Here is a 144,179-nt window from a genome sequence, read left to right on the forward strand (position 1 = left end):
TGGTGGTGCGTTAAGTCTTCAAGCTGACCATGTATCACCAAGGGGGGGGGGGGATAAAAAATGCCAAAAAAACATCACATGATTAATGGACGGCCCCTAAAAGATAATGATTTCTTCTTGAAATCATGATTATAGAGCCCGAATTACTTTAAGACAAAGAGTCAAGTTAAAGGAGCAAACGGACTAATCTTGTGCAGATGAAGGCTTTGTCAGTAACTGTATGTAAAAAAAAACCTATAGGCAGCAAAAGACATTTAAGTTATGTAAAATAAACAATATACAGGCAGCGGTAACGGTCTCTTGGTGAATCTTACTGTAAACATACCTGCCAAACCTTCCGGATTTCCCGGAAGTTTTACGGATTTTTATGTCCTTTTCCGTTTTTCCGGTTATGAGCAAAATCTTCCGGATTTTTCACGTTTTGTAGGAAAAATAATTATCTCGCCAATTTTGGCGCTAACGATACTTTTGTGGAACGCGGCACCGCGTTTTAGGCCAAGTAGCCAAGGAAAGGTTGCCGTAAGAGAATGGCACGAGAAGAAGCGAGGCAAGATTATGACGTCACTGAGTGATACAGCGCATGACTCCATCGGGATCCAATCAAAGCAAGCGTCGCGGCGGGCAACTAAGGGCACAATTTCGGCGCCAATTATCTTCTCATTCTCTCAATTCGAGCTGTTTTTGCTTCGTTCTTTTTTTAAGATGAGTAACAAATGTTATTTCCAAACTTTTAAAGAAAGCAATAAAAGTAATATTTACTAAACGAAAGTAATTTCAATTGATATGAAATTCATAACTAATATATTGTTAAATGTAAAGAGGGTAGGTGTCCTGTTTGATTTTATTTTACGTTAAAATCTTGTGGATAAAAATAAAAAAATCTTCCGGATTTTTTTTCTCGGAGGTTGGCAGGTATGCTGTAAATATTGAGGCGCAATGCGTTGTTGTTGAGGAAAAAAAATCACAGATAATCCGCGGCAGCGTATAATCCACACTTCATTAACTTTACTTTTTTAACAGATAATCCGCGGATTATATACAGGAAAATACGGTATTAAATAGAGTGAAACCTGTGTAAGTTCACCACTTGCAGTGCACTACTTAAACAGGCGGTCAACTTTACAGGATTTACTGTAGTAACTTTTGTTTTTGGCAACAGTTGAAAAGCGGAAGTAAAAGGCATGCATTAGGGCAGAGAACTTAAGAAATAGAGTTTAAATAACAGCAAATGAAACATCACAGAAGCTTGTTAACAAACTTTTAATAACACTGTGTATAAAAAGCTTAAAACAATTAGAATAAATACATAAAGCATTACAAATATTATTTAGCTCCATTTGAAAAATGTACTTTTTTAATTAATTATTCACATAAAAATTACAAATTTTCATACAATTTTTTTCTTACAAAATAAGCATTAAAGCTTGAAATTTTGTTACAGTTTGCATATTTACCAACTTAATAAACGTTTTCAGCACCCCCCCCCCTTTGTTTGAACATTTTACACTCTTACTGGTGCCATAAAAAAAGTCAAGAAAATTTCTCAAGAAGATATCATGTACATGTTTGGTGATATGAAATTTCTTTCACAATGAGGGTCACCATCTAGAAATAAAGCGATAAGTTCGGGTATTTTACCTTACCCTACAGTTGGGGCAAATCTAACCTGGCAGCATTGTGAAAGCAACGCAGATCACGTCATTAAGATTGTTGTCGATCGTTTTGTCGATTTCTCGTTTTGCGTGCATGATATATCAGAAAGTTACTTATATATTTGTGTAAAACATTTAATGCATGTTTGTCTGGTTAATTTTTATGATCTGAACCTAAATTTATTTATTTATTTTTAATTATTAATTTCTTTTTTTCTGAAATTTTATAAGTTAATATCAAAACTTACCGAAATTTTGCACAAAATGTTTTTTTTTTTTTAAATATTAACTTTCATTTTTAGTTAAAATTTAGGTTCCGATCATACAAATAAACTAGACAAACATGCATGAAAAGTTTTACGGAAATATATAAGAAACTTTTTGAAATATATCATGCATGCAAAACAAGAAACTGGCACTTGAGAAAAAGAGGCTTAAACAGCTGCTGTTAACATAAATGTCTAAGAGGAAAGCATACGCATTTTTCCGATAACTTGGAAAGTTTTTCGCGTATGGTAATAAATAAGGTATCAAAGTGTTCAGAATTAAATTATGCATAACATATATTTTTTCCAGAAAGTCAAAAATTTTGAAGGTTAAAGGTCCTTAGACCCTTTAAGACAATGTCAGGTCAGGTTTGACTCAATTCTAGTTAACAGCTTTAACAACTATGCAGTATTCCTATTGCACGGTTTTTAAGACTATTAACTAGAATAAGTTTACAAAAACGAAAGATAAATGGGAATGTTCCTCGTTGAAATAATAAACAGGGTGTTTAGTAAGTGTTGCACTGATAAAGAAAATTTATTTTAAAAAAACTTTAAGATTTGTAGTGCCGTGCTAAGAGCTAAAGTCGTATCTGCATTTTTATGAAAATTGAGTTACAGTCACCAGGTGGTTCTGTATCAAGTAGTTTACCTAATTACAATGTTTTATGGTCATTTGTAAACAGCAGGGTTGGAAAATACCATAATATTTTCAAAAATATCGAAAATATCCAATATTTTGATATATATCCCATATTTTCAATCAGCGCAAACTAAAGCCTTTGAATTTAGTAAATGCATCTCAAATCACTGTTGTTTAGTTTATTATATTATTGTTATAATATACAGATTTAAATGTTAATGTTTCTTTCATTATTTATGTCTAAATATATATTTCATGTAAAAATTTCTGTACTTTAATTAGTATTTTTATAGGAATGATAGTTACAATTATTTGCAAAATCTGATAATTAAATGTTAAAAACTTAATTGCTATTCATCAATTTATATAGATATTGGCTGTATATTTAATTAAATACTACTACTAACTAATTTACGTGTTCCTTGTAAATATCACAGAAAAACATTGTATCGGATACAATATAAACTTGGGGTGTGTCTTATAATGCACTTTTTAAAAAAGTTTTGGATTTCTTATGGGGCACCCCTTTAATTGCTTCCTCTTGATGAAAAAATACACATATAAAAGTTTCGTAGAATTTGAACATAATTTAGGGGGTGCTACCAGTGATTAAAATTACATTCATTGTGAAAAAAATCAACTCCCCAATATATCTTGTCATATTTTTAATCAACGTGAAATTAGGTTGGTTGGGTTTAACAGCATAACACAAATACCTATTTCTTATATATACATGAAAATAATAAGCTTTTCATGGTTGTCATTTTATGTAATAATGTCGAAAAAGCATCCGAAAGTTTGGTAATGCCATTCAAATCACAGATTTACACTTTTGGTCTTTTACTTCAGCAATATTGTAATTTTTCTCTTTGTTACTTCCATGTAACAATACAAACATTTCACTAATTGCTACTTATTATCCAGACTATTTGATAGTCTCTTCTAAAACTTGATGTTTCCTTGGATTTTAATTCTACATCATCTGCTAGGCAGCGTTTCACCAGAAAAGTTGTTTGTTTAGGAAAAAAACATTCTCTCTCTCTCTCTGTGTGTGTGTGTGGAGTTTCTATTTCTAGAAATGGCGTCTCAGAAATTTAGCCTCCCTGGTGCCTTCAAAACGAATAAGAACACCATCAACTTCTAACAAGTAGATGTCGAAATAAGATTGCTTGAAGCAACAATTAAAATTTCGGCATTTTCCTTCTTGTAAGTGAAATTGGTTTTTAACACCGTAAGACCAAATCTAGATTTAACTTTTAATGTAAATTCTTGTTCTTCAGGATTAGTTGAAGTACATTCAAATACAACAGAAGCTAAAAACTACACTTTCAAAAGAGTTTATCCAGATTCTTCACGATTTTCCATCTTTTTAAATGTCTTCTTTTCGTATAAATTATGTTTCCTTTTTAATTAGAGATATATTGGTTACTAATTTAGCCTCATCATGCTGGTTTTTGTTTCGTCAGAAATGATTTATCGTTTGAAACTGAGGTCTTGCGGAAAGTATCACCAGCTGGAGCAATGTCAAGCAAGAACGATTGTTTCCATTAATTTTCTTTTTGAATAATTATAACAGAATGTTTTTTTTTTCTTTCTCTCCCCTCCCTCCTCCCCGCCAAGGTCAGAGATTTCTTTTCTGATGAAAGTCTCCTGTCACTTAATCAGTAGGACGTTTGATCTCTTATACATAATTATGATAATTGACGAGGATGTTTCCTTAATGATTTTGAAAAAGTTGTAGCTGCAGAAATTTTCACAACAGCAAAACTAAACAAAGCTTAGATTTTGAATTGTTATTTAAATTTTTTCCATTCTATTAGCAATTAAAAAGAACATCTATTTTTATCAGAAAGGAAAAAATGATAGCATTTGTGTAAAAAAAGAAGCATTTATATTTGAGTTAACTTACAGTTGAGAGTTGACTGTAGCTACAAGTAATTAAACTGATTTCATAAAATGTAAAATACAAAGTCAATGACAATCTAAATTATCACTAATTAAAACAAGTCACATAAATAAATATAATAATAATCAATGCTAAAAAAATTAAATAAATAAATTTAAAAAAATAAATAAAAAGAGAGTTGACAAATTTTGCAGCAGTGGTAGCACCCTCTAAATATTATTCAATTTTTATTTTTCAGATATGAGAATTTTTTTCTCATCCAAAGGAACAAAATGAGAGGGTGCCTCATGAAAAAATAACACCTTTAATAATAAGACGCACCCTAATAAACATATTGTATTTATGATAGGTTAGTTAATACATCATATAAATATGGAATATTACTTTGGTCACTTAAAATAATAAATGAATGCTATTAATATGACTAATATAATTTTTATATTGAAAATATCATACTTCAAAAAATAAATATCGAAGTGACTTATGTGTTAGGGGCTTTGAGGATTAAAACCTCAGAACTTTTCGTTTTTAACATACATTACTAATTCTAAAATGAAAGTTTATTTAAATATTACGACTGTTACAACCAAACCCTGACCCCCTGTAATGCCTGCTTCGAAGTTCAGAATCGTCTTCCTCAGAACTACAACAGCTGCACACTTAGAAGTGTATTATCGTTATGAGAAAAAAATTTTGAGATAAGGATCAAAATAGAAAAATAATGTTTGAATCTATAGTATGCTTCTCCAAATACATTTCCTTTTCAGGACAAGACTTAATTAACACCCAACACAATTAGCTTTTGATGACAAATTCACTGTTAGACACTGGAATTTCATCAACTGGGGGCCTTGAGTTCTTCTTGTAGGTTCTCCAGAAATGTATTTCCATTAACTAGTTTTGTGGTAGCAATTAAATATTCGGTAAGAGCTGTAGAAAGAAAATAAAGATTCAATTTTTTTATAAAATTGTTTTTGAAACATAGGGGTCGTCCACAAATGATGACAAGCTTCGAGGAGGAGTGGTTGGTGAAGTTGTGACAAGAAAGAGGCAGGTGGTAGTAAAAAGTGGGGCATCAAACATTTTAATTGACATTTTATAGTAAAACTAGTGGTACCCGCACGGCTTTGCCCGTAATAAAAAAATTAAAAGGTCTTTTGGTTTGCCTGTATATTTACAAAAAATGGATGATGAATTTCTCGCCAATTGGCTTGTGCCCATGTTACGGTTCCACGTTTTGATAATTTCGTATCTCGCCAATTGGCTTGTGCCCATGTTACGGTTCCATGTTATGATAATTTCATAATTTACTCGTCCATCTTATGATAATTTTGTTCTTAAAATTGGAATAGAAAAAGAACCACATCGAATTTTTGAAAAGTCATTTGATTTGCCTGTATATTTACAAAAAATGGATGATGAATTTCTCGCCAATTGGCTTGTGCCCATGTTACGGTTCCACGTTTTGATAATTTCGTATCTCGCCAATTGGCTTGTGCCCATGTTACGGTTCCATGTTATGATAATTTCATAATTTACTCGTCCATCTTATGATAATTTTGTTCTTAAAATTGGAATAGAAAAAGAACCACATCGAATTTTTGAAAAGTCACTTCGAGGTGCACACCCCCATGCTACAAACTGACTTTGTGCCAAATTTCATGAAAATCGGCCAAACGGTCTAGGCGCTATGCGCGTCACAGAGATCCTGACAGACAGAGAGACTTTCAGCTTTATTATTAGTAAAGATGATTATGCAATATAGCGAGACATGTGACGATGGAAGGGAAGGGGGTTGATATGTTGAAAAAAAAGGAGTGACATCATTTATGGAGCCCCATACAGAAACCAAAGTTTCAGGGGAAGGAAAACTTAGCAAAAATTTAGCTTATTGAAGGCATCAAGATGCTTTAAAAACAAAAGTAAAATATTAAGAATAAAATCAGAATACCACTACTTAAATGCATCAACTTCATAATAGAATCAAAAGAATTCATAGAATACATCAAAGAGGTATAACTTAGTCTCAAACAAAATTACCATATAATATAAATAAATATGTAAGAATGTATAAGAAAACAAACTAATTTATTTCAAGCCTACCAAAAATGAGATACAGTAAAACATGTGTAAGTTGACCACTATTTTAGTACTCAAAGAGGTTGATTTATGTGACATAGGGACACTAATTCTGTGTCTGAAAAAATCAGTCAACTTAGACAAGTGGTCAACTTGACAGATTTTGCTATTAATCCTCATATAAATAATAGCCGATGATCGAGTAACCTGCGTGTTTCAACAATGAAACTCGCGCCACGGCATGATAATTTGATAATATGTTTCGGTAATGTTTAACATGCAGGGAAAGGCGTTATTGTCACAAGGCTGAACTCGATCCGGTCACTTAACTGTTTTATTGGTAAGACTCATTTCAGGGGAATGAAGAAACGAAAAAAATGAACGCTATCTACTCCAGTTTAGGATTAATCCACTGGAGTTAGGGTTACAATTTCAGCTATTGAAATACAGTTGGCTCTCTGCTTAACGACGCTCTACTTAACGACGGCTTTTCAGGGTCCCAGATGGTCCACTGTAGAGTTAAAAGCATTATATTTAAGGGCACTTTCTACTTAAAGACAATTTTTTGTGGTCCATTGAAAGTCGTTAAACAGAGAGCCAACTGCATCACCAAACAGGCAATTGCTTCGTTAAAATGTAGAAGAGAAGCAATTTTCCCCATCATACCTTTATGGGCACTTTCTAGCTTTTGAAGAATTTTGCAATAAAAGCACCAAACATGGATGAAGAGCAATGGGGTGATCGCATCTTCCCCTCCCCTTAAGCAGAGATAAAGAGAAACTCTCTCTTATCCATTTTCCAACAACTAAGTTCAAAAAGTGAAATTCTAAACAACCTTCATTGATGCTAGTGAAAAGGGAAGTGCAGAGGGCTCTCTGGAATTTCTTCCAAGCTGAAGCCTTTAAAATGCAACACCCTCCCCCTAACACAGCTGAATTCCATGCCCTGTTGTAGCAGATAGGGTTTCCAATCCCGATCCCGCATGATATTTAGCGGAATTAATTCCACGGGATTGAAAGCAAAATCCCGCGGGATTTTCGATCCCCCAAGAGATTTTGCATGTTAACGTTTCACAATTTTTGCCGTCTATAAAACGAATATTTTTCCAAGTATGATCTGAAATTTTAATCACCTTCCTGTGTATCCACAATAAGAGCAAGAAAAACTTTGTCTCATCTGATGAAAGGTAGATTTACCATTCAAGAAAACAATAAAAATAGAATATACAGTCGGACCTCCATATATCGAAGTAGCAAATTGCCGGAAAAAAATTCGATATACAGAAATTTCGATATACAGAAGCGATCTTATTTTATCATAAAAATCGCCTAAAACATTAAAATTAAAGCTAATTTTCGTGCATGAAACCCAATTTCTAATTTATACGAGCATCGGATTAAACGAAAGTTAATAACTGAAAAATTAACAGAAATTACATTTTTGTGCCTTCATACATCTTTATTCTTCGGCAGTTCAACTTGATTCGCAACAAGAGGGGATTTTCATTTTGACAATATAATCGGGAGAAAAGTAAAAAATCAATCTACTTAACTTGAACGATTTTTACTGAAGCTGAAAAGACTGGGAATGATAATCAACAGACAAAAAGGATAACTTGAAACTGATTTTACAGTGTTACTGGTTACAACTAAGATTTGAAATAAACTTGAGGGAATTTAAGAACTCCAGAACGAAACAAAGACCTAACTACACACCCCTCAACCTTAGAATCCTTATGAATTTAGTAGCAACCTTTAGTGATCATAATTTTCTCCGCTAACCTTCATTTTTCATGAGACAAACAGTCTAAAGTGGAAAAAAAATCTACGAATGTCTCGAAAAAATTTCGATATATAGAGATTTTTTTGATACATAGAAACAATTTTTCTATGTAATGAACATAGAAATTTGCTGGGATTTCGATGTACAGAAAATTTCGATATGTGGAAGTTCGATATATGGAGGCTCCACTGTATTTTTCTGAGAATGAATTAGTATTCGCATTCGAGGTTTCAGTGTTCCATACTTGTCAACTCTACTGTTTTTAACGGGAGACTCCCGTTTTTTGCTTCCATCTCCCGATTTTCTGTTTTTTTACGATTTTCTCCCGTTTTTGCACTTTTTTCAGTCAATCATGAAAAAGTTTCACTTTCTTGTCAATAGATGGCGCCCTTTTCTTGTCTACCAATGTCAGGGAATAAGAATTTTTCCAATTAATAACTCATTTTGTTAAAATTAATTTTTTGGAAGCTTACCACTTCGCATGTTCAACGAAACACGTGCTTTGCCGAAAATTGCAGCAGATTTTAATCCTTTTGCATCTTGGAAATATTTCATTTATTTTGGAAGTTTGAAGATATTTTAACATGAGCTACCCTATACCTACTTAATTTATATTTTATTTTAATTATGTATTGATTTTTTTTTTCGGAGTTAAGTAATTAAATTTTTGTAGCTACTTTTTTGGTAGAGACTGGGGAATGTACGAAACTTTAAGCAAATTCACTCCTTGTTTTTTGGTTTTTCCTTTGCAGTATATTTTTCTTGCTGCTACCAATTAGCTTACATCTGTGAAAAATCCCCATTACACTTTAAATTTAGTATTCATGTTATTTAAAAGCATAATTTAATAATTCTGTTGTTTCTTGTGAATCGCCTATATAACTCTAGTGCAGAGGTTCCCAACCGGTGGTTCGCGAACCCCCAGGGGTTCGCAAGGTGCAGGAAGGGGGTTCGCGAAAATTTCGGTGCAATGGCGGATTTTTCCTAGTTTGGTAAAAAATTATAAAATATTCAATTTGCACACATAGTTACTAATTTTTTTTTTAATTTGAAAACGCGCCAGACTCTTGTATTAAGCTCAAAAAAAAAAAAAAAAAAAATCTTTCAGCGGTTTTATAATCTTGGTTAAAAAGAAATTTTCTCATTTTTTTTTCGATAGACAACAAAAAGAGATATCCTTCCTTCTTTATTGCGAGGCGCCATGCAGAAACGTTGTATTAAGCTGTGGCGGGGATCACGATGACCTTAAAAAGGCGCCATCGCGTGGAGTCAATCAAACAATATACATAATATACATATGTCGAAAAAAATAAAGAATTCTCAAACAATGCATCAGGGGTATTATTTCTAATCTGGTTGAAATATAACTCGGGAATTTCCGTCGAATTCAGTCATCGAATACAGCAAAAGGCTCCAAACTTAAAATTTATTACTGGATTTTACCCATCTGTTCGTTTTCAAAAATATATAATATCAGCATGCTCATAGTTCTGGGGGAAAACCAAAATGGTTGTTAACAGACGTATTTAGAGATACTTTAGAGATGCTTGAAAACAAGTGATTTTGTTTGCAATTGGTTTTGCTACGTGAACTTGCTACTCTGTGAAGTTATAATCGTGTTGGTAATTTTTATGATTTAATAACTTTCTGCTGTTATGGATCGAAGGTTGAAAACTGGTAGTTTGATTGAGCGACAAATGGACAAGCAGTCAATCGATCAACCCTCAACATCAGCAGTAACTTTCGAATCAACACAGGATATTGAAATAGAATGAACTGCCGCATCCCCCGACTAAACAGAAAAGTGAACTAGGGGAGAAAAAAGGAAAAAAGGGAAAATATGACAGTGACTATTTACAAATGGGCTTTTATTTTACTGGAGAAGAGTCTGAACATAGACCGCTTTGTCTTCTCTGCAACGAAGTTCTAGCTAACAGCAGTTTGAAACCGTCACTTCTGAGAAGACACCTCGAAACAAAGCATCCGACACACAAGGACAAACCTATCGAATATTTTAAAAGAAAATTGGAATATAATAAAAAGTGTAGCGTCTCTACGTTCCTGTTAGAATCCAACGAAGATAGTAAAATGGCCCTTGAAGCTTCATATCGAGTCAGTTATAGAATTGCAAGATCTGGACAGCCACATACAATTGCAGAAAATTTAATTGGACCGTGTGCTAAAGATATTGCTAAGTGTATGCTGGGAGAAAAGTCAGCAAAAAAAAATTGACCTGGTTCCGCTATCAAACAACACAGTATCACGCAGAATTACTGATTTGGCAAGTAATGTGGAGAAAGAACTTGTGAATAGAATAAAAGAGAATAATTTTGCGATCCAGCTTGATGAGTCGACTGATGTAAGCAAACGCTGCAATATTACTTGTCTATGTTAGGTATATTTTTAACGATACAATTAAAGAAGATGTACTATTTGCAAAACCTTTGAAAACCAACACAACTGGAGAAGCAATTTTCGAACTGGTCAGCAGTTACTTTGAAGAAAATGGAATAGATTGGTCTTTGTGTGAGGGTGTGTGCACGGATGGTGCAAAATCAATGACAGAAAAATTTGTTGGCTTTGTGGTGCGAGTAAAGAAGATCAACGAGAAAATTGAATGGACTCATTGCTGCATTCATAGACAAGCATTAGCATGTAAGCGTATTCCCGCAGAATTATCCGCTACTTTGAATGATGCGGTAAAAATTGTAAATTTCATAAAATCACGTGCTACAAACTGCCGTCTATTTCACGCGCTTTGTGAGGAATTGGGAAGCCTTCATGTTACTTTACTTCTTCACACAGAAGTTAGATGGCTTTCCCGTGGCAAAATTTTGACACGCTTATTTGAATTGAAGTCAGAAGTCCAAGCATTTTTTGTTGATCATCCATTTCACTTGTCCACTTGCATATTCGATCCTCTTTGGATGCAAAGGCTTGCATATTTAGCTGACATCTTTTCAAAATTAAATGAATTAAATCTATCCTTGCAAGGTGCAGTTGTTAATATTTTCGTTGTATGTGATAAAATTGAAGTTATGGTAAAAAATTGAATTTCTGGATCCAATGCCTGGAAATGGGTGAGTTTTCTTGTTTCACTTCTCTTAGTAGTTTTTTATCAGAAAACTCAATGAAACTTGATGAAAGCGTTAAAAGAAATGTATGTGAACATCTGCAACATCTTGAACTAACTTTTGACGAGTATTTTCCTAATAGGCGTAACGTCCCTCTCTCAAACAACTGGATACGCAATCCTTTTGAAGGAAATCCATACTTAGAGAACACCCTGACATTACCTGAAAAGGAAATGCTCATCGAGTTATCCTGTGATAATTCATTGAAAGCTACCTTTAAAGAGCTCTCGTTAATTGACTTCTGGCTCACTGTAAGAAATGACTATACCGTTTTGTCCAAAAAAGCAATTCGAATTTTATTACCATTTTGTATAACATATCTGTGCGAGAAAGGATTTTCCTCCTATACTTATCTCAAAGATAAATACCGAAGCAGATTGAATGCAGAGCCTGATTTAAGACTCAAACTGTCAGACATTGAACCAAACTTTCAGTTTCTTTGTTCCGTCAAACAGCCACAAATATCGCATTAAGGATTTTTTCCCCAATTTAAAGTATGCTTAAAAAAATAGTTGGTTTATAAAACTTCTTGTTTATAATTTTTCTTGTAGATGTAGTTTTAACTTTTTATTAATGTTTGCACTTAATGATATTTTACAATTATATTTTTGTTTATTGCAATCAAATGCTGCAAAAAATGGAAAGCAAACATGCTGTTTTTTATTGTTTCTTACATGTTACTAATTTCAACATCAGGGGGTTCGCGAACTTTTTTGCCTGTTCCAAGGGGTTCGCAAAGAGAAAAAGGTTGGGAACCGCTGCTCTAGTGGAATCTCCTGTCCTTTCTTTGAAGGTTGGCAAGTATGGCAGCAGTTTCGAAAATGGGTAAAAATTATAACCCTTTTCGGAAACTATCCTTATATATTATTTCTGTAGCCTGTTTTTGGTTTCTACGCCAAATTTCCCTCAATTCTTGATCGATTTCTTTGATTTACGGCTAATTTTATAGCTTATGGTGCTGGCTACTGACGAAAAATAGACCCAAGGTCTAAAAATTGTTTCTTTTAGCCGAAAAACCTGTTTTAAAGAACCAGAATAAGGTTTTCGGTCAAACTTATAACTTTAATTTGCGCTATGACCGACAGAGCTGAGTAGCTTGATCGGCAGAGCGTTCTCTTCGTAACCAGAAGATTACGTGTTCGGACCCACGTCCGGACAATCTGCAACAAAAAAATTAGAGAAATATCGCGCATTACATGAACACTGAATTAAATGAATAACAACTGTGGAGGAATAAAATAAATGAGAAGGAAATGCTCCTTGCTGATATGAAAACATTCAGTGATTTTGTGCTAAATTACTTCGAAATTGCACGTGTTTTTTTTTTTCTTTGAAGCTTTGACTCTGGAAAGAAAATTAAAGCATAATGTAAGCGAAAATATAAGTAACAGGTTTAAGATTTCAGACTACAATAGAATTGTTTTTTGTTTAGAAAAAAAATAATAAATCGTATATTGAAATATATATTCTTCAAATGAGTTTTTGACTCTTTGTACAAATAAATAAAATACTACCTCAATTTGAAGGGTAAAATATATATTTATTCTTCTTTTTGCTAAAAAACAAATAGCTTATCACATTTTTACTACATTCGAAAAGCTACGCTTAAAAAAGAGCATAGTTCAATTTATTTTGTATTTTAACCGTGCTGTTAAATGATGAACACGAGCTGCCATCTAAGTTATAACGGTTTAAGCAGCCTGCGATAACAAATTGTAAAAATTTTCAAAAATAAAAACATTTTTCTTCTATATCTTATCTTATATATTAATCCCCTCTCATTTTAAAACTTATCAGGCTGTCCAATGACGAAAAAAAGACTTACGGTCGAAAATTCAAGTTTTCGAAATCGCCTCTTGCTGTTTCAAAACCTTGATGCTGCTTGTAGTTCTTATGCATTTTTTAAAGCAAAGTTCTAATGCAATTTTCCATTTTTTACGTCGCTTTCGGCAAAAAAAAAAAAAAAAGCCTTTGTGTGTGTTCATATTTTAATAAAGCTTAACAGCACTGGACTTAGTTGTTCGGTTTAATTGATAAGTTTTTTTCGGTAGAGCGTTCGGCTATAAACTATCTGAACTTCGGGCAAGCTTGGGCTGTCCGACATAATATCAAATTTATATTAGTATTACGCATTGCATGTGCTCATAACATACACACCTAATAAAATAAATGCAGTGGGAATGCTACTTGGTGTTTTGACTCCTTTATGCAGGCTACAGTTATCATTCGGATAAGTTGATTGTTAATCGAACTGTGTTCTTTGACTACATCCAGACCACTCAACATAATGTAAGCATCCTTATATATTATTTCTGTAGCCTGTTTTTGGTTTCTACGCCAGATTTTCCTCAATTCTTGATCGATTTCTTTGATTTACGCCTTATTTTAAAGCTTATGGTGCTGGCTACTGACGAAAAATAGACCCACGGTCTAAAAATTGTTTTTTTCAGTCGAAAAACCTGTTTTAAAGAACCAGAATGAGGTTTTCGGTTAAACTTATAACTTTAATTTGCGCTATGACCGACAGAGCTGAATAGCTTGATCGGCAGAGCGTTCTCTTCGTAACCAGGAGAATGCGTGTTCGGGCCCACGTCCGGACACTCTGCAACAAAAAAATTAGAGAAATATCGCGCATTACATGAACACTTACTTAAGTGAATAACAATTCTTATATATTATTTCTGTAGTCTGTTTTTGGTTTCTACGCGAGATTTTCCTCAATTCTTGATCGATTTCTTTGATTTACACCTTATTTTAAAGCTTATCGTGCTGGCTACTGACGAAAAATAGACCCACGGTCTAAAAATGTTTTGTTCTACCAAAAAACCTGTTTTAAAAAACTAGAATGAGGTTTTCGGTTAAATTTATAACTTTAACTTGCACGATGACCGACAGAGCTGAATAGCTTGATCGGCAGAGCGTTCGCCTGGTAACCAGGAGAGTTAGTGTTCGGGCCCACTTCCGGACAATCTGCATCAAAAAATTAGAGAAATATCGTGCATTACATGCACACTTTATGAAATGAATAACAAATATGCGGGAACAGAATAAATGAGAAAGAAACGCTCCTTGCTGCTATGAAAACTTAATGTAACGTTGTTCTAAATTATTTCTGAATTGTAAGGTTTTTTTTTTAAGTTTTGACTCCAGTAAGAAAATTGAAGCATAATGTAAGCGAAAATATAAGTATCAGGTTTAAGATTTCAGACTACAATGGAATTGTTTTTTGTTCACAAAAAAATTATAAATCGTATATTGAAATATAGATTCTTCTAATGAGTTTTTGACTCTTTGTACAACTAAAAAAAATTACTACCTCAATTTGAAGGGTAACCTACATTTTTTTCTTCTTTTTGTAAAAAACAAATAGCCTAGCAAATTTTTAATACATTTGAAAAGCTACGCTAAAAAAGAGTTTAGTTCAAATCATTTTGCATTTTAACCGTGCTGTTAAATGGTGAACACGTGCTGCCATCTAAGTCATGACGGTTAAAGCAGCCTGCGGTAACAAATTGTAAAAATTTTCAAAAATAAAAAAATTTCTCTTCAATATCTTATCCTTATATATTATTTCTGTAGCCTGTTTTTGGTTTCTACGCCAGATTTTCCTCAATTCTTGATCGATTTCTTTGATTTACGCCTTATTTTAAAGCTTATGGTGCTGGCTACTGACGAAAAATAGACCCACGGTCTAAAAATTGTTTTTTTCAGCCGAAAAACCTGTTTTAAAGAACCAGAATGAGGTTTTCGGTTAAACTTATAACTTTAATTTGCGTTATGACCGACAGAGCTGAATAGCTTGATCGGCAGAGCGTTCTCTTCATAACCAGGAGAATGCGTGTTCGGGCCCACGACCGGACAATCTGCAACAAAAAAATTAGAGAAATATCGCGCATTACATGAAAACTTACTTAAGTGAATAACAACTATGAAGAAATAGAATAAATGAGAATTAAACGCTCCTTGCTGATATGAAAACTTGAAATGACTTTGTGCTAAATTACTTCGGAATTGTACGTTTTTTTTTTTTTTTTTCGTTTTAAGCTTTGGCTCTGGTAAGAAAATTAAAGCATAATGTAAGCGAAAATATAAGTAACAAGTTTAAGATTTCAGACAACAATGGAATTGTTTTTTGTTCATAAAAAATAATAAATCGTATATTGAAGTAAAGATTCTTCTAATGAGTTTTGGACTCTTTGTACAAATAAAATAAAAAAAAAACCTCAATTTGAAGGGTAAACTAATTTTTTGTCTTCTTTTTGTAAAAAACAAATAGCCTATCACATTTCTACTGCATTCGAAAAGATACGCTTAAAAAGAGCTTATTTCAAATTATTTTGCATTTTAACCGTGCTGTTAAATGAACACGTGCTGCCATCTATGTTATAAATCTTCAAGAAGCCTGCAGAATCAAATTGTAAAAATTTTGCAAAAATTAAAACATTTCTCTTTAATGTCTAATCTTATATATTATTCCCCTCTTATATATTATTCCCCTCTTAAAACTTGTCAGGCTGACTAATGACGAAAAATAGACTTACGGTCGAAAAATTAAGTTTTCGGAAACGCGTCTTGCTGTTTCAAAACCTTGATGCAGCTTGAAGTTCTTATGCATATTTTTTAAAAAGCAAAGTTCTAATACAATTTTCCAATTTTTTACGTCGCTTTTGGCAAAAATAATAATAATAATAATAATAATAATAGCCTGTGCGTGTGTGTGTGTGTGTGTGTGTGTGAGTGTGTTTGTATTTTAATAAAGCTTAAAAGCACTGAACTTTGTTGTTCGGTTAAATTGATAAGTTTTTTTCGGTAGAGCGTTCGGCTATAAACTATTTGAACTTTGAGCAAGCTTGGGTTATCAGACAAAATCCGTAATATTAATGTAAATATCAAATTTACATTAATATTACGCATTATATGCACTCATAACATACACACGTAATAAAATAAATGCAGTGAGAATGCTACTTGTTGTTTCGACTCCTTTATGCAGGCTACAGTTATCATTCGGATAAGTTGACTGTTAATCGAAGGGTGATCTTCCTTTTTTTTAAGTTTTAACTACATCCCGACCACTCAGCATAATGTAAGCATAAAAAAGTATTAGATTTACCTAAAGGAAATCCTTTTTGCGCAGAAAAACATTTTCATTGTATGCTGAAATGTAGATGTTTCTAATAGCAGTGTTCAACATTTTGTACAAATGAAAAAATACTACGCCAAATTAAAACTACGAGTTTCACCCAGTAAACCTTTATTTTTTTTATTCGCGCGAATACGATATAAAACATTAAAATTATTATCAACTTCATTAGCAAGAAATCATTTTCTACTCCTCTGCTTTCTGCAGAAAAAAAAGAAACATTTTGTCTACGTTCGAAAAATTACACTTAAAAAAACGGACTCAATTCAACTGGTTTGGGTTTTGAATTTTAAGTGTTCGATTAAAAAAGAAACATGTGCGGGCATTTAAGCCGTAACGGTTAAATCAACCTTCTATGTGAAATAGTTCAATATTCAAAGATAAAAACACTTATTTTCAATCTAATTTATTACTTCTCTAGAATGTTTGTTTCAATCGCTACGTGAGATCTTCGTCATTCTTTATTCGAATTCCATGCTTTACGAATAATTTTAAATCGTATCATGCTGGTTAATGACAAAACATAGAAGCATGATCTTATTATTATTATTATATTTTTTTTTGGCAAAAAGCTTTTTTGCTGTTTTTTACTACGCATTCCTTCAATGAATAGCTTTCGAAAAGGAAGGCGCAATTGCTAGGTTTGTTGGGGTGTCGGGCTGTTAATCAGAATGGCACCAATTCGAATCCGTGCCAAAAAATATCTCTTTAATGTTTCTTTTTTTCCCGTCAGATGCTCACATGGGCAGGACTCTATTTGCCACAACCTGTTTTTTCACATGCACAGTTATTGCTTTTTCACGAGTCACTACTCAGCCACACTTTTAATGATATTTATGTTTGAATTGAAAATATGTGCGACCAAAAGGTGAGTGATGATCAAATTATCACTACGTTGTATTTAACGAGGTTTTGTTACTGATGTCTTTAAATTACATGCCTTCTCTTCTGCGCTTACTTTTTTTCGGTTCTTCTTCATAATGTTCTTTCTTTGAAATTTTTAAAGAGCGAAATGCCTTATGAAACGATTCGAAGCACAGTGCGGAGTTCCGCACGGGTCGACTAGTTCCTATATATTGAAACCCAAAAAATTGGGATTTTGAAGAAATTGAGAAAGAGAAATTACAGAGTGCAAAATCCGCTGGCTAGCCTGAATGCGATGTTGGAACGCTTTTGTAAATTTAAGGAGTGCGCTCGGAACCTTTAATTTACTAAAAAAGCAAAATATATTTTTTCTGAAAAAGAAAGCAATGACAAACCTGAATTGTTTTATTTTTACTCTCTAGCCTGTAGGAAGAGTCTGCCAATGTCTTTGTTGCTGTGAAGCTAATAATATAAATGTGAGTGGTACTTGAAAATTATGCTGGTGAATTATTTGTACAATTATTTAATTGAGACTGCGACCCAGTTAGCGTTCACCCCCTGCTGTAACGAATCAAATGCACTGGTGTAATAATCAACGTTAAGGAAGCAATGGGGCACGGGAAATTGGATAGAGAAAAACACGAATTAAACAGACATCGTTTTTGTCCGAAACTTGAAGTTCATGAGCAAAAATTCTTAACATGACCCTCATAAGAATAGAAAAATCTATTTTAGAAGGTGGAGAAGTTTATGGTGATCTTTTGCTAAATGTCCACAATTCTTTAATCTTAGTAAAACCATCTGCAATGCAGCAACATCACGCATTTTCATTCAAGCCCATTATTTTTTGCCTAAAAAATCCTTTTCCATCCCATACGAGCGATGCATTGTTGAGACGCAGTTCAGACCTTTACACACTTTTTAGAGTACACTGCATACCTAACGAGTCTCTAATTGAGATGTGACTTTGCAGTATGGAATTTAAGATAAAGACTAGTTTATGTAACAAAAACGGTTCTTCCTAAAAAACACGTTTTCTTTTTGACATAAAAATTTAACTTTTTGAAGAATTTAGTCAATCTTGTGGGATCGGCTTTTTACAATCCCCAATGCCGCGGCACTGAGATTGGCGCAGGATTGGAAACCCTAGTAGCAGATGCTTTGTAGCAAAATATCTCCGAAACTCTGCAAAACATGTGCTTCTTCCAACAGGGCTGCCCATCCCCCCCCCCATTTTTCTCAGCCCTTTTGCACTTTTTATTTTATTATTATTTTTAACTGTATTTTTTAATTAATTTATTTTAAATTATTATTCTTATTATTTTGTCAGAAAAGTTCTGCGCTACACCAACAACATACAAACACACAAAATAATGAAATAAATAAAATGAAATAGAAATAAAGTTAAATAAATAGTTTAAATTAAAAATAAATAAATTTAAATAAAAAAATGTAAATTAAAAAATCTCCCCCAGAAATCTTGATGGGGCAACTTGCGGGCACCCCTGTCTTCCAACGTTAATGACTCTTATGACTTCAAGTTAACTGTGTATAACCGACATTCAATCATAACTGATATGATGTTGAAATTAAAGGGGGGGGGGGTAGTCCACTTTCACACCACTCAGTATAATATGAATGATATTTACAATCACAAGTAAAATGTAATAATTTAGTTTTAAAATTTAAATGTAACATAACTATTTTTGCTATTGGCTTTTTTGACTATTATATGCATGTGTTAGGAAAAATTGATTATACAAACTTCTATAAAAATCATACACAAACATCACAAAACCATATAATAATAAAATATGAAAAAGTTACTCATAACTATACTGCATCAGTGTAATTGTGTTTTGATTATTATAGACTTTTTTTTTTTTTGTATTCTAAAATTAAAATTTTATTTAAATCTACTTTCTATTTTTTCCCATTAATATAATAAAGTCTTTATTTCTGAAAAAATAAAACTCAAAAACCTCAAATTTTCCCCTATTACGTAGACATAAAACACAGTAATTATTGAACAAATCAAAATGATTAGCATTAGCATAAATTTTACATTAACAGCTTACAGTTTTACCCAATTTGTGTGGGTTCAGTGGTAGTTCTAAAAATAAGTATTGAAAAAGAAAAAACTCCCCCCCCCAAAAAAAAACACCCTGCTCCTGGCATTAATTTAAATTTTGATGTTTTGAATTCAAATTATACTTTTTACAATCTTGAATTGCGATAAGGCCTTACTCTTTAAGTTTCTTATTTATACAAATGGGATGGTGATAGAGAACAAATATGCAGCCATCCTATTATGACTGGTGATTTTCTAGAATAGATAATACGAGGCATAACCATAGAATAACAAATGGTCATTAGGATGCAGTATTAAAGATATACAGTGGCTCCCAAAAATGTTCTTGCACCTACGAATTTCAATGAAATAGGCCCCTATCCATTGGTTAAAATAATATTTCGGAAAATATTTTTACTTATAATATTGTAGGAGCCCAGACCGAGGGGAAAAAGAGCCAAGAGAACGAGAATGAACGGAATGCCGCCCGAATAGTTCGCTGTGAAATGCCGTAGTTGATAATGTAGAATTGATCTTTGATTTCATAATTGTAAATAGCTGTTGTATATAGGTTCTGGTATTAATTAAAATTTCCTTATGAGTGCTAATTGGAATCGTTCGTTGAATGACAGGGTCTTTAGTGTCAAGATCAGAACCCATCGGATCCCACAATATCTATGATCTATTTTTAACAAAATTTAATGAAAAATTTTAATAATACATTAAAACTTAATTTTTTTAAATTCAAAACCCAAAAAAGTGCCGCAAAATTAATCTCACAGAAGCCTTTGTACACTTTAGAAAATGTCTATACATTATTGAATTATCTAACTTTTTATTAAGTAATTATTTAGTAGAATATCATTCAACGTCCACAACAACATTTGTACGCCTGCGAATAGGTTTCCATGTTTTTTTGTAATTAATTAATTAATTTATTTATTTATTTATTTATTATTATTATTTTTTTTTTTTTTTTGTGCAATTTCTGAGTAAGTGTTCAACCACATTTCGAGTCTTACTGTTTCTAGCTCTCTTTTCGTTTCAAAGCCGTAGTTTCGTAATCTAGCCTCCAGATATCTCTAAATATGTTATATTAAGTTTAAATCTGGCGATTGAGGAGATATTTCTAAGCTTAAGGACAATTTTTGAGGCACCAGACACAAGCGTTGAAAACTGTGCTTCTTATCGTGATCTTGATGAAAGACAAAATTGCTTCCAATAACAAAATTTTGGGCTAATAGTTTAAAATTGTTTTTTAAAATATTTAAAGGAACGACATGATTCATTATTTCATCAAAAAATTCCAAACTACCAAGTCCTGATGCTGATAGGCACACTCAGACAAGAACACCTCTACCATCCTGATTAACTGATCAATACAATTATACAACAATTTAACCAAAAATTTTGAATTTATTTTCGTGAGTAAGTAAGACGTTATTCCAAAACGATTTGAGCTTATTTATCATTGATTTTGGGAAGAAAAGCGTTAGCTTTCTGTTTTTCGCCTGAACAAGAAAATTTCTGCAGGAGGAGGTCCCATTTAATCCAGCTAATCAGAGAACTTGGAGAACAATTTTTGGTGAAAAGTAAACTTAAAATGTTTTATTAAATTTTGAAGAAACTTTTACCGCACTCAATTGTGTATTTTTCATAATATTTTTAACTGTAAATCTCCGATCACGCTTTGTTAACTTTGCCGGTTGATTTTCTCACCTTGTTTTCAGATCCGATTCTTTTAAAACGTTTTATCAAGCACTTCACTATAGAATGGTATAAATTAATTAATTTAGAAACATTTCAAACCAATTTACCAACACAATGCAGAAATAATTGAAAAAACGACATGTGATAATTTTAACCATGCATTTATACGAAAATATTACAGTGTATGATGATTTTAGTGGCATATTTTTTCTGTCTCTTTGTTTTATGAAAAATTTCAAAAATAAATCAGGCAATATTTTGAAGAAAAAAAAAAAACTACTGAGTTTTATTTAGAATGGCATAGAAATAATGTGAAAAAAAAATTAGACTTCATATTCGAATTCAGTTTCCCGTTATTTTGGCATACTACAAAATTTCAAGGTCTACGAACACTTTTGGAGCCACTGTAGATATTATAGCCATTTTGCACTCGTACACTAATAAAAAATAAATTACATTTACATTGTACATCATAATGGTACTTTTATTTCTTATAAATATAAAGTAATGGGAATTAGTAATCTGGTAATTTTGTATTTGAATGAGATTTTGCACTTCAACTCATTTATATGGTTGTTTTTCCTGAAAAAAATAACGTGATTTTACACTAAACAAATAAATAAATAAAATAACGTTTTTTAATGTAAAATCAGAGCTTGAGTTATACCACTCAGAGGATTTGTAACCATGATGACAGAAATAAGTCTTCCTAAATGAATATCAAAAAATGACTTCATCTTATTGTCATGGCAATCAGGGAAAATCGTAGAAACATCAAAAATGATCAGATGAAGTAAATACGCAATTTGACATTGTTCAAAAAAATGTTTTTAAAATTAATATTAGATAGATATATCATGATGTATATCAATTACAGGGGGGGGGGGGGGATATGGCGCAAGTTGCGCCATCCATATTTGGGGGGGGGGGGATTTTAAAAATATTTTTTTACTTTATTTTAGTCATTTTTTAATTTTATTTTATTCTGTTTATATTTTATTTCATTCATTTATTAAGTGTGTCTGCCTATGTCATTACCATAGCACAGAAATTTTCAAATAAAATAATAATAATAATAACAATAATAAATAAATAAATAAATTTTTAAAAATAAATTAAATTAAAAAAAATAATGAAATAAAAAATATTTAAAAAAAAATTTAATATAATAAAGAGCTAAAAAATAAAAAAATAAAAGGTGGTTGAGAGAAATTTTAAGGAGGGGGGGGGGGATTTGCGCCATTGAACTTCAGTGGGATGGGCACCCGTGATCGATTAATATAAATAAATCAGTGAACCTTGATTGAACCATAGGCTGAAAGAAATCAAGTTGAAAAATTAAGCTGATAAAGTATCTATATAACATTATGTCAATATAACATCAATCTAAAAATGAACATCAACATACCTGCTTCTTGCTGAGAGAGGAATCGCAAGGCAGCAATTTCAGCATACGTGCACCCACCCAAGAAAAAAACTAGAGTCACTCTCGGTTCATCTCCACCGCCACTTGACTGTAAGGAGGATGAAGAACTCCCTATAAAAGAAGGTTAAATCAGAGCTAGCACATTATATTCAACTCAAACAGAATATTCGCAAGAAATATCCACATCACTGGAATTATTATTAAATTCACTATTATAAAGTTAAACCTTTTTGTGTAAAGAAATACCTGCTAAAAAGTTGGAATCCAGATTGAATGTCTTTTCGACATTTTTTTGTATATGATGCGATGCTAATTAAAAATAAAACATGCCATGCATAGTGTGATTCTTTTACTATACAGTTGGCTCTCCGTTTAACGACGCTCTACTTAACGACTTTCTCTATTTAATGACGACTTTTCACGGACCCAGATGCTCCACTAGCTTTAGAAGCATTCTATTTAAGGACGCATTCTACTTAAGGACAATTTTCTGTGGTCCCTTGAAAGTCGTTAAATAGAGAGCCAACTGTAGTTTACACTATTCATTCTTTGTAAAACAAATAAAAAACAACCCATCCTAATACATTTTTTGCCTTCCAGACACAAATAAAATATGATCCCTGCTAAAACACTTTACAATTTCTGATATAAAGTATTGATTTAGAAAATGTTATGTAAGAATGGGTTTGACCCCCTCTCCTCCCAAAGTAGGGATCAATTCAGATAAAGAAAAAAAAAAACCTAATGTTATTTCTTCTAAAATACGTTTTTGCCTCATGCAGATTGGTTCGGATAAATTGCTCCGATGTAAACAAACCCTGAATCAGTAGTGACGCCATTCGAGCAATTCACTCATCTGAACTGGTTTTGGTTAGTTCCTGCATGTGATAACCATGAGAGGTTTTCTCAAGTTTTCGTGTGTGGCAACAGTTCTTGCTGTTTTGCATAAGCGATTAAAATTTCAAATGTTGGCTATTCCCCCCCACCACCACCAGTGTTCAGTATCTCTCTCAATTTTTTTGAATGAATGTTGTCTGCATGTTAGTATTGTCCAGTTCAATGTAAAATGGCGTAATTGTCTTGAATGTTCTATTTTGAAAAGATGCATTTTTTTCTAATTCAAATACTGTAGTTTGCCATTTTTTTTCGATGAAATGTTGTTTGTTGTTAAAACTTTAGCAATATCTATGCTAATATTATAAAGAGGGAGGGCGGATTTTTGTGTGTTTATATGTTCAAGGTAATCGCCGGAACCACTGCCCCTATTTGTAAAATTCCTTCACTATAAGAAAGGTGCTTTCTTACTGAGTAACATAGGCTATAATTCGAGAAAATCCGATAAATACAGTCGGACCTCCATATATCGAAGTAGCAAATTGCCGGAAAAAAATTCAATATATAGAAATTTCGATATATAGAAACGATCTTATTTTATCCTAAAAATCTACTCAAACATTAAAATTAAAGCTAATTTTCGTGCATGAAACCCAATTTCTAATTTATATGAGCATCGAATTAAACGAAAGTTAATAACTGAAAAATTAACAGAAATCACATTTGTGTGCCTTCATACATCTTTATTCTTCGGCAGTTCAACTAGATTCGCAACATGAGTGGATTTTCGTTTTGACACTGTAATCGAGAGAAAAGCAAAAATTTAATCTACTTAACTTGAATGATTTTTACTGCAGCTAAAAAGATTAGGAATGATAATCAACAGACAAAAAGGATAACTTGAAACTGATTTTACAGTGTTGCTGGTTACAACTAAGATTTGAAATAAACTTGAGGGAATTTAAGAACTCCAGAACGGAACAACGACCTATCTACACACTCCTCAAACCCAGATTTCTTATGAGTTTCTTAGCAACCTTTAGTAAACATAATTTTCTCCCGTAATCTTCATTTTTCATGAGACAAACCGTCTAAAGTGGAAAAAAAAAATCTACGAATGTCTCGAAAAAATTTTCGATATATAGAGATTTTTTCGATATATAGAAACAATTTTTCTATGTAATGAACATTGAAATTTGCTGGGATTTCGATATATGGAAAATTTTGATATGTGGAAGTTCGATATATGGAGGCTCGACTGTAATTCTTTTTTTATTCCAATTTAGGCCCAAATTTCCCGTAAATTGCCTATTATTGGCTATTTAAGGGGTGAAAAATTACTTGCACATATTAATATTATATATCATTAAAAAGGGTAGAATTTTCTGCATTCTAAACAATTTGTTTCAATGCTCTAACTTAATTACGACGGGAGTAATTTGCGTTTTTAGCTCGAACTTTTTTAGGCTTAGTTGAAATTTAGGCACTACTTTCTTCATTAAATCTGTAAATAAAAAGTGAAGGAATTGTCCCACAGTTTTCTTTTTGACACCATTGAAAAAAGTGACATTTTTTACTCCAGATCTCTCTCGACCTATGGTCGTAAAAATTAGCTTCTATCTTCAAAGGAAAAAAGTTAAACGTTTTCAAATCAAATTCGAAACATTTCATTTTGATTCAGGTTGTCAACCATTTTATTTTCGCTTTTCCACGGTTACGCTTTTTGAATCCATTGGTTTTTTCCTTATTTTGCATTTATTTCTTAAACTTATTTTATTTCGTGTTTCCATGGTTACACTTTTAAAATCCATCTTTCGCATTTTAATTTCTTAAAATTATTTTAATATCAGTCATCATTGTTTGGAAGGGTAATTTTGCATGGTGTTTTTCCTTCTTTTTGAATAATTTTTACATTTGAAAGATATTATTTGATGCATTTTTTTGTTTATTTGGCAAAAAGTTTTAAATTCCAAAGAAACTTGAATAGTTTTTTTTTTTGAAAAGGTGTGTATGCATTTTATACAAAGAAAAATGATCATTTCACATCAGCGGGGGAGGGGGGCGTCAATTTTTTTCATTCAACAGACTTCCATTACATTTTTAGCAGGGGCATCGCTGGGCGGGTACTACTAGTGTTTTTAATATTTCTGTTGAATTGGATTCAATGCAAGTCAAACACATTGTCTTAGTATTAGCTCATCCAATATTCTGAAATAAAAGGATTTTTTTTTTCTTCGGACATTGTTCGTCATGTGCTTTATTTCATCTGCGACTGTGCTGAATATTTCCGATGTCTGAAATGCTTCCTTCAGGCCTACATTTTGAAGGGGAGGGGGGGGGGGTGCCACGCACAGGGTTCGCACTCAATTTCAGAAATAAAATAAAGGAGTTTTGAATTAGTAAAATGAGATTTTGAAGAAGTACTTATGGGTTATCCTTAAATGTTCTCACAATTTCTTTTCGACAGATTTGACCCACTTCGTCCCTTGTCACATGTCATATTTTTCATAAACATTGTTATAATAACTATGTGATGTCACTTTTTGGCACCTTCTCTCTTCCCCTTGTCACAATTTCATGAACCCGTCTCACTTTAAAGGCATGACATCAATTGTGGATGACTCTTTTTACAATGTCAAAACTGCGATTTACTAAACAATTGCTTTTTTAACAAAATCACTTAATATAGCACATCTACTAATGTATTTTTTAATATTTAAATATTGAACAAACTGACTTTTACTACTGAGAGTGTGGTTGAGGGAAAAGCAATAATCATAAAACTTGAAAAAACAGCCAAGCACTATTTAATCATGTTTTACTACACTTATGAAATGTCTTTGTCATCTAATAATATTTTTATGCTCAACTTTTATGACTTCTATAACCAAATTGTAAATCACATCTTTATGGGGGAAAAAAATAAATACATCAAATTATTACATTAAAATTGCTCTTATACCTTCGCCCTTGTGACAAAGTTAAGTTGTTGATTGAAGTATTTTAAATTACTGTCATAGAAGAAAATTATGTAGTCTTGAACTAAATAACAGAATTTTTTAAAAAATACCAAGCACTTTTCACAATGCACTCAAAAGGACATAATAAACTTTTCTGGGTCAGAAAGGACAATTTAAGAATGCCTGTAGTTTTCGAAAATTCCAAGAAAATGACACCACAAACGAAGAACAGTGCGGTTCTAGTCATGAACAGAATTTCTTATCATTATCTAGCTTCCAATCATAACTTTGAGGGTTGAAACATGTATATTTTTCTTATTGGGAAAGTTTGGTTTGAAATGACTAGAACTGCACTTTTCTTTGTTTGTGGTGTCATTTTCTTGGAATTTTTGAAAACTACAGGAATTCTTAAACTGTCCTTTCTGACCCAGAAAAGTTATTTTGTCCTTTTCAGTGCATTATGAAAAGTGCTTGGTATTTTTAAAAAAATTCTGTTATTTTATTCTTTTTAGTGTGAATGTATTTCAGAAATAGAATAATTTTACCCTCACGAAACTTCCCCTTATTTTTTCACATAAATGCTCAGAACTAAAAGGGAAAAAACCTATATACGTGTCTAAAACTTTAAGCAGTTGGCACTAAAATTTAATCCTTGTTCCTCTCTAGGATTTATACTTGCTAATTTCATGCTTGCTTCAGAGAAGCCTTGATTCAAAATTTTCATTATGATTGGTTTTCAACTTTACTGTTGCAAGGCAACACAATTTGTAACAATGGGTTTTATATTTAGACATTTAGTAGGACAATGACATTAAACTTGGTTGTTTTCTATCCTAGCTGAAATAAAACTTTTATTTCAGAATTTTAATTTTTCAGCGTTAAGTTGTATCTTAAGACTAAGCAAATCATTTAATAAAATCCCGAAGTCTCTAATTGGTCTAGTTGCTGAGATGTAAGCAAAAGCAGGCCTCAGATTACTTTGTGACAATCAGGCCAAGTGTAATAAAAGTGCTTAAAAAGAAGGAGTTTTGAAGGATTTAATACCAAAAGGAAGGAGTTTGAAGGGCCCTTCAAAATTTTTTTCTAAATGAAAGAGATTGGAGGAGTTCTGAATGAACGTACAGTAGAAGACCATTATAACGCACAACTTGGGACCTGCATTATATAGATATTTTCCCAAACTTTAAAACTGATATTTAGAACATATCTATGTATTTACTTTTCAGAATAAGTTCTAACTGTGTTCTAAGTACTAAAGCAATAATTATGCAATATAAAAATAGGTTTCACAATCAAAAGAGAGTGAATTACCCTACATTTCTGCTAGCTTCATTTGCGTAACAGCTGCATTTTCTAGAGCAATCTGGCATTTTTTTTCGCCTGTGAATACTAGTTTTCACTTAAAAGCTTTGAATTAAGATGGAAAGATGAAAAAGTATTTCAAAATTTAATTTGCCTAGGAATTTTTATGTTTGCAAGTTGGAATAAAAGTTTTTTTTAATTATTTACATCTGAAAAGCTGTGCGGTTTATAGAGAATTTTGCATTATATAGGTTGGAGTTATAAAAGTAGTCTACTGTATGAAATGTTATTAATGTTCTGTAATATGATTTTCATCTGGAGCAGTAAAGAAAATCAGGACTCACTTCGTTTGCGAAGACCACGGGGCACTTTCTGGACCCCTTCGACGGTGGGACCAGGAAGTAGCTGTAGCACATCGGGGATGGCTCTCCAGCCCGGCTGGGAAAGAAACTGTGCAAGGCGCACGCTCAAAGGAGAATAGCCACTATGGACGTACGAAATATCTGTAGGGTTCTAGAGCAAAATACGTACATATAACTTTAGTCATACAGTAGAGAATAAATTTTCACACGCAAGGTTGGACGATACATGGATGCCTCAGTTGCCAAATGGATTAACTCCACTTTTTAAAAAAATCCTCATTTTTGCATTAATAGTGCTTAACCAATGCTTAGAATGTGAATTTGATGGTAGAAAATGTGACACGAGGACCCATTCACTCCTATCAGGGCCGGCTCTAATAGTTCTGCCGCCCTAGGTGATACCGACAAGTGCCGCCCCCCACCCCATTGAATAATAATAATACTATTATAAAATAATGATATTTTAATAAAATAAAAATAATCGTAAAGTGAAATACACCGCCCGCTCAGTCAATTCCAGCCGAGGACTGCAGTTTCGTGCTTATTAGCACTCATCAGCCCGGCATAGGAGTGACTGAGCTGGAGGTGGAAAACCTCCTAAGGAAGCCAAGAGTGTAAGTAAATTAAATTTCTAGTTTAATTTCGGACTATGTTTCACATATCCAGGCACTGTCACACACTCTAAATTATTATTATTTCTTTAGCATTGAAGCAGTGAATCTTATGAGGCTGAAACAGATATTCATTCTTTTAAAAAAAGTTTCAATTTTGAAATTTGCTGCCCCTAAAATCTGCCGCCCTAGGCGGCCGCCTACCCCAAGAACCGGGCCTGACTCCTATTAATAACACCATCGTCTTCATCATTTTTCTCGACTTTTTGTTTCATGGAGGTAAGCGATTTGGCAAATGAACCATCCAAAATATATAACTCAATATATATCAATATATATACAGTCGACTCTTGCTAACTCGAAATTGAAGGGAAGACATAAAAAATTCGAGTTACCAAAAATTCGAGTTATCAAAAATCTTACAAAAACTCATTCTATTTAAGGTATAAGTATTCTTATATGCCTCATTAACAAAAGCGCACACAAAATAAGAACATACCTTACTTTATTTAAAATATCTGTCAAGAAGAGTTTGACGGGTACTCCTTTTTCTCTCCACGTCAATTATTTTTTCCAAATGGGAAACAGCATTGAATGTCTTTAAGTCCATATCAGGTCTCGATTCAATAAACAACCGCATCACATGCATGGCACTTTTTGCTTCATTAAAGGTTATCTGTTTCGGATGGATAAGTTCTTCACTCTCATCTTCCTCTTCTGAGAGTGGTCGAAATTCGTCAACTATGTCTTTGTCCGATAAATTTCCACACACTTGAACATCATCATCTATGTTGACAAAGTCTCGAAATGTTGTTACAGGATCTAGCTGCAGAGCTTTTGACACTAAACTCCATTCCTCATCAACTACTTCCTCGATTTCCTTTTCTTTTTCTTCCTCTTCTAGGCGGATTTCCTCAGCAGATGCTTTATGGAAACCTGCCTTTCTAAAGCAGTTTGCTATTGTCTTTTGTTCAACGCAATTCCAGGCTTTATCAACCATTCTCATTGCTTGCAACACATTTACAGAAGGGTTGCTTCCTTCATCAATTTCAGCAATGCATTTTTTACGATTTGATGACGATATTTTAGTTTGAAATTTTGGATAATTCCCTGATCTAACGGCTGTAGTTTTGAAGTGGTATTGGGAGGAAGGAACTCCAGTTTTACAGATTTTAATTTCGTTGTAATTGCGCTTGGATGGGCTGTACAGTTGTCAACAAATAGGACAATCTTGCGGTTTTGACTAGACATTTTACGGTCTAAATTTTTCAGCCATTTTTCAAACAATTCAGCTGTCATCCATGATTTTGTGTTAGCTTCATAATCCACAGGAAATGATTTAACTCCAGCGAAACATCTTGGCTTTTTTGATTTTCCTATCATTACTGGCTTCATTTTTTCTGATCCATCCATGTTGGTGCACAGTAACAAAGTTACTCGATTCTTGCTTCTCTTTCCACCCTGGCAAGCTTCCCCTTTCACAGCCATTGTTTTGTCAGGAAGACATTTAAAAAATAGACCTGTTTCATCGGCATTGAATACATCTTTGTCGTCATACTCTTTTAGAATTGAAGACAGTGATCCCTTCCATTCTTCGCAGACTTCTTGACTTACACTTCCACTTTCTCCACAAACTTTGTAAAAAGTGATGTTTCTTTTCTTGAAATTTTCAAACCAACCACTGCTTGCTTTGAAATCTGTAAAGCCGAGTTGCTTCCCAAAATTCTCCGCTTTTTCTCTCAATATGTTTCCACCGAGTGGAATGTTCTGGGTACGGCACTGGGTAATCCATTTTATCAAGCACTTTTCTACCTCCGGGTATTCCGCTATCTTTTTTTCCGATCCCCTTGATTGTCATCAAAGTTTTTCAGAATAGTCTCTTTATTTTTGAGAATGGTTGAGAGTGTGCTATTCGGAATGCCAAATTCCTTCGCAATATCTATCTTTTTCTTTCCCCCTTTTTCAACCGCATCAATCACCTTTTTTTTCTCTGCAATAGAAAGTGTAGTGCATTTTCGTTTTGTAGCCATATTTCGATGACAAATAAACCTGAGCTTTTTCACAGCACTAATAAGTAAAGTAAGAAGATGATGGATGACTAGAACGAGAAAGGGTTTGTGTTCGAGGAACTGGTCATTCAAGATCAGAGAACGCTTATTCTAGAAACTCGACCATTGTCCACAGAAAACAGCAGCCGAAATGTCTCTGTCTCCCCTCCCAGTCTCTCCTCCCACATACCTGTGGTGAACACAACTGTGAAAATCACTAACAAAAGAGCCCGAGGACACGTTTTTCTTCTCTAGAGCGCGTAAATGAGGGAGAAAAGTGATAGCTGTTTGAAAATTCGAGTTTTAAGGGATTAAAAATTTTTTAAGTAAATGGGAAAAAAATTCGAGTTACCAAAAAGAAGGTGAATTTAATTCGAGTTAAAGAGATAAAATTTCATTAAAAACGCAATAAAGGTGCAGGGAAATACTTTTTTTCGAGATATCGAAAATTTCGAATTATCGAAGTTTGAGTTATCGCGAGTCGACTGTATCAGGATATATGAGCCGCTCAGAAGCCAATGCGGTTAAGTCCAAAACACAAAAATTGAGAAAATTAATGTTTTTTGATACATTAATTTTTAAAATTCTTGGTTTATTAATTTAATTAGAAAAGTGTATAAAGTCTTTTTTCAAGGTATAAACTCTGCAAAAAAACAAGATATGTACAGGATGTGTTAATAAAAACGTAAGTATTTATTGAAATAATGACAGCATCTTAAAAACTTTAGGACTTATACCTTTTAGCAGCTGAAAAAGATAAGAAATTTAGGTAAAAATAATAAAATAACATTTATTGTCATAAGTTTTATGTTTATTCATCATAACAAACATCATCTTCTTCTGAGGTATTTAAATGTAAATCTTGATCTCCACGTGTTGTCCTTAATGTCCTGTAAAAGTCGTGTTTAATTGGAGGTATATACTTTAATAAACATATGATGTCTTTTTTTGTTTCTTTTGAAAATGTTCTGCCGTTAGGATATAATATAGGTTGAGTTATATTTTTAAAATTTACTGGCCTACCTATTTTTGTATTTTATTTATTTTTATTTTTTTTAAATATCAATTACATGAAAGGTATCATCCTCGTCAAACTTCTGTTTGAACTTAAATATTTTTTGCAAACACCAACATCTTGGGAGTTAAGTCTAATAAAATATTCAAAAAACTGAGATCTCGGTCCTTTGGTGTTATTCCTGGGTCGTTTTCTTTTGATAGCATGAACTCTAATTAACTCCCTTTAAAAAAATTTTGCTTATGATGATCATTAAGCTTGTAAAAAATTTTCGTCGCCTGTTTTCTTTGATAAAAGGTAATCTTGCGATTACAAAGTCGTAAACAGTTACAAGGTTTATTATCAAATTTCTTTGCAGGAAGTATTCTTTTATTTTTATTTTGATATTGTTTACCTTGTACCCTTTTTTGTTTCTCAACATTTCTCGACCATTTCGCAGGATTCCTGCTGCGTTTTCTACCAACTTTTCCGTTATTTTGATTATTTTCTATATTTCCGTTATCTGACGATGTACCAGAATCAATACGGTAAACTCTCCTTGAATTAGCATGAAATATCGTATCACTTTCACTGTGCTCTATTTCCATTGACATTTTTAGTTTTTATACCCTTACAATAAATCTTTTTTATTATTTTAAAAAGTCAGAGTTTTTACAATTATTAAAAAAAATTATTTAATGTTTTTGATGACACAATAATTCTTGCAAACACTTCGACGTAATATTTTTGTGTTCCGACGAAAACATGCATAAAACTCAAACAATTCTAATTAGAAGGTAACGGTTACAGTTACTATGAATTTCTTGTTTTTCAGTACTGCCAACAAATATCGAAAGAAGAAGAATAATTTAATTTTTATTTCAAAGTTTATGTAAAAAAATATTGATAAAAGGCGGACTTATTCACAATGGCTTCTGAAATTATTATAGAATAATTTCGGAAGCTATTAAAAAAGGGCTGTCTAACTTAGAAAAAAGTAACCAACGAGCAAATCCTTTAATAACTAAGAAGATTATTATTTATTTCATCAAAATTTCCAAAAATCAGAAAATATCAAAAAATGGACTTAACTGCATTGGCTTCTGAGCGGCTCATATATCAGATATTTATTTTGAAAATATCATGATGCTGTCCGCCCCGCTTAAATGAATACCATCAGTTCCAAGAAATATTACTCAATTAAGCGGGGAAATTTTATTTATCTTTCCTGGTTGAAACGTTTGTCTAAAAACGTTATAATAAATCAATGTCTAAGTAATAGAAAAAACATGTTTTTTATTAAAAAACGTTTTAAATAAGCTAAGTAATCGACAAAATAGTATAATAATTAATTATATATAATAAAAGTACGTATGAAAATTATGTGTCACTTACAACTGTGGGTAGTGAATCTTTGTTTCGACACCTTTTTTCAGTTAATATTTTTTGGAGAAAGTCCATAATAGTGGATTCCTTGCTCAAAGTATTTTGAGAACACTTTTCTAACTTCAATTACCGCGTGTTATGTTATGCAATACATTGTATTTCGTTGTGCTTTTTAATTTAATTATCGACTGTCTATTGGTAATGGCAACTATTAAAAGAAACTAGATAGAATAGTGGAAATGCTTTGATGGAATATCCCGCCCGTCGTTTGCCGAAAAATACTATTTTAATTTTTACGCCAATAATTACTCTTATTTAATTTACTTTTAATGCATTCAAAATTTTCTCAGCAAAAATATACGCAAAAGCTGATCACTATTATTTGATTATCCAGGAAAATTATTCGATTAAGCGGGGATCTCTAACATAACACCTATGGGGAAATATTCGGTTATGGGAGATTTTATTCGTATAAACAGGGTATTCGTTTATCCGTTACCGGATTAAGCGGGGCTGACAATATTTTGATGTTTTCGATATTTACTTTTTCAGCTGCGGTATTTTCAATATAAAAATTATATTAATCGCACTAATATTGCTCTTCTACTATTAAAAAAAAGTTATGTACTATATTTTTATGATGCATTAATACATTATTAATATAACAAAGTACCGTAATATTCCTTTTTTATTTTATATTCATAAAATTATTAGCACTGTAACAATTTTAATTCATATTAAAGGTGCCTAGTTAAATATTAAATGTTGGTCAGAGAAAAAGAAAATGTCTTTTGACTACACAGATATGCAGATTAATGCATATTTTTTATTTCTGAATCATGTGTAAAAGTAGCTAACAGAAGAAAAACGAGTCAAACAGCTCATGCTAAATGAACTCCATTAAAATGGATTAAAATGTTAAATGAAATAATAGATACAAATAATAAAAGTCTACATATTGTAAAAATAATTAAAAAAAATAAAGAGCGATTTAAGGATGCATTTACTATTTTGAAGACTTTAGTCTGTGCTGATTGAAAATATCGGATATATATCAAAATACCGAGATATATCAAAATATTGGATATTTTCGAAAATATCATTTTATTTTCCAACCCTGTACACAGCTTGGGACCAGAGTTTGTGCGGATTTCCACATGATAAATTAACTCATTTTTAATTATTGAAACAGAAGAGTAATGCAAACATAACACATATGAGCAATTGCTCACTTGTAGGTCACATTAATATATCGCAAAAATTACAGAACATTAAAAATATTACAAAGAAAAAGACAGTAAAAACTACTTTTGAAATTTTCAGGCAGTTGATTAATTTTTATTTGTTTTAAAACTTCATTTCACATTTTTTTCTTTTTTTGTAAGTTATAAATTTTGTATCACTCAGAAGCAAAATGTTAAATGCTTTGAAATAGTAAGTTCTAATTCCAAGAAATTGCACATGAAAAAAAATTTCAACAAAAAAGAAAAAGTGCACTTAGAAAAATTATTTCTGTAAAAGTAGTTGTTTCTATTGCAGAGGTAGGGGAATGTGGGGAAAAGTGAAATAGTCAAGATAACATACTGTTTTTCAAAATGAACAAGTTGAAAAAAATTTCTGAAAATTACGGTATATAAAGAAAGAACAATATATTTTACAACAAAACTTGCATTGAAACATAATTTTTTATCCTTGACAGTAAGTTTGTGCTTGCCAAAAAAAAGTTGGAAATCGTTCACTTTTTTTTTTTTTGGTGGGGCGAAGTGCAAAATAAAGTATTTTCCAAATGAAATATTTTTTATTTGATTATTAAAGATATTTTTGATTAAATAAATGAGTAAACAAAATAATGAATGATCAAATGAAAGGGAAACTAAGCAAAAAACGAATAAATAAATAAGTTAAATCAAGAGAAAAAATAGATGAGTGGATAATTAGTGTATGAATAAGAAAATAAGTGAACGAGTAAATACATTTTATTGAATTATTAAATGAAAGAATGTATATGAAATAATAAACATATGAAAACCTAAGTGATTTGATAAAAAAATAAATTAGTAAATAAAATGAACTATTTCACTTTGCCTCGCATGCACTTGACTTCAAATACAAATAAGCTTAATATTAAACAAATAAATACTGCACTGAATATTAGTAGGTCTTAGATAATATTTAAAATGTTAATAACAATAACTTTATATATCATTTAATTTTAACAAAAAAAATTTTTTTGCTAACAACAAAATATTACAATATGATTATCAATGTTTTAAAATTGCGTGCATTATCATATGCTTTAATCATTAGTGGTATTTTTTTCCTGATGGGAATCGACGACATGTGTTACAACTTAATTAAAATATTACTCAATAGGTGGAGCTAAAATCAGAGTAAATATTTCACCATTTCACTTTGCCCTACATTCCCTTATACGTAATTGAATATTGATAACAATCTCTAAATCCAGAACTCAGACTATGTTTTCTTTTTCTCTTTTTTTCACCAGTTCTTTATTTATTTTAATGATAGTATTATTTGTATGCATGTCAAAAAAAGCTAATTTCCGAATTCTTACAAAAATCTTTCAAGGATTTTGGACTATTTTTAAGAAGAGGTTCTGAGAACCTTTCTTTTTTTTCTGGGGGGGGGGGGGGGACCATTCCTTTGATATTAAAGCAGGACTAGACTGGTTTAATGTCAGGGCTACTACTTACTAGACTGGAAATTCTGAATAGTAGTCACTGGCTACCAAGGTCACAAAAAATAATAGTCACATTTGCACTAACCTTTTTTTTTTAAATAAATGTATGCAGCTCAAAAAGTAAATAACCTATTCGCTATTAGTAATATAGCTATTATAAATATTAACAACAAATTAAAAAAATATGTTACTCTACAAAAAATCCCAAAATTTCACTGGATATATTTTTTAGTATTAAGATATAAGTATACAAAAAAATTAATATTTTACAAATGTTTAAATAGAATACAAATGCAGGCAATACATATCTACATGATGGCAAATGAAAGAACTTATACAGGTTTTTGTTTATGTATTAGTCAGAAAATATCTGCCGTCTGACGCGATTACTTTTCAGGAAATTTGAATTGTAAAAGGTCGTGTAGATAAAAATGAACCCTTTACCAAAAAAGAAAAAGGATTGGATTCAAAATGTGTTGTTGCTGCGTGATATTAACAAATAAAATAACACATGGTCACTACTTTTGGTGACTGGAACTTGGTTTTTGGTAGCCATTTTCAGTAAAAATAGTCGCTCATGGGCGACTGCTAATCCAGAGCTTTAGACACCACAAAAATTGTACCACAAAAATACTCGCCTGTTCATCAACCTTTTCATCTATGAGTCCTAATGTCTTGCGTATCACAGAATAGGTTCGATTACCCTGAGGTTTCAGAAGATCTGCTTTTTCTAGACAATCCAATGTGAGACAATGCTGGTATCCATACGTCTAAATAAATATAACTGTCAGTATGAGTATTTGAGCACGAAAGTTCATTATGTTTAAACACCATTTACAACTGGTTTCATGATGTAAATAAGATATTTATGGACAGTCTGACAAGACATGTTTCAATAATTATTTCAAATGAATTTAAAAATTGCGAAATTGTTTTGTTGAATTAATAAGAACTACAGTCAACTCTCATTTATTGATGTAAATCCATTCCAGACTCTATTGGAATAAGTGAATTTCTGCAAAAAGTTTTTATTTATTTATTTATTTATTTATTTAAAAAGCAAATGTTTCCCTATTTGGAGCTTAGAAAACTTCTTTACTATCATTCAAATACATTTAAAAAAATTAATTAGATTTCTCTCTAGACATGAACTAACTTTGTTTGGTCACCATTACCCAGGTAATATCCAATTACATCATCCTCTTTCAACAATAGTGGTATACACTCCCCAATGGGGTGGTTTCCTTCAGTCAAAAGTACTACTTTTAGTCATTGAAATGGATAGAATGAGCAAAAAAAAAAAATAACATGGACCCAGAAAACACTTTTATTTTCCAAACAGTTTTCTTTTAAATGTCCGATTTTTCAAACAAGGTGTGTTCTTTATGATGTCACAAATGATGTACTTTGCCGCATTTTTCTACTACATATCCACGTTACGATAATCAAGCAGTGAATTAAAATTGCGCTCTACACTTGCTACCGACCATATTGTTGCCAATACACATGAGTAAAGATGTGAATTAAATATTTTGGACCGTGAATGGCAACACTGAATGGCATTTCATCATTTGTGATGTCATCGGCAGAAGGGTTAAACGATGAAAGAGCACCAATTTAAGTAATTTTTTAAAAATTTTAAACTTAAAGAAATTATTTAAAAAATGGTCAGATTCTATGTTTCTAAGCATGCTCTTTCGAAAAAAACTTTTAAAATTTTGGAAACGACCCCATTCAACTCTATGGTTGAAAGAAGATAGCGATACTCTTCAGCCCCCTTCTATAAATCCCCCCCCCCCCTCTATAAACCGACTCTATTATAGCCACTAGAAAAACTTGTCTTTCTTATTTAGAACCAATATTTTGTTATTTTTCTGAAGGGAAAAGTTAACCTGTGCTCTAGGGTGTTTCAAAATTGCATGTAAGAAAAAAAGTTTCTCCTAGATACCAGGACACCCGTCAATATTTTTAGACTTGTGGGTAGCAATATACTGGAAGAATTTCAGCTTCTATTTCAACTGAAAGAGGGTGCTCAACTCCCTCCCCCAAACTTCATCAGCATGGGGAGGAGGGTTAAAAAAATACATTGAACTGAAAAAACAATGCTATATTTTATAAAATACAGTAAACTCCCGATTATCAGCGGTCGGTTTATCCGCGGCTCGGATTATCTGCGGGTCTTTTCACTATTTTTTTAACGGTCATTAAACATTATGATTGTGTTATTGGTCGTTTTTAGCTTTTACATATGTATATTTTTTACATTCAGTGTTAGTAGATGGAATGTAGCAAATGTTTTTAGCAAAAATTTTAATGTATGTGTGAGTGTTATTCATGTTTTTTAGTTATTGCTACAGTAATATCGTTTTTTAAGTATTATTCGGATTATCCACGGTTTTCGCTTATCCGCGGTTACCATGCCACCCTATTCCGCGGATAATCGGGAGTTTACTGTACATGAGTAATATGCATATTCTTTGCAATAAAATAATTATTTACAAAAAAAAAAAACAGCTGGGTAAATTAAATGTTTCTAAATTTCTTTGGTACGGCTAATGTTAAATGGAGGGGTCATTGAGCACCCTCTTAAAATTGGAGTAAGAAGCTAAAACTTTTACAGCAGAAGACTATTAGTAAGTAAAAAAATAGGGGTGTCCTGGACTCTAGCTGAAAAATAGTTTTTTTGAAACACCCTACTGTGCCCATTATAAAAGGCCAATTGAATATAGTCGTCCCTCGCTACTTCGCGCTTCGACTTTCGCGGCTTCACTACATCGCGGTTTTTTCTAGTTTTTATTTTTTCAAATATAGTAGTTAACCTTTTTTATGTGCTCGTGCATGGGCGGATTTATGGGGGGTCAGAAAGGGGCAATGCCCCCCCCCCCAGTTTTGGGAGGACTTTATGTAGTAACAACACATTTTCCAAAAATTAAAAAAAAAAAAAATATTTTTTTCGTTTTTGAATAGTTCAGAAGAGCATGGGTGGATTTATAGGGGGGGGGGGCAAAGGGGACAATGCTCACCAGTTTTGGGAGGAGTTTGTATAGTAACAACTTATCTTCCAAAATCTTATAACAAAAAAAAAAATCATGATTTTTTCTTTTTTGAATAGGAAATTAAAGTTTATTTTTTCTTTTAAACTTAAAATAGCCGTTTCTTACAAAGTTTGAACAATACTTTACAAGTGTATAATCTACTACTCAATTTCAGAGGCTGGAAAGTGCAAATTATTGATAGGTTCTAAAATCCCTGAAAAGATTGGCGCAGTATAGCCTACAAGGGCTCTTGAACCAAAAACCCAATCTAACCAACCAAACCTTGAAAATAATTAGACAAGTCTTTGAAACTCCTAAGCAAAGTGTGCTTCAATTTTTTTTCTTATCAAGTGTATAATTAAGAATTGTTCAAATGGGTAGTATGTTACTCTCTTGATACCTATTCTCTAAATCTGTGCACCATTTCTTTTAAAGTATTAACTTGCATCACAAAGCACTTTTAAAGCGTAAAACTTAAACCCCCTAAAACTGGAGATATACTATATCCCACTTAAAAGGGAGCACTGCGTCACTCTCTTAATACCAGCCCCCTCTTTTTTAAGGTCAATTTAAAAAGGACAGCATGATTACACACAGTAATGAAAACGACAAATAAAAAAGTAAAGAATGGCCTTACGCATCACAGAAAACAGACAAAAACATGGGAAGGGGGGGAGGGCAATTAAAAATGTTGCTCAAAAAAAAAAAAAAAATCCTGCCCCCCAGGAACTCAGTCCTAAATCCGCTTATGTGCTCGTGTACTAGTTGAGGGAGTGGAGGTATAAAATCTCCGAAGAAAATGAAGGGAATCGCTATCTGATTTTAACCGTTAAGCACTAACTGAAAAGTATAAATTACTGTATTATTACTAGGAGATAAATACATTTGTAGAGTGCAGATGGTGTTCAACAATGTACTAGCTTTTAAAGTTGTATACGTAATCCCTTTAATGAGGATGAATGTTGAGAAAAAACGGGGGCACATACGTTCACTAACTGACAATTAATTCATCATCAAACAGGTTGAGCTTTTTCATAGATTAGTAGTAGTGTGTAAGAATTCAAGTGTGTGTGTAGTTTATTTCTCAATAATTAACAACGTGATATCTTTTTAGTTTAGTGTGTTATTTTGTGCAATATATTGAATACTACAAATTTAAGGGTGCTGTTATGTCTAGGGTGCTCTATCTTAAAAACCTATTTAAATAGTCGTAGGTAAGTTTTATGTGCTCTAATAAGGAAAATATTCGGTTTATAAATACAGAATTCTACTGCGCGGAAAATCAGTTATCGCGGTCAAATCTGGAACGAATTAACCACGATAAACGAGGGTTGACTGTATAATTGGAGGAAAAAAACCGTGATAGTGTGAAGCGACGAAAGTCAAAGTGGTGAGGGACGAACGATTGTATCTAAGATTATATTCTTTCTTGCCACAATGAATTAATCATTGATTGAACAATTTACCTAACATTTATAACCATTTGGTTAGTTCAATCTGAATGCAAAAAAAAAAAATCATAATTTCATTCAATAGAACAGCGTACCTAGCAACCTCTCTTTCCAAAAACAAAATATTTTATTAGCATTTTAAGTACACAAATATTTAAAACTACCTGCATTGCCCAGCTTTTCACGGTCTACCTCTAGGAAAAAAAGTTATGGCAAGTGACGCATGTTCAACAATCAGGCTTCAATTGGAGGAAAAAAAAAATCTTAAAATTTCCCGTCAAAATAACCATTCTCAAAGAAAGAAATTGTCAAACCAAAAATTTCGGAATAGATTAAACGCAACCCTCCATATTGCCAAATAATAACCAAAACGGGAAAATGTCACCTCCAAATCTAAAAAAAATTTATTTAGTCATTGTCAAAAAAAAAAAAAAAAAGTGGCAACCTTCTGAATGGTTTTATACATGCTAAAATGAGATAACGCAAACGATAATTTTCCAATATGAAAATAGAGTTCCATCTGGCTTAAAAGTGCTTTAAATTTTTGTCCCAGTGATTTTACAGCCTTTTTGTTTCGAAATTCAAATGATGTGGATGAACCCTTTGGGAATTTTCACGGGCTCTCGAATGGGACCAGAATTAAAGAAATCGGATAATTATTGCGGATAGAAAGAGCCATTTTCGGGTCCTAAAATTAAATTCAAACTGTTCGGGGTTTTTTTTTTTGGCATTTGAAAACCCCCCTACGTTCCTTCTCAGGTGCGCAAACACCTCCCTGTCAAATTTGGTTGAGATCCGGCGAAAACTGTGGATTTGTATAGGGAACATACACACATATACATATTCTCTGTTTTATTTATATGAATGGAATCCATACAGCACAGCAAACTCACCTGAATAATTTCTCGCTTGTAATAATCCAACTGTTTTTGCTTGAGTCCATTATTTGTCAGGGATTGCAAACAAATTAACCTCAGCACCTAAAATTACTGAAGTAAATTTGAATTCTTCAACATTTATAATTATCATTCCACTTTTGCGGCAAGACTGTAGAGAAGAGGCCGTGTAATTTCAAAACATAGCAGATTTAATCATATTCAAAACTGACAAACACAGGTGTTGTTACTCACTAACCTTATGGAGTAGTAAAGCAATTTCGCATTATCATTTAAACAATTTAAAAGTGGATCCAAGTCATGAAAAATTGCTGATGTTGAAATGCAAGTACCATATTTGCAGCAAACTTGAATTGAAATTACGAAGTACATCATCATATTTATCAATAGTAATGCCTAAAATGATTGCAAAATGCTTGCAACTTACTCAGCATTTTGTTTCAGAGTACTTCCTCAAACACTTTTTAATTAGGTTACGAAAATTGTGTTTTTGCATATGTAGTGGATTAAAATTAAGAGTTAATTCTTGGATTCCAAAACTAAATATATATAAGGGTCATTCTACAAAAAACACGTTTCTTTAAGTCCAGGGTGTTTAGTTTCAAAAATATTTATTTTTATACACTTTATGAGATTTCGAAAAGTATAACAAATTTTGAAAATGATCAATACAAGTTAATAATGTTATAATTTTTTTTAAATGTTTTTTTCACTGCACGGAGTAGACAGTAGAAAACCGTTATAACGCACACCTTGGGACCAGAGCTTTTGCATTACACAGGATTTTGCGTTATATAGATTATTTCACAAATTTTGAAACTAATATTCAGAATATATCTATACATTAGCACTTCAGAATGAGTTTTATCTACAATGAGTATTAAAGCACTAATATTACAATTAGTTATTCACAAATAAATATGTTTCACAATTAAAAGAAAGTGAATTATCGTGCACTTCTGCTAGCTTAATGGCTTGCATAACAGCTGCATTTTCAAGAGCCATCTGCTGGTATTTTCATGAATACTAATTTTCATTTTAAAACTTTGAATTAAGATGGAAAGATGAAAAACTGTTTCAAAATTAATTTTCCTCACAATTTTTATGTTTGCAAGACAAAACAGAGGGAGTTTTTTAACGTCAAAACATATTGTTTACGTCTGAAAAGCTGTGCGGTTTACAGAGAATTGCGTTATATAGGTCGGCGTTATAATGGTCTTCTACTGTATATATATATATAACAGATTTAATAGTGAAATTTGAATCACTTGATGTTTTTTTAATAGTTTAAGAGAATTATGTAATAAAATAAAAAAATATATAGCATTCATAATCTTTTGAATAACTCTCAGTCTTTCTTGTATCCTCCATTCAGAATCTAATTAAGCATTAGAATTTCCAATAGACGGCAGTACTAGCAGCTTATTACAAAGGGTTTAGAATCATGAGTAGCTCTTTTCAACTCTGGGTCTTCATAGTGAAGTGAACCACTTAGTGTGAAATAATTTCAGCACTATTCTCTTTGAAGTCAAACAGGTCCTTAACTTTGTGTATCCACTGTTCTTGAGTTAAAAAGGAAAGAATTGTTCGCGTACTAAATTTTTTTTAATAGTTAAAATTGAATCACTTTTTTTTTTAGTAAATTCTAAATTAGTTGCATTAACCATAAATCAACACATTGTGCATAGCAAAACATAAGAATTTGTTTCCTCCGTTACATTGTAGATGTAATGAAGGATATACAATGAGAAATGGTGCATACAACTGTTTTAAAAAATCTATTTCGAGAAAGATGCGTACATTTTAATCAGTTCAAATCGTATTCCACAAACAAGATGCAAGTGTATTTAAATGAAAAGTTTAAAAATAATATTTAAAATATATATTTACTATTCGGTACCCTCAGGTCAAAATTTTAACTACAAGAAAAAGTTACAAAATAATCAATAAAGAATGTGACTAACTATGTGATAGTAAAAAGGGGCCTAAAAGGACTAATATAAATTAACTTAAAAAAATTGAAGATCATTTTTTTACATGAATTTCAACTTCAAAAACCTACGTTTTTTGTATAATGACCCAAAATTAGACAAAAAGTAAAAGAAATGCATACAAACATGGGTGCAAGTTTGGTGATGTATCCAAGACGGAAAATATTTTTAGCCCTCCCCCCTCCCCCAAGCATGCGTGCTTAAGGAAAAAAAAATATGTATAAATGCTGTAGATTTTAACTATGCCAGTTTTGGAATCTTGGAGTTGATTTGCATTTTAAGATTTTGACTTTCCTAACAACATGAACCTAGTTTAAATGGTAATATTTAAGCGTTTTGCTATCGTAATTCCAAAAACTTAACAGTCGCCAATAACGGGGAGTCTGGGGGTTCTTCCCTAGAAATTTTTTTAAATTGAAGTCCATAAAATGCAATAGTAGGCAATTTCGGTAAAGTTCAGGAAAAGAAGAGGTTTAGTGACTCTCTTACATAATTTTTTTCAAACCGATAGTCCCAAAATCAGAATATTGGGCGAATTTCAAAAATATTAGAGAAAGAGGGGGGAATGCTGTGGGCTCTCCCCGAAATTGAAGCTTCAAAAACGAAATTGTACTCCATCTTTCACAGCATGTTATACGCTTTTTGAATGCATTATCGAAGGGATGAAGCTCAGGAACTCTCCTCCGGCAATATTTCGAAATTGAAGTTACAAAAACGCAATTTTTGAAAAAGAATTCTTTTACAAGATAGCAGGTGGTGAAATTAGCAAAAAAAAACTGCTTCAGTGAAGTAGATATATTTTTTAAACGAGGTACTTTCCAATATTCATTAATTTTAAAAAAAAAACAATAGGGGAACTGAATCCTCACTCCAGGGAGGGCCTCCAAATCACATCCCTCTTAAGGCACTTAAATATATTTCAGCTTTGAAAAATTTTCGGAAGAGAACTCCCAAACCCCTTCCTCTGAGTTCACCACAAATATCCTAAATTTGAGTTTTTAAGACTTCAGTTTCTAAATTTTTTTCTAGGAACAGTACCTATATACATGATTTATGACCGTCTAAAATTTTTAAAACTAATTTCTGAAACTTTTTGAAACAAGCTTCCTACTCCCTTCCCCTTTCAGTTCGCCAAAGATAGCCTAAAACAGAGTTCTTAAAATTTCAGAAACTAAAACATTTCGGGCTGGGCGGCGGAATACCCCCCCCCCCACCCCTCCCATTGTGTTTACTGAAAGCAGTGTAAGTTTGTGTTTAAGATTAATTTTGCTATTGAAAAAGCAACTCCCCTCCCTACATCGCCAAAGACAACCCAAAGTTTCAAGACTTCAATTTCGAAAATGTTTCGAGAAAGACCCCCGAAATACCTAACTCTTAACTCACTCAAAAATAGCCAAAATAGCATAGCTTCAGCATGGAGAAATTTTCCATGCCCCCCCCCCCCCCAAACTTTATTAAGTCATTTAAGTATAGACTCAACTTCCTTAAGTCATTTAAGTATAGCCTCAAAGAGTTTTGAATACATCAGCTACAAAACATTTTCCGATTAGAACACCAAAACCATCTCTCATAAATTCACCAATGATTGCTTAAATTAGTGTTTTTAGGACTCCAGTTTCCGATTTTATTTTTTTCAACCCTCCTCCCCCCTACTTTTACATCATTAAAGCAGCCTAATCATTTTGACTTAACTTTTAATAGTTTGCAGAGCAGAAATACCCGAACCACTCCTAGCTTCAAAAATGGCTTTCAATTCAGTTTATTCTAGAGCCCCCTTGAGTAACCCCCTTCCCCCCTCTTAGATTGTCCAAAATATAAACGTTTTAAGACCCCAGTATCGTGGGTTAATTTGCGAACTTACCATTACTTATTGCAAGACCAGCGTTTTTTCGCAAACTCGTGCTGTCGTTATTTTCTTCGTTTCCCTTCGCGCTCTCCCCCCCCCCATATTTCCATTCTAGCGAGTGTTAGATTGAAAGCCATTGGAATTTAATGATTCCTCAAGTTTTAGAATATTTTACCAGAAACATGTCAAAAATGCAGGAACAGTTGCCCATTGGTGTTTCAAACCAGCTTGAAATTTTTCCCCGATTCTTTCCAAAAGTCCCATTTTGACTAAAATCTTCAAAACCCCTGATAGTTTCCATCTTACCTGGGATGTGACCCTTTGCTGTGGCGTAAACATTTCATCCCGTCAGCAATCACTCTCAATCCGTGATTCAGATTCAACTCTAAGACATTTTAAGAGCGCACATAATTTTCATTTATGCGTATAAAGTTTGCAAAAAAAAAAAAAAACGCAAATGAAGAAAAAACGAAAGGATGCTAAAAAAAAATGCAAGAGAAAAAACTAAATTTTCAAATAAAAGACGATTAATTCAAAAAATCAGGGAGAATAGCGAGCAACTTCGCGGTCTGCAGTTGGAAATAACAGAGCAACCTAAAAAATGTCAAACCACGCGAGTCTAAAAGCCACTCCTCCAAAAGCACGCAAACAAAACAAGCCCTTGGCGGAAATTCGAGAGAATGGCGATGTAAATTCGTGGTTATGGAACGGTCCAGTAATATTAAACCATATTTTTCAAACACTCAATTTTTCTTTTGAAGTAAAAACTGAAGTCATCGAATTTCTTTCCGTCTCGACCTCCGTCTCGGAAATTTTGTCCAAGACGGAAATCCGTCCTAAGACGGAAGGTCTTGCACCCATGCATACAAATAAGAAACAATAACAAAATTCTGATCAGAATAATTACTTTCATCAATGGTTCTTGTTTGGCTATACAATCTTCAATGTGAGCATTAATTTTATCTGTGTCATTGCCATTCATAAATTCTGAAAAAATGTAAAAATATAACTACTAAACCAACACACAGAAAAACAATGATTTGTAACAACATCAGGATTGGCTTTCTGCCGGCAGAAACTAGTTTTTGCCGTGCCAGTGGCAGAAACTGGTTATAACCGGTAAAAACCGGCAGAAACTGGCAAAAACTTAAAAGAGTCTTTAATAACTAAAGTAATTATTAAATGATATTTTTTTAAGTTAACTAAAAAATGAAACTTCATTTCATCATTTAAAAATATAAAATCCTATACTAGTGCCCTTGATTTAGTTCAGAAAAGGAACTTTTCAATTGCTCCAAAAATTTGGATTAATATAACAAAGGACGAGAAATAATACGGGTGCTCAGGAAATAGGAGTGACATACAGAATTAAACAGGCATCACTGATTGTAATTTGCTTGCTTATATGCTTCATCTAAATTGCTTGTGATTGAAATTATTGTGTGCTTCAAGAAAGTGCCAGACTTTTACTTGCCAATATTAACGTAGATTTTGTCCCTATGTCACAGCTTTATAAAATAAAATGGCCCTAATTCTCAAAACTTATTTTTCCAATCAAATTTTTACCATTACCCCAGTTACTACATGGTGGACCAGATTAGAAAAATATACAACGGACAAAAGTTTCAAACATTGCTTGTTCCCTGAGCTCTTCTGTAGCAAGAATATTCTAAAATTTTTTGTTTGTGCACATTAAATTGAGAAACTGTTTAGATTTTAGAAAATACCTTTTCTAAGCGGCAACTGCAGGGTTAAAACAATGTCACATTTAAGTTTTAACTGTGAAGATATTGTAATTAAAGTGTGCTTTGGGGTTAACAACTAATTATGTTTTTCCATGCATTTTCTATTGTATGTCAGTAATTATTTTTTTGTCATTTTGTGAGTTTTTGCCAGTTTCTGCCGCAAATGTGGCAGAAAGTGGTTTTTGCCATGCCGGTTTTAACCGGTTTCTACCAGTGGCTTTAACTGCCTCGGCAGAAACTCGTCAACCCTGAACAACATATTGAGAAATTTAGCGATACATTACCTTGTTCAGTTTGCAAAGACTTGAGAAATTGTTCAGAAATTGTGACTTCTTTGATTAACTCAGCCATAGTGGTGTCTAAAAAATTTTTTAAGAATAAATTTTAATTCTAACATTGGAAAACTTTGTAGAAAAAAATTTAAAACAACAACTTTGTTAGACATATGCTAAATGTAGTCAGCAGAGATGGTGTCAGATGCATTTTTTATGCTGCACAGTGTAATTAATTTGTTCATAAAGAAAAATTTAACTTTAAAAAATCCTTAGTATTGGGTTCTGTGCAGGAGACCTAAACATTGCATAAAAGTAAAAAAAATATTTAAACAAGAATGTTCAACCTCATATTTTAACTTGAAATTTAAAAAAAAAATCCCAATTTTAAAAACAAAATGCATGAAAATTGAAGTTTTTGAAGAGAATTAGAAATTTTAGACCTTTTGTGGGAGAGACCTAAATATTTTTTGATTTGAATAAAAACTTTTTGTGGTATATGTGGGTCTGTAGGAGCAGCTTTTTTATCACCTTAGAATTTTTTTACAAAAAATTTTTTTTTTTTTTTTTTTGATACACCCTACTGTACAATATGGGACTCCAAATTTGGAATGCTTCGGACCACAACCTTTCCAGATTTCAGAATTTTTGGATTCTGACACTAAAAATAATAAAAACTTGACTGTCGTGCAGTATTTCTCAGGTTTTTCCTGGTTTCACTAATGTTCAAGCTAAATTTCTTTTAATTTTTAATCAATATGAATGAAAGTGTACTTCATTATACTAAAACAAAAGTTTGAGACAATTTGCAGCGGCATATAGTCCGCGGATGTTGCTTTTTTACTATGCAATGAGCCGATCGATACAATAGATAAATCATATTTTTCTAGAAATTATTTTGTACTTTTGTTCAATAGGCATTGTACTGCATACTTATGAGAAGAAAAAAAGCAGCATTGTAAACTGATGGTTAGTTGATGGATGTTGAAAAATTGCAGCAAAGTACTTATTTGAGCATAACACAATGCAGGGAGGAAATGTTAAAAAGAAAAGAGCTGAACTGAAAGTAGGGTGTTTTCAGTAAGTAATTGCCAAGCGTTAAAATTTTAAACTTTTAAAACTGGAAAAAAAAAGATTAATTTTTTTAAATTATTATTTTTTTAAATATTTTCGGGCAAAAACTTCGGTTTTCGGGCCTTCCAGATTTTGGGATTCCGAAATTGTGGCCTCATTATGTATAGCATTTCAGCAATAAATATTTATTTCTAATTTTTTGCAATATTGTTTTTTTTTTAATGATTTAAAGAAAAATATTTTACAGAAGGAAATTTTCTTGCACTAAAAATTCAAAATTGGTTTTGATGATTTGATAAAGCACTTAGAGCAGAGTTTCCCAAACTATGTGGTCCATGAACCCCAGGGGGTCCGCAGTGCTACCCAGCTAAAACGTTAAATATAAGATAAATATAAGGAGATTGAAGGACAAGTAACGATATTTTAATTCAAAAATAAAGTACATTTATGAGGAATAAAAACGTTTTTGCTGAAGTACATGCAGAAAGCGGTTCCCCCACCAACATTTTCAAGACTCATCCATTTACATCCATAATTGACTGAAATCCTAATATGCCAAAAATACAACTCATATGAAAAATTAACACAGCAGTTTGTTTTTTGACGTTGTCATTTCTTACTTTAGGTTACCAATGTTTTGTTACTAACTTCAAAAGTTCATTTTTATTAGTAAACTTGTTGCAGAAATTTGGTGATAACATTTTAATTCCTAACTGAATTTGAAATATAATTTTACTTCCATAACTCAAAATAATAATGTAAGAAATGCAAACCAGACAAGAGCTATGAAAAATATACAGAATAATGAATAAATAAATTTAAAAGAAAAAAGCGTAAAAATATATTCGAAAAAAATATAGATTTAACTGTGTCATTTTTATTATTATTTTTTTTTTGCATGCGCTGGGGGGGGGGGGGGGTCCGCGAAGTTTGTAATTTTTCCGGAGGGGGTCCACGGAGGTCTGAAGTTTGGGAACCTCTGGTTTAGTGGAGGCTTCATAGAATAATCAAGAAATACGGAATTAGCGCAATGCATACGGGTAGCTAGAGACTTCTTTGCATCTTGTATATACTGCAGTTTTGTTACAAATTGCTTCACTTCAGGAATTGTTTTTGCTGCATGCCTTTCCTAGAAAGAGATTACTAATGTTAAAATGAATAATAGCAAAAGACACTATTGAAAACTAAATTTATATTTCTTCATAACAGCTTAGTTCAAACTACAAATTAATTTGCCTTAAACATGCAACATTTTTAGAGTAAAAAAACTAAGCAATTACATACATCTAGCAGCTTTGCCCGGTTCACCTTGAAAATAAAATTATGTTAAGCAACGTATATTCAACAATCAGGCTCAAATAAATAAATAAATAGAAACATCATGCAAAATTTCCCTTGTAAACAATGAAGACTGATATCAAAATACTTTTAAGAAATTAAAGCGAGAAAGATGGATTTAAAAAGCATAACTATGGAAACACAAAATAAAATGAGTTTAAGGAATTAAAATGTGAAAGAAAATGTTAATTTGAATGGAAATGAGATTTTTTGAACTTGATTTAAAAAGGCTTGTAACTTTCTTTTTCCTTTCGAGATAAAAGCTTATTTTTTCGACCATAGGTCGAGATGGATCTGGAGCAAAAAATATCGCTTTTTCCAATGGTGTCAAAAAGAAAACGGTGGGACAATTTCTTCACATTTTATTCATAAATTTAATGAAGAAAGTAGTGCCTAAATTTCAGCTAAGCCTAAAAAAAATCGAGCTAAAAACGCAAGTAACTCCCGCTGCAATTAAGTTAGAGCATTGAAATAAATCGTGTACAATGCGGAAAATTCTACCCTTTCCAACGATATGTAATATTAGTATGAGCAAGTCATTTTTCACCCCCATATTTGGGAATTTATGTAAAATTTTGGCCTAAATTGGAATAAAAAAAAGAAATACTCATCGAATTTTTTTTTTCAAACCGGTCTGCAAACCTTTCCGGTGCTAAAAGAAAGATACTGTGAAAATTTCATCGAAATCGGTTGGGTAGTTCCCAAGTTTTGTGTGTTCACACAAACAGACACTTTTTGGAAACTTCATTTTATACTATGTAGAGATGCGTTCAAATTAAAACATGTTTATTTATATGCAAAATAATGCTACTTTTCACTACACTTATTTAATTTTCAAGCAATGAAAGTACACACAAGTAACAAAATTTTTCCAGGAAAAAAAGATCCAACAACCAAATGGCACGACCTTGAGGGTCACGGATTTGAACAAAATTTATAGGTATAGGTCAATTACCACTAGGTATGAACATAGGTAAAGCGGTTTGACTGTATAGGCTCTAGTTCAGCTGCAACGAGGGTCCAAAGTTGTTAATTTGTACCCAGGATGCAATGGAGTTTCCTTTAAAATTACCATTTTTATCCCTGCTTCTGCTACTGTACTGCAGCCATTTAATTATGTTGGATACTAATTTCAAACAAGCGGTTCTCAAATTTAAATTGGCGACTACTTTTAATGCCAAAATAACATTGTTACAGGATATCTATCGTTTGCAAATGAAATTAATTATTTCCGTTTTATATTAACCGTCTGTTAGCAAAAAGTATTTATTGTTGCTAATAAAAACATTTACTTTAACTGGATATTTATTGTATACTGTCAAAGATATCCCACAGCAAAAAATGGGAGAGGAGAAAAAGCGCAGATTTTTTTATTGCACATGGCACCAAAAAAAAAAAAAAAGATTGTTTCGACTTTTCAAATAACTTAGATTGTGCTCATAGATAAATACGTGTTTTCCCTCATACTCAATTATTAACAAAAGATGCCAAAGGTGTTGGGAGATCGAACATAGTGTTGAAGTCTGAAATTCCAATGGAAACGCCATTGCATTTCTGGGGTCAAAATAGCAACTCTGGACCCTCGTTGTAGCCAAACCAGGGCCTATGCAGTCAAACCCCTTTATCTGCGATCATAACTAGAGGGAATGAACCTATAGCTAGAATTTTGCCCTAATCCATGATCCTCAAGGTCGTGCCGTTTGGTCGTAAGATCAGTGGTTGAAAAACATTTGCTGCCATAGAAAAGTACAAAGTAAGACAAATGTACGGAATATGCAATAAGGAACCTTAACATGAAAGAATACTGGTTCTAAGTAGGGATGCACCAAATATTCTGTTGGTATTTGGTACACAAGCGGCATACAAGACAAATGTTCAGTTAGGTGGAATACTTAAATGTTTATCTAATGAATTGTAAACAAATTTAAGTATTTGACAATTGGTAAACAAACACATACATTTTTATTCCATGAACGAAAACTATAGTATAGGAACCACTTTTTCAATGTAAAACAAAAGCTACCTAAGTTACGGATGTAAGCTAAAGACATCCCACAAAAGTTGGACGTTTTCATTACATTCAACTTTTGAGAAGTTCTATTTGTCTGTAATTTTTTTTTTTTGCAAAAATGTGCATTCTGTTATCACCCGTTTAGATTATACAAAGCAATCATTAGAAAAAACATATTCAATCATAAAAGCAATCATCAAGCATCATAAATTAGAAAAATAAGGTAATATTATTACATCCACCAAAGCTGTAAGCTTTTTGGCTTTCTTGCTCAAAATTGGTCCAACAGCATTGAAATTCTTGTCCCTCAGCTCCACAAACAATTCCTCTGAAGACTTCAGCTCATACTTTTTTAGTTCATCGGGCATCGCTTGGCCATCAGCAGATTTCGATTTTTCAGGAATATTGACAATATCTAACAAGAAAAAAATGAAATGAATTTTTCTTCAAACTTTTCATTAGACTTTTTTTCTTAAATAGTAATTACAACATTGTTTTTCTGCTGGAAATAATTGCAAAAAGTTTATGTGTGAATTAATACCATAACACTGATTGAAGGATGTGTTTTCTCCCCATAATTTTAGAGACTACTAAACATACTATATTTGTAAGTTTGTTTGTTTTTTTCCCTCACCTGACCAAAGAAAAAGTACAATTTTCCATCAAAATTTTGTTAACAGCATTAGTTAAACTAGATAGGATATCATGTCTTCAACAAAAAGGAGTAAACGATGTTAACACACATAAGTTTGACACTGAAACAAATATGCTGTCATGTCAACCACTAGGAGTATGGAGTATTTAAGTAAAAATTGACAATTTCAAAAGTTTGCAACTTGGATTGCAAAAATTTTGAGCATTGTTTACATGAAAATGCAATGCATAAAATTGGTAAAAAGAACAAAGTAAGGATTTCTGAACCAATTTTCAACACCAACAAGTGGACTAATCCTTTTTAAGCACTTTTAGTATACTTGGCCTGATTGTCACGGAAAAATCTGAGGCCTGCTTTTGCTTACATCTTGGCAACTAGACCACTTAGAGACTTCAGGATTTCATTAAATAATTTGCTAAGTCTTAAGGTACAACTTAACGCTGAAAAATAAAAAGTCTAAAAGAAAATTATTTCGGTTAGGATGGAAAACAGCAAATTTCATGTAATTTTCCCACTAAATGATTAAATTAAAACCTATTGTTACAAATATTCATTGCCTTACGACAGTAATATTAATAGTAATCATAATGAAAATTTTGAATGATGGCTTCTCTGAAGCAAGCATGAATGAAGAGACATACTAGGATCTTTATCACAAGTAACTTGTATGTTTTGAACCATAAATTAATTTGGGAAACCTTTAATATTTAAATGGTTTTAATTCAATTAGCAAACAAATAAATCCTAGAGGGGAGCAAGGATTAATTTTTAGTGCCAACTGTTTAAAGTTTTAGGCAAGTATATAGGTTTTATTCCTTTTAGTATGGGCCATTTATATAAAAAAATAAGGTGAAGTTTCATGATGGTAACATTATTCCAGTTTTGAAATACATTTACAATAAAATAACAGATTGTGTAAAAAATACAAAGCACTTTTCATAATGCACTCAAAAGGACAAATAACTTTTCTGTACTAGAAAAGACAATTTAAGTCAGCAGTTTTCAAAAATTCCAAGAAAATGACACCACAAACCGAGAAAAGTGCGGTTCTAGTCATTTCAAATCAAACATTCCCACTTAGAAAAATATGCATGTTTCAACGCTCAATGTTATGATCGAACGCTAGATAATGATAAGAAATCCTCTTCATGATTTGAGACACACTTTTCTTCATTTGTGGTGTCATTTTCTTGGAATTTTTGAAAACTACAGGAATACTTAAATTGTCCTTTCTGACCCAGAAAAGTTATTTTGTCCTTTTGAGTGCACTATGAAAAGTGCTTAGTATAGTTTTAAAAAAAAATCTGTTATTTATCTTATTTTCATTTTAAGATTTTAGTGTATTAAATGTTGATCTGAACTTGAGTTTTGCTCCAAGAACAAATCTTTTGCATTAATTTGATCACTGCCCAAATCTTTAACAAAACTATAACTGTTTCTTAGAAATTAATATGCATTTTTTAAAAACTTTGGATTATTCCAACTGCGTTGTTTTACTTTATTAAAGTGGGGTGCAACGTAGATCTACCTCCTTGTGGTGAACTCTGGGCAATGCTGTGCTGGCTGATTGATCTACATTTTTGGCGATGGGCCCTCTGCTGTGGTCTCTGCACAGGGCTAACTAGGAGATCAGGACCCAAATGGACTAAATATGTTACTTCGTGACTTTCTTAGTTTTAATTTTTATTTCTATACTAATTATGTTCTTATTTTATCTTAATTGTAGCCTGCTATTGGAAATAAAAATAATGAAAAAAACTTAATTAAAATTTCCTTTTAATGATATGTTGAACTATACATAATAGCGTGGCACAAATAGTGATCTATTTTGAAAGAAAATGGTACTACTTACTGTTTCGTACACCAAAGATTTCATCCAACAATCCCTCATAAGTCAACTGGGTTGCTAAAACAGAAATTAGGTCTATGGAGCGATCGAGCAAGAGGAGAGAGTCGATTTGCGGGCTCGTTTGCGGTTCTCGACCAGACAATTCCCGTCGAAGACGACTCATGAGATCGTACACTTGCTGCAATTAAATTTAAACAAAACATTTCAGAACCAATGCCAGAACTCCAAGACTAAAAAAAAACAGCATAAAACCATGAAAAAAAAAAACATGGTGTCCAAAATGTCTTAGACATACCGTAAAATCCCGAAAGTAACCCCCCCCCCCCTATTTTCAAAACAAAACTTGTTGATTTCAAAAGGGGGGGTTATAATCGAGATTTTTCTGAAAAATTAGTGAAAATAATTGTTTTTAGTAGTATTAATTTTAGAGTACAGAAAAGAAATAATAAGTAAATGAGAGTTAATATTAATGAAGAAAGAGAAATTAATTAATAAAAACTTGTCATAATTTTTTAGTAGTAATAAATTGCATGAGGGCGCACTTTTTTTTCGAAAGAAAGGATTTTGCACCTTAAGTTGGCAAAAAAACCCATATAATTTATCGCTTGAAAATTCATTATGTACTGAAAGTAATAAGGTTACAGTAAAAGAAGTAAAATCTTAATGTTCTTGTTTCAGAAAAGAAGCGAAAATCGCAATCACGGCCGCAAATTCGTTACGAAGATTGTAATTTCGAAAACTGAGCTTTACAAAAATCGCGAACGCAAACACACACAAATCTCTTACTCGATTTAGTAAAGTTTACATTTCTGATGATCCTAAACTCGTTCAATTACATTATTTCTCCTTTAAAAAAGGTTATTTTTAAGTTTCGCGCTACTTTTTAAGCAAGACGTTTCCAAAATGGCGTCACGTCTGGGTATATTCAGGCTTTTAAAGTGATTTCACTTTCCACAAAAAAAGGGGGGGCTATAATCGATAGGGGGGTTACTTTCGGGATTTTACGGTATTTAAAAAATTCGTGGAAAAGCATCAAATTGTTGTATGAATTCTGGTTTGTTCAGGAATAACAACAAGCTCATCTAGATTTGGAATTGTGTTCACCAGGTGGTAATAAGAGTCAGTGGCGTACACAGGAATTTCTCGAAGGGGAGGGGGTTCAGAGATCGTTTTCATATCATACTCCAACATGCATAAAAGCAACAAATAGAAAATAACAAAAGAAGCAAGCATGAATTTTGACGACTTTCTTCTCAAACTGGCTTTTAGCAAATATTCTTGCTATAAGTGAGTTTGATGGTATCGTTTAATATAACATGCATGTGAACAAAATTTTACATGACAGAAGAAGAAAAAAAAAATTAATACAAATTTTTCTCACCTTTGCACACTTCCCTTTTCCATAGATGTTTGGTATGATTCCATAAACTGCTTGAATAGTCATTAGTGCTTTTGCGACATGGTGCATACTTGTCAAGTCATTCTCTACATGGCATTCCTAAATTAAGATCAATATATTTTTTTTATTATCTATGATTAAAATAACTTTATTTTTCAAACCATGACACAAAGTAAATTGACATAGAAAAGGAAAGGGCTCTGTCCATAAGCATGTGCAAGTTATTTTTCATCCCCATATTCGGGAATTTATGTGAAAATTGGGCCTTAATTGGAATAAAAAAAGAACTATTCATTGGATTTTTTCGAACTGGTCTGCAAACCCTTCCGGTGCTAAAAGAGGGATACAGTCGACCCCCGCTACAAAGCGATCCGACTTACACGAAAGGGCTATAACGCGAGTCTTTCACGAGTAAATAACTTTAGAGCTAATGCAAATTCCTCGTCGACAACCAGGGATGGCCGGATTGGACCCAATTGGGTTGGACCCAATGGGTTTTTTTGAAAAAACCCATTTAAAAAAACCCATTATTTAACCCACTTTTGGGTTTTTTTAATTTTCTGAGAAGTTTTTAAAAAAATTAATTTAAATACTTTCACAATTTAAACTTCTTTTTCATTTCTTCTTCACCACAGACATTGGACATAAAAAATGAATTTTTTAAAATAGTATTTCTCAACCCTTAACAGCATTAAAAAAATGTTTCAAAGATTTTAAATAAATATATTTAACTTTTTTCTTTAACTGATAAATAAATGGACTCAAATTATTTTGACTAAGTCCTGTCACGTCCGATTTTCCCAATATTTGCCGATTGTACAGAGGAAACTACTCTAGCTAAAAGGCTTTCATGTGAATTATTTCCTGCAAACAAACACGTCGCAAATCTCGAATAAACACAAGGTATATTTTTTAGAAATTAACAGGTTTTTCAAACGGTCGGGCAGAAAACAGAACAGGATGTACAGTATTTTCATTATCTTACGAAAAAGTTTAATATTTCTTAGTTTGTACACAGAAATAGAAAAACTGGCAACATAAAATTGAAAGAAATATCTTGATTAAGCTGGAATTCAGTAAAAAGGGAGTAAAAACTACTTGAGGTTCTACAGTAGTTTTGCATAACAAAATGAAATACAGGAAAGTAAAATGCAAAAAAAAAAGTAGTAGCAATTAAAAACGAACAATAGATTTTCTCACTCGAGAAGTAACTTTGCCTTAACTGTTGGTAATCATGAAAACTAAAAAATCTGAAACTTCACCATTCTTGGGTTTTTTCGTTTTTTTTATACTTTTCTTCAGAAAACGCTGAATTTTAACTAGTTTTCCAGCTTTTTTACCCCAAGACAATTTTTGCGCTTTGTCCGTATACTTACGCTACAATATGCTACAAGTACCCCACATTTTCCCTAAAAAAAGACAAAAAAAACCCCACATTTCATTTTAAAAACCCAGCTTTAGTAGGGTTTTTTTTGGGTTTTATTTAAAAAAACCCAAAAAACCCTGGGTCCATGGGCTTTTTTTAAAAAACCCGGGTTTTTGCCAACCCTGTCGACAACACGTTTTTTTTTCGGAAGGAAGTATCGGCTTCGTTATTGGCTACTAAATATTGATTTCGTGAATGTTATTACATCCCTTATGCATCACTGACAGCAGTGAAAGTTCTCATACCAAACTTTTCTACATATCGTGTTAATGCATCAAATAATCACTTAGCATCTTTTTTTTTTTCATTCTAATTATTAAAGTTGATGAAATAGAATGACGCCTTCGTGCACAGTTTCATCGAAAGATTGAAGATAGGAAGAAAAAGAAAGTTCTTGCCAAAAAAAAAAGTTAAGATTATCGATATGTTTGAACAACTACAAAACGTCGACGGTAGCACGAAAATAAGTATGAGTGAATCTTTCATTAGTACAATTAAAAGTCAAAACAAACAGAACTTAGAACTTAGACTTCAGAACTTAGTTTCAGTATTGAATGGCGTAGTCTAAGCAAAGTAAATATGTATTATGAAAATGGAAGCTGCTCTTGTACTGTGGATTAAAGACTTCAGGAAGAGAGGCTGTTGTTATAAAATGGAAACGTAATAAAAGACAAGGCGAAGCATCCGTATTTAAAAATGTATTGAAAAAGAAAGAAGCATCGATCATCACCATCTTTATTTTTCAACTCTTGAATACTATTACTGTATCTATTGTACAGTGTTATAGTGCAACATTTTATTATTACTACATACTGTGCGTCCCGTGTTTTGTTTTATGTCTTTCCCTCACATTGATCATTCATTTTGTTCAACTTTAAGTATTTTATGTTGAATGAAACGGCTTTTTTTTAAATTTTTTAAAAACAGTAAAAGTTCAGTTCTTTATGTAAGAAACTAATGTGCAGTTGAAGAATACTTAAAAGCAGTAGGTAAGGGGTGTTTAACAGTGTCTAAAAGAATTTGGTGCGCTTCTGAAAAATTGTATACGTAACATTTCTCTACAGTCTTGGAACGCATCCCTCGCGTAAGTCGGGACTCGACTGTACTGTGAAATTTTCAGCGAAATCGGCCGGGTAGTTCTCGAGTTTTGTGCGTTCAAACAAACAGACGCTTTTTGGAGACTTCATTTTAAACTATGTAGAGATAATTAGGTAACAAACATTTAACAAAAGTCAAACATAAAGCATAAATATATAATAATAATAATAATAATAATAATAATAAAAAGTACCCACTTTGAACGATGTTTCCATTTCCATAGACAGAAGATCGCTATCAACGGGGAAAAGCTCGATGTTACAGTCAAAGATGTTCGTGAAATTGCCCCAAACACCACGTTGCTGTAAGATGAAGTTGTTTACTTTTAAAAATGAAACAACCAGTAGCATAATAACATAAATATACAGCATTAAAATACTGTCGGCCCCGCTTAATCGAGTAACGGATAAACGAATACCTTGCTTATACGAATAAAACGACGCAGAACCGAATATTTCCCCAAAGACGCTATGTTAAAGAGTCCCATTTAATCGAATATTTTCCCCGGATAATCTAATAATATTGATCAGCATTCATTTTTTTTGCTAAGAAAATGTTTGAATTCATTAGAAATAAATTAAGTAAGAACTAGAGACGTACCGAGTACTCGGTAACTACTCGGTACTCGGCCTACTCGGCCAATTTGCCGAGTACTCGGTACTCGGCCAAATTCTGATCAGATACTCGGCCAATACCGAGTAGTTGCAAAAAATTGAATATTGTCCAAGACAGATACTAAAATTTATAAAAAAAGAGCAAGCATTATATTCTGCAATCATTTACAATTAAAATTTATAAGTCAAATTTAAATTTTGAGAATAATGAAGTTTGTAATGTTTCAATGGAATAAATCTTTATTTTAATGTCCCCAAAGTTAATAAAACTTATTTATTAAAAATTATGCAAAAAAGGTAAGTATAGAAAATATGGAATTTTTATATTAAAAATGAATTTTTGCTACAAACAAAAATTAGTTATAAAAAATATAAAAATACCTTTGTTTAAAAAATAAAATAAAATAAAACAACGTTAAAAGCACAGTGCAGGAACACTGCAGACACTTCTTTTGGCGTTACAAGGAATTCCTTTTTCAATGCACAAAATGGAAGCTCGTTAATTTAAAGTCATCCGACAAAAGTATGATTTTTTGTCGAATTTCTTTACATTCTTTAGCTCACATGTTATGCACTGAAAAAGACGTTCCTTGTAAGGGGGGAGGAGAGGGGCGTGGGCAAAAACACGTGCGTGCAGTGTTCCTGTACATTTGTTTTATCTGCTTTTAAAAATTATTTATGTTTGGCGGACTAGAACTATAATTGATTGGTATACAGTGAAACCCCTCCTAACGGACACCCCTCTTATGCGGACAATTTTTAATTCCTCAGTTCCAATGCAAGTAACATTATTACACCCCTGTCCTGCGGACACCTCTCTATTGAGGACAAAAAAATTGTCCTGTTAGTGTCCACACTAGAGGTATTTTACTGTAATTTGTTTTAAATTCCAACTTGTTTAATCATACCTTTAGTTTATTTATTTTTAAAAATAATGTCTTTGTAATATTTTTGACACAAAATTTTTTAAATAATGCTTAATTAAATTTCAGCAGGAATTTCGTTTTAAAAACTATTATATGGACAAGGAGGTCTATTCCAATAAGTTCAAAATTCATCACTTGTGTGTCGGTGGTTCTTCTTAAAACATAATTGGTACTTGGTAACTCGGCCGAGTAGTGAAAGGCCGAGTACTCGGTAACTCGGTACTCGGCCGAGTAGTGAAAGGCCGGGTACTCGGCTACTGGGACAAAGAGCTACTCGGTACGTCTCTAGTAAGAACAATTATTAAAGTAAAAATATAAAATAATAGTTTTGGCCGATAACGGGCGAGAAAAACAACATTCTTATTTCATCAAAGCATTTCCAGTTTTCTATCAAATTTCTTTTATCTTTGCCACAAAAATAAAAACAAAACAATACATAGCACAGTCGACAATTGATTTAAGTAACACAAAGAAATATACACGCTTTAAAGGATAATAAATTATAATATTATAATAAATAATGTAAAATATAGTAGACCAGGAGGGGAAACTGGGAGTCAGAAAATGTGTTCCGAAAAGACTTTGAGCAAACAAGAGCTTATGGGATTTTTCAAAAAATAATGCACTGAAAAAAAAGTGCTAAAACAAACATTTCATTATTCAAGTTGTAAGTTATTCTCTAACTAATAAAAAATTATGTTTTTGAATAACTCAAGTATCTTACTAATTTTGAAATCAGAACTTGTTTGATTTGACCCATATAAGAAAGTCTACACTTGCAACAAATTCTACAGTAGTTTGAAGGATGTTTGGAATTTTAGATGAAGTGTTTTAAAACAGCTTGCTGGAAGAAGACAGCATTACCAGAAATTTCAGCTTTAAAAACAAACGTATTCACAAATGAAGAGAAAATGATTTTAAAAAAAACTACTTTTAATAGAACAACATTTTCTTAGCTCTCAGCTACTTGAATTCAGAATGGAGTTGTTTCGGAAAGAGAAAAGCAGTTTCAGCTGAATGTCTAAAGGTGTTAAAAGCGGATTATAGTTTTAATATAAAGTTTTATTTAGGTTACATTTTTAGCCCCCAACACACAAAGGAAGGGGGTTATAAGTTTGACGTGTCTGTGTACCTGTGTGTCTGTCTGTGGCACTCTAGCGCCTAAAGGGATGGACCAATTTTGAAAATAAAAAATTTGTTCGAAAGGAGAGTTGATCGAGAGTGTTCTTAGCTAGGTTTCATCTTTGGATGACATTCATTAACGAAGATATTAATTAAACACCTCTAAAAGGTTTTTTGCCATTTTTTTCAGTGAAAACATTGTTAAAAGTCTTAAATTTTAATTCGAAAATAAAGAGAATTTTTTCTTGCGTCTGATAGAATGTGTTTGGAGTTTCCATGTTTCATAGAATTTGAATTATAACGTTTTTTTAAAGCAGATTTTAACAACGGCTAAGCCCTAATTCACGCGATGGATCACCGAATTCATTGTTGGCCGACAAGGAAATTAAAAGAAATGATTTTAAAAAAAATTCTGTTGCCAGTTTCTATTTGTTCACAAATAAAATATATGTAATTGATTTTTAATAGCATAAGGCTTTTAAAAAGATCTTCAATTTTCCCTCTTGATTCTGCAGTTGCAACTCAGTTGGGGTTTTTTTTAATTTTTAATTTTATCGCTGCTTGTTAGTACTAAGACGATGAGAAGAATCAGTAGCAGAGCCTACAGCGGGGAGCCTTACCAATGGAGCCTACAAAATGTTTGAAAGGCGCTTTTTTTTTAGTAGTCCGAAATAAATTTTGGTATGATGCTTAGATTTGAAACCCTAAATGCAAAATTTGACACTAAAATTTTTATCACACTCAAGCTTTTCTTTTCTGACTCATCCTGATTAAGACCCAAGATTGAAACAAAGAAAAAAATTTTAAAATCAATTTTTAAATGCATTCAATTCTGTCCTTTAAAAAAATGTTCCATTGAATATTTTAAGATTCTATTTTAATAGGCTATCAGCAATGAGTAGCATTTTTATTTAATAACTACAGTACAGCCTCAATATCTCGAATCTCTCGGGACGGGAAATTTTTTCGAGATATTGAGTTTTTGAGTTATCAAGGTTTTAAAAATTACTCTAGTACCTCTCACATTTACACACACATACGCAAAATGCATTTATATATGTACTATGGGACCACTTTGAATTACGATTAATAAAGTAGTCTTCAATATTTCACTAGATTTGAAATTTTCTAATTGTCGAAAGTGCACAGGATGAGATTTTGAAATGAAAAACAATTTCAGCTTCGTGTTTTCCTCTAAAAATTTAAAAATTCTAATTTTATCTTTAACCAGTAACCTCACATTCAAAAAGTTCTCAGCAGCCATTTTGTAGGAGTTAAAAAAGCTGAATGATGTAAATGAGGAACGCATTTTCCGTTTTCGCTTGAAAACTGACAGACGAAAAATCGAACCCCTTTCCTCAAAGTGGACAACATGTTCGAGAGAAATGCACAAAGATTCTAAACTCTGGGGAAAACACTGCACCCCCTTCATGCCAACACTTCCCTATTATCTTGCCCCAATCCCCTATTCACTAAGTTTACAAGAAAAGGGATGAAAAACATTAAGCAATTGTCTCTAGAACTGGTTTTGTTACTACAAAAATTGCCAAAGCAAAACGACAATTGAAACTTGCTTCTGTGAAAAAATTTCGACATATCAAGGGTTTCGAAAAATAAATTTCGAGATAACTGTGGAAAATACATAGGGGTTTTTATAGAAAATTCTGGGGAAAATTTTTGTTTCGAGAAATAAAGGGTTTCGAGATAAGGAGGTTCGAGATATCAAGGCTTGACTGTATTTATTTTTATATTTGGACACACGTATGTTTGATTTACTTAAATTGACTCCTAGACTGCTCATTTTGACACCAAAAAACTTATACTAGGCGTCATCACGACACCTAGATTCAATTTCATATTTCTGACAATGTTCTTCAGAATATAATGCTTAAATTTGGGCCCTTTTTACAGACCTTTTTACAGTGTGTGCCATGGCCTTATATCGCCTGTATTGGAAAAGAAAATTAATGAGGCAAATAGTCTGAAAAGGTGAAAGAAAATTTGCAATAATTTGAAAGTTTGAATCTTTATTAATGACTAGTGGTACACGCACGACTTTGCCCGTAGTTGAAAATTAGAAGGTCATTTGGTTTGCCTGCATCATGGGCGTCCATATGCAAAATTTTAAGGGGGGCTCAGGTATCTTCTTCATGGTTTAGCAGGATATTTTCCCCATAGCACACGATTTCAGTACAGATTAGGTTTATTAAAATTTGATATTTTGTATAACTTATTCACTATAGGCTGGAAAAGAAAAGTTTTTTCATTTTCGAAAAGAAAAAAGTACTAAAAGCAAGGAAGTTCTAATTTTAAAGCGGGGGACTTGAGCCCCCACTTGCCAACTATATGGGCGCCCTTGGCCTGTATATTTACAAGAAATGGATAATGAATTTCTCGCCAATTTGCTATGTTCATTTGCTTGTCCATATTAAGGTTTCACGTAATTTTAATTTAGTAATTTACTCGTCCATCTTATAATAATTTTGCTCGGTAAAATGTTCTTAAAATTGGAATATAAAAAGAACAAAATCGAATTTTCGAAAAATCGCTTCGAGGTGCAAACCCTCATACTATAAACTAATTGCACGCCGAATTTCAAGAAAATCAGCCGAACGAAGATCCTGACAGATATCCAGATAGAGAGACTTTCAGCTTTATTATTAGTAAAGATAATAATATTAAGGGAAGGAAGCCTCGAACAAATGATAGCAGCTAAACTATCGATGTTACTAACGAATTACTAACAACATACATATAACCAGTCTATCACATGTCACATGCTTAAAAACATAAAAACAAGCACAAAATTTTACGTGGATATTGTTTCAGGATAAGCTCAAACTTCTTACTGCTACGACAGGTTTCTATTCTTTTATCGAAAACCTATTTTAGATGGGAGTTACAGTAATTAAAACAGTATGATAAGAATCTGAAAATCATTCACATACAGTAGAATACCTTTATAACTCTGACCTATATAACACAATAGGTTTTGAAGTTTAAAACATCCCTCTGTTTTGCTTTGCAAACATGAAAATTGTTAGGCAAATTAAATTCTGAAACAGGTTTTCATCTTTCCGTATTTATTCAAAGCTTTAAAATGAAAATTAGTTCTCACAGTAAACAGAAAATATCAGCTGGCTCTTGAAAATGCAGCTGTTATGCAAACCATGAAGCTAGCATAAGTGCAGGATAATTCACTTTCTTTTGATTATGAAACACATTTTTTTGTGAATAACTAGTTGTAATGTTAGGGCTTTAATACTCATTGCAAATAAAACTTATTATGAAGTGCGAATATATAGATATATTCTGAATATTAGTTTCAAAATTTGTGAGATGATCTATATAACGCAAAAACCTACGTAACGCAAAAGCTCGGCTCCCAAAGTGTGCGTTATAACGATCTTCTTCTGTATTTGTAAACTAAAACATAATTTTACAACCCTACAAATGGTATTTTAAACACATCAAAGATAAACAGAGCAAAAAAAGTTCTAATTGTCTTACAGATAACTTTTCTTCACACAGTACATTTTTCCCTGGTACAAAAAGTATGTGGAATTCTTTTTTTGAGTTTCTTGTGCCTTCCACTCTAAAGAAAGAAGAAAAATATTTGTGAATACATAATCACAAACATCAATAAAAAGTATGCATGGCACATAAATTAAATAAAAAAAACTAAAAAAAGTGAGAGATGAAACAAAAACAACCAAGTTGACAACAAATAGATAAAAACACATAGGATGATATTTTATTCAAAAGATTATGTCTTCTGCATTAGCGTAGAAAAAAGGTTCCTTGTTACGGTAAAACACATGTACTAATTTTTGAGTTTTATTAACATTATTTTTATCAATTTAGTTGGTAAAGTGGCTTCAGCACATTGAACTATCAAACTGATTGTTAAACACTAATTATTATTATTTTTTTTAAAATTACACTGAATTTTATGTAAATTATTTTCCAAATTCCAACTAGAGCTAGAAACTTTTGAAACATACAGGAAATTATTGTCAAAAGTTGTAGTCATTCAGAGCAGGAAATTTTTTTGTGATGTGTTTTGAAAACAATCTTTGATAAGCATCAAGGATTGTTTGGTATGGTAAACAAAATTTTCATCGAGTTGCTGAAATTTTCAGATGCATAGAAACCCTTCAAATGAAAATTGTTGACTTTCAAAGAAAAAAATATGAAGCCTGTCAGCAGGGCCGGATTTAGACTTAACGGGGTCCTAAGCTGTTTCAAGTATGGGGCTCCTTTTTGTAGTTGGCACAATGTTTTGCTAGGTGGTGTACGAGGGGGGACCCAAAAGAAACCAGACTAATGGTGCGATGCCAATCCTAGATGTAGTAGAGTGTTCTCCAGCTAGATGGCTCAAGTAGAGACCTTCACAAACCTGTTGTGCAAGTGGCGTCAGTTAAATTGATACTGTCTGATTGTAGGATTGGTTTTCTCAGGTGCTGTTTCTTTCCACCTGCGAACTCATTACATGGCTGATTTAAAAGAACAAACTAAACTTGAAATTTTGCTTCTCCTGCTTGAAAAGTCGGCAATGGATTAGCTTACCAAATGTTTCAACAAGCTTTCAAGACCGATGCTATGAGCCATACATAAGTTTTCGAGTGGTTTGGGCGCTTTAAACGCGGTAGCAAGAATGTTGAAGATCATGCTCGCTCTGAGCGCCCTTCAACGTTTCGAAATGATGAAAATGTGGAAAAAATCTGCCAAAAATCAACAAGAGTGGTCGTTTTACGATTGATGAAAATTTAGAAGAAAGAAGAGTGAGTTGGAGCTCGCTAGGGCAATTGGAAGGATGGTTCCTTCACAATGATAACACTCCCCGTACACACAACCTTTACTATTAACCGCTAACTGGCCTCTCAGGGGTGGCCAGTCGTTCTTCGACTCCCGTATTCAACAGACCTAGCCCCCTGTGATCTTTTTCTGCTCCCGAGGATGAAAAAAATCTGAAAATGAAGCATTTTGATGATGTAGAGGCTGTAAAAACTACTTCGCAATGGGCACTGTACATGGTCAAGGTTAGAGAGTTCCAGGGGAGCTTCTAACAGTGGAAAAAAAGAATTAACAAGTACATTGCATCTAAGGGTGAACACTTTAAAGGAGACAAAAGTTATTTTGTGAATAAACTAATATATAAATATTTTAGAACAAAAATCCGGTTATTTTTGGGTCCCCCCTTGTAAGTGGCATTTTTTTTATTTTTTCCCCTTTACTATGTTTGCTTCTTTCCTCTGATACATACAGCAATATTTTTTACTTTTTTAATCTCTTTTTCCAGATGTCCTTTTTGGATTGGCCTTAAGAGGGAGAATGATATCAAGATAGCAACTCAGGATTCTCCTTTAAGTGGAGTATAGAATATCCCCTACTGTAGGGGGCCCGGTGGTTTCTCCTTTGGAGGAAAGTTTTAAAAATGGGTATAAAATTCTGCATTTTGAAGCCAAGATGCCTTATATGATGATTAAAAATTAGTTGGCACTACAAAAATATCAGGACAGAAATAGGCAAAAAAAAAAAAACTTTTTTAAAGGTTTTTCTGTTTCGCAAATTAAGATAATGCACAGTAAAAATTGTTTTTGATTTGACAAATCATTGACAGCAGTTGACAGAGAGAAAGAGCGCAGGAAGAGAAAAGACAATGCATTGTGACTTGCTCACATCGGCTTTTCGGTACAATTAGTTTTAAATTACCCCTCTAACCCACGGACAAATACAACAATGAATTAAATATAAAAAGATCAATTGCAAAAAAGGCTTTAAAAGAAATGGTGTACAGATTTAGAAAATAGGTAACAAGAGAGTAACGTACTGCTTATTTAACAATTCACAATTTATACACTTGATAAGAAATAAAATCGGAGCCCAACTTTGCTTTGGATTTTCTTAATTATTTTCAAGGACTCTAGAACAATTAAAATTATTTAACTCACTTCATTTGTACTTTCCAGTCTCTGATATTTTAGTACTTGAGTGCAAGTGTTTACACTCCTGTTCTAACTATGTAAGAAACAGCTATTTTAAATTTAAAAGAAAAGAAAACCCTTTAGATTTTCATGACAACAACTTCTATTCAGTTGCAAGTGGGACAGAAAACGAAAAGGAATAGAGGAAGTGTATTTCTTCCATGCTAAACAGGTTGACAATATGCAGAAGAAGTAAGATAAAAGCAAGCAACACCAAAATAATTTCCAAAAGACTGCATTCTGAATTACATAAATAGCAAGATATGAAACATGTGAGTCACAAAAATTTGCAGTATGTTTCAGAAACGTAAGAACCACGGTTTTTACATTTTTGGAGCAGGAAGGAGCTGAATTCGACATGTATTGGCATTTCTTTTCCCTACCCTCTCCGATTTATGGCTTGTAGCCACACTTTTCCAAATTTTCAACAATTTTCAAGCACTAGAAAATGAAATTTATTTTTTCAAGTACTTTTCTTTTCCTTTTTTCAGTATTGGAAGGAATCATACTAATTTCCGGGAACTGAGGGCCCTTTCAAAGAAGGAGCCCTAAGCTATAGCTTGTACGTAAATCCTTGTCTGCCTGTCAGCTAACTGAAAATGCCATTATATCAAGCTAAAGAGGAGAAAGATAGGGGGGGAATCAAAAACCAGAAATTGAAAAAAAAAATAGTAATAACAATAGTTTCGTAACCACCCATTATCCCGCATGCCAGAAAAATGCGAGGTTAACCAGCATGCCGGGAAATTCGAATTTTCCAACATGCTTGATAATTTGAGCTTTATTTTGCAACAAAACAAAAGTAAATTTCTCCATTCAGTTCTAATCAGAAAGCAAATCACTGCAAGGAAAAAAATAAATAAATCCCAAAATTAACCTTCTTTGAAAAAAATTATGTAGATTGCATATAATATGTGCTTGTTATTTATGGTAGGTCATTATGAATGGATTAATGATATGCCAATAAAGTAATCAATTCAGAAGCAATCATCGTTACTCCGATTCCTTCATAATTTTTGAAATAAATTATTTTAAGTTCTTTTAGTGAGGTGTTTCATTTTCATTTATTGAATAGCTATGGTAAATTCTTTAGCCCTCGTTTAGGGGCGGTCACTTACTGCTTAAATGTTTGCTTACATAGTTTTGTTTAATAATGAATAATGCATAATAACGTAGTTTTAATTAATTTTTGTATAATTATTCATTATTAAACAATATTTTTCTTGTTAAAATAACAAATAGTATTGTTGGTAAATATTTTTACAAAATTAAACTGTTTATTAATACTAATAAGATATGTATAGAACTTATATTCATTTTTGAGCTGAACATATACAGGGTGGTCCCGAATTCATGGTACAAACTTTAATGGTAGGTACAGGACATTGTAACAAGGATTTATTGTATAGTAATGTATAGTCGCAAGTGACGTGGTTAGGCGTAAACAGGGGAAATAACGGCCGAAAGGAAAAACAAAGATTTTATTGAAATCGTTGTTGACAAGTGTCATGTTTACAGTAAGTGTTCAAAATTGCGTCCACCATTAGCGATACATGCTTGACAGCTTCGGTGCAGCGATTAGCGTACACATTTAAAGATGCCTGGTATTTCACGCACACCTGCAGCAGCTACAGATATGCGAGCGATGAGATCCTCATCTGAGTCAACTGGAGTCTCATAAACAAGACTCTTTAGATGTCCCCATAAAAAGTAATCGAGGCTCGAGAAATCGGGAGATCGGGGTGGCCAAGGGACTGGTCCATCACACCCAATCCATCTAGCACCAAACGTGGCATTCAGGTAAATCCGTACATCAATGCTGAAGTGTGCTGGCGCCCCATCGTGCTGAAACCACATGCGGTTACGAATAGCGATCGGAACATCATGCAGCAGTTGTGGTAACACTTCTTGCAGAAAAATAAGATAGCTTCCGCCACTGAGTCGCGTGGGTAGTAAGTATGGGTCAATCAAAAAATCGTTCACAATACCAGCCCACACATTAATACTGAAACGTTGTTGAAACGCATGTGGACGCGTTGTATGTGGATTATGTGGGATCGGTTGCCCACACATGGGAATTGTGCGCATTAAAGACACCCTCGCGTGAAAATGTCGCTTCATCTGTAAATAGCACATGACCTACGAAATCTTGCTGCAACGCACATTGCTGCAACACCCACTGGCAGAAGTTCACGCGAAGAGGATAATCTGCCGGATTCAATGCTTGTACTTTCTGAAAATGGAAGGAGTGTAAGCGATTTTCCTTTAACACTCTGCATACAGTCTGATGACTCACACCTACGTCACGCGCAACAGTTCTTGTGCTTGACTCGGGTCTATCAGCCACAATGTTCAAGATGCTTTGTTCCAGCCTTGGAGTGCGTACAGCTCCGATACATTCGTAACGCAGCTCTGGCGTTACCATTTGCACGGCCGTACATGTAATGCATGTCTGCTTTTTCTGCATACGTAAAGTCACCCATCGTCTATGGCAGTACAATTGTGAATGGCGCTTTTCCCTACTGCGATGCATCATGTTCAACGGCGGCTAGAGATCTACTGCCCTCTACCGGCAGTGATACCAACCGATCACTCCATTTCTCTTTCCTTTTATTTCCCCTGTTTACGCCTTAACGCGTCACTTGCGACTATACATTCCTATACAATAAATCCTTGTTACAATGTCCAGTACCTACCATTAAAGTTTGTACCATGAATTCGGGACCACCCTGTATTTTTTATAGTATTAATTCAAGGACGCCCATATGGGGGGCAAGTGGGCGCTCAAGCCCTCCCCCCCCCCTTTTTAATCAGAATTTCCTTGTTTTTAGTACGTTTTTCTTTGCAAAAAATGGAAAAATATTTCTTCTCCAGAAATTAATGAATAAGTTATTAAAAATGTCAAATTTTAATAACTCTAATCTGTACTGAAATCAATTTCTAAGAGGGAAATATCCTGATAAACCATGGGGAAAAAATCTGAGCCCCCTTCCCTTTAAAATTTTGCACATGGGCTCCCTTGTATTATTTTTTTTCCTAACCTCGATTTTTCTGGCATGCCGCAAAGGACCAGGCAAGTGTCATTGAAAATCTGGTAACCCCTGAATTTTGCGGCATGCCGGATAATGCGGGGTAATATGGTAATAAGGAGAGGTAAATGTGTAGGCTAAATTAGAAATAGGTGAATGTCATTAAAAGTACGGATTATGTGTTATACTTTTGCTATTTAAGTGAGAAGTTTCCTTTACAATGGTATAAGCCATATTCAATACAGAGTAGTCATCTAGCACCATGTTGCTTGCTTCTTACATATTTTTCTATGTCATGAAGATTATACTGCATGATTTAATGTTCAGTTTTTTTTTCTTTAAACATTTTTTCAATTATAATTTAGCAGGGAGGTAAATTGACATTAAATTAAGGACTAATTGTTTGTGCATACATTTTAATGCATATGTCTGTGGTTCTACACTTCAAGGTATCAGGATTTCAAGTTTAGTCAACAGTGCAGCATTGCAAGTAACAAAGCCAACAGAATGCTTGGGTTTATCAATATAACGCCGACCTGAATAACGCAATTCTCTCTAAACCGCACAACTTTTCAGAAGTAAACAATAGGTTTTTAAGTTCAAAAAATCCCTTTTTTTAGGCTTGCTAACATAAAAATTGTTAGGCAAATTAAATTTTGGAAGTTTTTCATCTCTCCAGCTTAATTCAAAGCTTTTAAATGAAAATTAATATTCACAATAGAATATACCAGATGGCTCTTGAAAATGCAGCTGTTATGCAAACTATTAGCTGGCAGAAGTGCAGGATAATTCAGTTTCGTTTCATTGTGAAGCATATTTATTTGAATGATTAGTTGTATAATTAGTGCTTGAATACTCACTACAGATAAAACTCAGTTTGAGGTGCTAATATATAGATATATTCGGAATATTAGTTTCAAAACTTGTGAAATGACCTATATAACGCCAAAACCTGTATAACGCAAACGCGCTGGTCCCAAGGTGTGCGTTATAACGGTCTTCTACTGTAGATCTATTTCAAACAAATCTAAGAAGGTTCTTCTGCCTTTATATAGGAGTTTAGTAAGACCTCATTTGGAGTATGCTGTTCGGTTTTGGTCGCCTTATCTGAAGAAAGATATTTCTGTATTGGAAAGGGTTCAAAGAAGGGTAACTAAATTAGTAAGGGGACTCTCAGATTTAGATTATGATACCAGACTTAATAGGCTTAACATGTATAGCCTGGAGCAAAGGAGAGTCAGAGGGGACATGATTCAGTTATTTAAATTTATCAAAATGAAAGATGTAAATGGATTAAATTTTTGCGGGGAAAGCAGGACAAGGGGTCATTGTTTTAAGCTATTTAAATCTCAGGCTAACCTGGAAATCAGGAAAAACTACTACTTTAGCAGGGTCGTGGGCACTTGGAATAGCTTACCGGAAGAGGCGGTAATGAGCAAGGGAGTGGATAGCTTTAAGAGGGCCATTGATCTTCATTGGGGACTAATTAATTGACTAGGACCAGCCTAGCTGGGCCCAGAGCCTGTTGCTGGTCGTCACATTTGTATTTGTAAGGTTCCTTTTGGCATAGTTGTTAAAGGATCAGATTATAAACAACAAAATAGGCGGATTGAGTCCTACTGCTTACATCTTCTTTTGTTCCATCATTCAACAAGCCTAACGTTGTATGCAACAATTTCAACTTTTATATAAGAGATCTTTGATTCCTAGAGTTTTGCATTCTCGAGACTTGGAAGTAGCATTTAAAGTACATTATATAAAAATATTACAACAACTTACTTTAACACATAATCAGCAATGATGTCCATCAAATTTAACTTTGGCCGAACAATAAATATGATGTTATGGGCTTCCACTGAAGGAAAATAATTAGGCTTCACGGGAAACATTTCCGCTACATCATGCTCCTAGAATAAAGTACATCAATTTTTAAAAAAAATAAAGAAACTACACCAAACATGCAAAATATTTTATGACGACTGTTTTCACTACTTGAACACACAAGAGTTCTCTACCTGTGGGTTGCGACCCTAAAGGGTGTCATGAGGCATTTCTTAAAGGTTGCTTCATGATCTTTTTTTTTCTTGAATTATAAATTCCTTCACTATTCATACTTTTAAAATAATATTGCATAGCTTAAAAACTGAGATTAGGAGGAAAAAACATCATTTTCCCCTTGTAGTGTGGTTTATTTCATTAACTAGTGGTACCCGCACGGCTTTGTCCGTAGTAGAAAATTAAAAGGTCTTTTCTTTCGCCTGTCTATTTACAAATAATGTATGGCGAATTTCTCACCAATTGGCTTGCCCATGTTACGGTTCCAGGTTATGATAACTTGGTCATTTACTCGTACATCTTATGATAAATTTTGCTCGGGAAAATGCATAGGCGGATTTAGGACTGAGTTCCTGGGGGGGGCAGGATTTTTTTTTTTTTTTTTTGGAGCAACATTAGTTGTAATCGAGGCTGGATTTACATTTAACATGGTCCAAAGCTATTTCAGTTTCTGAGTCTCTTTTGTAGTTCAGACAACTTTTCCATCGGTGGTGAAAAAGGCCATTTTTTAAAGCCCCCCCCCCCCCCCCATGATTTCGTAAAGGCATGCCTTTAGGTACTTTTTTTATGTTTGCATTGCTTTCTATCGTTTTGAATTGAACTTAAGAAGGGAAATGGTATCCCTAAGTGGGGTATAGAATATCTCCAACTTTAAGGGGTCCGGGGATTTCTCACTCTGAAAGGAATTTTTGTAAAATAGATGTAAAATTCTGCATTTTGAAGCCTCATAAGGGGTTATTGGAACTACAAAAATCTCGGAAAAAATAGGCGAAATATTATTTTGCAAATTACAATAATACACATTAAAAATTGTTTCGGATCAACAAATCAATGACAGTAGTCCTCAGAGAGAAAAAGCGATGGAGAAGAAAAGATTATGCATTGTTAATTGCTTAACTTCGGCTGTCGGTTCAATTCAATTAGTTTTTGATCACGCCTCTAACCCACCCACAAATACAGCATTGAATTAAATACAAAATGATCAATAGTAAAAGATGTTTTAAAAGAAATTGTGTACAGATTTCGAAAATAGGTAACAAGAGTAACATGCTGCCCATTTGGACAATTCATAATTTATACATTTGATAAGAATATAAAATTGAAGTACACTTTGCTTAGGAATTTTAAAGACTGATCTAATTCTTTTCAAGGAGCTGAGAACAATTAAGATTATTTAAGGCACTTCATTTGCCCTTTCCAGTCTCTGAAATTTAGTACTAGGTTGTACAGTTTTAATGTATCGTTCTAATTTTGTAAGAGCAACTATTTTAAGTTTAAAATAAAAAAGATTTCCCAGTACACCAACTTTTTTCAATTACAAGTAGTACAGAAAACGAAAAGGAATAGAAATAGTGTAATTTTTTTTCAGGCTAAACAGATTAACAATATACAGAAGAAGTAAGATGAAAACAAGCACTACAAAAAAATTCCCAAAATACAGCATTCAAGATTAAATAAACTGCAAACAAGATATAAAACATGTGAGTAACAAAAACTTATCTCAAGTAATATGTTACAGAAACGCGAGAACCATGACTTTTACATTTTTGCAACAGGATATCGCAAGGAGCTGAATTTGACACATTTCGGCATGTTTCGCCCTACCCCCCTCACATTTGTTATAAATTTAAAAACTTATAATTTGTATCCACACTTGTCCTGATTTTTACTGTTTTCAAGAACTTTAAAATGAAATTATTTTTTTAAGAACTTTTTTTTCCTTTTTTTTTTTTGAAACAAATCATGAAATTTTTAGGAGTTGAGAGCCTTCAACAAAGTGGGTGTCCTAAGCTATAGCTTGTTTAGTTTATAGGTAAATCCGTTTTTTTTTAAATCTGTGTTTTAGCTTCGAATTCGTTGAAATAATCGTCGATTGTTTCAAGTATTGCAGCTTAACCCATAGCTAGATCAGAAGTTTTCAGTTCAAAATAGTCGCTTTTAACACATTTCAGCAACATAGTGAGAGCCTTACTACTTGTAATGCAGTGTATGTTGCCCCCACCCCAAGGAGATTCGCTATTCTCTTAATTTTCACATCTGAACTATTCAAAAAAGAAAAAAAATAGTTTTTTTTTCTTTTAAGTTTTCGAAAGGTGTTTTGTTACTATGTATAAAGTCCATCCAAGACTGGGGGGGCACTGCCTCTCCTCGCCCCCCCCCCCCCTTAAATCCGCCCATGGGAAAATGTCCTTAAAATTGGAATAGAAAAAGAACAAAATCGAATTTTCGAAAAATCGCTTCAAGGTGCACATCCCCACACTACAAACTAATTTTGTTTGCCAAATTTCATGAAAATCGGCCGAACGGTCTAGGCGCTATGCCAGTCAGAGATCCTGACATCCAGACAAAGAGATTTTCAGCATTATTATTAGTAAAGATAAAATAAACATTTGAGTATAAGAACTTTGAAAGTATCAAAGTGCATGTTGAAAATTATACTATCTATATTTTCTGATTTATACAGTCACAGTGCGTTACACATTATTATGCATAAATAAATGTCTCAAGCACCTTGAATTATAGTTAAATCTCTCTGGAACAAACACTAATAGCACAAGCATTTTTGTCTGTAAAAGAGGGGTGTCTGCAGGACAGGGATTTCATCATTTATTTATTTTATTTGATTAATTTTTTACTCCAACATAAATATCTTTATAATACACACTTCAACATCTGTATAACTTTTTTTTTCACTTTTAAGGAAGAGGTCAAGTATTAAAGAAAAGTAAGGGGAGTTGGCAAAATGCATATTTGCATTTCATTTGTGCAACTAAACTTGCAATTTAAATCACATTTTTGCATTATAAATGGTGACACTATTCTCAGATGCTTAAAAAACATATGACCATTTCATAATGCACCGGCGTGCAAATTCAATTGCTCATCTCTCAAGCGCATCATTAGATAGGGGTTCCTTACTGCTGTAAAGCATGGGTATGAATTTTATTTCAATGTCTGCATTCAATTTAGTGAGAACTGCAAAATGGAAAGAAGGAAGTACAGTCGGACCTCCATACATCGAAGTAGAAAATTGCCGGAAAAAAATTCAATATATAGAAACTAGGGGTGCGACATTGATGTCAATGTTTTGGAAACATCAATGTTTTTGTCAAAACATCGATGTTTTACTTTTGATGTTTTTGGACCATCAATGTTTTGGTTGCAATGTTTTTTCGATGTTGATGTTTTTGCATTTTAGTCAAAAATTATCATAAAATTTGCTCCAATTTTCTCACTAGGTAATTAAGTTTACTTATGGAGTTGCCAAAAAAAAAAAATAATAATAATAATAATTGTTTTTTTCTTGCACCTATTTTATAAGATCAATTTTTCTGTATAGAGGATGACTTTTGAGAAGATCACTACACGATAGTGAAATACACGATCACTACACGAAGAGAGTGACGACACGGGAAGATCACTACACGATAGAGAGTGAGGAAGAGGTCAAAGCTATTGGGAGAACCTGACACTGGTAGTCAGGTGCCAGGACTTGCAGTCTATTTCAAGGCTCCAGTTATTAAACTATAGAAAAATCGTAGACATTACTACGGTGAAAATTATAACCTAAAAAATTCAGAGTTGGTAAAAGTTGCTCTAAAGTATTTGAAAGTGATGGCAACTTCTGTTCCATCAGAAAGAAATGTTTCTCTGACTGGTGGGATAGTCTGCAAAAAGAGAAATGTTCTTCTGGGAGACAAAGTAAACAAATTTCTCTTTCTCCAAACTGTCAACACCAATATTCGGGGTTACTTATTGATTTCCCCCAAAAAGTCATCCCCCTATTACTTACAATTTGTGTTTAATTATTAAAGAACTGTACAACACATATTTCTTGCTCTTAATAATAATTGTTAGAATTAACTTGGTATTTTTAAAACAATTAGCACAACTTTTTCTCATCATTCAACTGACGGTAAGTGCTATGATACATTTTTTCTTATGTTCTTTTTTGATATAAATTTAGTTTTAGTTTCATTTAGTTTGAAAATATTTCCTTATTACAAAACTAGTTTGTATTAATCGGTGCTTGTCTTACTATCAATTTTTGTCCTACTATAATACCAAGATGTTGCGAAATTATTCTTATTAAATTATATTCATGATTTGAGGTTCGGTGTTTTCAATATATTCATCGGGGACGTAATCCTTTGTATTGCTTAAATTAGTATAGTATATTCAAAAATGTATGTTATACATTGATAAAAAGATCAATGTTTTAAAACGTCAATGTTTGGAAACGTCGATGTTTTTTGGTCGATGTATCATTAGGAGTAACTATGGAGCCTTGACCATAAGGAAGGCTTGATCCACCCTTCAATTTTTGTATTTAAAAATATTTTAGCTGTTTCTCACTAAATGGCAGTCAAAGCTAGTGATCAGGCATCCATCTTAGTTTTATTCATCTAGCTATCAGGTGTGAGGAGATATTCAGAAAAGAGAGTTTTTCAGCCTAAAAAGTAAGAATTTTGAGCATAATTTGTCAGACCTTTTCAGTAAATGTAATTAATTTATATTTTTGCAAATGGGATTTTCTAAATATTATAACATTGAGCTTTTATTATAACTATAAAGTTTGTTCCTTGAATTTGGCTTAACCTCACCATGTGCTATTCTGTAGAAAATGGATAGGTGGGGACGCTTGACCCACTCTATGTAAGGGAGGCTTGACCCACTGGGTCAAGGCTCCCTTACTTAAACAGTTTAGGAATACTAGAAGTACTTTTTATCAAAAACAATTTATAATTACAATAGTTACTTTATGGATATAATATATATGATTATTATATGTTTTGTATGTTTACAATAAAACCAAAACATTGATTGTTGACAAATATTAACTTATCAGTTATTGTTTACAATGGAATTTTTGTTGCAACAATTCATAATAAAAAAAACTAAATTACGATTAATATCTGGTTTTTCAGGAAAATTTGCAAATTTATAAGTTAATTTTTCTGAAAAAGGGCAATTCCATGATAAGGTCAACCAGAGCATCAAATTTTCAAAATTAAAATTTGTAAACAAATGAGGCATCATTTTAAAGGTAAAGAGTTGTATATTTTGAAATGCCTGTCTAAAATTTGATCACTTAAGTTCTAATTAAGTTACAGGAGGTTGAACTAAGGTCAACAAGATAAAGGTCAAGGTAAGATAGCTTCATATGATTGGCTCCGTGGGTTTATGAATGGGCATAAGGAATTATCGCTGAGAAAGCCTGAAAGCACAAGTTTAACCTTTAGGCTACGGCAACTATACAATTATCTTTTCCCTCTCCCTACGGCTCAAAGCTTTCTTAGTTCCTTCCCCCCCGAATAGGACAGCATAAAGGGGGCGATGTCCACTTCGACCGCTGAGCTCTCCGCAATACAGGGTTACTATAGTGGGACACTATACTTGGCTTGTCATCACTTATTCAATGGTTTGAAAATAATTTTTTTCCCTCCTTGTTCCTTATGGGGTTCTCTAGGTTTAGATTTTCTGTAAGTATATTTGGTTCAGTTTTAAAATTGAAATCACTGAAATAACGCTTCTCATCTAACCTAAGGCTAACGACAACAAAATAATAAATATCAAACTCTATTTGTGAGGTAGACCACTGGATTCAATAAATGCCAGATGTCCTTATCTATGCGCTAAAATGCGGAGGTAAATAGAGTTCAACTGAGACCAAAGCCATTGTAAATACAATGTAGAATACCTTAGATTCAAGGGAGGCAACATTGCTTTTCAGCTTGGCTATTCAGAAAAATGATGACACTAATACGTGTGTCCAAGAAAGAATCCACAATAATAGCGAACAATTCCCTGCTTTGCTTTTCTGAGCAGGTGCAAGCGGAATATGCTTGAACACCGTATTCATTTACATAAAGAACGTTAGCGCTTATCTATCTTTTAGAGCATGCAAGGCACCCTTTTTTGTATATGAAGCTGGCATTTCAAAGTCAATCACTGTCGAGTGAGATAATATGGAGAGACAGCCTACAAATCCCCTGATATCCCCATTCACTCTTTCTTCTAATTGTGGTTGAAATACCTCTAGTAATTGTTGAAGGATTAAGTTCCGCTCCCTTCACAATGCACAAGAAAAATATCTGGGCAAATTTGTTTTAGATTCCAAGTCTTTCCTCTTTTCAACATTTCCTATTCATGTACTATCTTTATAATACATTTTCACTACCCAGTACGTTGTTATTTGTGAGTAAGAGAAGATAAGTAAAAAAAAAATACGCATGAGTAAACAGAAAACCAACCTCTTTCTTCCATTTTTTACTGGCATAAACAGTTCCAAATGTAAGAATTAATTAACAGAAAAAAAAATAAACAGATATTAGACTCTCATTGAAAACTGAGTAAGATATATCAAGTGCTCTTATAAATCTTTTCACTTAACCTCTTTTTTTTTTGCGCAAGGAAGAAAGAGGAGCAACCGACTTTGACTTAAAAATTAACATTTTAAGCCCCTTAAATACAAACAAGGGGAAAACTGAATGCACAAATTTATACTTTATTAACTGCTTTATAAGGCCATAACGTTTAAGAATTCCTAAGTTGAACCATAAAATTAAAAAATTCAGCGAAAAAAAAAATCCTCGTAAACGTGCCCCGGTGTACCATACTTATTTTGTTTCATTCAGCATATCCTTAGTCCTTTTGACTTTCTACTGAAATAATATTCACTATAGACAAAATATCAAGGAAATACATTTATATTTTCTAAAATATCAAAATTAAGTTTTTATGCTTTTCACTCAATAAGTGATCAATTAGATAGATTTTGAGGCGTAGCGAAGGGGGGGGGGGTAAAAACACCAGTCAGAGCCCTTGATTTTAACATTCTTGCCATCTCTAGTGCAATAACTTTTACATATGAAAAGGCTCGTTTTGAACAGAAAACCCCCTCCAGAAGATAATTCTGGCTGTGCTAGTGACTCTTTTTATAAAAAAAAAAAAAGAGCATTTAGTCTAACTTTCAATTTTCAAACCAAAAGATTCACGACACAGATTCTTAATTGAACCTCTCTTTCAAATTTTTTGATTTTAGAATGTTTTCCATGTTTTGTTTGAAACGGTATTACAAATAATTTTCAGTTAAAATGTAAATAAAGAAATAAATGAAACGTGGCAAATCGCAAATTGATAAGTTGTTTCTTATTCAGCATGATATTCATTTTCGAAAAGTTAGCAAAATAAGATATGCTTTTCAAGTGTTTAATTATTTTTATAAAACCATAACAAAAGAAATATTTTGGAGAATGATGTTTCTTGCGCTTTGCTCCCTAAATATCTACACTGCTTAAACTAAATAGGTGTTTTGTACTCAGTAAAATATGCTGTTATTAATTATAGGAAGCCTTACTATTGGGTTATTAAACAGAAAAAGGCTATCAAAAATTTTTCTTTCCTTCAAGTATTTTACTACTGCTTAACTTTCTCCCCTCTTTTTCGAAACTTCGCCACACATTCCTTCACTGGGAACAAAACTATGCCAAACGCCTCTGATTGACAGACCCCCAAAAGGGGTGTAGTGCGTTTCATTCATTTTCTCCCTGCGTAGGCGTGTGTGAAAGGATTATCAACTGCGGGAAGTAACTGGAGGGGGAAGGGAAGGACTGGTACAGACGTTGTACCACAGCCGTAGGAAGAGAGCACTTTTTGTCGGTACAGCATATGTACCGCCGTTGGCTAAAGGTTAAGTAGATCAACTGCATTTAATAAATTCACAGTAAGCGAGTTCCAAGACAATTTGAAAAAAGTTTTTGAAAAATTTAAATTTGGCCCAGAATCTATTTATAATGTGGATGAAACAGATGTAACCACAGTGCATATACCTAGGAAAATAATATCTCGCAACCAACAAGGTCAAGAATTTTAACCGACACATCAGTAAAAAGATCAGTTGAGATTGAACATGAAGACAGACAAAAGCGAAAAAATAAAAATATTTTAAGGAACAAATTTCCAAGGGTAAAGAAAGTAAAAAAAAATTATCACTACTAATACAGAGGAATCCAATGTTGATACACCTTCTAGCTGCACTGAAGAAGAAATAGAAGATTTTAGAGTAAAAAATAATAAATTTGATGTTGGCGACTTTGCTGTTGTAAAAGTTACAACAAAAAGAGATTTGTGTTATTTTGTTGGGCGGGTTACACGAGTATTGGTACTAAATTATGAGTATGAAGTCACCTTCTTACAACGATGTGAACAATCATTTAGTTTTATTTATCCTGAAAACAATGATTCATCTGTTGTATATTTTACAGATATGACTAAACTGCCATGTCCTATATCTTCTGGTTATACTGAAAGAGTAGCCATGAAAGTTCAATTTAATTTTGATTTTTCCCAATTTATGCCATTTAGATAATGTCCCACTTTGTACATTTTTATGTATGCACAAATTAAATAAAATATATTAAAAATAAATAGGAGGTAAATCTGTTTACTTGATTCTATGGACAGTATTCTTTATTGTTTTTTTAAATATAATTGGTAAAATATTATAAATGTCATATTCTAAATATTAATATGTACATGATCTTAAAAATAATTTCTGAACATTCAATTATCATGCTAAAACATGTATATTTAATATTTACATAATTAATAAAAGACTTTTATATTTCTCATTTTACAATTGTATATCATTGTCCAGGTCAAGTCTCCCATACCATGGGTCAAGCCTCTCTTAATAAGGGAGGCTTGACCCGCTAAGTTTTAAAAAATATTAATTTTAGATAAGAAAAAATGTATTATTTACATTATCGCAAATATATTCCTGTTGCCAATAGAATGTCCTTCAATATGTGCTATCATATGATATTTAAATTCTCAAAATAAAATTTACAAAAATGTTTATCTGAAAACGTGGTCAAGGATCCCCAGGTTCCCCTACCATCGATGCTTTAATTTCTATCATCAATGTTTTGAAACATCGACATTTTGCCATCGATGTCGCACCTCTAATAGAAACAATCTTAGTTTATCATAAAAATCACCTAAAGCATTAAAATTAAAGATAATTTTCGCCAACTGTAATACGCTACAGAAGTTCAAGAATGAAATTCCCAGACGATTCCAGGTTTTCCAGTTGCTTTTAGAAAAAAATTCCAGGTTAATGAATGTTGACATGCGTTATAAAATACCAATACAACATATTTTTTAATGTAAACAAACCTCCTTTATGAATCAAATAATGCTTTAAAAAAGTATCAATAATTGTAATCAACATTGAAAGTTAAGATAAACTAAAAATTAAATTACATTGATTACAAATGCTTTAGGAGATCAGCAATTTCCAATTAGTACGCTTTCTTCTTTTTTTTTTTTTTTTGAAAAAGGACTGAAATCTCAACGTACTAACAATTTTCAGCAAAGCTAGTTTCAATGTTGGCATGTTTCCCGAAAAAGTTTTAATAAAAGCACAAATTTTGAGACTTTAAATTTTCATAACCATCATTCATTTTGTGAAAAAAAAGAAAGAAAACAGAATGAAGGTTATTAAGATACTAATAAGACCATGGATGCATCGTGGAAAATATTAGTAGTTTCAAGCTAATCATGGCTCTTTTTTTTTCTTTTGAAGAGGCAAAATAAAATTTAGAGATATTAAATCAGATCTTTATGATTTTCGTATAGATATTTCTTTTTTTGTTTTTATCATACTAGCCTTATCAGATTTAGTCTTCAAAAATGAACTTGAATTTTCTTTCTCTCAACTATCAGGAAAATTCGCATATCCTGAATGCGACATTTACCGTGCTGCAGCATCTTTGCCCGAATGGAGCAGCAGTTTCACCCATCAGACAGAAAAATTGGAAACTAATTCCCCGACATTTCCAGAAATTTCAACAATTTGTGGTATTCCCTGACATTTCCCTGACCATTTTAAGTGATTTTCATTTTCCCTGACATTTCCAGGTTTTCCAGGTGTGTGGCAATCCTGTTGCCCTTTCATGTTTTTGAATGAGTTTTCTGTAAGATTCAGTACTTTCATTACGGTTTTCCAATTTCTCATAATAGCAGGAACTCTGCTTGCGAAAATAATAAATTTTCCAGAAATGACATTTTTGCGCCTTCATACATCTTCATTCTTCGCGATTCAACTTGATCCGCAACATTAGGGATTTTTGTTTTGACAATGTAATCAAGAGAAAAGTAAAAAAACAAACTACTTAACTTGAGTGATTTTCACTGAAACTAAAAAGACTAGGAATGATAATTAATTGACTATAGGGATAACTTGAAACTGATTTTACTGTACTACTGGTTGCAAATCAGGGTTGGCAAAAACCCGGGTTTTTTTAAAAAAGCCCATGGACCCAGGGTTTTTTGGGGGTTTTTAAATAAAACCCAAAAAACCCAACTAAAGTTGGGTTTTTTAAAATAAATGTGAGTTTTTTTGTCTTTTTTAGGGAAAATGTGGGGTACTTGTAGCATATTGTAGCGTGAGTATAGGGACAAAGTGCAAAAATTGTCTTCGGGTAAAAAAAGCTGGAAAACTAGTTAAAATTCAGCGTTTTCTGAAGAAAAGTATAAAAGACGAAAAAACCCAAAAATGGTGAAGTTTCAGATTTTGTAATTTTCATTATTACCAACAGTTTAGGCAAAGTCACTTCTCGAGTGATAAAATCTATTGTTCGTTTTTAATTACTACATTTTTTTTTTGCATTTTACTTTATTGTATTTCATTTTGTTATGCAAAACTACTGTAGAACCTCAAGTAGTTTAAATCCCTTTTTACTGAATTCCAGCTTAATCAAGACATTTCTTTGAATTTTATGTTGTCTGTTTTTCTATTTCTGTCTACAGAGTAAGAAATATTAAACTTTTTCGTAAGATAATGAAAATACTGTACATTCTATTCTGTTTTCTGTCGACCATTTGAAAAATCTGTTTATTTCTAAAAAAATATACCTTGTGTTTATTCGAGATTTGTGACGCGTTGGTTAGCAGAAAATAATTCACATGAAAGCCTTTTAACTAGATTAATTTCCTCTGTACAATCTACAAATATTGAGAAAATCAGACGTGACAGGACTAAGTCAAGATAATTTGAGTTATTTATTGTCCAGTTAAAGAAAAAAGTTAAATACATTTATTTAAAATCTTTGAAGTATTTTTTTAATACTGTTAAGAGTTAAGAAATACTATTAAAGTTCAAAACTCATTTTTTTGTGTTCATTGTCTGTGGTGAAGAACAAATAAAAAAGAAGTTTTAATTGTAAAAGTATTTAAATTAATTAATTTCTTTAAAAACTTCTCAAAAAATTTAAAAAAACCCAAAAGTGGGCTAAATAATGGGTTTTTTCAAAAAAACCCATTGGGTCCAACCCAATTGGGTCCAATTCGGCCAACCCTGTTGCAAATAAGATTTGAAATAAACTGGAGGGAATTTAAGAACTCCAGAATGGAACAACGACCTATCTACACTGCTCTCAACCCCAGATTCCTTGTGAGTTTCGTAGCAACCTTTCATGAACATAATTTTCTGCCCTAACCGTCATTTTTAACGAGACAAGCAGTCTAAAAGTACAAAAAAATCTATGAATGGCTCGAAATTTTTTTCGATATATAGAGATTTTTTCGATTTTTAGAACCAATTTTTCTACGTAATGACATGTAAATTTGCTGGGATTTTGATCTATAGAAAATTTTGACACGTGGAAGTTTGATGTATGGAGGTTCGACTGTATCAATACAATTTATTTTATAATCTCCAACAAAATGATCTTACAAAAATATTTTTTAAAATTTTCAGTCTTGTTACACACAAAACCTGTCTTTTAGTTTCTGTTCTTTCTGGATTTTTAAAGAAGTCACGTTATATTAAAAAAAAAATAATAAATATGTGTTATCAATAAAATAATTTTTACCTTCAAAAGTGCAAATTTTGCAATCAAGCCAAAAGGACCAGACAGTTTCTCATCCCAAAAGAGAGCCTGAAAACAAAGGTATAAATGCATTAGCACAACACAAAATTTTAAAATCTGAATTTTTTACACCATTAACCAAATCACAAGAACGACAAATTACTGTTTGACCGCGGATTGTATGTAATTTGGCAATCTGCCAAGTAAGGACTATTCCATCTGAATGAATCTAGCAGGGGAGAAGGGAAAAGAACGATGGGATTTTGATCCACGCGTTTTATAATGCCACTAGCGCCTTATTCATTTATTGCATTCTCTAAAATAAAATCAGGGAAAACAAAAATAGTTACCATGGAAACAACAAAAAGAAAAGGAAATATTTTCATTTCGTTCAGGAACGTAAAAGCAAAATGGTAAGCTCAAAACTTTGTTGTGAATAAATAAATCAATTAACTTTTGACGTGAGAATATGGATCGAATATACTTCAGATTTAAAAAATGTTGCTGTGAGCAAATTTTCATTTTTACAAAACTAAGGCTAAATAATAGGGAGGCAAAAGTGCACATCTGTAGCAAACCAACCAACACCCTTATAAACTAATAGATACGTCCATTTCCGCCTATAAACCGGATATTAGCCTTTCCATGTAATCGATGGTCAAACAGTAACTATAAGTTTTCATTTGAAAAAAGCACTTAAAATATTTCATAACCACAATAGAATCAAGACACATAATATGAAACATATGATATGATTCTAGGGTAAATCCCCTAGTACAGAGGCTAGTACAGAGGTCCACAGACCCCTAGGGGTCTGCAAGTCCATGCCAGGGGGTCCCTGGTGCTATCCAGCTAAAACGTTCAATGTTATTGAGATTAAAGGACGAGTAACAATATTTTAATTCAAAAAGAAAGCATGTTTATGAGGAAGGCTTGAGTACATGCAGGTAGTAGCCCCCCCCCCCCCTCCCCCAGAACTCTTGAAAGTAAACACACTACGCATTAACTAATTTTGTGTACATGTCAAAGTTCATATTGTTAGAAAACTATATTAATAAAATGCAAACACTAAGGCACATTTTACAACTGGAGTATTATGCTTCAAATAAAACATTTTTATTCCTAACTGAATTTCGAATAGAATTTTACTTCCATAGCTCAAAATAATAATGTAAGAATGAAGAGCTGTGAAAAATATACAGAATATAATTAATGATTTTTCTATTACGGGCAAAGCCGTGCGGGTATCACTAGTGATGAATAAAGCAGAAATTAAAAAGGTTCAAACTGTTATTGTACTGTACTGAGAGAAAGAAAATTTGAGATTGATTAATGAGTTAAAAATTTGAATATAAATGTATTTCAAAAAAAAGAAAATGCAATTTTATCACAAGTACATCAATGCAAGGTTCCAAACTGCTCTTCAAAAGAATGGTCGTTCATTTTTTAGGTGAACGAACGGATCCGTTCATTTTAAGGATTCGTTCTTTTTGACTCGTTCGTTCATGAACGACACATCCCTAGTAATTAATAAATAAATTTAAAGGGGAAAAAAGCGTAAAAATATATTGGATGAAAAAAAAAATTCAACTGTGTCAAAAAAATTTTCTGCATGCGCGTTGAGAGGGGAAGGGGGGTGTCCCCAAAGTTTGTAATTTTTCCAGAGGGGGTCCGCCGAGGTCTGAAGTTTGGGAACCTCTGGTTTAGCTAATGTGTCCTGCTGGACATTCCATCAGTGAAGGGTTTAACAACCCTCTTAAACAAGATAAATATCAATTCACTAGATTTCTTCAAGACTCTTGTCGGTATTAATTATTAAAAGTCTAAAGTGCTCTTGCACATTTGTGCTTTTAACGTTGTTCCATTTGTTTTTAAAAATTATTTATGTTTGGCGCAGTAGAAGTATAGATTGATGTAGTTTGTTTTAATTCCAACTTGATTGATCCTACCTTTTATGTATTTAAAAAAACAATTTATTTGTAAAATTATTGTCACAAACGAAATCTTTTCAATGATGCGTAATTAAATTTCAGCTGGAATTTTGTTTTAAAAACCATTATTTGGGCATGGAGGTTTATACTACTATTCCAATGAGTTCGAAATTCATCACTTGTTTGTCGGTGGTTCTTAAAACATAATTGGAACTCGGTACTCGGTGCGTCTGTATTTTCTTCAGTGTATCTTACTTTATTATTAAATTATACTGAGTTAATAGTACACTGCAAACGTCAAATCAAATACCTCCGACGAAAGGACATCTCTATTTAAAGGACAAAATGTTCAGTCCTCTGAATGTCCGTTATTGAGAGGTGTTTGTAAAAAATATTGACGAAATTATATAAAAACAATCCCGAATTTCGAAGTCGGGACACCTTCGGTTGGGGTGACTTTCGGTTGCGAAATTCGTTCGTAAAGAACGATTTATTGTGCAGGAAATTATAAAACAGTAATACTTTTGCTCCGGGACATTTGTCAAGATAATCCAAGAATAATCGAAGAGCATCATCCCGAATTAAAGACACATTGATCCGCCCGCTTGATAAATGGTCCGCCATGTTGTTTACTATTCAAGAGATTTGTGTTGCCATACGTTCACTTAAATTATATTTATTTTTATTCGATCATTTTTTTTTATTATTAAAAGTAGTGCTGAAAAAATTATGAAAATCTTTAGACAAGAGTGCAATCAACAATCATTCGTCATTTTCTTTCTAAATATTTCCAAAATGTAGATTTTAATCAGTATAATTATAATTAGTATTACAAACCGAAACTTATTTTAAGTATAACAGACATTATGTTTGGAAAATAAAAATCGATTATTGCATAAATACAAACAAATATTTCGGAAAAATCGGCGAGTTCATCTTTTGTAAAATCTCTGATTTCATGTAGCCAATTCCTTATTTATGAAGCTATGTATTTGTAACTTCTTATGTCATCCTAAACTGAGCAGTCGTGGCCGAGTGGTTAAGGCGATGGACTAGAAATCCATTGGGGTCTCCCCGCGTAGGTTCGAATCCTACCGACTGCGAGTGAATATGATTTTTAAATATCGAAAATGCTTATTTAAAAGTCTGAGTCACTCACACACTTCTTTTTTTTTTTCCTTTTTTTTTGTCACACTAGAATGAAAATTGAAACTTACTCTTCCCAGTTCAACGTCTCGAAGCAAACTTGAATTTTTCTGAGAATTGACTCTATAGCAGAAGTAATTTCGAGTGAAATTGTCACAGGAAAAATAATTTCTTCTATATATATTACAAACGCACATGCTTTTTGTTTTGTAATGCGTTAGTGCAATTGTTTGATTATTTTGATGAGTGAAACATACTTTAGCTTTAAAAATGAAAAATGTTTAAAGAATTTTTTTTTTTCGCTTGAAGACTTATAAGTAATGTTATCTAATACTTAAAAAAGTTGATTAAGTTATCATTATTCAGCAGAATTTGGAGCTCTATTCGGTAAATTGAGGTAGCCCGTTCTCCCAAAAATCTAAGCTCGAGACGCCCCCCTGGTGTGTGTCACAAAACGACCTAAGATTAGAAACATGTTCTGTAAAATTTATGTAAAAAGAGTAAGCACATTTTTATTCATTTATTTATTTATTTGACTAATCAAAGGTTCCTTTTTGTTTTCCTTGGGCTAAAAAATTTTCCAAGGAGTGTATTATTTAGACTCATATCATCTTTATGAGACTGTAAGCTGGTGGAGTTAAATGAAGACAGGGGGCGGATATAAAAAATTTTTTGGGAGGAGACACGAGAAATTAAATAGCCCCACCCCCCACCGCCTTCGATGTTTCATAACAAAGTTTCAATGACTTTATTTTTAAATGTGCCTGTTTTTTTTTTATCTTTTTTTTTTTTAACAATCACGATTGCTTATTGCTTTTATTTGACTGTTTTGATGTGCTATCATTTTATTTTCCCGCCAGCACCCTCTGCAGCATCACCGTCGACCGGCCGTCTCACGATGCTGCTCCTCCAGCGAAAACCGTCTCCAGGTTGCATCCATATGCTACACACACGCGCATACATACACAACTACACACACGCACACATAAAAACATACACGTACACACACATACACAAGCACGTACACACACACAAACACATACACACACTCAAACATATACATACAGACACCTACACATACACACACACCTTCCCACAACTACCCACACATTCATCACACTCATGCCTGCACACAGACACAAACACAAATGCCTACACACACATACACATTCCCCACCACACACAAACACTCATACACACAACTACCCACACACTCATACCTGCACACAGACACAAACACACATGCCTACACACACACACATACCCCTACACACAAACACACATACCCCCCCCCCCCCACACACACACATAAACACTCATGCCTACATATACACACACACACACACTCATGATTGCGAAAAACATAATTTGAATTCAAGAGGTCAAAATTCAAATTATTATTATTATTTTTTAATAGGATTCCTTCAGTCGAAGTCGAAGTCGTGGAGCTAAGATTCGGGATAATTTGGGGGTAAAAGAGTACAGGGGCGGATACAGAAAAATCTTTCGGAGGGGGCACGGGAAATTGAATACCCCCCCCCCCCCACACCTTCGATGTTTCCTAACGAAGTTTTGACGACTTTATTTTTAAATGTGCGTGTTTTTTTTATTTATTATTATTTTTTTTAGGATTCCTTAAGGTCAATGAATCTACTTCTAAGTACATGAATATTATGCACTAATATACTTTGAATGTGGACGGAATACATCTTTAACGTTTCAAGCCATTTAAATATAAAACCCAATATAATGTCATCGAGATGCTAGACAATGAGCGGCTTTATTTAGAAACATTGTCATTATGATTATAACACGAGGGCAAGGTTATTAAACAAACCCATACCTCACCTGAGTTTTTTTTGAATCAATTTATAAAGAAAATCATATTTTTTCATAACATATAAGTTTTACTAAAGAATTCAGAAACTATTTCTGTCTGAATTTCAAAACAGTTGCTGATTTCTTTTTAAAGCCATGATACAGTTGAGATAACATATTGATACTACATGCCGTTTCCATTAAAAATCATGGTTTTTCCAAGAAACTACCACATGATTTCCTTCATTTTGCACTTTTTATAAGATAAAAAAGGAATCTATTATTTCGCAAATAGGTTCCTGGATCAAAATGACTCTTTTTTATGCGCCTACACATTTTTTTTTAATGTAAATTATTGATTCCTTAATTAGTGGTCGAAACGCGATAACACGATCCCTTGAATTCGAAACCAGTGAGATAAATGTATTCTGCAACTCGGCATCATTCGGCAAAAAATTTGGGTTCCATTCGACAAATTGCGAATTTCCGCCCGCCTGAAAATTTCAGTTCGGGCGCCCCTACGCAAGCCTTACAGATTGTCGCGCAGTTTTCGTGGAGAACCGTGTGGCGGCAGTCCGGGGGACACCCCCCCCCCTATTTTTACTGTTCATTCATTCATTTATTTTATTTTCCAATTTAGAACCCAAAACTGGAAATTAGAATAGAAGCAGAAGTGTCAAAAGTTTCAGATCATAATTATTTGTTTTACTTTGTACATCTGCTTACGAAACAGTATTCAGCACAAGCAGTCACTTTTAAGTTTATGTATTCATTGTTTAGATATTAGTAAAGCAATTGTTTCACTTGAAAACAAGCCATACTTGTTCAATGAAATGATTACCAAGTGTTTGTGACATCTCGAAATACTTTAGGGTAAATAATGTAAGCCTAATTCATGCTTCTTCTAGGAAAGTTATTGTGTACATAATTCATCAAAATCTTAATAAAAACGTGAGAAAAATCAAAACCAGCCGGAGCAAAATTTTGGTCTTATTGAGCAATCACGATTGCTTATTGTTCTCACTTGGCGGTTTTGATGGTTCTATGATTTTATTTTCCCCCCTCCTCCCTCTGAAGCACCACCGTCGGCCGGCCGCCTCACGATGCTGCTCCTATAGCGAAACTGTCTCCAGGTTGCGTCACCTACTTGCCTACATTTACACATACACCTACACATACACATACCCCCCCCACACACACAAACTCACATACACACAACTATCCACACACACACAAACACACATGCCTACACACACATACATATAGCACCCACACACAAACGAACATACCCCACACACACAAACACACGCGCTTACATACACACACACACACACTCGTGATTGCGAAAAACATAATTTGAATTAAAGATGTCGAAGGTCAAATTATAATTATTTTATTATTTTTTCATTTTTTTGCTGCCACCATACAAGTCCTATAGCTTTTAGTTGCTCCCCCCCCCCCCCGTTTTCAGTTCCAATCGCCGCCTATGGTGGCGGAACACTGAACTGGACTACAATGTGTATGAAGAGCGAGCTCAGCAAGCCTGAGTCACAATGCAATCCGATGATCTGAATGAGACTGCAGTTTCAGGGGGTTGGTGAGCAATAGTGCGCAGGGGACCCTGTAGTAAAAATGAGTTGTAAGGCATTTAAAGTTATGTATTTTACACAAAGGTGCTTAAGAATTATGTGTCGTGGGAACCCTCTTTAATGTGCACCCCCTAAGTAATTCGCGTTCATTGTCATACTTTTTTAAAAGTAGAAACATAGTCTACGAGAATCCAGTGGCGGATCCAGCCGATTGTCTTGGGAGGGGCCATCGGAAATTTTTGAACAAACTCCGAACTCCCCAGAAATTTTATTAAAATGAAGTTTTAAAAACTCAATTTTCGGGGTATCGCGACATTAGGTGAAGGGGTGGATTTAGGAATCTCCCTCGAAAATGTTTCAAAATTTAAATTTCTGAGTAATTTTTTAAAATTAGGAAACTAAAAACGCATTTTGTCTATTTTTGATGATGTACGGAGAAAGGTCAGGTTTCGGGCGCCGGCCCCAAAATACTTTTTGGAAATAAAACTTAGAAACCAAAATAGTCTGTCATTATACATTGAGAAGTTAGAAGAGGAGGGGTCTTCTCTAGCTCTTCAGCTGTCCAGCCTAAAAATGCACCTTTAGGTAATGTTTGCTTACATTAAAGGAAATGTGAAGGTGCTTAGAATCCTTCCTTCCTGGAAATATTTTGCCTTTGAGGCTCTAAAAATTCGATTTTTAGCTATATCTATACATATTTTAGAAAGAGATGGAAGATTCGTTAGCTCCTCCAAAAACTTACTTTTAAAGCTATCATCACGATATAAGGGAGGGAGTGGGTCCTATCAAAAATCGTTTGTAATTGAAGTCCCAAAAAATTTCATTTAAGTTGTTTTTAAGCAAGTTAAGTGATAAGGGCCGGATAAGCTAGTTTCCGTTGACATGTTTTCCAAATAAATGCAATTTTTTGCTACATATCAAGGCATTTGTGAAAGGACATGGGAAAAGGGGGCTCTCCCCCTAGTTTCGAAATTAAAGCCATAAAAACGAAAATTTAGGCTCTCTTTGGTCTTGTGAACAATAGGTATACTCTGAGAACAGCAGCATTTAGAGATCGTCCAAGTGTCTGTAGTTTTAATCAAGAAATGATGTAAAAGATGGAGAACATTTTTGGAAATAATAGTTTTGTTTTGAGGATAGGGATATAATTTATCTCCCAACTAAGGCCTATACTTTTTCAGTAAAACACATGTGTTAAATTTTGATATCTTGTCATAGTTTTTTTCTTTTTCTTCTTAAAAACATTCCTACATTCACAAGGCTTTGGGAGGGGCCATGGCCCCCATGGCCCCCCTCTAGATCCGCCCCTGCGAGAATCTACGTAAGAAACGCAGCCTATACGAAGTTAATGTAATTCTGCGGAAGACATCTTAAAGTCTCATAGACTTCTGCTAGATGGCGCCACCAGAATTAAAGAAATCTCGAGTGATAAAAATTGGAAACGATCAAGCTATTAATTTTGAAAAGAAACCCGCTGCTGCTCTTGCTATTAATTTTACTATCCACGAAGGAAAATTATTCCATCTTGTGAAAAATTTTTTAAGAAATATCGAACAATACTTTTTTTTTATGATGCTATTGATTAAAATTTCCCTCTGACAGGGGCGGACTGGCCCTAAACTTTTAATGTGGAAAAAAAAATTCATGCCGGCCCCATCTAAAAAGGTTTGGCTGTAGTTTTCCAAACCTAAAAAGTTTCTAGTGTGTTTTTTCAAAAAAAAAAAAAAAAAGGTTCCTCCAGCACCTCCTCACTTTTCTCCCTCCGCTGAAATACCAAGATTTTTTTTTTTTTCAGAAATCCTTATTTAACTTTTCATTTCAAGCAAACTAGTGGACAGATTGATTTAAACCAAGCATACAGCAAACGCCCATAATATAAGATGATATTTCAAGGATCTAACTTTCTCAAAAATATTTGCAAGCTTAAATTGCTCTACGCAATAAAAAACCACTGTGAAAACTGTGTGGCTTCTTTGAAAATCCGCATTTAAGAGTATTTCGTTTATGTAAAAGTGAAAAAAATCTTATTTAAAACAAAACGTAATACAGTTGAGGCAGTGAGAAGCAAAGGGGTGTAACTAGACATTTTCAAGTTTTGAGTAAAACTCGCATAAAGATTACATTCTAGGTATGCTTTCATTGAATTTTTTTCTAAATCATGCTGTACAGCGGCACCTACCAGGGCTGCTAGCAGAGCCGTGTCCAAGGGGAGGGTTTTAGGGGTTAAACCCCTCACATTGGCGAAAAATAATAAGGGAAATAAAGAAAATATATGTTTTTATTTTTTTCTTTTTTGGCTTAAATTAATTTTAATGTAAAGTTTGTGTTCAGCGGGGGGGGGGGGGTTCTTAACTTTCTCTCTTTTCTTAAGTTTTTCTGCAATTTACAACTGTTAAAGCTTGATCAACTGAAATAATATTTAGGAAAAACTGAGATGGAAGAACTGCTGAATGATCTATCAATGCAAAGCATTATATTGCTTATTGTAAGGAGGTTATGATGAATTTAGCATGTGTGCTAGCAATGTAAATGCATTAGTGATGGTGTTTGGTAATGTAATTTGCATTTGCAATAACCTCTTTTTTGTTTAGTTTATTAAGCATTATTTCAGTTATTTAGAACATAAAACCTGGCAGGGCCGTCGACAGGATTAATGGGCCCCTATGCAACTTTCTTCAGGGCCCCTAACTTTTTACTTGAATCTCCTCTTTCTTCGCTCTGCTTTTACATAAATATCCTAAATATTGTCAATGGGTCTAGGTCTAATAAAAAGGTTTTTTTTTTGTTCTTTTTTTTAACTGAAAGTTTTTTTTTTCTCAATTAAAATTGCTTCGCTGTGCTTCTTCTTAATCAAACTTTGTAATGTTATTAAAAAGAGATTCTTGTATACAGGGCTGGATTTTGACTTAGTGGGCCCTAGGCTAGTTTAAGTATGAGGGACCTTTTTCGTAGCTCGGACAACATTATATTAGTGGCAAAACAGGCTATTTTTTAAGTTTTTTTCCCAACTATGTGTCTTCCTCTGGCACATATAGCGATATAGCCGTGAATGTGTTTTTAAAAAAATGTTTTGTTATACTGTTTTTTTTTTTTTTTTTTTTTTTTACCTTGGACGAGCAGGGTTTTCAGGACAGTTATACAGGGACCTCCTTTGAGTTGAAGGTAGAATACCTCAAATTTGAGGGGGTCCGGTCGTTTCTCCCCCGTAAATGTATTTGAAAAATGCATTAAAAAATTCTGCATTTTGAGGTCTTTTAAGAGGTAATTCGAACTACAAAAAATCAGCAAAAATAGGAGAACAAAATACAGAAATGTTTTAAACTTATGCACTCTTTTGCAAATTAAGGCAATACAAAAGAAAAATTGCTCTTGGTTCAACAAATCGTTGATATTTATTGACAGAGAGGAAAAGCGAGAGAGAAGAAACGATATGACACAAAGTCTATCACTTGCTCACATCGACTTTCGGTTATATATTTTATTTTTCGACCCCGTTAGTTTTGATTATCCCTTTTACCCACCGACAAACACAACGCTGAATCAATTGAAAAATTATCTAGATTAAACAATGCATAAAATTCTTTAAAAGAAATGGTGGAAATATTTAAAAAATAGATACTAATGAGAAAGTAACACCCTCTTACCATTCGGGAAGTTCACCTAAAGCTATAGCTTGTTTAGCTTAAAGGTAAATTCAACACTGACTCTAATTAATACAGTGACACAGGGGAGCCCCCCTCCCCAAGAGAAAGGGCACCCCCTCCCCAAAAGAAATTTAATGGCCCTGCTCCCCCCCCCCTAGGTGGGCACCCTTGAGTGACATAACAGTGCCCCTTTCCTTTTTAGACATTTGATGAGAAGTGCTTCGTTCAAAATGTTTTCCCAAATTAGGCAACCGTTTTTACTTTTGAAACAACGCTAGAATTAGTTTCATTTTGTATCACTGAATTTAAAACTCAAATCAATACATATTTTAAAATATTTCATCAAACTGAGTTGTTTGCCAATGTTTTAAGTCTCGAACGCTAAAAATGCAAGCGCTTTTTTTTTTTTTCATTTTTTACCCCTTGTCTATTTTACTACAATTCTGGTAATCTTTCAGAAATAAGCGTTTTTTTTTTGTTTTTTTTTAGCCTTGTAATTTACACAAAAGAAAAAAAAATCATATTTATTTTTGGTTGATAGAGTCGATAGTGGGCTCTGAAGGTAAGGACAAAAAAAAATTCTCACTTCGAACTTGCAAGCTTGAAAACTTGTAATCTCTAGGAGAAAGAGTTTCTTCAAACTAAAAAGCTTTTTCTTTTCTTTTCCTTTTTTTTTCTTTTTTAAAGAAAGGAAAAAGTGGTGGGAGGGATTTTTTCTTTTTCAAAGGCCCGCTTCGCGGGCCCCCAAATCTCTCACGGGCCCCTATGCAATGCATAGGCTTGCCCCCCCTTCTCGACGGCCCTGAAACCTGGTTTACATTCTACATTATAAAAGAATTTGTGGAGACATTTTAATGTTTATTGCAATGTACCGCGTAGTAAGCAGGTTTAATTAAAAAGTAACAAACAAGATTTGATTAAAGCGAACCTGTAAAATGAAGGATTACTTTGGTCACCTGCGCAGCCAAAACTATCCCTCAAAAAAAGGGGGGGCGGGGTTCAGCAGCCCTTCCAGGTGTAAAAACGCCATACTGGGATCGGCAGTTTGTCGTAAACTAAAGGTTGCGGGGGGTTCAATTCCCCCTCCCGCAGGTAAGATTCAAACCCCTCCTTTTATGAAAATCTGGACACGGGCCTGGCTGCTATAGTACCATCTCTTGCCCCAAGACAGAGGAGGGGTCCACCTACCATTTGTACTGGTTATCTCCAAATTTTTAATTTTGCCTCTTGCATCCCTTTGCTTCTCACTACCTCATATGGCCATGAGCGGTACTATTTACTCTTTAGAAAAAACTCTTTTTTTAAAAGGTCTTTTCTTAAAATTGTATTGTACGTATTCAAACTAATGAAAATTTTCATGTAAACCAAACGTAATATATCCGTTCAGAATGAATACATCACAGATCATGAGACAGTGACAACTGATTGGAAATATCGGATAAGCCCGAATTACTCTACAAAAAAAAAAAAAAAAAAAAAAAAAGTCACCATTTGTCTCAGTGAGAAAACTGATTTTCAAAGGTATCTCTCAAAATGTTATCTAGTGAATGAAATTTATTTGTCAGGTTCTGAGAACTAAAGTAAAAATCATGGGATATACACTTGGGAGGGGGGGATTGCGGTCTCCTCCTCGGGCCCTTGGTTTTAACGTAGATTTAGATGAGTTCAAAAGAAAATGAATTAAGTTCAGGAGGGCCATGCACAGTGGCGCACACAGGAATTTTGCAAGGGGAGGGTCCAAGATCGAAAGCCTCATTTTCATATTATGACCCAATACGTCGTTAAACATATTGACTTGATTTTGTCGATTCGCGAGAACGGAAAACAGTAAAAAATAAACTATTGAATAAATAATTAGCATTTTGTAATGAAACATACTTAAACAAATTAACAGAAAGCAAAATAATTTTACGCTTTTACTTTTCTTATAGTTAAGAAATGGATTCAGCAAAGCAAATTCATCGTTGTAGAAGCAGCATATGGTTATAGAAGTTCATAGATTATCATTTTAATCTATAAATACTTAACTAAAAACATCGTTATTATAATGTATTCATTTATGATCACCATTTTACTTCTTTTAGGTCATTTGTTGTAGGAAAAGTGCACAATATTTTTGAAAATCTTTTATCATAACGATTTTATTTTTTCATTTATTAGAACTGAAATTATTGTTATCTTTGTTTGGAAATATTTTACGTACAAAATACATAGAACCGTAATCAATCGGGGAAAAAACAAGACCTATGGGAGGGGTCCGGACCCCCTGGACCCCTCCCTTGTGTGCGCCACTGGCCATGCACATCCTCATATCTTGGACAAGCATACGAATTGTACTCAGGACAGGTTCTGGATACCGGAACAAACCATTCTCTCTTCTTTTTTTTTTTTTTCTTCAAGTTTAAACTGCCAAAGTTTTTCATTCTTCCAAATCCTAAATTTTATACCAAAAAAAAAAAAAAAAGAAAAAGAAAAAAGGAAAAAAAATGTTCTGCTGTCTTTGAAAAGTATATTAATAATCTTAGCTTATTATCTCCCTTCAAAAATTAATTACTCTTGTAAAAAAAACATAAAAAATGTGTGTAACAATAAGTGGATAAATTTGGTACAGTATTTAGGCTTTAAATTAAAATTAAGCGCACTAAAATCTGTGTAAAGTTGACCACCCTTGTAAGTTGACCACCTGTCTACGTTGACCTCTTTTGTCAGGAACGGAATTAGTCCTATCTTATATAATGAAGGAAAACCTTTGTAACTTGACCACCTGTCTATCTTAACCACTAATGTACGCCAAATTTGGTTTGGAGTATTGTAAAAACCCTTTGTAAGTTTACCACTTGGTTTATTTTTTAAAACTTTCTTCAGTAAATTATTTTATTTTATTATTTATTAATTTATTATTATTGTATTATTATTTTTATTTGATAGCTTTCCAAGAATGTTTTTAATGCTTAGATGACGAACTAGCATTTTACTAACTAAACAGCAGCATTCAGCTAATGCTGCTCTTTTTCTCCAAACTTGTTTTTCAATTGTTGTTCTATTTGAGATAGCTTTTTGTACTCTGTTCAATAAAAATAGATGTCAGTAGAAAAGTACAAAGTGTTTTCTTTCAGTTGCAATAGGTTGTGGCAATACTGGAATTGTGCTAAGGCCCGGATCTGTACATTTTGGGCCCACTGCAACAAAATGAGTAGGGCATCTCCCTAGTGGCCAGCAGTGTCTATTTGTAAAGTTAATAAGTCTTAGTGCTAGTTTTTTTCTTCTTTTTTTTCTTCAATTTCTAGGGCCGTTAGCCCCCTTGAGGAAGTGATCCCCCAGCACTGCGGGTACGCAGATATGGGCTTACTAAAGAGCCCTTCTGGCTTATTTCAAGTGCAAGGGATTAAGATATAGGACATTTTAATTTAGCCTTTATGAACTGAGAGAGTCAAAACACATTGTTGCTCTTTGTGCTATAAGTGTTACATAAAAAGGCTTCAAAAAGAAAGTTAGTTGAACTTGAAATTAATGAATGAAGTATGAAATATTAAAATGAATTGAAAAAGGAGGAAGCCAGAGAAAATTAGCTGGCAGATATGGAATTTCTAAAACTACGGTGTCTAATATAGTTTAAAACAAGGAAAAAATAACACAACTATTTGAATAGTATTTTTAATTATGGTTTCACTTTCAATAATGTTAAACAATGAAAGTTAGTTGAACAGAAAGAATAATGAGGGTGAATTCCTCGAAAAATGAATACACGGTGCCAGAAATGACAAAAAATATTTCAAAAATTATTACTGCCCTTTATAAGTCGACCACCGGTCTAAATTACCACCAAAGTACTGTACCGCGAGTGGTCAACTTACACAGGTTTCACTATACGCAAAAAATACCTAATATCGATTTTACGTTGCTCTAAAATTTGTTTTTTTACTTCCTTTTACAAAAAAGGAAGTATTGTATTCGCGAAAAAATTTTCACTCAAAAATCGCCCTTAATTTCCATTTTGCTCACCCCCAAATGAATGTTGAGTTTTTTTTTTCGATTCGACCACATGCGGAAAAGTGCCTAAGAATGTATAGACACGCGAAATATCCATTTTGACCATCACCGAGGTAATTACAACGACTTTTCTCGTGACGTCTGTATGTATGTGCGTATGTGCGTATGTGCGTATGTGCGTATGTGCGTATGTATCTCGCATAACTCAAAAATGGTATGTCCTAGAAAGTTGAAATTTGGTACATAGACTCGCAGTGGGGTCTAGTTGTGCACCTCCTATTTTGGTTGCATTCGGGTGTTCCTAAAGGGGTCTTTTGCACCTTTTTGGGATGAAATCATTGTTAATTTCGATGCAAACTCAAGTGGCGTTATAATTTGGCGGACACTTGGCGATATATCGCCAGTCTTTTGGTCGCCAAGTTTTGTCGCCAACTTGGCGACAAATTTGGCGGAGTTTTTTTTTTTTTTTTTTGGTTTCAATTTGGCCATTGTTGGTGATATTTAGAGAGTAAACAATTGAATCACATTAAAATTGCCAGTAATGGGGAAATGACATTAAATTGGAGTAAAAGGAAGTCATGTGATGCACACATCAGCTCGTTTTTTTTTCAAGGAAAGGGGGTAAAAGGTAAGGGGGGCGACGGATAAGAAAATGTTGGAAATCACTGTTTTAAATATTTATACAGTTTGTACTTTTGTGAATTTTATCTTTGCTAAACGAAAATAGATGATTTGGACGGTGTTATACAAAAATGAGTTACCCAACAAAAATTTTCCAAAAAATAATGAGTTATTCACATAGGTTGGCAGATAAACTGATACACTACGGGGATACAAAGACGATTTCAGCCGAATTCTGAATTAATATGCCATCTATGAAGTTCAGCTTAGAACTCAATTTACTCAAAAGTACTGCTTGGTGGGTTGACCCATTTTTGTGTAACACCGTCAATTTGTTATAATTATAACCGATACTTCAAGTTCTTATTATTTAAAGTGCTGATGACAAAAAATAAATAAAATAAAAAACACATGATGATTGAAAATATTAAACTTACCTAAAAAAAAATTCTTGTCACCGTTGGATTTAAAACACATTCAATCCCATTGAGCAGTCCATACGGTGGATAACAAATGACTCGTTTTTTTCCTCGGAGACGAAATTGAGGAGATTTCAAAATTGTCTAATTGGTTGAGAAAGTCATGGATCTATATGTTGCAAAGTGCTGGGAAACATAACAAAAAAAAAAAAAACGAAGGATGAAAAGGGAAAAAAAAAGTTTTTTAGCAGACGTTTTGCTCCTATACATTCTATTCTTAGGATGGCGCCTTTCTTTTATTTCATTGGAAAAAAGGTTCAACGTAATCTTTTCCCAGACAGTCTCAGATCGTCTCAGATGGCCACAAAAAAAGATCCCCACCCCCAATAAAACTCCTTACCAGAATTCCAGGAAACATCAATCCCGAACAGATACGCGTGGACCCTGAAGGCTTCGCTTCGGACGAAGACCACCCAACAAAGACATTGTTTCGTTTTCCCTATAACAAGATACAGTAATAGTTAGGCAAGAACAGAGTAAGGGAAAAGGAGCGGCCGTCCTCCTCTCCCCCCCCCCCCCACCCAAAAAAGAGCAGTTCTGGCTGCAGCCCTCGACACAAGAACGGCCGGCCTAGCTAAGAACTTTTTTAAAAAAATAAAATTGAGGAACACGGTACGTACACATTGAATGCACAGAAAACGGCCCGAGCTAAGGACGGCCCATGTGGAATTTTCCACATCTCACACGTGGCCAGTCCGCCCCTGCCCTCTGAATACCTAATTCTCCCTCTCAGGGGTGCCCATCCCCCCAAGTTCAATGGCGCAAATCCCCCCCCCCCCAAAAAAAAAAGAAAAAATTCTCACTTTTGAATCAAGTTAAATATAAAAGTTTTTACAGTGTTTAATTTCCAGTCAAATTCATGGGGGGAGGGGGGGTAGCTCTAACAAATAGCATTTGAACTGAAATATTATTGGATTGTTGACCTGCCTTGCCTCCCCAAATTTTACAACGTGCACCTTGAGTGAACACGTTTTGGGTTGGGTACCCCTGAATTTTGCTACACCTTATTTTTTTTCAAACGTATGAACAATTACAGGAAGAGTGGATTCAACTTTCTGGCTTGGGATGGAGTCATTACTAGATGTATGCAATATGAATCTTATTTTATTGTCACTTAGATAGGGGGTTCGTGAGTTTCTATTCCGTAAAATTTTCAAAATTGTAGTTTTAAAACCAGTTTTAGACGATCTCTGGTGTTGTTTGGGAGGTAAAAAGCTTGGTGTGTCCTTCCCGGTAATTTTTCAATATTGAAACTTTAAAAGCGCAGTTGTAGTTGTGAAAGAGGGCTTTTCCTTCGTTTTCAAAATTGTAATTCTAAAAACGCGGTTTTAGACTATCTGTGGTAATGTTAGGGAAAGAAGAGATCCTAGGGTTTGCCCAGGAAAATTTTCAAAATTAAAGTCTTAAAACGCTATTTATGGTTGGGGGAAAAGCAGATTCCTGAAATTGAAGCTCTAAAATCGCAATTGTAGCCGACCTTTGTGACGCTAAGAAAACGAGTTTTCGGAAACTCTCAAGGAATTTTCTCGAAATTGAAGCCCTTAAAACCAAATTTAACACGATTTTTTTAATAATGTTGACGAGAGTAGGGGGAGAGGGGCGTTCCACTTAAATTTTCGAACTTTTAGCTTTAAAAACGTAGTTTTGATAGATCTGGATAATGTTAGTGGAAGGTGAATTTCGGTGCCATTCCCCCGGCAATTGTTTGAAATTGATACTCCAAAAACGCAATTCTAGGTTTGTCTTTTATCATGTTAAGGAAAGAGGGGGGAATCAGGGGCTCTCTCCTATAAATTTTTCAAAATTGCAGTTCGACAAACGCAGTTTTAGATAACTCTTGATGATAAGGAAGGTGTTATTCTGGCGCTACAGTGGGGGGCGCTCTCCTGGAAGTTTTCCAAAATTGAAGTTGCATATCCAAAAAAGAAGGATCATACACACCGTGACAGATATGTTTCGGAAATCCGTAAAAACGGATTCAGCTATTCAGCACACATCGAAAATCAGAACTGGAGAATTTTAATGAATCAAATATCCTTCTATGCATATCAGATATAGAAGAAATTAAATATGATTTACAAAACATAATTTAAACACCTTAAGAACAGACTGTTCTACCTCCATCAGCGAAAACCAACATCACTGAAAGTTTTAATAAAAATCATCTAATGATAAATTGAAACAATCAGTTTAAAAATGGTAGAGAAGATGGGAGTAAAGTAAAAAGAGAAAAATTATTCACAAGCTTAAGCTCGTTAATGAAGAAAATATATTAATTGTCGATTGGAGGGATAAAACATACGTTATTCGCAAACTTCAAAACTAGTTCTTGACGATTGTCGAGGTGCAAATGACTCAATGGAAGACTAGAGCATACTGGTCAGAATTATTACGAACAATAAAACATTTTTGACCTCTCTCCCTCTCATCATTTTTACACACGCATTCATCATGCAGAATTGTGCTACTTCCAGAAAAATTATAAAAAATTGAAAAGAAATCAAATGTCTGATCCAGCTTTGAAACGGACACTAACTCCATGCCGTCTGTGATGTTCCCTTCATTGAAAAAGGGACACGGTCATTAAGTTTTGGAAAGAGTACCAGGGCCGTCGCTAGGTCAAAAAAACTGGGGAGGGGAGGGGGATACGCTTTTGGCGGCCCGTTAATTGTTTCAAACGCATGTTCCAATATGCAGAGAGAGAGAGAGAGAGAGAGAAGATTTGGCTTCTGGTTCAGCAGGGATAGTCATATTACTGGACCTAGTACCAGCAATATAAATTTAATCGTAAGCATAATATTCAGTCAGAATTAGAGGGTGTCGGAGGGCTACCTTCTTGCATTATTTCAAAATTGAAGACATAAAAACACAGTTTCAGACTATATTTTAAGTTTGGGAGGAAGGGGGAGAGGAGGTCCAGGATAGCCTCCCCCATTAATTTTTCCAAATTTAAGTTCTCAACACAACCGTACATTATATTTAATTATGTTCAGAGGAGGGGGTCTGGGGCTCACCCCCGGAAATTTTCAAGATAGTTATTTGAAAAAACAGTTTTAGACGACCTATGGTGATGTTAAGGGAGGAAGAGACTCGATGTTCGTTCTATAACTCATAAGAGACTTATAAGAGACTCATCGTTCTATAATTTTTCAAAATGCAAACTTCAAGCACGCATTGCCAATTGTGAACTATTTGTGATTGTGACACGTAAAGGAGGATCTGGGGGCTCTCGCCCGGGAAAAATCGGAAAATTGAGTTTGAAAAATGCAGTTTTAGATGATCTATAGTGATATTGAGGGGAAGAGAGATGCCCCCCCCCCTCCCGAAATGTTTTGAAATTTTGAAGCCTTAAAAACGCGATTGTAGTCTTTTTTTTTTTTTTTTAAATTTAGTGCACCGCCAGTTTTTTGAAATTAAAGCTAAGAAAACGTAATTTAAGCCAAACTTCGATGAAAGGGGGGAGGGGGAGTTTTGAAGGGGCTCGAGACCAGAACTGTTTCGTAATTGAAGCACTAAAAGCGAGATTTAAGATATTTTTCGATGATGTTGGCGAGAGAGAGAGAGAGAGAAAGGGGGGGGGGGGAGCGTCATTCTCTCGAAAAAATTTCGATTTGTTGAAACCGCAGTTTTAGAAGATTTTCGGTGTTGTAATGGATGGAGAGATTCTAAGTCCTCCCCTGGCAAATTTTCAAAATTAAGTTCAATTAAGGCAATTGTAGACGATTTTAAATACTGTTAGAGGAATAAAAAATTTTGGAGATCTTCCCCGAAAATTTTTTCTGAATTGAAGTCTTAACAATGAAATTTTTTAGGATCATCGGTAATATTTGGAGAACGATAGTTTCGGGAGACCTGAGCGAGTTTTTTTTTTTTTTTTTTTTTTTTTTTAAATCAATGTCCAAAAAACGAAATTTATTCTACCTTGAATGATGATGAATGATTAATTGAGAAGGCGTTTCTCGGAGGTTACGTTGGTAGCACTCTCACAGCTTTTCGAAATTGCAGTCCTAAATACTTAGGTGTGTGCCATCTTTAATGACGTTAGGGTAAGGATGGGGTTTGAGAACGTTTCCCCTTGATTTTTTCGAAACCTAAGTTTTAAAAACTCACTTCCAGGCCAACTTTGGGGACGTAAAAAGAAGGGTTTGGAGTTCCCCACTCTTCCTTTCATTTTGACTACGTCCCTCCTATCTTCATTGTAAATTTCAATAATTCATAAACATATTGTGGCAATATTTTTTTCCGATTTTCCTTTGCCAAACACGATTATTTGCTTGGATTTTCCATAATAAAGTTTTCAATTTCCCGCACAATATTTTTGTTTTCTTGCAACACAAGCATTTGCGGCCTTAGAAAAAGGATTTTTAACATTTTGAACGGATGTGGTAATTTTCTGCGATATCTTAGGACTCTATTCTACTTCATTTTATTTTAAATATGTCTCCTGCATCTCTTGATCAAACTTTGATTTACTTACGATTTTACATTCAAACATTTAGGACTTTTGGTGTGAGTATTCATTATAATACTTTGAATCTCTCTTTGCATTTAACTGTTTTTTTTTTCTCTATCTCTCTATCTCAAATTTATTTCGGCGATCAATACATTTTTCTCCAGTTAGCAATGATTTTCAAGACAACATTTTGGCGCATTCTGTGCCATGATGAGGTGGGCATCCCTGAAGTTTCATTGGGCCAAGTACTATATTGGGTACATTACCTTTTTTTCTCTCTCTCTTTTTTGCATGCTTACTGGCAGTTTCATGCTATTGAATAACTTAGAAACTCAGACATATATAGAAAACGAAAAAATACTATGAAATCCAACAAAAGCTTTTCATCCGTAAGTTAACTTCTCTCACATTAAAAATAAAAGGTTCATTGCTACCTCGAAATACATGTCTGCAGTTTCCTGCAAATTTGTGCCCATCAACTTTGTTTTATTTTCCTTTACTTTTCAGTACAATGTTATTAGTTTAAATTTTAAGTCTACTAGTTAATACTCTTTTTTACCGATGAAAAAACGGAGGAGGTTCTCAAGTCGACCCGTATATATATATATATATATATATATATATATATATATATATATATATATATATATATATATATATATATATATATATATAGAGAGAGAGAGAGAGAGAGAGAGATGTTTTTTAATGTATGACACGCATAACTTATTACACAACAGTCTGATTTTAATAATTCTTTTTTTATTGGAAAGGGTATACCCTGAAGTTGGTCCCATATAAATTTGAAAAAAAAAAATCCTACCCTAAGGGTGGAAAAAGGGGTGATTAGTTGTTCACTCATAGATTTTTTGATGCTGAGTTGGGTATAACAAAAAAAAAAAAAAAAAACTCATCAACGGAAAGGAAAGGAATAGATTAGAAATCGCCTTTGTTAATTCTCTATATTTTATTTGTTTTTAAGAAAAAGGGGTGTGGCAGCTCCCCCCCCCCCCCCCCCCCCCCTTGAGCAAGTGTAAATCAGATACGTAGTAAGGTAAGAAGAAAAAACGATCAAAACCTCCTTGAAAAATTTCTGGATCCGTCCATGGAGAGAGAGGAAGAGAAAACATTAGTTGGAGGAATTGAGTGAATAAACTAAAATTTTGAGCATAGTTAAATGTACCTGCAGTTTCCAGAACTTTCCTTACGTGAGTGTTCATTAAGGTGGTTCAAAAAAATCTTTTTAATTCAGCTAGAGTCCAGATAACCCCCTATTTTTTTTAGACTTACTAATTGTATTATGCTGTAAAAGTTTTAGCTGCTAACTCAAATTTTAAGAGGGTGCTCAATGGTCCCTTCATTTAACATAAGTCGTAACATAGAAAATGTCACAAATTTTGAAACATTTAATTTCCCCAGTTTTTTTTTTTTTTTTTTTTTTATAAATAATTATTTTATTGCAATGTACAGTCGACTCCCATTACAACGCGATTCGACCTACGCGAAATGGCTTTAACGCGAATTTTTCACAAGTAGCGAATTTTAGAGCTAACGCGAATTTTTTCCCCACAACACAAATTTTTTGGAAGGAGGTATCAGCTTCGTTATTGGCTACTAAATTTTGATTTCGTGAATGTTATTACATCCCTTTAAGCATCACTGACAGCCAAAGTTCCCACACCAAACTAGTCTGGTGCACCAAATAACCACTCAGCATCTTTCATTGATTTATTTTTTTCATTCTAAATATAAAAGTTGATGAAAAAGGTTGATGAAATATAATGGCACCTTAGTGTCACCTTCATCTGAAGTTTGTGAAGATGGGAAGAAAAATAAAGTTTCTAGTAAAAAAATTTTCAAAAAGGCTACGATTTTTGATATGCTTGAACAACTACAAAACGTAACGGTAGCGCGACAGTATAAGTATGGGTGAATCTTCCATGCGTACAATTACAAGTCAAAACAAAAAGACATCCGTAAATCTTCAGAGCTTAGTTTTAATATTGAACCTTGCAGAGCAGTCTAGTAATGTAATTATTATGAAAATGGAAGCTGCTCTTGTATTGTCTTTATCTTTATCTTTTTCTTTAATATAATAATAATAATAATAAAGCTGAATGTCTCTCTGTCTGTCAGGATGTCTGTCAGGATCTCTGTGACGTGCATAGCGCCTAAACCGTTCAGCCTATTTTCATGAAATTTGGCACAAAGTTAGTTTGTAGCATGGGGTTGTGCACCTCGAAGCGATGTTTCGAAAATTCGATGTGGTTCTTCTTCTATTGCAATTTTAAGAACAAAATCATCATAAGATGGACGAGTAAATTACGAAATTATCATAACGTGGAACCGTAACATGGGCACAAGCCAATTGGCGAGATACGAAATTATCATAACGTGGAACCGTAACATGGGTACAAGCCAATTGGCGAGAAAATTCACCATACATTATTTGTAAATATACAGGCGAACCAAAAGACCTTTTAACTTTTCTATTACGGGCGAAGCCGTGCGGGTACCACTAGTGAATTAATAAAAAGATCACGAAGAGGAGATGTTGCCACAAATTGAAACGTAATAAAAGAAAAGGCGAAGCAATCATATTTAAAAATGTATTAGATAAGAATAACGATCTGATCATGCAGCATAAATCACACTATCTTCATTTTTTAACTTTTAAATATTGTTGCTGTATCTACTGTACAGTACTATTATAGTGCATCATTTTAATTTTACTACATGCTGTGCGTACAGTGTTGTTTTATTTTATGTCGTTCATTCCCATGGGTCATTCATTTTGTGCATCTTAAAGTATTTCATGATAACATTTTTTTACTTTTTAAATAGAGTAAAAGTTCAGTTCTTTATACAGGAAACTGTATTGTATGGTTAAGGAATGCCTTAGAGCAGTTTGAGAGGTGTTTATAACAGGGTTGGCAAAAACCCGGGTTTTTTTAAAAAAGCCCATGGACCCAGGGTTTTTTGGGTTTTTTTAAATAAAACCCAAAAAAACCCAACTAAAGTTGGGTTTTTTAAAAGAAATGTGGGTTTTTTTGTCTTTTTTTTAGGGAAAATGTGGGGTACTTGTAGCATATTGTAGCATAAGTGTATGGACAAAGCGCAAAAATTATCTTCGGGTAAAAAGCTGGAAAACTAGTTAAAATTCAGAGTTTTATGGAGAAAAGTATAAAAGACGAAAAAACCCAAGAATGTTTAAGTTTCAAATTTTTTAATTTTCATTATTACAAACAGTTAAGGTAAAGTTACTTCTCGGGTGACAAAATCTATTGTTCGTTTTTAATTACTAATTTTTTTTTTTTTTTTTTTTTTTTGCATTTTACTTTATAGTATTTCATTTTTTTATGCAAAACTACTGTAGAACCTCAAGTAGTTTAAATCCCTTTTTACTGAATTCCAGCTTAATCAAGACATTTCTTTGAATTTTATGTTGCCTGTTTTTCTATTTCTGTGTACAGGGTAAGAAATATTAAACTTTTTTGTAAAATAATGAAAATACTGTACCTGTTCTGTTTTCTGTCGACCGTTTGAAAAATTTGTTTATTTCTAAAAAATTTACCTTGTGTTTATTCAAGATTTGTGACGTGTTGGTTAGCAGAAAATAATTTACATAAAAGCCTTTTAACTAGATTAGTTTCCTCTGTACAATCTACAAATATTGAGAAAATCAGACGTGACAGGACTTGGTCAAGATAATTTGAGTTATTTATTGACCAGAAGAAAAAGTTAAATACATTTATTTAAAATCTCTGAAGTATATTTTTAATGCCGTTAAGAGTTAAGAAATACTATTAAAGCTCAAAATTCATTTTTTATGTTCCTTGTCAGTGGTGAAGAACAAATAAAAAAGAAGTTTAAATTGTAAAAGTATTTAAATTAATTAATTTTTTTTAAAACTTCTCACAAAATTTTAAAAAACCCAAAAGTGGGCTAAATAATGGGTTTTTTTAAATGGGTTTTTTCAAAAAAAACCCATTGGGTCCAATTCGGCCAACCCTGGTTTATAAGCGTCTAAAAGTATTTAATATGCTTTAAAAAATTTGTATGCATATATTTTTCCACAACGCGAAATTTCGACTTATGCGAGGAGTCTTGGAACGCATCCCTCGCGTAAGTCGGGACTCGAATGTAGTATATGAATATTACTCGTGTATATTACAATATGTAGCATTGTTTTTTCAGTTCAATGTATTTTTGTAACCCCCCTCCCCATACTGATGAAGTTTGGGGGAGGGGGTTGAGCACCCTTTTTCAGTTGAAATAGGAAGCTGAAACTCTTCCAGTCTATTGCTATCCACAAGTTTAAAAATATGGAGGGGTGTCCTGTTGTCTAGGAGAAACTTTTTTTTTCATGCATTTTTGAACCACCCTAATGTTCATGTTTTAACGAAGAGAAAACTTTAAAAGATAAACTTGATAGTTTTGTTATTTCTTTACACTTGCTATGAAAAAAAAAAAAAAAAAACTACGATCAAAAAATTCCTCTCATTCTCAATTAAACCAGTTATCAGAAAAAGAGCGAGAGAAAAAAAAATATTAAGACCCTCCTTTCCATTAAGCGAAAAGGATCATCTCCCCAGCTCCGGTTCACTGCGTCCCTAAACAAAACTCTAATCCAATTCACTAAATCGAGAGTTGACTTCCGAAAATGAAAAAAGAAAAAAAGAAAAAAAAAAAAAAAACTCGCCATTTCGAAAGTTTTGAGAAAGACTAGTTTGGAGGTTTCAAGTTAGATTTTCCACAGTTTTTGATTTTCATTGCGTTTTACGTCGAGATAAAATGGAAAGTAAAAAGGACGGTAGTACAGGATTAAAAACTTTTGGAAATTGGAACTGATAACTAAGGGCATTGATTGCCGTGGATTTTTTAGACAAGGGCGGAGGGGGGGGGGGGGGGGCGTGCCTTTCTTTTACGGGAACGACCTAAGAGTTGAAAGCATTTTGGAGTATTTCTAAGTTTTGGAATTCGGCTCATATTTCATTGATAACGTTTCAATCAAAACTAAAGGGATAGTTTGCGCAAACTGGGAAGTATGGAAACTTTATCATGCAAGCCGGGAACCATACTTGAAATCAGGGGTGCCCACACGTGGGGGAGGGGGGGGGGGTATAAGGCGCAAATTGCCCCTTCAAGATTTGGGAGGGAGGGATTTTTAAATTTTCAAATTTGTTTCTTTAAATTTACTTGTTGATTTATTTTTAGTTCAAACTATTTATTTTATTTTATTTTTGAGCAATCACGATTGCTTATTGCTTTCATTTGACTGTTCTGATGTCCTTTGATTTTATTTTCCCGCCAGCACCCTCTGCAGCATCACCGTCGACCGGCTCCTCACGATGCTGCTCCTCTAGCGAAAGCCGTTTCCGGGCTGCGTCAATATCCTACACTTACACGCACGTACACACACACACGCAAACACACACATACATACACCTACACACATACACAAACACATACACACACAAACACATACACACACTCAAACACATACATACAGACACCTACACATACAACACACCTACACACAACTACCCACACACTCATGCCTGCACACAGACACATATGCCTACACACATACTCATTCCCCACCACACACAAACACTCATACACACAAATACCCAAACACTAATACCTGCACACAGACACAAACACACATGCCTAAACACACATACACATACCCCCCTACACACAAGCACACATACCCCCCACACACATAAACACACACGCCTACACACACACACACACACACACACACACACACACACACACACTCGTGATTGCGAAAAACATAATATGAATTCAAGAGGTCAAAATTCAAAATATTTTTTTTATTTTTATTTTATTTATTTAATCATTTTGTGTGTATGTGTGCGTGTGTATGTTATTGGTGTTGCACAGAGCCTTTCTAACAAAACAGTAACAATAATAATAATTTAAAATAAATAAATAAAAATTAATTATTTTTTTAAATGAATTAAAAAAGAGCTAAAAGTAAAAAAAGGTATGAGAAAAACTTTGGGGTAAAATTTGCGCCGTTGAAATTGGGGGGGGGGGGGACCCATGCGTAAGATAATTGTAATCAATCTCAAGCAGTTTTTTCTTCCACCAATAATAGTACAGTAAAAATAGGGGTCGGACCCAAACATCCAAAAAAAAAAGCTAAACCTGGTGCAAATTGTTTATTACCCTCCCAATAAGAACAGGTAAAAAGTCCCACCCCATTGTGCGTCGGGTTTTGGAATGGGGGGCATCTAAAAATTGCTGTTTTGGGTAATTTTTCCAGAATTTTTAGAGTAAATTTAAAGTGAGAATACTATGTTTTACTGAATTTAAAAGCATGACATTAAAGGTGTTTGACCCCCAAGAGGGATGACATAGCCCACCAATGCTACAAAGCCCCCCTATCCCCGTAAAACGAAGCAGTACCCCCGAATCCCCCTCCGTACATTTCATATGGAAACATTTTATGCTAAGTTAAAGTTAGAAATCGAATGTGTCCATCTTCCAAGATCGATGGTGCACCTCCTCTCAAAGCTACAGCACCCCACCTCCACCAAATAAAATACATCCTCACCCCCCTCCCCCTTTTCTTTCAAGTAGAAGTATTTCATGCAAATCAAAAATGCATTAAATCAGGATGACTGTCCACCCCATAAGAACAGTAGCTCACCTCCCAAAACGAAATTTTTTTCTAAAATATTATCCTTCCCCCCCCCCCCCCATCTAATGGTGCACATTTGATTAAATGGCCAGAAAAATTACGCTGAACTGTTTTTTTCATTCAAATGATTTCTCCTAAGCTTGTAACAAAAAGTCTCCGTTATCAAGATGCTTTTTGGAATCTAGATCCTCAGCAAAATCGTGATTGTTGCAGCTATGTCTAACACAGTTTGTGCATATAATTGAGCACTTCAGCACTTTCAGACTTTTCAAACATTCACTATATCCAATGAACTCCTCAGAGCAACCACAAGATTTGAGACGCAGAAAGTCTTTTAGAGCAGAAGGCTAGGCTGTTGTAATAGGACGCAGATTATATTTCTGTGGTGCTTTCTTTGCACCCATCAAAAATGACACTAGCATTCCCATACTTACAAATTACCTATACACTGCATTGCTGTCATATTTCCTTGAAGCTCACAGATCATTACCAAAAATATCACCAAGCAGGTATCTTCCATCTATTAAATATGAGGCAGTGAGAAGCAAAGGGATGCAAGTGGCAAAATTAAAAATTTGAAGATAATCAGTACAAATGGTTGGTGAACCTCTCCTCTATCTTGAGGCAAGAGATGGTACTAGTAGACCTGGTAGTTGCTTCTATACAGCATGATTTAGAAAAGAAAATCAATGAAAGCCTATACCTAGGATCTTATCTTTAAACGCGTTTTATTCTAAACTTGAAAATGTCCACTTACATCCCGTTGCTTCTCACTGCCTCATATATGACACCAGCTGTTCGTTCTGTGATGGTGGATGAACCTTTTGCTTCAGATAATAGCACTTTAACGATACAAGATTTCTTTCCTTCTGAAACCAGATTCATCGAATACTGATGGAGGATCAGCGCATAACTCGTACCAGAAGTTTTTAACAATTTGTTATTCCATCTTTAATGGTCATACCATTCGGTGTAAAAGATGGTTTGGGCTTACACATCTTTACAGATAGTAACTACTGTCGTAACAGAAGCTAAAGACATAACTGCTTTACAAAGAAATGCCACAAAATTGTTTGACTTCAATATCCTTTGATGTTACTACCCGAACGTTAAAGGTCTCATCGCAACTCACCTTATCGTCAGCTAGCAATACCACTACCAACTTAAAAGGAAAGAAACTTCTGGGGGCTTTAGAAACGGATTGTGATTTCCTAACTGAGAGACAAAAAGGTGTAAATATTTAGCATTCTATTGTTGTATTGCTCATTGCTCTCATCAAGACTTGTTCTATCGTTGAATCACTACAGGTTCTAGACCACCTGAATTTGTCACTGCGTTAGATCGTTGCATAGCTGATGTTTGATGTGATCAATTTTTTTTTATCGCATAATGTACTCAGAAGTTTGAGATAGTGTTGCAAGTATATGTCCGCATATTTAGCATAATTCATATAACCAGCTGTGTAAAAGAGAGGTAGCTCGGCGTTTGCAAATGAGAACCCCCACCGACTTAGAGGGTGCAGAATTGCAGCATTGCCCGTCTCACTATTGGCAATTTCGGTTTGTCCCCCCCCCCCCTTACGGTGATGGCAAAAGATTGTAGAATAGTTGAAGTTTGTTAATCAAGAAGCAGAAGGGAAACTTTGGTCAATTTGAACTTTTTTTATGCTGCACAGGAATTTTGTTTTCCAGCGCTCTAAACAATTTAATAACTCCAGTCGCAAATAATTTGGTTACTGAGCTCGCTTAGATCTTTTAGAATTATCATTCTTACATTACCATATCATTGTGTGGTATTTTGTGCTTCGGAAAAGTTTAAATCAGGGAAATTTTTTCGTGAATTTCACTGCAATAGTTGATTTTAGAATGTAAATTCAGGGTCCCCCCCCCAAAAAAAGCGATGGTGCACCCCTTAAGTGTGACGGACTATCCATTCAGAATAAAAGCCCTCAAAAAAGAAAGAAATACCCCTTGAAAAAACTGCCTTAAAAATTCCAATGACGCAAAGCTGCTCCATAAACCCCCCCCCCCCCATTCACCTCCCCCCGCAGGTGCACCCCTGTTAATTAGAATTTTTTTTCTGTGAGAGTTTATTATTTTACTATTTTAGAGTGGCTTCTGCGAGGTTTGAGAATTTTTTTTATGCAATAGAAATTATTTTTATTTAAATAGAGGATTATTTCGTCCCCCCCTTCCCCCCAAAACCCGACGCGCAAAGTGCTGGGACTTTTTACCCCTTCTTGCTGGAAGGGTAAGAAGTAATTTGCAACAGGTTTCACCTTTTTTTTTTGGATGTTTGGGTTTGGCCATTTTTTGGCCTAATTTTACTGTACTATAATGAAGAAAATAGTCAATCAACATATTCAATGATGAAAATTAGTACTGTCAGTCATAATTATTCGTGTACAATAAATGATTACGATCGATCGTCATAATTACGACACGAGCTTGATTCTTTATGATACGACCGGAATTATTCGCCTTCTTTAATTTAAAATTTTTGTGACACCACTGGATTGATTCATTATTCTAAACTTAAAGTATTAATTATTCGACCGGAGTGATTGATTTTCCCAACCTTAAAAGCTTTATGATACAACCGTACGTAGAGATTCATTATCCATAACCAACCGGGCCCGTCATTTCAAAAATTTCAAGAGATGAGTGGATCAACCGGCGCAGCAAGCCCCCCCCCCCCCCCAGAACCATTGGCTTTAACATAAATGCAAATTCTCATACAATAGTTTATGCATATGTAAGGGATGTTTTTATTTAAAAAAAAACCTTCCAGAAGGTTTTTTCATCAAAAATCCCCCCCCCCCCAGAAGGTATTTTTAATAAAAATAAAAAAAAACCTTCCGTATTTCTGGCTGCGCTAATGGAGTGGACAAAGGGTTATGTTCAATACATTTTATGGGGCAAAACAACAAAATACGTACAAAAATGCCTAGTTTCATTGTGTTTCTAAAATCCAGGGGAGTGTATCTCCCCTCCCCCCACTGATTTCCCAAATGACTGGACGGGCTTGCCCATAACCTTAGGGTTTTCATGAGAAAACCTGATTAATTAATTCATCCCTTATCTCAACCTTAATGAAAATATGGAAAGGATTCATTATCGCAAAATTAAAAACTTTTCGATAAGATGAAATTGATATTGATTACTTATCCCAGCTTTAAACTGTCCATGATACAACTGAATTGATTCATTACCCCGACCTTAAAATTTTTATGACACAAAGCGATTTATTCATTACCCTAGCCTTAAAAATCTTCGTGGTTCGACCGGATGGATCGTTCCAACCTTAAAAGCTAAAATCTTTATGATCATTTCCGCGACATTAGGCAGTAGCGGATTTTAGGAAGGGCCCAGGGGCCTGTGCCCCCCCCCCCCAAAGAAGGATGAATTAATTTCGCTATTTTATTTATTACCTTTTAATTGACCTTTCTTTTGCATTTTTTTGCGTTGTTAATTAAAAAGAACACAAAACACACACAGTATATTTTGAATAAAAGCATTTTCGTTTGCTAAAGAAGTATTACTGGATTCAGACGCCCAGAGTTGCAGAATACATTTAACTCACTAAAGTTATGATTTTCTTTATAAATTATTTAAAAAAAACTCAAGTGAAGTATGGGTTTATTTAATAACCTTGCCCTCGTGTTAATCATTATGACAATAGTCCTAAGTAAAGCCGCTCATAGTCTAGAATCTCGGTGACATTATATTGGGTTCAGTATTTAAATGGTTGAAAAAGTTAAAGATGTTTTCTGTCCGCATTCAAAGTATATTAGTGCATAATATTCATGTACTGTTTCTGTATGAAGTAGATCCATTGACCTGAAGGAATCCTTAAAAAAAAAAAAAAAAAAGAAAATAATAATAAAAATAACAAATAAACACGCATATTTAAAAATAAAGTCATTAAAACTTTGTTATGAAACATCAAAGGCTGCTGGGGGGGGGAGGGACTATTCAATTTCCCGTGTCCCCTCCAAAAGATTTTTCTGTATCCGCCCCTGATATTAGGTACTAAAATGGAGAAAAGCAAAAAGAGACCTTGGTAGAAAAACGTAGCCATCTAACGTGCATTTGACTTCAGTAAAGTAATTTAGCCGTCAGTATTTGTTATAAGCCATGATTTAATGTACTATTTTAGATAGTCCGCCAAAACAGATCGTCGCGTATAAAACGTCTCTTGAAAGTAGTTGGTCTTTTCTCTGCCAACAGCAATCAACGGACGATAAAAAAAAAATTATTATTTCTGAATAGACCCAACGTATAGGAAGAAAACAAAATTCAACAACGAAAACAAAAAACATCTTTGATGACTTGAAAACCGATTTTTAAGTCGAAGAGCGCGGTTGAGCAAATGCATTTGTAATGAAACTGCGATTTCTAGTGATCTATTGCCGGCACAAACCTCGATTCAGTTTTTTCTTACTCCAAATTTAACTTTTTGTTCACGAAGAACTGGATTTGTCCCCCCTTTTCATATAAATATATTCGCAATCTTTACGTACTTAAAGTGCTCCCAAAACTCACTGAAGCACGGCCTTCAACTGTGAGCATATGCGAAAAACGGTTTACTTTGACCGCTGCAGGACAATTTATGTCCTTTGGCCAAACAAAAACAGCAATGAAAAGAAATATCATAAAAAGGAAAGCATTAAACAAAACAAAACTGAATAAAAATATATTTCTTCTAAAATATTCCGTTCTTTTTTTGAAAAAAGGAATCTCTCTTAACTTTTGTCCCGGCGTTCATTTTGGAGCGAGTTTAGATTTGAAACGAACCACAGAGAAGAGGGGGGGGGGGAGAGGACTTTCAGTATCATTTAATTTTTGACAAATGACCTCAGTGTTCTATATCAGGAAGAGTAGCAGCAAAATTATGGAAAGCGTACCAAACATAGCTCCTTGAATTTTAAAGAGGTTTTAGTTCCACGGTAGAGCAATAGATGGCAGCAAGATGGCAAGGACTTGGTTAATTTCATTGCGAAGGATTCAAAACACGCGGTGAAATTTAAATCCATCTGGAACGCTGAAAAAATAAATACATAAATAGTTTTAGCCAGCAGCACTTGAAGAAATGACAAAAAGTTAATTCTGGAACTAAAATGCCTGAAACTACCATGTGCAACTCGTAGTAGTGTTTAGTAGTGAATAGTGATATTTTATCTTTATTTATTTACTAACTAGTGATACCCGCACGGCTTTGCCCGTAATAGAAAAATCAAAAGGTCTTTTGGTTCGCCTGTATATTTACAAATAATGTATGGTGAATTTTCTCGCCAGTTGGCTTGTACCCATATAATGGTTCCACGTTATGATAATTTCGTATCTCGCCAATTGGCTTGTGCCCATGTTACGGTTCCACTTTATGATAATTTCCTAATTTATGATAGTTTTTTTTCTTAAAATCGGAATAGAAAAAGAACCACATCGAATTTTCAAAAAATCGCTTTGAGGTGCACACCCCCATGCTACATACTAACTTTGTGCCAAATTTCATGAAAATCGGCCGAACGGTTTAGGCGCTATGCGCGTCACAGACATCCTACAGACATCCAGACATCCAGACATCCTCCGGACAGAGAGACTTTCAGCTTTATTATTAGTAAAGATTATAAAGCTCCAAAGTCTCTCTTTCTGGATGTCTGAATCTCTGTGACGCACATAGCGCCTAGACCGTTCAGCCAATTTTCATGAAATTGGGCACAAAGTTAGTTTGTAGCATGGGGGTGTGCACCTCGAAGCGATTTTTCGAAAATTCGATTTTGTTCTTCTTCTATTTCAATTTTAAGAAGCATTTTCCGGAGCAAAATTATCATAAGATGAACGAGTAAATTACAAAATAATCATGACGTGGAATTGGAGAGCGAATGAACATAGCCAATTGGCGAGAAATTCGTCATCCATTATCTGTAAATGTACAGACGAACCGAATGACCTTTTAATTTTCAACAACGGGCAAAGCCGTGCGGAAGCACTAGTTAGTAATATAATAACAAAGTATTTTTTAACAAAATTAGAAGGTGAAAAGCAATGGTCGATACTCGAATTATGCTTGTAAACGTGCAATATACCAGCGGTGTCCACCCCCCAAAAAGAAAAGGCGCACCCCCCCCCCCCCTAAGTATCGCGAAGACCTTCTCCCAAAATGAGAAAAATACCCCTCAAAACACCCCCTCTAAAAATTTAAGTACTATTTCCCCGAATATACTCATCAACTTAGCGTCAACATCGGAGAGAGGGCACGTGTACCCCCTCCCCCCAAACTTACTGGACATTTAATCTTTGGCACCTGAACTGTACGGAAATTAGAAATAAAATTTTACCTTGGAACATTAGTTACAATTTGTTTTCCACTATTTTTATCATTTTACTTTTCTCATAAGAATACGTAGGGGGGGGGGGGGGCACATGGGAATCCAACCCATCTGGGGAAAAAATCTGGACACTTAATGTTTGGCACCTGAATTGTTCCGAATTATGAAAGAAAATCATTTAAATATCACCAAAATCATTAAAAAGAATTATTTCGATTTATTTTATCTTATTATTATACTCTATGATGTAAACATTGTTTATTCCTTATACTTCCGGTCTTGGAGGGGTTATTTTAAAAACCGAATATTAAATAACATAAAACGATAGATATGAAGATAAGGCAAAAACAAGTTGCGATTTTGCTCGTTGTTTATCAATACTACTCTGCTCACTGACACATTTCAAAGTTTCTCACCGGTGTAAGATTGTTTCCTTCAGTCAAAAGTACTAGACTTTTAATCATTGAAATTGATAAAAATAAAATAATAATAATAATAATAATAATAATAATAATAATAATAATAATAATAATAATAATAATAACATGGAGCGAGAAAAAACTTTTATTTTCCCAACGCTTAATTTTAATTCATTTTTAAAAATGGCTGATTTTGAAAATAAGGCGTGGTCTTTATGACGTCACGTGTACTTTGGCGCATCTGTCTACCGCGTGTCCACGTTATGATAATCAAGAAGCGAATGAAATATTGCAATATCGCTCTACGCTTGCTATCAACCACATCGTCGCTAAGTGAAGAAGTGAATTGCTCACGTGATTAATATTGCTATCTGTGAATGGCATCAGTGAATGGCATTTCATCATTTGTGATGTCATCGGCAGAAGCGTAAACCATAAAAGCGCACCGATTATTATTATTATTATTATTTTAATATTAAACTTTGTCAAATTAATTTAAAAATGGTCAGATCCTATGTTTTTAAGCATGCTCTTTCAGAAACAAATACTTTTAAAATTTCGGACCCCATTACAAATATAATTGAAAATTATATTACAGTATATGGGTAAGGGCAGAGACTTATTTATTGTTCATTATAACACAAATTACTTTTTTAATAAATCTACATTACGATGGTAAGTATTTTTGGTTAAAAAAAATGACTTATGTTTGAAATGAATACAAACGAAATATCAGAGTGTTTGCATTTCACAATATCACGATGTTCGGAATTGCTTGACCTTTTCGATGTTTGTTGCGTTTCTAAAATCATAATTGGTGATGTGTTAAAAAAAAGTGACATATACCGAAATTTACAGCTGCAGCTTGCCAATAATTCCTTTCTCTGGTTCGAGCGAAAGTGGATTGACCTAACGCGGGAGAAAAGTTGACACTGACTCAGTACCTATTCAGAGTCACAACTGACTACAACTGTATTTATGTCGAGGACTGCATACTAAGTGCCTTGCCTCCATTATTTTGTATACCGATAGATGGCAGCACCATCACCGGATCGAACAGTTAATGAGAATTTTGAACTAGTCCAGGAGCTAATAGCTACCTGGTGCTAGCACCCCCAGAGGTATCGTTTCACTTGGAGGACATTGAGACCACGAGCATATTTAACGTCACACAGTCCCCTTTAATGACGACGGTGGATCTTCAACCATCGAGGTTCGAACTCAGGACCCTCCGGCCCCGAATCCGACACTCTACCGATCGGGCTACCACGGCCCACTGACTCAGTAATTCCTAGTTCGGGGGAAATAAGATTAAGTGAGACATGCGCCGTTACCAACAAAATGGGATCAATTAATGTACTGCTGATTAGTTTATGCACATCCGAGCAATGTACACAATCCCGCAGAAGGTGGCTAGTCTACCTTATTAAAATCCGACCGTATCTATCAATGCATATTTCTTTCTAACATCCGCGAGAACGATAGAGATTTAGGCTTCTAATCGGGTATCAAAAGATTAGAAATTTTACGAGGATGATGCGCGACCCGATCTCATGTTTGTCCGATTTTAATTACCGTTTCATCCGTTCCAAAATCGCGGAAAGCAGTTGGCATCTTGGCAAGAATTCTTTCCTCTGGTTCGAGCGAAAGTGGATTGAGTGGACGCGGAAGCAAGGACTTCGCTTTTGAAGTTTTTAGAGGAACATGATTTTAGAGGATTTTTGAAATCATTTGGGGGAACTCGTTTTGGGGAGGAGATCGGGCCGTAGCATTTGAGGGATGCGCCGTCAACCCTTGGAGAAATAAGCAATCCGTTATTTATTTATTTATTTATTTATTCATTTATTCAGAAACTGCACAACTTCACACGCATAGAGGACAGCGTGCCAATCGCCTTGCCTCCGGACACACACAGGAAAGATTTACAGCACAAGAGAAGGAAATAACAACCAGGACACCGGCGGGAATCGAACCCGCGACCTCTGGTTTAGAAGACGACGCTTCTAACACAGAGACACGGAGGCCCCAAGTAATCCATTTTCCCTGGGATCCTGTGGTGACGGCTATTCATAGCAAAACATTACCTCAAACCTTTTTATCAGGTGAAATTAACGGACATATTATACTAGTTCACCTTTCCATTGGTGAATCGCACGGGGTTGCAGGGGCGGGGGGGGGGGGCAACTGCCCCCTCACTTTCAAAAGTGAAGTGACTTTACCCCTCCACTTTTCTGACTTCAAAATGAACGATCGATCAAAACATGTTAAATTTGATTGATTCACGTCTTAAAAGAAAGAAGAATTAGCTTAATAAGTGTACATTTTATGTTTTTCTCATGTAATTATTTCATAAAAATTAAAATAGCTTTGAATAGGTAGAAGGGGCCTTGCCATGTGATCTATCCTGATTTTTGAGGCCGTGTCACTAATTTTCTTTTAAATAAAAGGTCATTTAATCAACAATTACGTTAAAGTAAAATTTTAAGAAAGTCAACTTTTAGGACAACGCTCACTTAACCTGTCCCCCCCCCCTCGTCCCCTCGCACCTCCTTTGACCCTCTACTTTTTAGGTCTTTTTTAACAACCTTTTTTTTTATAGACATTGGAAGATTTTATATATTTTTAAAATAAAAGTTTAAATTAAAGATTAATTCAATTCTCTTCTGATTTATAAATATTCACAGATAGGTAAATTCACTGTATCTTAGACTGTCTTTGGTTTAAAATGCAATTAAGTGAGAATTTTACTGGCACACTTGAGGCTGTGGGTTCGACTCCCATCACCCTCGCTCCGGTTGTACCTTCCCTTCTTTGTGATGTAAATTCTTTCAAGTGTTGTTAATATGTGTAATAAAATATATCATGCGTAAGGGAGGCAAAGCACTCAGATTGTAGTCCTCGTCAAAATAAACCTGTGCAATTAAGCACCGAAAGAAGAAAAAGACGAAGTGAGAATTTTTGAGATTATAGAATTTGGCAACAACTAATAGTTGAGACAAGGCAAACCTACCGAATCTTTATTTTATCAATAGGGAGTCGAACATAACCCTCGGATTTTATTGCTGATTATAGGCGGAAATTTGACACCTCGAATTCGACTCTTCACACAAAGATGACGGACTGTTGTGATTTGTTTGAGTCAAGATATCAATGAATGTTGGACATTGATGAAAGGAGCAGGAGTTTTGCTCCATTTTTTGTCTCCCAGCAATTTATTGAACTCTAGGGATGTCTTAACATCTGAAAGCCTAACTGTCAATTACAAGAAGTCGCCAGCTGTGTATCTGAAGTTGAATATGAATGCGTTTACACGCTACCAACAGAAGATGAAAGACAACAACAGGTAAGATTTATGTCAATAGTTTTAAGATTATTTCTTTATTTTAATCTGATTATGTCATTTGCACGAAAACACTGGACGCCAGGGGTACGCACGGGTTGGGGGGGTATTATGGTGCAAGTTGCCCTATCAAAGTTTTTGGGAGGGGGGGGGGATTTTTTATTTTTTTAAAATTTATTTATTTTTATTTATTTATCATTTAAATTTAAATTTAAATTATTTAGTTTATTTTATTCCATTTACATTTTATTTCATTTATTTATTTAGTTTGTGTGTGTATGTTATTAGCGTAGCACTGAACTTTTCTAATAAAATGATAATTAAAAACAATTAAATAAATAAAAATATTTTTAAAAAATAAATTTAAAAAAAGATTTCAAAAGTAAAAAAGGGGAAAGAGGATTGAGAAAAATGGGGGGGGGGGGAATGTGCGCCATTGAACTTGGGGGGGGGGATGGACACCCCTGCTGGAACGCTCGATTTTACGAACTCCTTTTGACTGCGAAAAAAGTTCGTAAAATCGAAACGCTTAAAAAACAATGTACTAGCACGGTACGTATATCCGCGGCAAGTTCTATTAATAATAATAGATGATTCATTTTTTTAGATTTTAGCGTTTCATATATTTCATTCAAAATAATACTTTACAATTGTAATGACCAAAAGTTTAAAAGTTTACTGCTTAACAAGTCACAAACGAATAAGTGATTTCTTAATGAAAAAACTTCGTCATTACCTTTCAAAATTATTACTTTTTAATGAAATATATGAACCGTTACGAGCGGACAAAGTGGTTAATTTTCGTGGAATGACCCAGAAGTTGAAATTACCAATTTAGATAAAACTGTCTCCAGGGAATTCCTGCCCTTGGTATACTCAGGAGTGTCCACAGAGGGGGGGGGGGGACTATGGCGCAAGTTGCGCCATCAATATGGGGGGGGGAGGGATTTTTTAAATTTTTCTTAATTTATTTATTGACTTATTTTTAATTTGAAATATTTATTTTATTTTTTTTACATTTTATTTCTTTTATTTATTTAGTTTATGTGTGTGCGTATGTGTGTGTGTTTGTATTTCATTGTCGTAGCACAGAACTTTTCTAATAAAATAAAAATAATCAAAAATAAATAAATAAAATAAAAAAGAGTGCTTAAATAGAAAAAAAAGGGGGGGGAGAGTGTTGAGAAAAAATTTAAGGGGGAATTTGCGCTATTGATCTTGGGGGGGGGGGCACCCCTAGGTATACTGGTGCTGGAATTCTTAAAAAAAAGAACTACTTTGACCTGATTTCGCGTTCGTAAAAAAGAGACTTTTGCCATTTCCAGTTTGTAAAAATGAATAAAAATTTACACTGTTTCAATAGAGCGAATAGTCCGTAAAATCGTGAGTGTTGACAAATTAGAGGCTCGTAAAATCAAGCGTTGAGAGTATTTTGATAAAGTATTTTTGTTTAGGCATGAAAAACTTTTCTTGTCTCATTGTTGCACTTTATTCTTCGTGCAATAAATGAAATATGCTTACGTTACTCTTGTAGTGAATATATACACAAGCTTTAGAAACTTTCATATACTACCTAGTATTACAATATTTAGAGACGTACCGAGAACTCGGTACTCGACCAAATTTTCATCAGGTACTCGGCCGACACTGAGTAGTTGTAAAAAATGGAACATTGTTAAGACAGATTTTGCTTTAAATTTTGAGAATAATGAAGTTTGTTATACTTCAATGGAGTAAATCTTTATTTTAATGTCCCCAAAGTTAAAATAAAACTTATTTATTAAAAATGGGGCAGTGTAAAATGTATGAAATTTTTATATTATTATGTTTGGCGGACTAGAACTATAAAACTGATGTAATTTGTTTTAATTCTAACTCGATCAATCACACCTTTTATTTATTTGTTAATTTTTAATTTTAAAAATAACTTTTTTACAAAAGAGTTTTGACACAAAATATTTCAAATAATAAAGCGTAGTTAAATTTCAGCTAGAATTTTGTTTAAAAAACTATTATATGGACATGGAGGTCTATACTACTATATTCCAATGAGTTGGAAATTCATTACTTGTGTGTCGGTAGTTCTTCTTAAAACATAATTGGTACTCGGCCGAGTAGTGAAAGGCCGAGTAGTCAGTACTCGGCAACTCGGCCAAAGTGCTATACTCGATACGTCTCTAACAATATTATTAGTAAATTTAATGTATCATTTTAGTAATGCTGCTTTATTATTCACTGTAGCGAATAAATATTACGGAGTTTCTTATTTTAACTATTGCAAGGCATCAGTAATATATCACACCCAACAGCAACAAAAGTGACACAATTGAAAAAAAAAAAAGTTGGAGAAAATCAAGGTTTTACGCAATAGTATTATAGTTTCAAGGCTAATCTAAAATATTACAATACACGCAAGGGGGGGAAAACAACAACAATGTGTTGTCTACTATTTAGTTTACGTTGTCCAAATTAATAATTCAAAGTTTGAAAACATTTCTTCTAAATTGTGAAAAATTCAAGATGAATCACTATTGATTATATCGTTTTTATGTCACCAAAACTAACTTTGTGCGTTTTTTTTTTGGTGCTATTAAAAAGAGCATTAAATTTAGATTTTAAATCTATACGTTTTCCCCAAATTTTGCGTTCTGTCCAGGGGTGCCTATCCCCCCCCCCAAGTTCAATGGCGTCAATTCCCCGCCCCCCCCTCCAAAAAAAATTCACAACCCTTTTTGTCTTTTTTATGCTTGTCACAGCTTTATGTCACCAAAGTTAACTTTGTGCGATTTTTTTGGTGCCAATAAAGAGCATTAAATTTAGATTTTAAATCAATAGCTAATACGTTTTCCCCAAATTTTGAGTTCTGTCCATGGGTGCCTATCCCCCACCCCCAAGTTCAATGACGCCATTTTCCCGCCCTCCCCCCCCCTAAAAAAAATTCTTAACAGTTTTTGTCTTTTTAATTTATTTTATTTTAAACTCATTATTTATATATTTACTTTTTTCAAACATTAGTTATTTATTTTTTATTTTTAAGTTCTTTCTTTATTAAATCTTTTTTAAATACATTTTATTTATTTATTTATTTTTTTGCTGTTATTATTATTGCTATTATTATTATTATTATTTTATTAGAAAAGTTCTGTACTACGCCAATGACAGACACACACAAACTAAAAAGCAAATGAAATGAAACATAACAAATTAAAATAAAAAATTTAAATTAAAAATAAAGCAATAAATTTAAAAAATTCGTCCCAAAAATTTTGATGGCGCAACTTGCGCCATAATCCCCCCCCTCCCATGGGCACCCCTGGTTGTGTCCCTTTCCTTACCTGAGAGCGATATATTGCAGCAGATTCTTCTTAAAATTTAATTATGAGAGTACTTTAGACTCCAAAAAAACAATTTTATCTGTTGTGTCACTAGTACTGGAAGTTTTTCTGCAATGTTTACAATTTTTTCATAAATAGCTCTAGTTGAAAGTTTCCATACCAGTACAGCAGTTTAAAATATTCTTTTATTTTTGTTACCATGTACATTTTTATTGGAGATCAACATGGTACTTCATAATTTCATCTTGCCAATGGCTAAATAATAACTATAGCTGTAACCAGACCTCCACATTTATTACGAAGCCCGGTTCCCTTTTCTTCCGGTAACCTTAGGAATATACAGTATACTCCGGATTATCCGTGTGCGGATTATCCGGTTTGCGGATTATCCGTGCATCATTTCGGAATCACACTTTTCTAAAGTTTCGATGATGTTATCAATAATATCGATAACATCATTGAGGAATCGAAGGTTTCGAATCAGTTGACGCTGTAAATGTCGAAGAGTGGTTTAAAAGCGACGAATGTGAATCAGGATTTCAATGTCTAAACTGACGAAAATGTCATTGAACTTGTTACTGAATCAAACGCAAGTGATGATACCGAAAACGAAGATGAACAACATGAAGAAAATACAATTTCACATTCTACTGCTCTACAATCTGTGGAACATTTATTGGATTACGTGAGTGAAAGAAGTTACGATTACGGAGAAATAATTGCAGTAAGAAAAATTCGTATGGACATACGCAACAATTTAAACAAAGAAAACAAAAATGTATCACCGATTTTTTTAAGCAATAAATTTCGAAGAAAAGTTCCTGGTTTGTGTGAGTATATACATAGTTTTTTTCTAATTTCCCCTTAAATAGTTACCCTGCATATTCATTAAATGATTTTTCGGATTATCCGTGTTTTTCGATTATCCGTGCTACGCCGCCCGGTGATTAGCACGGATAATCGGGAGTATACTGAATATGGAAAAGTTTCAATTTCACTCCACCCAGCTTCTCCTTCCGAGTCAGGGCCCTAACTTAAATTTTTGGGAGGGCGGAGATTCTCAGTTTGGCGAATGGAACTCCGAATTCGCCGATTGATAAAATACATAGATCCGTCTAATGAGAAAGGACATTCGGGCATATAAAAATTGCAATTAATGTCTCCAAGTTTGCTGAATCATCGGAGAAAATTATCCGAATAAAGAGTTTTTTTGGGAGGTCACAATGACCTCTCGTGACCTCCCATCAATGTGCCCCTGTTCCGGGACCCATGATCTTCATATATTTCCATGCAAATTGTCATGGAGAGTACATTTTAGTCAATAGATGTAGTATATAGGAAAAAAAAGCTTTAATAACATTTTTTTTATCTCTCTGGCTCTTTCTCAGTTCAGCTGCTACTACTATGATGCCCAGCTGCGGAGTCGGAGTTAAAACGACAGGCTCCGACTCCGAGAATTGTAGGGACTGCAATTCCGACTCGGATTCCGTACCCAAAAAATCAGCCCAACTCCGACTCCGCAGCCATGGTGATACCCCCCCCCCCCTAACGTCACGTAGGGGAGGGGGTTGCTTGAAATGCCTTCTCTGTAGTCAGTGATGCCGATGCTTACCGTCAGGTCGTAGATTGCGCCGGTGAAATTTTTAGAAGGGTTGACTTTATAGGATCTCGTTCTTGGGGGCTGGAAGGTGCTCCAAGGGCTACTAATGCAGTCATCATCAAATTGTGGTTTGAGTACTACTACTAGGTAACTACAAATTTGGTAAAGTCGGCAGTGGCGGATACATGGAGAGGGTTATGGGGGTCATGATCCCCCTCCCCCCCCCAAAAAAAAACGTCGACAAAATTATCCCTCCACCTTGTGTTCGAACAATTTATGAATAAAATATAAACGATTTCAGATATCTTTTCAATTCATTAACTATTTTTAAAAGTAAATTTGAAATATTACTTCTTTTTATTGCTTATGAAATTAATTAGTAACGTTTATGCTTTACTCAGTTCTTTATTCTTGGCCAATTTAGGGTTTCTTGTGGACGCCCAAGCAGTTTCAGAAATTTTTCGTGCCCAAACCCGTAGGTTCGTTTATGGAGAAAAGGGAGATTTCTTCAGCATGACCCCCCCCCTCCTAAAATGGCACTCTGCATCCGCCCCTGAAAATAAGATGTCTCATTTTCTGTTGAAAACTTTTGTACGAAAGAAGACACAAATCGGGGGGGGGGGGGGGGGAGTCGAGGGCGCAGGCTACGCCATTAAAATTTTTAGGAGGGATATTTTAATCCATTTCAGGGTGGTGGGGATTCATTTTATGGGGGTGTACTATCGCTCAAAGGAGGATGGGCATGCCTGCATAAATACTCATAGTTAAATAAAGTTTAGAAATGGTAGTTCTATAACATTCAAAGCAAATATTATCACATTCCCCAAAAAAATTGCGAAAAAAACATTAATTTGTTGAGTTTTCCTCGAAGCATGTGAAAAAATGAGCTGATGTGTGCATCACATGACTTCCTTTTACGCCAATTAAGTGATAATAGGGCCTTGGAGTAAGCAAAGATACTTAAAACATTTTTACCCCAAGTTTGTTGCGAAATGAAGCAAAAAACGTTTTATACAGATTATTTTTCCCAATATTGATCATTTTAAGGAGATTTAAAATGGTTAACTCTCTAAATATTGCCAATAATGACCAAAATGAAATCAAATAAAAAAAAGCGCCAAATTTGTCACCAAGTTGGCGAAAAAAATTTGGCGACCAAAAGCTTGTCGATATATCGTCAAGTGGTTGCCAAATTATAACACCACTTGAGCTTGCATTGAAATTAAGATGATTTCTCTCCAAAAGGTGTAAAAGACCCAACATCCGAATGCAACCAAAAGGGGAGGTGCACAACTAGACCCCACCAGGAGTCTACGTACCAAATGCCAATTTTCTAGGGCATACCGTTTTTAAGTTATGTGAGATACATACGCACATACAGGCGTCACGAGAAAACTCGTTGTAGTTAATTCGGGGATCTTCAAAATGGATATTTCGGGTGTTTATACGTTTTTAGGGGCTATACATTAACTACGTAAGGGTCTCGAGGTGGAGGGGGGTTGGAAAAATCTCTACATGCCCTTACTTTGGGGGGGGGGGGGGGGTCAGAACCATTCTTACATAATATTTTCCAAGTCGATATTTTGCACTTGAAATCGCACGGTCAAGTGGTTTGACAGGGATCCTATTTCATTTGCGTAAGGAAGATAAAAAAACGTATTAGGATGAGCTGTTTTTTTATTTGTTTTACAAAGAATGAAGAGATAACATATAATAAAAGAATCGTACTATGTATGGCAGGTTTTATTTTTAATTAGTATCGCATCATATACAAAAAAAAAAAAAAAGTCAAAAAAGCACAGTCTAATTCCAACTTTTTAGTAAATATTTATTTACACAAAAAGATTTAATTAAATAGCAGTGAATTTAATTTCGATTCCAGTGACGTAAGATTCGCTATTTTATTATTTTGAAAAACGAAATGGAATCTTGCGTAAGAATAGGGAGGGGGGGGGGGGTGAAAATCTTACGTATCCTTACATGAGGGAAGGGGGGTCAAAAATTGCCAAAATCATCCTTACGTAATTAACGAATGGCCCCTTAGGCATTCGTTAGTGGCCCCCAAAAGTGTTCGTACACTTTGAAATTTTTTAGTAAAACCAAAGTAACTCGAAATTGAATTCGAATATGAAGTCCAATATTTTTTCACATCATTCTTATTTCATTCTAAATACAAACCATTGGTTTCTTCGAAATACTAACGGATCTCCTTTTTGAAATGGGTTAGAAAACGAAGAGACAGAGAAATAACACGCCACAAAAGTCATCGCACACTCAAATATTTTCGAATAAATTCATGATTAAAATTATCATATGTCGTTTTTTTTTTTATTATTTTTGCATTGTGTTGATCTTTAAATGTCAGTTGGCTTTCATTTTTTGTTTATTTATTCCTTAATATTGGGCTTATTACTTTAAAATGACCGGTATTCGTAAAAAACCACAAACACCATTCGAAAGTAGAATTTTTTCCTCACAGTAGTGGTAAATTGGTTTGAAATGTCTCTAAACTAGCTATTTTATTTCATTCTACAGTAATGTGCTTGATAAAATGATTTAAAGAAAGGAATCGGATCGAAAACAAGGCAAGAAAAGGTCAACCGGCAAAGTTAACAAAGCGTGATCGGAGATTTACAGTTAAAAAAATTATGAAAGATATACATTTGGGTGCTGTAAAAGTTTCTGCAGAGTTGAATGAAAATTTTCACATTTAATTTTCACCTAAAATTGTTCGCCAAATTCTCTGATTAGCAGGATTACACGGGACCTCTTCCTGCAGAAATTTTCTTGGCCGTAAGAAAGGAAGAAAGCTTACACTTTTCGTCGCAAAATCAATGATAAATAAGCTCAAAACGTTTTATAATTACGTCTTACTTACAGAAAAAAATTAATTCAACATTTTTGGTAAAATTGTTGTATAATTGTAAGTGGAAGAAAAATTAGGAACTTAATCTTAAGAACTTAGTTGGATCGATTAATCAGGACGGTGGAGGTGTTCTAGTGTGAGGGTGCATATCAGCATTAGGACTTGGTAGTTTGGATTTTTTTTGATGAAATAATGAATCATGCTGTTCCTTTAAATATTTTAAAAACCAATTTTGAATTCTTAGCCAAAAATTTGGTTATTTGAAACAACTTTGTTTTTTATCAAGACAACGATAAGAAACACACGGTTTTCAACGTTTGCGTCTAGTGCCTCGAAAATTGTCCTAAAATTTAGAAAATACACCCTCAATCTCCAGATTTGAACTGAATGTAACGTATTTAGAGATATATGGAGGCTAGATTACGAAAATACGGCTTTGAAACGAAAATAGAGCTAGAAACGGTAAGACTCGAAGTGTGGTTGAACACTTACTCAGAAATTACGCAAAAAAAAAAAAAAAAAAAAAAAGTAAGAAAAAGAATAAAATTTATTCCCAGACGTTTAAAAGGTGTTATGAATTCTGCATGATATTCTACTAATTAATAACTTAATAAAAAGTTAGATTGTTCAATAATATATAGACATTTTATAAAGTGTACGAAGACTTTTGTGAGATAAAATTTCCGGCACTTTTTGGTTTTTGATTTTTAAAAAATTAAGTTTTAATATTTTTTAAAAACTTTTTATGTAGTTTTGTTAAAAATTGATCATAGATCTTATAATTAAATACCTATTCCAAAACATTAATTCTAACCAATTGATTGGGGCCTATTTCGTTGAAAGTCGTAGGTGTACGAAGAGTTTTGGGAGTCACTGTATATCCACGTGTGGTCGGATTGAAAAAAAAAAAAAATTCAATATTCATTCGGCGGCGATCAAAATGGAAATTAAGGTCGATTTTTGGGTGATTTTTTTTTTTTTTTTTTTTTTTTTTTGCGAATACATTGCTTTCTTTACTTCGTAAAAGAAAGTAAAAATGGAAGTTACCTGCAGCTGTAGGATTTGCCTCACGAGAAGTTTAACGCATAAGTGAAAATGTATAAAGGGAATTGACATCAACCATCTCTTAGCTTTCAGGGGGAGATGGCCTCACTCGTTGGCACTGCGAGGTTTATGAGAAAAGGCGAGCTGCACTTAGCGCTCACTGAAACCTGGCTATTTATCTCGTCACCGCAAGAAAGTGAAAACTCGGACGAGAACCAATCTCCTGTGCAGTGGTAAAAATAGCCCGTTTCACCCGGCGAACGACGTTTTAATTCAAATCGCAGAAATGCTGATAGAAGTGCGGAGGGCCATTGCAGTGTCTATATTTGGATGGTTTTATGCATTCGTGGTTTTGAAAATGTGATTGAAAAATTGACAAAGTTCTCGACTTTGATTAAAATATCGTCGCGAAAACTGGTATTTTGTGCAATGTTTTTCTTTTTGAATTGCTGGATTAAAACTTTAAGTACTGAACGTGAGAAATACAAAGAGAAATTTGAGCATCCCCCCCCTAAAAAAATTTAAAAAAAAAAATCTTTTTCAAAATTTAGTGTTATACAGTTGCACTTCGATTATCTGTAACTCTTTTAATCGGAGTCTTGTTTTATCGACATCGGTTTCCGTGAACTTTATTTACAGGTAAGTAAAAAGGTTTCTCTTTTTTTGGGGAGGGGGGGGGGGGCTCCATTGAGTTGGTCTTTGTGGTATTGGGGGAGGGGATACGCCCTTGCTCTTCGGGAGATGGGCATCCCTGAAGAAAATGCAAGGTCATCTGTTGTTTGGGAAAAAGACGAGATTCGGGAGAGTTTTGAAAACAAAAATTTTTGAAATTGAGTTTTCAAAAACGAAAAATTTGGATGATCTTCAATGATGTTATGAGGAGACTCTGATCCGAAACTTTTTTCGAAAATGAATTTCTAAAACCGTATTTTAAGGCTATGTTTGGTGATGCCCCTTTTGATGAAGTTTGGGGGCATCCACTTCTGTTGGCTACCCCCTATCTTCATTTTTTATTTTGAATACAAACGTTGTAAGAAGACTTTACCCAATTTTTCCCTTTCATACTGAACTTCGCAATTTCCACCCAAATATCTTAATTTGTTCTTAATATAAATGTATGTGCCCCTAATAAAAAAAAAATTCATAATTATAATTTTGCACTTGTGTCCAGCTTTATCATTGTCCCCTCCGCCCGAGTGCGCTACTGAAGTTCATTATGAATTAAGTATGATATCGCCATATAGAAAGAAGGTACAGTGTCACTTTGACCAAACATGGCGGCAAATACTCGCATTACCGTATCGGGGAAATTATTTTAGTGGTGATAAATCCATTATTTCGTCAACATGCCCATATGCTATGCTGACATCTTCACCACAGCTGATTGTTTGAAAGTCTTTTTTTTTTTTCAAATATGGTTATCAGCAACTTTAATGCGCTTTTTTTTTTGGTATGCAAAACAATGCTCCAATTCTTTGCATTCAGTTACAAAACGGAAACGAATAAAATTCGAGAAAGGAAAAGTTACTAAAATTTAGTTCATTCTTATTTCAGGGCCTTGCTCCACTGGATTTATTTATTAAACTAAAGAAAACAAAAACCATTCAGTATTTATTACTTAACTTTAATTGCTCAATGTTAAAAAGTTACGGCAAGGCTAGTTTAATCCCACAAAATGGAAGGAAAACTTATGGCACCATATCAGGATTTTCTTTCAGCGCGTGCGTACATTACTTTTCAGATGCGGTAAAGTTTAATGTAAGAAAAATAAAAATTATGTAAGTTAATAATAAATGTTTTCGCGAAACGCAGTGAGCGTCGCTATTTACGAGCGCACGGATAATGTTTTAATGTGTTGCTTGCGACCGCGCCGAGCTTTTAACCTAATTGTCCGCAAAAATATATTTCAGCAAAACCTTTCGGAAGGGTGAAGGAATTAAAAAAGGGATGCGGGAGGATTCGTGGAAGAGGATGATCGTTCGTTATTTGGAAAAGAAACCAACAAAAACGAGGAAGGCATTATTCCACGAATCGAAAAAACAAAACGGAAAGCAAAAGAAAAAAAAAGAGCGCAATTTCCTTAAAATCGCGGGTAGAGAGCGCGCCCGCTGCCACCGCCGTCGCCGACAAGTCTGCAGGTCTGTGTTGGAGTGACTCAAGGCTAAGGGCCGAGTGGGCGGGGCGACCTGATAGGTGCAAAACGACCGGCCAATCGGAAGCCGCCGATGCCTCTGCCAATGGCAGCCGCTCGTGGCGCTGCTAGTCGGCGAGCATCCATTGATGAGTGAACCGCCGCTCGCGCCGCTGCGAGCCTCTCTTCCCCCCGTCGCGATTTTTTTAAAAATTCGTTTGTTTTGTTTTTGTTGGTTTTGCGAGTGTGGTGTGACCCCCGTGTCACATGCGTGTGCCGCCCCACCCCTCATCGGAGAGGAACAAACCAAATCAAAAAAAAAAAGGAACCTTTGTTTACATTACCTTTCCGAAACAGCGCTAGCGAACTTTTTTGAGCTTATTACTTCTTCTCTGCCGTTGAATTGATCCAGGAGTCTCGCCCCCCTGCCAAAAAAAAATTTAAAAGTCCCGATGCGGACTGGAGAGGGGTGCTCGAGAGGATGAAAGAATGGCCGATAGAGGCTGTAAGAGAAGGAAGCAGGCATACCCACGCCGGAAAAACGGTAAGACTTCCGGAATAATCAATTTTATCTGTCTTGTTAAAGAGTTTTTCCTTCTAACGAAGCTTTTTGAGCGAGCCTGCTGCCTTGCTTTGGCATGCACCCCCCCCCCTCATCATTCGCACCGCACTGCAAATAACAACACCTGCACCCGCTTGGCACATTAATCATGCACAGTTACTTCATTAATACAGTAAAACCTGTCTACAACGATACTGTTGGGACATAAAAAAATATTGTTATAGACAGGTTATCGTTATAGAAAGTTCGATTATTCATGCTGACATTTTTCTGGGACCAAGGCAAATATCGTTATAGACAGGTTTATTGTTATAGACAGTATCGTTATACACAGGCTTCACTGTATTCTATTGCTCTGCAAGACATGCTATTTGTGCTGCCAAACATTTATTTCAATCGGGCTGTCAATAAAATGATGTCACGTTTTTTGATAACATTATTATGTCACACTTTATTTACCCCCCACCCCCCTTTGTCCCGTGTCACACCTGATTTACGTGTTCATATTTTTACACAGAAATGCTTCCACTTCAGCCAAAATGTGTGAGGTCACACTCGTGACCTCCTCCCTTGTTGCAAGCTGTCACAATTTCACCCCCCCCCCCCCCCCTCAGAGCGTAACAGCATTTTTGGACGACCACTTGCTATATTCTGAGTGAGTGTTACTCACTCAAGCACAATTTTATTTGGCACATGACATTTAAAACATTATTTTTTATTTTTTTGCATAAAGATTAAAAAATTTGAATAAATTGGGAAAATTTTTGTGGTTCTGCTTTTAACCAATAGGTGTCGCCACTAAAATCAATTGTACTTCGTTGCAAGCTTAAGTACCGCTTTCTTTGAGTAACTGGATAACTAGAGCGGTAGATCGACTGTTACACCAATACCGTCTCTTCTGATTAGACATAGATATGCGCATAATTGTATTCGATAAAATTCGAAATTTCATCTGGTAAATTAAGACGCCTCCCCCCCTCTACTCTCATAAATATAAGATTGAGGAACCCCAGAGTGGTGTAGCATATGTGTAAGCGATGGATCAATACTACATTTTTTTTCAATCGTTTCCTTTATGACTTTTTTTTTTTTTTTTTTTTTTTGAAGGTAGTGAATGTTTTCAATCTGTCTGAGAAATATTTTTTGAAACTTTATTAAAAAGAAAGAAAAGAAAAAAAAGGCAAAATATGAACTTTGGATTCACTGGTCCTAGTGCCCTTCATGTGCTTTTATTTCAAAATGTCGGTCAAATAAAGTGATTTTTTTTTAATTCCCCCCCCCCCCCCACATGGCCAAGAGCTTGCGCAAATATTTCCTTTCTCACACTTTTTATTATTATTTTTTTTATTACTAAAACAGCATTCTTTGAACCCTTATGAGAGCCATTCAGATGCCAAAGCTATTAACTCCTTTAAAACGGAAAGGGAAGAAAACTAAATTAGTGAAGTAACGATCGCTCTCGGCCCATTTTCTATACTGTCACATGGTTAGAATAGAAATGTTTTGATCAGAATCAATATTCGTCAGCCCAGCAATTTTAGACTTGAAATAAATAAAGAAAAAAATGGAGTTAATCAATTTGAGACTTATGACTCGACTGACAAAACTTCTGACTGCGCATATTTCTCATTTTTGTTTTACTGTCAATAATGAACTTGGAAAGATTTCTTCTCTTGGGCCATTCCACGGAAAACGTGACGGTTTATATATTTCTTTAAAAAGTTATAATTTTAAAGGGTAATAGCAATTTTTTTCGCTTAAGATATCTTAAAATGTTTCACTAAAATAAAAATGATTTATTTGCACAGATATTTTATAATTTATTAATGAATTACCAATTTTCATGTTTGTGCAATTCGCAACTCCAGAGCTCGAATACGCTACCTTGCGGGGATTAACATTACTAAAGAAAAAGGTAAAACATTCCATTCCACGTGTTTTCTTTGGGATAAATGACAGGATTCCGACAGTTTATGATGTAATGTAATTTCAGAAGAATAGAAAAGAAAGCTTCCTATAAACACGATGAAAAAATTACTGTCATTCACGAAGCGTCAAAGCAAGTTATTACTTACGGCATTTGTTTGTTTTACCTTTTTCATCCGCCATTACACAGCGGCTGCAGCGCACCCTATAGTTTATTGGAGTTGCGAATAGAAAATCGCTTAACACTCCGAGCATGTTCTTCACCTTAAATGCATTCTCAATAAACATGCAAGTGCACTTGAAGTATACAGATGACCTAACCCAAATAATAATATTACGTATTTCTTTACGGAAGATGAATTCTCCCCATCTAAAAATAAATGAATTATTAATATAAATGTTCGAGACTCTGATAAGTTGAGCCATGACCTTCACGGTGTTTATTTTTTTCTTGGGGTAACATTGAAGGGTAATTGGTGCTGAATTGAGTTGAACTTTTGTTTGCAAAAATATTCCAACTCCAACCCCCAAATATATAAACAGTGCGAAGGTCATGGCTCAACTTTGTCAGAGCCACACTCTACTAAGCTTAATTTATTACATGGATCTTCAGCTTTTATTTTAAACATTCAGTTTAAATGAAAGCGTTTTCAAGGAGTAATTTTGTACACACAAAATAACGAGCATTTAAAACCGTTTTATGTCATTTGTTTTAAAACCGTTTTATGTCATTTGTACTGATGGTATCAAATATCACCTTGAAAAAAGAAAAAAAAAGTGACGTCACCAGCACCTCCCCAATTAAAAGAGACAACTAGCACACTCTGGGTCCATGTTATCACATGTGTTTTATTCTTGTCAGTGGTTCATACAAGGGAGGGGTGCGGACCCCTCCCATAGGTCTTGCCCCCTCCCCCCCCCCCCCCCGATTGATTATGATTCCATGTATCTTGTACGTAGATAAATTTCAAACAAAGGTAACAATAACTTAAGATCTAATGAGAGAAAAAATCAAGTCATCACGCTAAAAGATTTTTGAAAATAGTGTGCACTTTTCCTAATGAATTGCCTAAAGCAATCAGAATGGTGATAATAAATGAATACACTGTAATAACCATGTTTTTAACACGCTTTTATTAGCTTCACCTGTATGTATGTATGTATGTATGTATCTTGTAACGGAATCTTGCAGCTCAAATTTCGCCCACTTCCTGCGATCGGATTCTTTTGAAATTTGGCACGTGACCTCAGACCCGATGACAATGCAATATTCTATAATCAAATTAATTAATTAACTCTTTTAATTGTTAGTTTCCTCCAATTATAATCAATATTTTGGCATAAATCCAACAATGTGAAAAAGGAAAAATTTAAAAAAAAAAAAAAAAAAAAACATAAAAAATGCTCGCAAAAATTATTTAAAAATATCTACGAAAACCTTTAATTTTTCTGCATCAGACAAAATTTGTTCCAATATTCCAAGGTAATTAGAACATGAAATATAATTGTTTTTAACCAATTTCATGCCGAAATTTAGGTGAGCCTTTCATTGGAAATTCATTGCTGATCAGACCAATGTTGAACAAAACTTTTATTCAAATGCATCTCAAATTTTCAAAGTAATATAAATATGATTTCCGCAAACATACATCAATGACTCACAGTAGCTTTCCATCGGGGTGCCCTTGTCTTAACTTTAAGATATTACCTCGCACTCGTTTTATGAATAATTTCGTCAGTCCCAACTAAGACTTTTACGAAAAGAAGTAATTGCAATTTTGCCTGATAATTCTCCAACATAAGACTAAAAAACAGAAAAATGAAATAATAGTTTAAAAAACTAAAAAAACACGCTTTCGTAGCAAAATTAACTAAAAATGAAAAATAATCTTTGGATGATAGTAGTTGACCAATCACTTAATTTTAATGTAATACAAAAAAGCGTGGGGTGCTGTTTATTTACATTTTTGCTTGGACAACAAATGGAATAAATTCAAGGCAACTGCTAAGAAGCCCCCCACGCCTTTTTGTATTACATTAAAATTAAGTGATTGGTCAACTACTATCATCCAAAGATTATTTTTCACTTTTTAGTTCATTTTGCTACGAAAGCGTGTTTTTTTTAGTTTTTAAAACTATTATTTTATTTTAGTTTTATAATTACAGATTAAAATGAGACTCTATGATTTTGAATCATTTTTTAATTATGAGAAAAGTAAAAGCGTAAATTTAAAAATTAAAAAAAGAAAGAAAAATGAAAGAAGAGATAAATCTTTGTCATTTCAAAAGCTTAATTTTTAAGAGTATCTATAATCAGGTTACGATTGTTTTTAGAGTGACTATTTATACTTTCATTTCAACGTTTTCTCATTTTTAATCCCCGACACACAAAGGAAGGGGGTTATAAGTTTGACGTATCTGTGTATCTGTCTGTGGCACTCTATAGCGCCTAAACGGATGGACCCATTTTGAAAAAAATAAAGTTGTTCGAAAGGAGAGTTGATAGAGAGTGTTCATAGATGACAGTTAACGAAGATATTAATTAAAAACTTCCAAGAGGTTTTTCGCGATTTTAGCAGTGAAAACATAGCTAAAAATTTTAAAACTTAATACCAAAATAAAGAGAATTTTTTTCCGCGTCTGATAGAATGGGTTTGGAACTTCCATGTTTCATAGAATTCGAATTAGTATAACGTTTTTTTAAAAGCAAATTTTAATAACGGCTAAGCCTTTATTCACGCGATTGATCACCGAATTCATTGTTGGCCGACAAGGAAATTAAACGCAATAATTCAAAATTTTTATCTGTTGCCAGTTTCTATTTAATAGCAAATCAAGTACTCGACATTGATTTTTGAAGGCTTTTAAAAGGATTTTCAATTTTCCCTCTTGATTCTACATTTGCGACTCGGTCGGGGTTTTTAAAAAATTTTAACGTTATAAATTGTTATAATGCTGGTATTGGGAAACATCGTGAAATTTGCACTGGAAATAACAGGAGTGCAATCACAAATGGGGGTGTGGGAGTTCCAGGGTTCGTACGGGTCATGGAAATCCTGGAAAGTCATGGAAAAAAAATAAGCAAATTTCAGACCTGGAAAAGTCATGGAAAATTAAAAATTTCAGTCTAAGTCATGGAAATTTATTTTCAGTCATGGAAAAATGTTCTGAGAAAAAGTAACAGTAGTTAAAAAGAGTATTAGAAATCTTGAGTGATTTAGTATTGCACCATGAAAGCTATTTAAACTGGAAAATTGAACCATCTCAAAAAACATTGCATCCAAGTTCGTTTCCATCACTCCTAAATCTTTATTTTAAAATTTATCAGAGGTTTTGGACAATCTTTAGTCATGCGATAGAATACAGAAATAGGGGAATTCTAATGCTCAAAAACAATAGTGCCCAATATACGGCCAGCAAAACTAATCCATGTGACCCACCTTCAGTGTCATTATTCAAACTTGTTCTGAAATTTCTGAACCTATTAATTTATATGCATTTGAAAATGTACAAATAAGTAAACAAGTACATTTAAATCAAAAGATTTATTTACTATGAAATGCATTTATTTATTTATTTTTAAATATCTGGTTAAGAAACATGAATTTACTAAAGAATGTGGCTTTATTTTAAAGAACGAAAAAATTGTCAAGTTGACACTAAAAGACAACTTTTGAAGCAAATTTATTGAAACTTAGTAATGATTCATTCAACCTTTTCCCCAATCATTATCATTCTGCCTGTTTATAAAAAAAAATAATCGACATTTAAGCATCATTCACTGCAGTTTTACTTAACTTAAACTTATATGATGAAAGCAGGTAAGAACTATTCAGTTTTTAGGTGTACACTGATATTTTTTCAATCAGGTAGTGGCATTCACATAGAAGTTTTGCTAATGCTCATTCCCCGCCCCCCCCCATGGCAAGTTTGATATTAAATAGTACTATTCTCTTCATGTAACAAGGTCATGAAAATTTTCATGAAGTCATGAAAAAGTCCTGGAAAAGTCATGGAATTTTTTCATTCAAATAGAGTATGAACCCTGGAGTTCAGTTTTCAGGGAAAGTTGTTTTATTGTTATCAAAAATGAAGAATTGGACGAACTCCAGGCGCCATGATCCTTAGTGACAGGCTAAAAATACGACAGTATTATAATACTCTGCATTTCCATGGTATTATCAGGCCCATGGGCGCCCATATTCAAAATTGTTGGGGGGGGGGGGGGGCTCAGATATTTTAACCATGGTTTAGCAGGATATTTCCCCCATGGAAACCGATTTCTGGACAGATTAGAGTCATTAAAATTTGACATTTTTAATAACTTATTCATTAATGGCTGGAGAAGAAATGTTTTTACATTTTTGCAAAGAAAAAAGTACTAAAAGCAAGGGAGTTCTAATTTCAAAGGGGGGGGGGGGGGCTCGAACCCCCACTTGCCCCTTATATGGGCGCCCTTGTATCAGGCTCTTAATATTTTTGCCTGGTACCCATGTTTTTACAGAATTTGTCACCCTTTGTTTTGTCCAGAACTAAACGAGCCTACTTTCCCTACCCGATCGACTTTCTACTATCAGATCAATCTTCTCTTAATTAACTAAGACTACAAATTATGTCAAACCTATACCTTTCTAACATTTAAAGCTGAGCTCTCGAAATAAAAAACCGAATATTTTCGGTGACTCATCGGTAAAAGTCGACGCTCTCCAATTTCGATCTTTCACGGTGACATATAAATTTAAAAGAAATAAAATAATTAACGAGTACATTAAAATAGTGATTTTTGCGATTGTCTGTTTCCAAAAAAAAAGCGCCCTTATAAATAACGTCTGCGAAAAACCAGAAGCAATAAGGCGTTTAAATTAAACGAAAAATATAACGGATATCACAAAAATTTATCGTTGTGCAAGAAAGAAAAAAGCTGCGGACAATTTCTTAATGGGGTCGTTTCCAAAATTTTAAAAGTGTTTTTTTCTGAAAGAGCATGCTTAAAAACATAGGATCTGACCATTTTTTAAATAATTTGACTAAGTTTAATATAAAAAAAAATTACTTAAATCGGTGGCGCTTTCATTGTTTATACTTCGGCCGATGACATCACAAATGATGAAATGCCATTCAGTGTTTCCATTCGCAGAACAAAATAATTCGTTTCTTTACTCACGGTGTTGGCAACGATAGCAAGCGTAGAGCGCAAAATTTAATCCACTTCTTGATTATCATAACGTGGAAACGCGATAGAAAGATGCTCCCAAGTGCATCATTTGCGACGTCAAGACCACGCCTTATTTGAAAAATCGGACCTTTTAAAAAATTAATTAAAAAGTAATTGTTGGGAAAATGAAAGTATTTTCTGGGTCCATGTTATTATTATTATTATTATTGCTTATTCTATCAATTTCAATGACAAAAAGTAATACTTTTGACTGAAGGAAGCAACCCCCCATTTTGGATAACGGTATCGTCCGGTTTTTTTGCGAACAATATGCAATAGCACCACTAAAATATCAATTGCGCATTCAAAAATAGATAAATTATGGATGAAAGTTCTCCTGAATTACTGTATGTCAAAGGTCCCACATAACCTTACCATCCGAGTAATCTGTTCAAAAGCGCGTCCAACTGTACGAAGCTCAAAAGAAGCCCAACACTTTTTTTTATTATTATTCTATCCTAGAACTGAGGGAACATCTGTCCCATTCTGAGACTTCATGCTACCAAGGGGTGGTTGTTGACAATGCGGGGACACGCGTCGTCACAAAAGACCTTCATAGCGCTTTTTATTTTTTTAAAGGTTCGGTTAACGGTTTTCTCTTTGAGCTGAGGCCTTCGTGGAGTTAGGGTTACGAGTTAAGGATGGCAGCGAAAATGCACCGCGGTAGATTGAGAAGACATTCCTTATTTCATTGGTTTTATTTGCTCACTGCGGTGACAAGGGAGGGACATCTCAAAAGTTTTCGATGAAAAAAATAATAAAAATAAAAACTAATTCGTTTTTGAAAAAATGAAGCTTGCGCAGTCAAGAATAGTAGCTAGGCAGTGGCGGAGATTGGGGGGGGGGAGGGACACCCTCTTTTTTATGGGAAATTTATTTTATTTTCCAGTAAAAGAACCAAAACTAAATATTACAAAAAAAAGCAGAAATGTCAAAATTTTCTGAACAGAATTATCTGTTTTACTTTGTACATCTGTTTACGAAACATTTTGCCCCCTCCCCTTTTATGGGAAATTTGTTTAATTTTCCAATTAAGGAACCAAAACTAGAAATTACGAAAAGCAGAAACTTCAAAATTTTCAGAACATAATTATTTGTTTTACTTTGTACATCTGTTTACGAAACAGTATTTAGCAAAATCAGTCACTTTTAGTTCATGTATTCATTTTGCTTAGATATTAGTAAATCAATTGTTTTATTTAAAGAAGCCATATTTGGTTTAATAAAGTTATTACCAAGTGTTTGTGACATCTCAAAGTACTTCGGGATAAATACTGTAAGTCTAATTCATGTCTAAGTTTCTTCGAGGGAAGTTAATGAGTACATAATTCATCAAAATCTTAAGAAAAACGGGAGTTAAGTTGTTAGATTTACATCAATTTCCACTTATCTGCTAACCAGCCCTAACAAAGTTTTGTACTTTTTTTCTATTTTTTAAGAAAAAATTTTCTGGCTTTCTTTTTTTTTTTTTAAATTTTTTTTAAAAAATCCCCCCCCCTTTTTGAGCCCCAATCGCCGCCTCTGTAGCCAGGTGATTATTCCGTATTTGTAAAAGTTATAATTTCGCTTGCCTAACTTTTGGCTTTCAGACTTTTTCTTCATTCTCAGATTAAACACTGCTATTCCAAGATCACCCCAAATTTAAGTTTTATAAGGTGAAATCTCTCAACTTACCGAATGAAACTCTGAGTTTTATCGAATCATCAAATGCAAACTTTAGCATTTTTCCTCCTAGTTTGCCGAATAAGGACATTTTTTGGAGGTCACGGTGCCCTCTCGTGACTTCACATTGAGGCGCCCGCAAGGCTTTTTTCGCAGCAGTTTCTTTGTTTAGTCAATATGACTCTAACTCTTTTGCTTTGAATAACAGTGGTGCTCTTGCTATAAATGTGTGATTTCATTTGCAAAACAAATGCAGATAGTTTTTTGAAACTTTGATGTGTTGAGTGATGGAAATTTTTTGAGCAAAATTTTCATATATATTCTTATGTGGTTTTATGGTGAAAAGGAGTTATAGGTGAAAATAGGTGCCTTTTCTCTTCAATGGCGTTGCAGACATAGCGTTGTTTTTTGCGTCAAAGTCGATTAATTTTTCATTATCATTGAAGTTCTGGACAAAATTCAAAATATTTTATGTCAAAAAAAAAAAAAAAAAAAAAAAAAGAGGGCTGAATTCTGGGTGAATTTTAACTGAAAAATCAAGGTTGTGTGATTATTTTGAAATTAAATATTCAAGGAAAATTAGAAATGATCCCGTAACTTAACAACCAATCCCAAAGTGGATGCCCACGTCAGAGGCGTCAAACAAAATAGACATCAGCCTTTCGTCAAAGTCGTCTTTCGCCAATCTTCTTGATATCTCAAAAATAAATAAAAATATAAAATAATACTAATAATAATAGTTATTATTATTAATTTAAGAGTTAAATTAAATGCTCTTTCTTGCCATAGCAGTGACACAAAGCTAATTTGCACAACTGGTGCGTGTTGACGATGTAATCAATCATCAATATTTGCTTATAATCATTAGTGCCACATCAATAAATTTTTAAAAAGAGTTTTTTTCAATTTTTAATTGTACGCAATGAAACGAAACTACAAATCCAACCAGTCAACGTAACGTCATAAATATGTTTCATGCGTCCCAATATTTGAGAATAAATCATTTAAAAGTACTGTCTGACTACGTTTGCCATGGAATCGGCAGGGGTGACCCCCCCCCCCCCCCACCCCTAAGAGCAAGGGTGCACCTCCTAAATATCATAAAGACCCTCCCCCTCTCGCCCCCCCCCCCAAAAAAAGCAAGAGCTCTCCTATTTTAAAAAGTGAAAAATACCCCTCAAAACACCTCCCTCCCCGTAAAAATTTCAATGGCGCAGTCTACGCCATAACCCTTCCTAGGTCGACACCCCTTGCATTGGCATGAACCAGCTTTGAACCGAACTTAGGATAGCGAGCAGAAAGTAGAAACTGATAAAAGTCTGCAGTTAGTCCCTTAATAGTTCTCAGATAATTTACAAAAAAAAAAAAAAAAAATATACTAAACACTGATTTTTTCCTCGCTGATAACGGTCTTATTGTGAGAGCCGTAGCGTGGGGATAAAATCATCATTGGTGGGACATTTGTATATGTTTATAAATATAATTTTGTTGCTTCGGGAGGGGGAGATGACCACCTATATCCGCCCCCCCCCCCCCTTTGACCACACCAATGCCTGAGAGTAGCTTTACACCTATTCTCACCTTCCACGTTTTGAACTTTTGGGGTAACAGGTAAAAGCCATCGGCTATGCCCCATTTTTAGTCTTTATGGCTCTGAGGCAATTTTCAAAAACGACCACAAAATTCCGATTTTTGCTTTGAACGTTTGCCCGGTACCAGAAAGCATAATGACGACCGTCCCAGAGTTTTGAAGAGACTTGCATACTATTTCTGAATTGGAAAGTTTTTTTTTTTTTTTTCACTTTCTGCAGGAATATTTCAAATTTTAAGCAGAAAAATACAGTTCACAGTGAAACAGAAGAATAGTTAAAAATAACAAGTGCTTAAATCTATGCAAAAGCCCTCAGTGGAAAAGAGGTCCAAGGCAATTGCTCCCTCAGCTACCTATGCCTCAGTTTTCTATTTTATTTTGAAACTTTTAGCCTCCGTTCTACTCGTATTTTTTTTTTTTTTTTTTTTGATTTAGGCTTCTATTTTCAAGCATTCTTTTTCTCTCATTCATAGTGTAACGACTAATCTAATGCGGATCTATCTAGCAGTGCAGACTACTTTTGTTTTTTTCAATCCCCGTTGCAGACTACTGGAAAAAAGTCTGCTACCGGGCATGTTTGTAGCTTTTGGGAAAAAAACCATCGGCTGAGGCGATATTCAGTGGCGTCACTACGGGGGGGGGGGGGAATTCCGCCTCGGGTGTCATCCATCTGGGGGTGACACCATAAGTGAACTTGCAAGTTTTTGAAAAATATGAAGCTAAAATGCATTATTAAGACTACAAATTTGAAAATTTTCCGGGGGTAACCCCCAAAACCTTCCCTTCTCCCCGTTTATTTTTTTTCTGTAGTTTAGCACATTTAAAATGTCGTTATGGCACGGATGTAGTTGTTTCTGAAAATTGTATCATTTTCATGTTTTCATAAAAATTTGTTTTTCTTTTGCGTCTGTAGGGGGGGGGGGGAAGGGGATGACACCACAAATGACCGCCCCGGGGGTGTGACCCATGCTAGGTTCGCCACTGGATATTGCCTACCATTTGCACTGCGCATCTGGGAAGACACATGTAGACGTACATACCTCCAATCGCAAGTAATAAATACCTCAGGTTTTAATGTTTCGCAATGGATGGCAAGAGGGTTGTGAGGAAGGAGGACAAGGAGTGAGTGACACCCTCCCACGTCACCCTGTTTTTTCGCTTTCCTTTGAGTGCGCGGAAATACCGAGTCAGACCTTGACCAATTAGGCGATAAAGTATCTCCCCGGAGACGTTTCAAAACAAGAAAGGGTTCCTTGCGCAACCTCCATTCAGGCGCGAGCAAACGAGGTGTACAAAAAGTCTTGGAAATTTCATTTGCCGTTTGACCTAGTTTGCGAAGTCATGCTTCAGTGGCACAACGCACGTGTCATAGGAGTGAAAAACTCTTAATTGGATTTCGAATGGACACAAATAGTAGCGTAAGTAGGTGTTGACAGGAGTGTCTCTCGACTGATTAAAAAAAAAATGTTTTAAGAGTTTTTCTTTTATTATAGAACTAGTGGTACCCGCACGGCTTTGCCCGTAATAGAAAAATCAAAAGGTGTTTTGGTTCGCCCTGTATATTTGCAAATAATGTATGGTGAATCTTCTCGCCAGTTGGCTTGTACCCCATGTGACGATCCCACGTTACGATAATTTCCTATCTCGCCAATTGGCTTGTGCCAATGTTACGGTTCCACGTTATGATAATTTCGTAATTTACTCGTCCATCTCATGATATTTTTTTTCTTAAAATTGGAATAGAAAAATAACCACATCGAATGTTCGAAAAATCGCTTCGAGGTGCACACCCCCATGCTACATACTAACTTTGTGCCAAATTTCATGAAAATCGGCCGAACGGTCTAGGCGCTATGCGCGTCACAGACATCCTACAGACATCCAGACGTCCTCCGGACAGAGACTTTCAGCTTTATTATTAGTAAAGATTTGAAAATTGCTTTAAAAAATTTAAAAAAAAAAAAACTCACAAGAAAAAGAGCTGGAGGGGGTATTTATAATCTACTGAGAAGGAACATTGGGCATCATTGGAAACAATTCTGAAAAGGAAAATAAAAAAAAATTAATAACAATGCTGCCTCCTATTTGTCGAATCAATTAATCAAAATATTCAAAAAAAAAAAAAAAAAAAAATTCTAGAGGTCACAATGACCTCAGATGACTTCCCACGCGTGCGACCGTGGAGGGGGGCGCAATTTCTTTAGTCGCCAGGGGCGCTAGGCCCCATAGTTATGCTACTGG

The 144,179-nt window shown here is 33.9% G+C and overlaps 1 protein-coding gene and 1 non-coding gene across 2 annotated transcripts; one reads left to right on the plus strand and one right to left on the minus strand.

The window, feature by feature from the left end:
• Positions 1 to 4,825: 4,825 nt before the first annotated feature.
• LOC129220081 (vacuolar protein sorting-associated protein 33A-like) lies at positions 4,826 to 86,125 on the minus strand. Its single transcript, XM_054854419.1, has 16 exons — positions 86,023 to 86,125; positions 83,573 to 83,638; positions 71,418 to 71,545; positions 64,133 to 64,217; positions 58,158 to 58,262; positions 55,419 to 55,535; positions 54,041 to 54,215; positions 51,770 to 51,948; positions 49,223 to 49,313; positions 47,123 to 47,197; positions 46,001 to 46,080; positions 41,254 to 41,340; positions 36,513 to 36,644; positions 28,117 to 28,285; positions 22,659 to 22,787; positions 4,826 to 5,397 (listed from the first exon to the last, which is right to left on the minus strand). The coding sequence occupies exons 1-16, from the start codon at positions 86,122 to 86,124 to the stop codon at positions 5,306 to 5,308; spliced, it is 1,812 nt and encodes a 603-aa protein (XP_054710394.1). The 5' UTR covers position 86,125; the 3' UTR covers positions 4,826 to 5,305.
• Positions 86,126 to 86,521: 396 nt separating this feature from the next.
• Positions 86,522 to 86,603, plus strand: Trnas-aga (transfer RNA serine (anticodon AGA)). Its single transcript has one exon. It is a non-coding gene; the product is annotated as a tRNA-Ser (tRNA).
• Positions 86,604 to 144,179: the final 57,576 nt, after the last annotated feature.

This window comes from Uloborus diversus, chromosome 4 (genome assembly GCF_026930045.1).
Source record: "Uloborus diversus isolate 005 chromosome 4, Udiv.v.3.1, whole genome shotgun sequence".
Classification (NCBI taxonomy): domain Eukaryota; kingdom Metazoa; phylum Arthropoda; class Arachnida; order Araneae; family Uloboridae; genus Uloborus; species Uloborus diversus.

Coding starts and splice junctions, on each gene's coding strand:
- LOC129220081 (XM_054854419.1), bottom strand. CDS start 86,124: ATGGCGGACCATTTATCAAGCGGGCGGATCAATGTGTCTTTAATTCGG. Junction 41,341..46,000: donor AACAAGAACCATTGATGAAA/GTAATTATTCTG, acceptor CAGTAATTTTAG/GTGCTGAGGTTAATTTGTTT. Junction 22,788..28,116: donor CCGTGGTCTTCGCAAACGAA/GTGAGTCCTGAT, acceptor CTTCTTTTATAG/GGAGTTCTTCATCCTCCTTA.